Genomic DNA, 121,955 nt, shown 5'->3' with positions numbered 1-121,955 from the left:
CTAGATTGTCCACATGTACCTCAAAAATTGGAGAAACTAGAGAGAGACTTCAAAACCATATTTCATTTGAGAAATTTATTTAAAGTTATTTTACATCTCTGAAGGCTGGATATCAACCATTGCTGCTCTGGGTCCCCAGATTTCAAGTGACCCTAAAGTCCCCCAGTTCACTTTGTGTAAACTGGTTGTTACATCTTGCTCTATAAAACTAATATGACATTTACACGACATTATTCCCTCTTTATGTGGTTTTATGTTGATTTACCTTAAAAGAAATTCTCAAATTAATGATTAATAATACATGACCCATTGTATCATCCATTTGTTTGAAAGCATGGACAAATGTAAATACTGTGTGTACTGATGGAGAGTTGAAAGTATACCATTATAAAAAATATATATATTTGCATTCAATTTATTTTATCTAGAAGCAAGTTTTAGTTATAATCATTTAATCAAAATCAACAGACAACCAGATAACATTTAACTCTTATTTATTTACTGTATGTTAAAAAGTACAACAACAACCTTGACGAAAGGCAGAAATAGCCTTTTATTTAATTAAGGGATAACACAAAATACATGAACACAGTGCATCCTGGAAAGAGAGTATGTAATTGATTTATTAACAATTTCTCTCACAGACACAATAAAATAGACTGTAACCTCTCTACAGAGTCGTGTCTTCTGTCACCTTATCCTATTTCTCATCGTATGATTATTGCTGCTGGGAATAGTTATAGATCCTGATTAACACTGACCACAGTGAGATTTGTGATGCTGAACAAATTAACTCGGTCTCCTGAACCCTCAATAAGTGACTGGCCTATGCAGTGTGGTTATAGTCCAGGTAAAGTTCTGCATCCAATCAGCAGTGCAACATGCAAATTGAGCAGGTGTCTCCAGGAAGGGACTTGAAACGAAACGGGTATTTTTAGAGTGACACTCGTGTGTCAGGCGGCGTCTTCAACATTTCACAGACATAATTACTCCTTTGAAGAGAAGGTTCAGGTTCTTCCAGTGTGGAAGATGAAAACTTCCCTGTGGCAGATTAAGGACACTGGTGGGCTGCTGACTAAAGGCGAGGTCAGACTGCCAACCTGCTGCTGTTTCCCAGAGATGTAAACGGTATGAGTGTAAAATGGGATCATAAAAGTTTGCTGAGGAAAGCGGAGTGAAGCGACGGGCTCTTCCAGATGGAGACGGGCCAGCTGGAGTCAAGTTTGTGGGTCGGAAGTAAGAGATACCGGGCTGTGCTGACAGGCTGGCATTTCAACTGGACCGAGGTGGACAAGAAGAATCGCGATAAGAAAACAAGTAGGTGGCCCAGTGCGCGCTCTCCAAGTCATTACGCGGTCCATAATAATGCGCCATAATGAGATTATACTCACATTTTAATAAAAACAGCACAACTATTCACTATATTTCTTTTCACCGTGATGTGTTGAGCGAACTTATTTTCCTGTTTAAAACTGAGAAATGACACAAATAAATGCCTGCATCCGTTGCTGCGCAATAACAAAGCCACAACCGGTTTCCTTTCTGCGTCGAGCTACGTACAAGACTGATGACAAACAAAAGCCCTTAAGGCTAAAAGCTGCCTGGAGAAAACGTGAAGAACAAGTTGAGCATGACACACAACCCACTGACACAGCATACTCCAAACAAAGGCTGTGCTTTCCCTCCGACTTTCTCCAAAAGCACCAAAACAGAGTCACGTAGCGTTACGCAAATGGGCAAGAGGTGTTAGGGTGAAAATGGAAAGTGTCCTCTGCAGCCTGCTGTGGCTGCATAGACAAACATTTTAATTGAGACACAGGTGACACCCCCGCCGACCCCCCCTTAGACACCATGTTGCCTTGATATTTACTGAAAATAAATATCACAAACTATGTTTTTTTTTACATCGCTTTGCACAAACTCTATCATCCAAATCTTTTTTACGCAGCCAGTAACTGTAAAATCTCAAACTGTCCTTAAGAAAAGTCTCTTAAGGCTTTTCTTATCATGAACTGGTGTGATTGATAATATGATGGTTCCACTCCTTTTAGGTGTGCCAGTGAGCCAGCATGTACAATAGCAGACTTCACAGTAGATTAATAGATAGTAGGACAATGTTTTATTAATATTAGGTAAGGAAGTAAATGAAGCAATTAAATGGAACTGAGTCATTATTAATATCATTAGGAACAGAGGCCACTAAAGAAGCCATGTCTCTTCTATAGGTAATGTCTGCTGGCTTTCCAGCCATTAAAATATTTTATTAATTGTGTGTAAAATGGCCTTAAATAAAGTTTTTATCTTGTGCGTCTGTCTGTTTCAAGCTTCAGTACCTGTGGCAGAGGTGGTTGGTGTGGAAGAGGGACGGGTGGAGATCCTGCCCCAGAAGTTAGTTGAGGACACAGACAAAGACTTCACAGGTGGGTTCTCTTGAGAGACTCTCTAGTATCATAAATCCACGAGCACAGTCAGTGCTGAAGTAAATAATAACACAGCCTGAAGCACTGCACATCTTTCGCCATTCATACCGAGATAACATGAATTAATTTATCATGTGCTCAACACGCCGGCTTAAAATAGACCATTACGTGTCTGCAGTCCTCCACACTTTAGTATTTGACTCTGTGGTTTTATAGCACTGTTTCACTTTCCTCATTTGTCATACACCTTCAGTTTTCTATGTGAAGCGTAGCAGCAGTGGGGGCTCCTCTGGGTTGCTATGGAGACTGGGCCGGACCCAATTCAGCTGCCCTAGTCGGGTCCTCAGAGACCAGTGGACGAAGCACCTCAGAACTGCTCTCAAAACGCACAGTAAGAGTGATGTTACTAAAAAACTGATATTACAGCTCTTATGTCTTATTGGCTTTCACTGTAAATATTCCCAATGTATGTTTCAGGTCCATTACGTCCACATAGACTGTTGGTGTTTATCAATCCCTTTGGAGGAAAGAGGAAAGGACGAAAGATCTACCACTCTGTGGTTGCCCCTCTGTTCGAGCTGGCTGGTATCAGCTCTCATGTAATAGGTAACAATGATCTTATATCTGCACGTGAAGGGTTGTGTCTCACAGATGGCTTTAGATTGACCCACATACTTTGAAAAATGATTAACAGAATGGGTTTTGCAGTGTGTATATAATCATGTAATGTTTAGTGACTGAGCGGGCAAACCAGGCCAGAGATCACCTCCTGAAGAAAGACCTGACAGGCTTTGACGGGTAAGAGCTGTCGGCACAGTGTAAACACTGTGGCCATTATAACAGCTAAGCTTGCTGGGAGGTGCTTTCATAACAGAAACTGTTGTGTTTGTTTATAATAGTGTGGTGTGTGTGGGAGGGGATGGCATGTTCAGTGAAATCCTTCACGGTTTGATTGGGCGGACTCAACAAGAAGCAGGCCTTTGTGAAAATGATCCCACTGTCACCCTTCAGCCTTGTTCGCTTCACATTGGCATCATCCCCGCAGGTAATGACAATGAGGTTCAGTATTCATGAAGTGATGGAGTTCCAATAAGAACCAAGGTACAAACATCAACCTGTCGTATCCGTTTCAGGTTCTACGGACTGTGTGTGTTACGCCACAGTGGGAGTGATCGACCCTTTAACATCAGCTTTGCACATTATCATCGGTGAGGAGTTGAATCAATACAAACAAACCACATTTTCAATCATCGTCATTAAACATTCTTAAATTTTTTAAATCATTTTGTCAATTTTGAACTGCACAATTCCCCTCTATACCTCCCAGGAGACTCCCAGCCTCTGGACGTGTGTTCAGTTCATCATGCCTCTGCCCTGGTGCGCTACTCCGTGTCTATGTTGGGCTATGGCTTCTATGGGGACGTCCTGGCTGAGAGTGAAAAACACCGCTGGATGGGACCTCTCAGATATGACTATTCAGGTATAGACTGTTGGTTCATACATGAAGACAGGAATGAGTATATGCTCAATTATATCAGATCGTTTCAGATCATCTCTATTTATAATTAGCTTTAGAGTTAAAAAAACATCAAACTGTATCTGTTAGTGGTTTGACCAAGGTGAAAACGTATTATGTTCTTTTGTAAAGTCATTTCATGTAACTAAACCACAGGCTAAGCATGTTTTTTTTAAAGGTGTGTTGGGTATTTTTATCTAACCACACTGCTCTCCTCCTTTCTGGTTAGGCACAATGGTATACCTGAGCAACAGAAGCTATGCGGGCATAGTTCAGTATCTACCAGCAGACCCACTGCTCTCCAGCCCGAGAGATAAAACACGCTGCCTCTCAGGGTAAAATAACACGAAAAAGAAAAAGAATTCCCATACTATTAAGAAAAGAGAAACATTACTAGATAATACTCCATAAAAATGTATGTAATGGGCTATGTGTTAACACCTTCAAACACACACTGTATAGATATGTATGTATGTATGTATGTGTTTGCTGTTGTGGAGATATGAACTTCTTCCTCCCAGCCCTCATCTTTGTGAATCTTAAACCTTTTAGAGTAGAAAGAGAGAAAGTGTTCTTGGGAGTAGCATCATTAATATACAAATTCACTGCTTGAGGCATTGAAATTGCTACCTCTGTAGCTGGGACTCAGGTGTTGGGTGTCCCTTAAGGAGGGTACAAACCATGGCAAGAGGAACTTGATCTAGATGAAAGAGCTTTAGTCTCCTGTTAGAGTATACAATACCTTAGTCTTTGTCTGAGGCACTGTACCAACCTGGCGTTGTCAGCCAGTGGTGTATGATCCTCTGATGAATTGGTGTCAAGGTCGAGTAGTTTGTTATTTCACTGAAACTCTTTGTATTGCATGTTTGTGTGTATGTGTTTAGGTGCAGTGTGTGCTCCAGAAGCACTGAAAGACTTTTCCACCACTTTTCTGATTCAGGCTCCCTGTACAGCTCCCACTTTAGCGAGTTCAGCAGTGACTCAGGAGGTAATAACATGGATACTCATGACCCTTTAAAACAAACCACTTATAGCAGTGTGATTTTTTTTTCTTCTATGGTTGTATCAGTGACATTATTCAGCACTTCACAAGACAAGAAACAATCCGAATGTGCGAACACTGGCATGTTTTGATCACTTTCCTCCCATATTAATGATCTCGTGAAGCCACAGATTTCTATTTTGACTCCCATTACATTACAGTTTTACAGTAGGTTACATTACCAGTACACTGACAACCTCCAGATATGTGCAACTTGATTGATTAAAAATAATCTCTGGTTTTATGTGTTGTTTTGGGAACAGGGTGATGTGACATGTTACAGTAAAGTCAGCATGATGAGCATGGTCGTCCATACAGTAGAGTATGAGCAGGGGTATTTTATGATGTAACACGACTTTTCTTTTCTTTGTCTCTCCAGGTGAGTGGGTAAGCGTCAAAGGGAAATTCAGGTGTGTGTCCCTCACTTGTATGTCCAGCTCATGTCCCAGGAGTCCTCTTGGGCTCTCACCTTCTGCTCACCTGGCAGACGGAACAGGGGACCTTATCCTGGTATGGGAGACCAACCCACTGGGCTTTCTCAAGTTCCTTTACAGGCACACAAGCACACAAGACCAGGTATTGGCACATTTTCACCAAAAACATCAGAACAAAGGAAAGAAAGTAAGTTTAAAAACAGCTTAAATTAATTCTGCCACACTTTTCTTAGTTTGACCTGCCGTTTGTGGAGGTGCACCGTGTGAAGGCCGTCCGCTTCTGCCTTCCCTCTGACAAAGAGGAGGAAGGTTATGAAGAGATCGGAGGGTTGAACGGTGGGATAGATGAAGAGGAAGGAGGATATGTTGAGACTGAGAGCAGGACCGGCTCCCAGCAGCACCTGGCAGAGACGGACCCAGGGCGAGAAATGACGAACGAGGAGAAAACAGTGAGTCCCATCCTGTGCGGCCTGTGCTGCAGTAAAGCTCCTGCTGTGTCCGTGTGGAACTGTGATGGAGAGATTCTGCCTTTCACCGAGATCCTCTGCAGGTACATTAGTGGAACCGTTTATGTTGGATTTTGTGTAACGTCACATCCCCACACTGTTATCATATGTCAGGAGAACTAACTCATACTTGTCACAGAAAAAAATGATTAAAAAAACTGTCTCAGCAGCACGGTTTTTAAAACTCTGCCCACTTCTTCTTTCAGGATTCATGGCCAGCTGGTGCGTCTATACGCCAGGGGCATTGAGGATGGAGCAGCCCTGCAGAGCTGCAGCGAGGAATGCAACTAGATGATGATGCAAGTGTGAAACTAGATGCATTTTACACAAATAGTCTCAACTAAATGTTTGCTTAAAAAGTAACTACGGGAAATAGAGTTTTTAATATTTCAGGTTTTCTAATTGCAATAATGTAAAAAAAGATATTTATTGTTAAATCTGTGTGTTTGTTTAACTCTTTAAAAACACTAAGTAATATACTTCTCTGCAGTGCTGACATTTCTACACAAAAGAGTGAATTTAAAGAAAAGGCAAAGACCATCTTTGTGCAATAATAAACTCAGTTCTCGGCCTTACTGTTATTAACAGTTGTTTAATTTGTGTAGCTGGACAACTTCAAAACTTCACTATTTTTAGTATTAACACAGCTTCCCATTATTACATACTGTAAATGTTAAAAAAAAAAATCAAGTAACACAGGAAAGAGGAAACACAGTCACCTCAGAATAGAAGCTGTTCAAAAAGGTTTGTCTTTTCTGTGCCGTCTACGACTCTCAGATTACTGAAGGATCATTGAATTGTGTATTACTGTTGTTTTATGGTGTGTGTTCAGCTAGGACACAAACTTGGACAGAGGAGACATAAAACCACTTCACGTCACTTATGACCTGTTGCTACAAACCAGACCAACAAGCCCTCCTAGCACTGATACTACTTCATGTTCTTAACATTCAGTTTGGTAATAACTATACTGACGTGTTCACAGGTAAAAAGCAATCCTGTGTTTAAATATTGAACTTTTACTTTTTTAATTAAAATATAAAAACTGAAAATTATGGTATAACTATTCTCCTTTTTTAAAGTAACTCACCTAAATCATCACTTATGTTGGCAATTAGTTCAAAGAGTCTTTATATTAATTAAACACAAAGAAATACTTGAATAGTGGGTTCTTTACCAGTCCTATCTATTCTAGTGGCCATATAAATAATTAAATAAAAAACTAAATGCAAAGAACAGATGACCTCTTAACTTTCAGACCAGTTTGTATTTGCACATTCATTTTGGCAGGATTAGGAATTAAAGAAAAGAATTCACACAGTGGAATAACAGCAAAACTTTATTGTTCGTAAACTTTCTTGCAGTAGTGTGTTCATGAGTAGGTGAATCCTGTGTACGCCTGTGTGACCGGAGGTATTATGTTGTGTGGGGGTGCACCCATTTGTATTTTCCCTCATAGCGGAATCCAACCCTCTTCACAAGATCATCTGCCTCATTTGGACCACGACTGTAGGCACAGGAAAAAAATACAAGAGGAAGAAAATAGATCACCGAAAAGCGCATCATGTATTTATTGTTGCCTCATAAAAGAGATTTTTACCTTCCAAATGTGTAGGGGATGGGGCGTGTTTTTTCTCCCTCTATCTGGTGAAGGAGAGGAGTGAAGATCCTCCAGGCCTGATGCAACTCATCACTGGGGCAAAAAGAGGAGCGTTTCATGTGAACACAACAAAATCCCCTGATTCTCAACTTGAAAAAGAAATCTATGTGAATCTTGCTCAATTCTGATTAAAGTATTTTGACAGAAAACTTAGATAATAAATTATGTGCAAGTAAAAATTCAAACAGTAGTGCTACCAACCTGCGGACAAAGTGCATCTGATTTCCACAGAAGACATCTAGTATCAGTCTCTCATAAGCATCTGGGAGCTTCACATTCTACAAGAACACAGAGGCTGTTAAAATAACTACATAATTATTTTAGATTCATGATCTACAGTCTCTCAGTAGAAGGGACAGAACATCATGATTTGTTTGTTTCTTGATTATTGTGGAGAATTGTTAGATACTGTACAATGTTTCTGTATTAAGAACGTATGACTGTTATCATCACATCCAACTTTTTTACCATCATCAGAATCACTATTTATCTCATCGGACTAATATAGACCTATTTTATGCATCTTTAGATTATTTTTTGCTCTTCCTAAAACAAGTCCTGAAGAAATAAATTAACTTCAAACACTGATGTAATGGATACTTGTGTGAAGTGAGCCTTTGTATCACCTTGTATCTGCTCTTGTAAGTGAGGTCTAGCTCAGTTTCTTCTGGGCTGAAGTAAACTCCAGGCCTCTTGGTCATCATCTTCAGGTAAATGGCTTCATCTGGCTGCACCCGCACCACCAGCTCGTTCCTCTGACAGTGTCCACCGAAGATGTCTCCTGGCACGTCGGTGAACTGCAGGCGTACCTCTGCCTTCCGTTCATTCAAAGCTTTGCCACAGCGCAGAACGAAAGGGACTCCTGGATGATGTTGGTGCAAGTTCAGATAAGAAGAGAGGAAACATATGCCACATAACATTATATCAGAAAAGCATACAGAGATACATACAACATACAGTGTAGACATGTTTAGCCTCACCATCCCATCTCTCATTCTGAACATAGAGCACTGCAGTGGCAAATGTTGGTGTGCAGGAGCCTTTTGGTACAGTGGGATCATCGAGGTAACCCAGCTTGGATTCGCCCTCCCCCTCAGGGTCCCCCACATACTGGCCAAGGACCACGTCTGACACTGCAACTGGAGCTATGTACTTCAACACCTTCACCTACGGCACATCAAAACACACAGGATAACAGGGTTACAGTGGTATGGATGATGTTTCCAATAAATAAATCATGTCCTTTTATCCAAGAGCCGATGTTACCTTTTCATCCCTCACATCATCAGGGCTGGTGGATGCAGGTTTCTCCATTGCAACCAAACACAGCATTTGAAGGAGATGGTTCTGCATCACATCTCTACATTAAGATGAAAGGTCTGAAATCAGGGCAAGTTTCTATGACAGCTAAAAATAAATGCTCTTTTTTCATGTTTATTTTAATGTACCGTCTCTCACCGAATGATGCCGAAGTCATCAAAGTATCCACCACGGCCCTGAGTGCCAAAAGGCTCCTTGAAGGTGAGCACCACGCAGGCCACACTGCTTCTGTTCCATATAGGTCCAAAGATACGATTACCAAACCTAGAAAAAAAAAAAAATAAGAAACAAAGAGATGAGGGATATCAAATAAAAATGTACATCATTCATCATCTAAGTGCCTGAAAATGTGTGTATGAAGCATGTTACCTGAGCACCATGAGGTTCTGGACCATTTCTTTGCCCAGATAGTGATCTATGCGGTAGATCTGGTCCTCTGTGAACAGCGATGACAGGTGGGCTGACAGCTCCTGTGAGCTCTGGAGGTCACGACCAAATGGCTTCTCAACAATGACCCTGTTCCAGCCTCTGTTTTTACAAGCCGATTAGAAACATGATCAAATCGCCACTAAATCATTGTTTTCATGGCGTTGGCAGATACTCACTTGCTGCCCGTGCAGTGGGTTCTGATGTTTTTGCTGACATGATGGTAGACGGTGGGAGGCAGAGCCAAATAGAACAGCCGGTTAGCATCACCTCCCCCAGGCAGAGATGACAGATGTGCGCCGAGTTGGTCAAATGAGCTCCCGTCATCATACCTGCCACTCAGGTAGGAATTCTTGCTGAAGAAGACTGAGAGACACTCCCTCTCTCCATCATGGACCTGAGAGAAATATCAAACAGAGATTTCTAAAAAACATGGCTCAAATGATCAACAGACTTAGCGCTAAGAGCCGTAGATATACTACCTTCAGATGAGGCAGACATGCTTTCTTGATGTCCTCCACGGTCAGATTAGACCGAGCAAAACCCACAAAGTAGGTGTTGTCTGGGAGCAGGCCATCTCTGAATAACCACCTAAAGAATGAACAGAGTCAAAGGCAGCAAAGCAGAACACTGGCCAAGGGTCAACAACTCTTCACAATACAAGGGAAACAAACAACTCTGTCAGACCCGTGTACGAGCAGTTCTTTACTTACCACAAAGTTGGGTAGATCTTCTTTTTAGCGAGATCTCCCTGTGCAAATAATACGAATGAAAAAGATCTGATCACCAACTTCTACTGATAATCACTGCACATTAAGGAATCAGACGAGAGTCCAAAGAGTAAGTGAGCTTTAAAAACAAACCACCCAAACCAAACCGGAGAGACTTTAAACAAACTTTTAACACGCTGCAACAGTTTGCAGAGCTGCAGTATGCGAAACAAAACAAGGGACGACAGATACAAACAATCAGCCTGAATGAACCGACTGACAAAATGGTTTTGCTTCAAAATGATCCTCTTCTTTCAATGGTCGACAAAGGAAAATGTAGATGCAGCACATTTCAGACTCTGATTACAGCAGTGCAATATTCTGCAGCGAACTGCTCTATCCTGAGGTTTTGTGTCGCCTCTTTTGGGCCCCTGTCACCTCACACATTCCTCTAAATCAGTTTTTTATTCATTGCAATAGAAATCGAAATGGTTTAACAACAACAAATCTCAACAAACAAGATAGTGTGTGAACTTTTATTACTGAGCACTTTTTAACCAGACTGAATATTTTTACAGACCTTTAATAACTTCATCAATTGATTCTCATTGTTTTATTCTGCAAACTATAGTAGTTCAGGTCATGTAACAAGTTGAAAAGTTCTACTCACAGAGGCTCCTAGGATGATGAAAATGTGTGTGCTGGAATGACTGGTTTGCTCCTCTCCATAGAGTTCCTTCCTGAGCTGCCCAAACACCTCAGAGCGAGTCAAAGGCTCAGCGCTCATCTTTTTGGCCCATCTGCTCAAAGTCTGTCCCTGCTGTGAACACTCTCATTCCACTATGGCGACGTGACACACACAGTATGGTGAAATTTCCATCGTCACCCTTGCCTTGCACAAAAATCTAAAGTTAACACTGCCACCTATTGTTAGAAAGAAAAAAGTGCTGTCTCTCACTTCTTCCTCATTCTTTGGGGTGTAAATATAGCCTGTATCCTCCAGCCCCTGCATTATAACAGGGTGAGTGTATGACAAAGGTTAGGTGCAAACTGCATCAGATCTGGTTTAACAAGAAGGACTGAAGCGTCCTGCCTATTCACCCTTACACTTCAAGTCTATTGACAAGGCTGAAATATTTTAATCTGCAAACCACGCCTTAGCTAAATGTTGCACAATGTCTTGTTGCTTTGTTGTATACAGGGTTCTTATCACTGCCTACGCTCTGGTGTGGCAATTGTTCACTGGACTGTAAAATGAATAACAATCAACTTCCACACAAGCAACTTCACATATGTAAAATTACATGATTATATATATATATATAAAAGTAGGAGTTAATCATTCTGTCAGGATGTGACACACAGTAAATCAACACCTACAACCATTGACCAGTTCAAATAGGAAAATTCATGTACCAACATAAAACTGGAACTTTACAGTACTGTACAGTAGTACAATTAGTTGACTGTTACAACTTACATTATACATGTATACATTACCGTTTCCCTGTGTAACAAACACATATTCTGATGAAACATGTTGACACATGTCTAAAATACAAAAGATGATTTATCTGACACAAAGAATTTTTTATTAAAAAAACAAAAAACAAAAACAGAAAGTAAGACATTTCAACATTCAGTGTCAGAGAAAAAAAGGTCACTAAACAGTGATTTTCAAAAAGGAGTGCAAATTCACTGCAGTTCACAGGCACAGCCTCATGTCAAGCTGCAACTCCTGAATCAAGTAAACGATTTCTCTATATATCCCCCAACCACCCTTTAAGGCCTTTCCTGAGTTTCCATCATAAATACATTTAAAATTTAAAACAACTAATCCAAGCATTGCCAGCAGATGGGCAATGATTCAGTTTGACCTCCATTTTTTTTTTCTGTCCACTCAGTGTGGCCAAATGCCCCAGCCTCCACAGCACAAAGTCCCACTGGATCAATGCTGAATTGCCTCCTTGGAGCCGAGTATGAGGAAGGTGCCAAAGGGTCACCTAGGGTAGACCAGGAGGTCAGCTGAAGCTCCAGTGCTGGAAGATGTCAGCGGAATTACAGTGGCACATCTGAATCTCACTTCCTTTCAGCTGTAAACATTTCCCACTGCTGGGATTTTTCAGAAGATTTTCCTGTAGAGTAGTATTAGAGAGTTAATATACCCATGAGTATTTATTCAGCAGAGAATGGTAAAGTAAAAGTCTGATATTCTTGGAAATACCCTTATTTGCTTTTTGAGAGTCAAATCAGAAGATGAATATCACTGTGTCGATCTGATAGCATGGCTCAGCAGACTGGAAACTGGTACAAACAGCTGGTCTAGCTCCACTCTAAGATAAATGGTTCCCAGAAGCTCCTTAACTATCTAAAGCTCATTAACTGGTACATTTGCAATTTGTAAAACCCATCTACATTAAAATTTACTGAATTTCATGATTTCCTCTGTTTCTAGTGTTTATGCTGAGCTAAGCAGCAGTGACATAAATGAAGTCATACATCATTATATCAGACGGATACATTACTGTTATTAAACTCAAACTTTGACTTTACGTCTGGCCATAAGTGATCCTCACCTCTGTAAAGACCCACTCTTGTTGTGGTGACAAACTGGTGCCTTTCCCCTTCAGCTGGCATAACTCAATCTTCACTGGTTCCGGTTCAGGACTGGCCTGAAGACACAGCTGCTTGCCAATGTTATGGCGCAGCTCCTTATGAGATGTGTATTCAAAATACTAGAAGAGAACAGTTATACAATTAGAGGCACAAACTCGTCCAATAATTTATAGGAGAGCAATAAATTATCTCCACACTTTCATTTCACAGGTGCAAGTTCGAGTCAACGTACCTGGTTTCCTCCCATGTTGTGACACTGGTACATGATCACCGGTTTACCTCCCTGGTTGCTCTCTCCAACATCCAGACATTTTTGAGATCCTGAATTTCTTATCTGGTGCAAACACAGACACACAATAACAGTTACAGCTGCAGTTTTGCAACATGCGCAGTGTGAGATATGATTGTTATCCACATAAAGATAAGGGGAAACATGACTTACTGCTCCAAATTTTTCTGGAGTTAAGTCTGGAATAAAGATCTCTGGGTAGATCGTGTTTAGGAACCATGTGAAGTTCTTGCAGTGCAGCCTTTCTCTCAGTTCCACACGATCAGAAATGTCACCATACTTGTTCTACAACAGTGAAGGTGGTGTTTTATACTGTGAATGCCTTTGAAACAATCACCTCCGCATACAAAAATATGGGAGAAGGTGATTATTGTATTTACATGCATTTAGCATCTGAATGCTGTTACTCCCATCAGGTCACTCACCTCTTTGGCCATATCTGCAGCAACCTTATTGCGACGATAGAAGATGTTTTTGTATTCACCCATCCAGACCTCAGCCAGGCGCACCTGGTTGCGAGTGATGACCTCTGTGCCCTTGGGGAAGGTGTGGGGGCTCTTGGTGCGGAAGACATGACCCACCACCGAACATGGGAGGATCTCTAGCTGACCACCGCACTGCCATACCTGTTATTCACATTTGTCACATATAGCAATTCAGGCTCTAGGTTGATGATGCGAGGGAGACTTTAAGTAACATGTAGATCTCTGGGAGTATAGATCAATTCACTAACCCTGAATGACATCTCCACATTTTCACCACCCCAAATCTCCATCTTGTCATCGTATGTTCCGATGTGTTCAAAGTACTTCTTTGACACAGAGAAGAGACCTCCAGCAAAAGTAGGGGTTCTGAAATTTTGATGAACATGTACAAAAGCTTTAGTCACTTAAATGATTCAAGATGTTGAAGTGAAACCAACATGATCCCTCTTACTTTACAGGGTAGGTTTCATCTTTGCGCAGCTTCCTTGCATCCTCAGGGATCGCCTCCCAGCCAAAAGTCAGACTCCAGTCGAAGTTACCTCGGTTGTAAGCGCGGTTGGTGGATACTGGCTTGTTGAAGTGAAAGGTGTTGAGATCAATGGTGGTGATCTCGGGACTAACCACAGCTGTGGGTTCTTCAACAATGCGAGCCAACAGGGGTTCTAGCCAACCATGGAAACACTCACCTAGACAGGAAGAGACTCAGATCAACACATATTTTCCTTTTCAAGCATGTGCCAACAATCTTTGGCAGGTACAGACAATTACAGCTGATGTCATAAGTACACTACATTTAGCAGATGCATTTATTTAAAGTAAAAAATGTTTTGGTACATTTTAAGGATCAAACTATTGCCAATGAAGAAAACCAAGTCAGGAAGTTTATCTGTGTTGTGGGGAGTGTTGAAGAAGATCTAACTGGAACTGACTACCTATAATCCAGTTTAAAGTGACTGATGAAACATTATACATGTACATGTTTTGGTAAATATAAAAATCAATAATAAAAATGACTGAGCCACACACTGTTTGTGTGATATTGTGCGTTTTCTCACAGTGTGCATCGAGAAAGGTGAGAATTTCGCCTTGAGCAATACTGGCACCCAGCAGCCTCGCTGTGATGAGGCCCTTCCTCTCCTTCTGCCGCACTATGCGGACGATCTTCAGCTGAAGCACATATTCCTCCAGTTTGGTTTTCAAGTGCTCTGAAGGAATAAAAAAAAAAAACAACATTACAGTGTCCGTCTCATCAATTAAAACAAAGGTTGTCCTATTTTTCTAGTTAGTCTTCTTTACAATTTTCATTGTGCTGCACCACCAAGTCAAATCTCTGTGTACAAATCAATATTCTGTATTATGGAGATGTGACTGTATGCTTATACTGCTGGTGCCATTCCTAAACCACTGGATGCTGTTTGACACAGTGTCATTTGATTAATTTTCATAGACAGCGACTGCACTCACCACTGTGAGTTACATAAAAGGTTAGATATTCATCTCTGGTATCAACCTACATGTGTCTAGGCCATGGTATTTAAGCAGCCAAAATATTTACCATTCTTAGTTAAGGTCAGAGCTCATTACCTTGATACCAGGTCACAGGAGAGTGAGAGTTTGTCATACCAACTTGAAACTTGTATTTACTTACAACCATATTTACATATTTCTCTCTCTCTCTCTCTTTTTTTTTTACATTAGAACAACTCTCCTTGATGAACTTCTGGCCTCTCAAAGAAGAAACTGAGAAACGTCCCATCAGGTCTTCCACTCTTGTTTTTGTCCTTGACCTCTCCAGAAGACAATATTTGTCACTTTAGCCTACAAAGGCATTTTTTCTAATATTTTTGTGTTTAACACCATGTACATAATTTCTGATTTTCCTATGTGCTCTAGTTGAATTCTAATAAAGAGACTATGAAATAAAAATGTTTATTGGTATAGAAGCATTAGCAAACTAAAAAAATCTAATGGTGGGAAACAAAGCTTAGCTAATGATTTATATTAGAGACCACTGCCAGATGAAAAAGCAATGAAGTAGAAACGCTGCTTCTAAAAAACTAGGTTGCACTTCCCTTCATAAACCTTTATGACCACAACACAAGACACACATTTCTCATGAGTTTCGGTCTAAATGAATTCACCCCCACATGTCGTAAACAATGACTGATAGCTGTTGCTCTGGTAGCAAAAAGGGAAGTTTTGGTACAGTAGGAAACAGGCTGAGTGTCACAGCATGTGTAGCAATGTGCATGAATTTATCGGCTTAACTTTATCATCTGCTTCTCTCTTTAGGTGTTAGATGTGTTAGAAGAAGAGTTTGTTAATAAATCAAATCGAACCGATCTATTTTTAAAGTATTATTAGACATTGTTTTATCAATGCAAAGACATATATAGTAATTCAACTTTTGAAGCAACCAACATTATTGAAATTCACTGACCTCTGGAGGGAAAACATTAGCTGCTAGTACCCAGAGTGATGCTTGAAATAAGGACTTGCATTTTGAGTACTGGACTGAATATATTGCTTAACTCATCTAAAGAAGCATTGTCTGTCTATGCATACTCAATATAAGTTTCCTCTGCTGCTGTGTGTGCATGCTACTTTAAGTCCAAAGCTAACACCATTAAGAAAACAGCCCTTAAAACTCAGCACAGTATAAAGAGCATGTTGCAATATAGGTGGGTGAACACATTAACACGGCTCACCTAGCTCCTTGTTGAGTATGTTTTGTCATAAGTGTGTGTCTATTCTGCATACCTGCTGTACTAGCATCATCTACCAGGATGATCTCTTTGAGCAAGACAGCAGGAGACGTGTGTAGGACACTGTAGACCGTCCGAAGGAGGGTGGACCAAGCCTCATTGTGGAAGACTATAATAACACTGGTATCGGGCAGAGGAGGACAACGACGAAACTTCCGCTCCACGCACCTAAGCCGGGTGACCCACATAAAGAGACAAAGAAGCGTGCAAGAGTGAGAGGCATAGCTGATGCAAAGTCAGAAAGCCACAGAAGGTCTTGCAGAACCATGTGTATCAGATATTCAAGGTCTGCTCACAAATGCTTTAAATAACTCAATGAGCGAAGGGTAACAGGAAGCCTATTAAAAACTCACTTGAAAGATTGTCAGAGCTGTGATATATTCAGATGTCAAGTTGGACAAACAGGGTGGAGACATTTAACCACAGTTAAGTCTCAATTATCCAGGATACTGACATGCACATGCTGCTATACAATAGCCACTTGATGTGGTTATATGCAGTTTAGCCTTGTACCCATGTGATTTTCCTTGATAGTGGAGAGCTCAATATGAAAATGTAAATGATTTACCACTCTGAGCATGAGCTTATAAGACACGCCATGTATTATCAGACCTACAGTACTATGTAAATATCAGCACATTTGTGGGTGAAACAAGATCTCAGATTATTAAGAGGACATGCTCTTACTCTGGAGGTCTCGTGTCATCCCCAAGACTACGACTGAGCGAGATGCGGTCGCTGGCAAACTGGTTGAAACAGTGCCGTGTCATGCCTTCCTCCTTCTCCTTCTGCTCCTCTGGGGTCATGTGGTCTTTTGTAAATACCCTCCCATCAGCCCCAGGGGCTGTGGGGTCCTGTGGTGGCCTTTCCAGGTGAGGTTTGAGTTCAGCCTGAGTGTAGAATCCAGCTGGGCAGTTGACGTCCTGGGTGGGCTGAACCTGTTCTGGGGGTGGCTGTGGAGCTCCGATCTGGAAGCCGATATTGTTGACGGCCTCTCGGACCATCACCATCATCTTGTCCTTTTTGTCTACCAGCTCCTGAAACCACGGATCCACAGCAGGCGAAGAGCCAACATCCTTCTGAAGAACTACCAGCGCCACCATAAAGAGAGTGCCCCCAATGATCACCAACTTCAAGGGGGACATACGCCGCCGCGGGAACAGGCGCATTTTTCCAGGTTGTGCTTAAAAGAAAAGAAGAAAAAAAAAACATTTTACAGAAACTCTGTATAAAATGAGAGTGCATGTTAGATATTAAAAATCTATGCCTCTGTATCTCTTACCTGGTGTTAGTGCTAAACATTCAGTGATTTTTTTTTTTTTTTTTTTTTTTGCTGTACAAAAGGAAATGAGCAAATAAAAATAATAAAATAACATAAAATCCCCTAAAGGTTGTGGTGCGTTTCTGCAGGTGCCATAGCAGCAGGTAGCAGGTAGCAGGTGACCTCACTGCTCCTCACCTGTTGCTTAAGAAAACGATCCCACAGGGAGGGTGGAAAGAACAGGGAGGAGGAGAGTTTGTGTGAACAAACACACCACACCTCTCAGTAAACACCTGAATCCACCTGCTCTGGACACAGTCCTCCAGGACCCAAGTGGCAGCAGGAGGGAGGGAGGGGGCCAAGACACCGCTGGCTCCACTCCAGCTCCAGCTACTGGTGACGCACAGTTCCTTGTTAAGACTAATGCTCCACTGACACCTCACCATTAATGATTGGCTGTCATGTGCTGCAGGAAGTAAAATCTGCTACGTGGAGCACGACAGCGCCGCGACTTCACCTTGTTTTAGCAGGGAACTAGTTTCTAATATACTGTACAAGTGAAAGGGGATATTGATGCACTGTGGGACATCTGCGTGCCTTAGGTGATCACTGTTCGGTTAGAGACTTACTCTTACTTGGTCATAATTAATTTATTTTCTCAAGCCAGCCTCCTTCATAATTGATTCAAGAGGACAGGGTTTTGGAAAGGGAAACAACCACAGCGCACTAATGGGCAGCCGGTTAGTCCAGGGTGTTGTCGCCACAGTTAGTGAGGAAGGAAACATTTATATTAACAGAATTCAGTGGAGGACAAGGACACTTGTCAGCACGACCACGTTACAATAGATAAACATCAACTTTTCTTTCTTCTTTATTTGTATCTTTACAGTTTCCAATTAGTGACAGCGCAATTTAGACAAAGAGTGGTGATGAGCCATGAGGTGCTGGGTGCTGAAGAACACGCAAAACGCACTTTAGAAAAATGAAAGAGGAAGAGTCTGTAGTGAATATCCTGCTTTCATTCAGTCCCTGGAGGAGCTTTTAAAACTAACGAACAGAAACTCCCCTTATTTTAATAAATCCCAGTCGGGAGGAGCGCGACCTGACAGTCAGCCTGACATTCATTAAAACAGCTATTAATGAGTTTCGACAGGCTCTATTCAAAATGCCGCCACTCACCTCAGCTTGTCGAGCGCTTGTCAGCTTCACCTGTTCTCGTTTAAGTCGCTGCGTCTTTGTCTGTGAGCGTGAAGTTCTCCGAAATCCGCCCGCCGCGGGTTGTCCACTTTCTTGGAGATGTCAAAGTGAGTTTTACGCAAACCAGGATACGGCAGGTCCGCGGCCTCCCGGCTCTGCCTTTGAACCCAACAGGTGCCATTTGTTGAAATGATTGGTTGAAGTGTGTCCCCTGCTGGCTGCGAGGCGACCTCAACACAACGCGGAGTCCCATCAGAGGCAGCTGTCACCCAAAGCAAGGAGAGCAAGAAGACTTCCTGGAGAGACATAACGCACATGGTCTGTAGCCAACAAGTCAAGTGGTGAAAGTGTAATAGAGGACATCACAGCAAAAACAAGCAAAATCAGAGTAAATACTCATTTGATCGTTTTAAAATAGAGATAAAAAACATATGAGTCGAGGTACAAGAATCCCAGTGTGACGAGCACAGGTGGAGTACAGGTGATCCAGGTCCCTGTGTCCGGAGCCTGTTGTAGTTAACACTGTTTGCTGCTTTTTCATCGGGGATTAGGAGGATTTTATGTTGCTTAATTAATGTTCAGCATGAATGTTGTAAGTGAACATTGCCACTACCTCAACAGAAATTCATTATTCATGTGCAAGCAATTAAATACTCTCTGCTGTATCACCCTCTTGAAACTGTAGACTGATTTATTCAGAAAAGGAGAAGGAGGCGCCTCTCAGGTTACTGTCCAAGCCAGGAATCCTGATTGCACACTGCTGATTGACATGAAATTAAAGGCAATCAGAGACAACACCACACAGCAGGCCAAAGCTGTGTTGTGAAAGAAACTGTGAGCAAAACTTATTTGATTTTCTTTAATTATTATTATTGTTGTAGGTAGAACTGTTTCCTGTATGTCTGCATTTGTTCCTTTTTCTTAAACACCACTAACCCCAAATGTTTTCGATTATTATAATAATAATTTGAATTTGACTGTCACATCTGTTATGGAAATAAAAAGACTGAACAGAAATGAACAAGCACAACAAACCCGACTGTTGTTAAAACAACCATTTATTATTTTCTTATCCAAGGGGAAAATAATCAAATAAGTCATTGCACTATTTGTGAAAATCAATCAAATTCAACGGTGTTGAATTTTTTTGTTTCATTTAAGGACAGAGGGGGACAAAATGAGGTTCATTATGTTGCCCGTATAGGCAAGATTTTTCGGCTCAGACAGGGAAGCGAGCATTTCAACACCAGATCTATAGCTCGTCTAAGTATAAAATACCACTTGACTTGCAGCAAACATGAACTCCAAACAACGTGACCTCTAGTACAATGATTTTGTTCCTTCTTCAGTACCAAAGGCAAAGTAAAGAGTAGCAGTAGCAGTTTAATTATGAAAAAACATATTCATTATTGGATACATTCATAAGATTTCAAAAGACCTAATTTGGGAGAGTTACAAGACTCTGTGTGCCAAATACAACCAACTAGTGTCAAATACTGTTATGTAAAGTTGTGAACATTAGTCCATGAAATACAGTGGCAAGAAAAAGGATGTGAACCTTTTAGACTTTCATGGTTTTCTATGTATTTGTCATAAAATGTGATCATTTAAGTCAAGAGTATTAATAAATATAATGTCCCTAAAGTAAAAACACAAAAACTATTGATCTTTCATGTTGTTATTGAGAAAAACAATAAAAACTTCACAGTGCAAGTGAAAAAAGTATGTGAACCCTTTAGCCTTTAATTTGTAAAACAAAGTTAATTGGAGTCACGTGTTGGCATAAGTTAAGAAAATTAGTTTGAAGGTGTGGACTAGAGCTACTACGACTGACAAACAAATTTTTGTTGAATACGTTTATGTAAATCATGTATTTCCAAAAGCAGTTTTCAGAGCACTATGAGGTTTTTATGGTTGTTCTCAATGAAGACATGATTATTATTTTAGTCACATTATATGTGTTAATACTCTCGACTTATATGAAGATCAGATCACATTTTATGACAAATTTAATGCAGAAAACTATTCAATTCCAAAAGGTTCCTGCCACTGTACGTGGACCTCGGAAATGCATAATCTCAAGGCAATACTTGTGAGCAGATGGAAAATTCCTCCATACAGCTAATCCTGAAAGTTATCAGGAACCGTTTACTTTCACACACGTAACACAATCCAAAGTTACATTTTGTAGGCTTTTGCTTATTTGGGTTTCGGAATGAAATCAGTCAAAAATCACAGTCCAGTAAAAGGCGCAGTAGATAGAAATTCTCTTCAAATGAAATCAGGAATGGACACAACTCCAAAGAATAATATAAAACATGCCTTGCAGCAACCAGTCTGGCAAGAAAGCACTGTCATACAGTATCATAAAAACCTCACAGTGAAAAGTTACAATATGCCCCTTTATAGATAAAGATCAGCATTCATTTAGGTGTGCACACGTCCATACTCACACACCCATACGCCCAGACACACCATACTCACACACATACTTATATAAAATGTTTCCTTCCATTTAATCAATCTCTGTTCAGTACCGTGATACTAATGTGTATTCACCTTCATGTTCAAGTCCACAACAAAATTAGCGTTCATCCTTCATGTTTCTGGCTTGAACCAAAAATACATTGCAAGGAGCAGGTCATCAATCATACGTTTCGGTGAACCGCAAACAGCCTCAGTGTCCAGACTGTAGCTAATCACAGGCTGGAAGAAACAAAGAAGGCCCTGATAAGAGACAAGAGTCCAAGCCAAGGTTCTTGTGAGTGTTTTTTCTTCTGTCTGTTATTTGTGTGTGTGTTTTCCTTTATGCATACGTCCAAAACAAAATAATAGTTTGTCTCTATCAGTGACAGTGACCTTACCATGGCCTTTGCTGTCAAAAAATGAATAAATTACTTAAGGATACTGTACTTTGAACAGAACCATTAGTGTGTGTGTGGTTCATATTAAACATTTGTTCTTTGGTCATTTTCATCCTTCATGTTGTCCTTGCATATTATCTTTTAAGTAACATAGTTTTGTTTTTGTATACACAAAGGTCATCACAAAAGAAAAAAAAACATCTGCATGAAAATAAATAACAACTCCAGATGAAATACTTGTACTATTGCTCATACAATACAAGCATAGCCACTTCAATCCTAAGGCAATTGGGCTTCGTGGTCTCTCGAGCAGCTTGGGAAAAAGTCTTCAAATATGAACAACATCCTACGAGTGTGCATCCGAGTATGTGACGACATGGAGACAAGTCAAGGCCGTCTCCATCGGTCATCTTCTGTCCCCAGTGTGTTTGCACCGTGCTCCGGTGCTCATCACTGAGCTGACCACTCAGTGTCTCTGCAGTCTCCGTCTTGTCAGTGCAGTGGGAGTCACTCTGCGGTCGGTCTGTCTGATGTTAACTGCCTGGGGGACCGCTGGTTAGGAAGTAAGTGGTCATCTCCCCCTTCCCCTTCACCTTGACCACACCTCGACAGTCCAACTGGTATCCATTGTTGACCAGCACGTGGTACAAGTCTGTGGTCACCTAAGACAGGACACATTTGACACGCACAACATGAGACACTCAAACCTGCCCAGGAGAAACACTCAGTCCCAGTTTCACATTGAATTAAATGTTATGCATAGAAGGTTTAAAAACCTAGCTTCTAGATCAATAGTACTGATCTGTTAGTGCTAAAACTAATTTAGCAAATTAACTCACAACAATCTTTAGAACCAGTTTAAGTCGGTAAACACGTAAAGTCAGACATTTACTAGTTCCAGATTTTCCAATATGGAGATTTGTTTGCTTGTTGTTTTCTTTTCTTTTGGACTCATTATCAGACACATTCTGATATTTGAGGACATCTTCTCACTCGATGTTGCAGCATTTGTCTTTCTGGCATTCAATAGACTAAATGTTAAAAAAGTAAATGCATAAAAAAGTTAAACTTAAGTAAACTTAACAATTTGACAAAACAATAATCAGCAGCAGCTTTGAAAAATAATGAATCTTCATTGTTATATTTCTTTAGTTTCGGTCTGTTGGTTGGACAAAAAAATCACATAGACTAAACAATTAATCACTTGATGTAGAAATAACTGTTGGATGCAGCCCGTCTCTTTTTATAAGTGACTATTAGTGGTGGCAACCTGAAATGCAGTAACTCATATTTCACAACAGATGGTAGCATAGTTCTGATTTGGGGACAGAAAAAGCTTTTAGCTTTTAGCATTAAGGCAGGCTGGTGTTATTTACATATGTATGTGTGTTGGTGTATCTGCTGTACATTTCTAAATAAGATAAGTATTTTTCGACAGTGCTTCTCTGAAGAACAAACGGTTGCTGTTCACCGTGGTTAAGATTTCCCTACTGAAGCTGATAATCTTGAGATATTAACATGACCTCTGCAGAAAATTCAAATTTAGCTTTATGTCCTCCTCCGGAGGGACATCAGAGCACCATTTATGCTAAAGAACAGCACGTCCCGTGGTGCTGATAGGGATTCTGACTCAAGGGCGCTTCTGCAGACCAGATGTCTGAACCTAAAACCTCAAGCTGAAGGACTGACTGCACCGAAGAACTGTACACTGATTGCATCTGTACCACAAACAATGCTTTCAGCTCAACCTGCTTAGGAGTGATAGACATCTCTCATTTCCGAAGATACACAGGAATGCAGAACATGAGCAGGATATGGTATGACAAAAAAACAACTGCTTCACACTTTCATGTCAGAGTGACTACTGACAACATCATTATGACTAATTTTGTAAGTAATGGGATTAGTATTATGCTTTGACTGATTCACTTAACAATAACTAAAACTGCACAATGTTTCTTGTAAATGTCAAGTTTCAAAATACTGAGGAGTTACAGTAAAGAGTTCATGACGTGATACCTGGATGTAGTCGGGTACTCCGGTGCTGTCCATACGACTGGCCACATTCACTGTATTCCCCCATATATCATACTGAGGTTTCCTGGCTCCAATCACTCCTGCTACCACAGGCCCCATGTTCAGCCCTGAGAACAAATCACCTGGCTGTGTTACATCTTATTAATTAAACCATACTCCATACCTCCATTATAATGCCCTTTCTAAGATAGTACATTACCATAGCTCCGATGTGATCAGGAAAAGAATTAAAAAAAAAAAAAGACTGATCAGACAGCTTTTCAAGACTAATCTCCTGAGTCCTCGAGGCTTACCTATCATCATCTGGAAGTTGTTGAAGGAGTGCTCGTTTATGTATTTCATCTGCTCTCTAAGCCTCATAGCATAGTCAGCCAAAGCCAGGATGTGTGAGCGTCCCTCTTTGTCATATGTGGAATCGTTGAGGCCAGAGGCTGCCATGTAGGTGGAGCCGATGGTCTTGATTTTCTCCAGCTGACGGAACCGCTCCTCACTGATTATCTGGAAATGGGAGAAACAAAAGCAGCACTTCAATAATAGGTCAACAGCATACCAACTATGACCAACTCATTCCCCACTTATTTAATTAGCATTTACCACTCTTCCCCTATTTTATTAACATATTATTTTCTTCTCTTATCACCTCATCAAAATCAGCAATGATCTCGTTGAGCAGCCTGAGACACTCCACTCCCTCGTTGTTAGCCTCAAGCTCCACATAAAACTCAGAAAAGTTGCTGATGGAGGCAAACATGACAGCGACACATTCGCATGACTGGTAGTACAACTCATCATTTCGACGCTCTCGTGCAAGAAAGTGGGCAGCTACATCCTTGGGCAGGATGTTGTGGAGCAGGCGGCGGTTGTATGCCTGCAGTTCCTCCATCTCCTCCTTCTCCTCTGTGGCCTGGAGAAGGACACACAGAGAAGGAGTTGCTAAGGTCACTGTCCTGTAACTATATTTCTGAAATGCTTACAGGTGTTACTGGTGACTTATATTATAGTGCCAGTACCTGCAGCTTCCAGAGGAAGTCAAGGCGGGCAGTGGACTCCACCTGCTGGCCATGTAAGTAGAGAGCCAGAACAAAAACCGTCAGGATTACAGGGGTCATGATCTTTAGGGATACTTTGGTCACACTCTGCAGGCTGAAGAGGAAAAGAGGATCTGGTAAGAGTCATAAATGGGTGTGGTGCATGAGAGTAAGACATGTATGAAACCAATACTAAAACACAAGTAAAAGCTTTTTACCACTGTTCTGCAGATTCATTAAAGTTAGGCCTGAAAAATGGACATGGAGAGAAAGTCAACAAACAGCATGAGTGACTGAACTTTGACAATACAAAATATAAAATGATACAACTTACTGTGGAAGAGAATCATTAACAGGTGGTAATTGCCTGAGGAAAAAAAATGGGAACATATTGAAAAATAGGACTCAACGTGAGAAAGTAGGTCTTTTACAATCCAAATCTTATCTTAACAAAGTAGGCCACGTCCAACCTAAACCACAGTGTTATGACACAGGAGCTGAACTATGGAAGTGTTTGTACGTGTGTGTGTGTGTGTGTGTGTGTTCCTGGCAGGGGACTCACAGGGTGTTGGCAAAGACCAGCAGGTCTGCATTGTCAAACAGGGCCACCTCAGGCCACTCAACCAGCAGGAGGAAAGTGAGCTGGATGAGCAGCATCAGAGCCAGCTTCCCTATGCTGCTGATGTGGAGGAACACGGAGCAGGCCAGCAGGGTCAGCAGTACGCTGTAGCTGAAATACTGCATCAGATAAGAGACAGCAAAAGAGCAGAGGGAGGGTTAGGTGAATATTCAAACCTACTTTTTATGTACACAGAAAAACAAACACGAACACGGGCACATTGGCACGCACCTGCATATGTGTGTAAACCCAGATAACACTAGCAGACGCACATGCTAAAACATTATGGGACTAACCTCAGGGAAATGGCAGGGCATGGCCTGACCAGAGCACAGAGTCAAACCATCCTCGGCCGTCTTAGTCAGGTTGTGCAGCAAGCAGAGAGTCACTGATACGTTCAGCTCGTTGGCCACGCAGTCCTGCAGTTTCTCTCTGCTGCAGGCAAACTGGCAGGGAACAAGGAATCTGTCATCCAATAACACTGATCCATTTGAATGTTACCATAAAAAGAGTCCAATCGAGATGATGTTATGTTGAAGTTCAGTCATGGTAACTGGACTTCTATCTTGTTAGGTGGAAGTGTTTCACTGCTTATCCAAGTCACCTCTTTAATCTGCAGCTGCAGGACTGTGTGACACTTAACCAGCTACTTGGTTAAATAGTGAAACACTTCAAGTAGCCATTATATAACTTAAACAAAACAGCCCAGTTAAACGTTTTATGGGGCTGATAGCAATACCCATGATCCACAGATACAGTACTTGTAAATACCCAGTGCTTTGTGGTGAGGATGTTGTAAAAATTACATCAAGTATCTCAAATCTCACCATAACATCATGCTGATGTATCAGCCAGGATACATCATCCAATTGTTAGACCAAAAACAAACACTGTGAGCAGGTGACAGCCACCCACAAGGATTTACAAACAGCTATCATTCACTATACACAGAAAATGACAATCTTTAAACACTTTCAAACTGCGGTCACAGTATAGACTCTGTGGGGATTTACATTCCCTATTTGAAAAGCACATTTATTGATCTTTCTTTGACTTTTAAGACATTGGTTAACCATGGCATTTGTAACATGGTTGATTTGAGATCAAGTGTATGTTAGATTAAATAAAAAATGACAAACTGAAGAGCTGTCCCTACCATATTAGCAAAAGAAGAGATGAAGAGGAGGAGGATGGTGAAGACGCCCACCAGTGTGCTGTTAGCACGAGACTGGACTATCTTCTTGGTTACAGTCTGCAAGGCAGCTGGGAAGAGCTTGAATACAGGCAGCAGGAAGAAGATCAGATAAGTTAATACCATTATGTGATGCTGGCTGAAGACATGATAATGCCTCAATCTCAATATATCAGCTAGAGGAATCATTTGAGTGGTGAAGGCCTTTGTTTCTTACTTTGATGCAGGAGTAGATGGCACAGATGAAGAGGATGTTGGCAAGGATGATGAAGATACTGATGTAAAGGCCAAGCATAAATGTAGTTCTATGGAAGACAAGACAACAGGCTCACTTGGAAGTCATTAACTCATCATAAACTAATCAATACCATATTTCCTGACCACGTTTTTCTATAACAGGCAAATGCAACTTATGTGCTACTTACTTTGGGAAAATGATAATCTGAATGAAACATATGCAACAGAAAACAAGGAGTGTGCAGGCCACATATCCTCCAAAACGATCATCAACCTTTTTGGAGTACTGAAAACAGAGAATCAATGAGAAATAATGTTCTTCAGCAGCAAAACATTTAGGAAATAAAACATTTATTTGAGAGAGAACTTTGGTGAATTACACATTAAATTACCAACCTTTTTCTCGAGGTCAGGGGTTTGAAAAGTGAGCAGAAACTTTTTGACATGATCTTTCCTCAGCTGGTCGATGCTTCGTGCATCAATGGCTCGTCCAAGAAACTCATCCACCTCATCCTCTGGGTTCAGGGCCTCTTGAGTACAACGGCTATGAGGTGGATGAAACAATAGGTCACTGTGTGTGGTGTGTTTGTTTCTGATTGTGTATGTGTGTCTTTTTGAGGGAGTTGGCCTAAGCTATGACGGCCAGGATGACTCATAGATAATATGGTTTTAGTGCTGGGTTCAATCTGACCAGATAAAACTAACAGTGGGCTCTGAAGTCAGACTGCTACAGTGACAGTCTGCCAGTCATTCTCTACTAACAAAAGCTGCCCCAATAACAAAAACTGGGGCCAAAGCACTCACTTGTCTTTGCTGGATGCTTCATCGATGCCCTGAGAAAAACATGGAGACAGTGAGAAAATGAGAGCAAAAAAACAGAGAGAGCAGAAAGAGAGAGAGAGAGAGGGGAGAGATTATCATGTAGCCACAGTACAACTGAAAAATAGACAGAGACTCAGACATCTGCACAGCTAATCCCTGAGAGCCAGGCTGATGTTTTAATTAATGCTTGGAGGCTTCAAATTACACCCTCTTTGCCCCTAGGGCTCAATCCATTGGAGATAGAGAGGACAAAATGAGGGGGAGAGGAAAAGAATGTAGGAAAGAAAGGAAATGAGACATGTAACATAAAGAAAGGGAGGGTGTGAGAAATATCTGGCTGTGTAATAGCTGGAAGTCCCTAAGAGTCCTGTTGTTACTCCTGTTTATTTAAGGATCAATACTTCTCGTGTTACGTCTGCATGCTTTAGGTTTTCCTATACATGTAGTGCTGTACACATTATCACATTCACCCATTCAAATTCATACTTACAGAGCCTCCGCTGTCACACTATCAGATGATGCTAATTTAAAGCTGCAGTATAACTTTTTCCTAATATGTTTTGGCACAAATATGCTCTAAAACATATCATACAAGGACACATAATTCAGCTTGACTGGTATATTTTGTAGCAGTAATTATTTCAAGTCATTTTCTAAGACTAGTACATGAAGAGGAGAAGAACGGCTAGGTGGAACACACTGGAATAATTAGTAAACTAAGAGCTAAGAAACATTATTATTGCAAACCAGAGGCTTTGCATGCACATGCTAAAATCTTTTGTTATTTATTTCTTGAGCAACAGGACTCCTGGTTGGTCTTTCCACATAAAGGACCAGTATTAATACAATTATTTATGTATAGATAACTGTGAAAACAGGGAGAGTATTAATATGATGATTATTTATTTATAGATAACAGTCAGAGCTACCAATAAAGTTAATAAAACCATTTTTAAGAAAAAAAATCCAATTCACTTAATCAAATATATTAAATAACTACATGAAGCTACAACATACTCTCAAGTTTTCAGCAAAGTGCACTTTTGGCTGCTTTGAACTGGGTTCGACCCATAACCTGTAGACCTGTGTCACCAATGCTTGACACAGAAGCCCCCATCCCCCTCCCTGCTCCTCTCGCCTCTTTCCCTTCATCAGCACTTCTACTCTAGCTAGTCTCTCTACCTCATTTGTCTCTGGAATTTGGGGAGGTTTGACTGAGCATCCGCTGGTTTCCTTTTAGCAGCCAAAGCGAGTTATTACTAGAGTTGGTTCCATAATTTGGTAAAGAGAAATGTCTAATAATGGAGGACATAATTAGAAAGGCTATTTACAGTATGATTTAACATCAGAGAGTGGAGAGGATGACACAGGAAACAGGTGCCATGCTAAGAGCTCCCTGTGTGTATCTCACCATCTGCCTGTAGACTTTGGACTCCTTCATTCTGGCGAAGGATCTGTCCGGCACCCAGCGTGGTAGCAATCCCTCTGCAGAATTCTCACGTGTTCTCTGCATCTTGGCCATCATGGCTTTCTCCTCTTTCTGAAAGTGAAGAACCCCAACCAGGGTAGAGCCTTTGACAAACAAGGTCTTCTATGCCAGGTGACAAGCCATTAAATTGTGTGTGTGAAATATTTGTGTGAAATTCTGAAGAGGGCTCAGGATCATGTGTGTTTGACCTGACACTAACCCTCTTCTGGCTGCAGCCCAACACCAAGAAGGTTTCAATGTTGTGCTCTTTCAGGTAAGCATTCCTCTCTCCTCCAAATCCCGGCTCCACCTCATAGTCCCCGTTCAGATACTGCAGAGTGGCTTTGGTGATGTGGATACGTCTACATGCACATACAAACGTGAAGTGTCGTCAGAAACGAGAGGGCCAGTCACAGTCAGTATAGTGGCGTAGGTGTAGTGGGAGGGACTTACCCTGCCTTTCCCCCAGCCTCCATTTGATTGGCGAGCGTCACATCATTGGACCAGACATCAAACTGCCACTTGCGTAGGCCCAAAACCCCACAGTGAACGCGCCCGCTGTGGATGCCCACCCGCATGTTTACATTGACACCTGTCACCTCTCTCACCAGCCTGCATATGAACATGCAAAGAAACACACACTGCTGTAAAAAAACTAAACTTTTGGGTTCATAACTTTACTGAACAGTATTACTTAACTGTAAGCATGTGTGCCTCCATCATGAGTGTATGAATGTTTGTGTTTCTGGACATTAGCGTGTGTTCGACTCACGAGATGGCTTCAATCATGTCGACACCCATCTCCACACAGCAGTGGGCATGGTCAGCCCGCGGTTCAGGCAGCCCTGACACACAGTAGTAGCAGTCACCTAGGATTTTGATACGCAGGCAGTGGTTCTCCTGCACAGCGTGGACACATGTAAAATATTAGGTCCTCAATTACAGATTATACACAGCGTGTCAAATATAGAGCTTTTCATGCATAATTCAGATGACTCATCAGTCTCAGCGTAGTCTAATTAATGTGTTACACAATGCTTAAGTAACCCCCCCCCCATTTTCCCCATCAACCCATCCCCATTCCCCATCCTACATCACGTTGCCTTTGTCATACTAGCACTGAAAGCTACAGACTGTATGGTTACATAAGCAACAATGGTTCAAAGTTCTGCAGTGAAAATAGCAAAGGCAGGTGTCAGTGCTTACCGAGGCCAGCTTGTCAAAGCGGGCGAACAGCTCATTCAGTGTCATGACCAGCTCCTGGGCTGTGCACTGAGACGCCAGGCTGGTGAAGCCCTCGATGTCTGCAAACAGTATGCTGCAAGGGAAAGTGAGAATGGTGATAGGAGGGAACTAAAGAGACAGAAACGAAAAGACAATAGAGACACAGAAGGAGACCAGTCAAATAAAGACTTAGTTAGCATGATCAAGAACCCGCCTGCCGTCTCATCATCTGGCTACCATGTGAGCAGGAGAGAGAGGTAGGCATTTCAGAGCAGTTCAGCTCTGGCTCTCATCATTTAGGCCAATGTAGGTCCCCTCCTCCAACCCACCCCTCTGAGAATGCCCCCACCACCCACCACCTCACTGTCTGCATGCCTTTCATTGCTAACTTTTGATAGTAATGAATGGCGAATATAAACAACACCACAGACATAGAGTTCCAGTTGAAGGCGACAGATGGCGCTGTTAGTCCCATGAGGTCATCTACCAGGGGAAAACTGGCCCTAAGTTATAGCAGTCCAGAGCCTGTCTGCATCTCCCACCCTAACCAGGACTCTGAGCCATGATGTAATAAGGTCTTTTGAGGGCCAGTTTGCCTAAATTACAGACATATTTACTCACTTACCCTTAGTTCTATCTAGCAATGTCAACAGTTTTCATTACTACTACTTTCTACTGCAGAAATAGTCCTACAGTAAACTGACTGGCAGGGTCTGTGAATTATCCAGAGGGACCAGGACAGGATGTTTCTGGAGAGAGAAATAGGCACCACAAGTGAAATTCTATTCAACTTCATTGTGCTGTGTGGCAGCAGAATACTAAGATATCAATAGGAGTAACTGAGAACATACTTGTATTCTGCAGTTTTACCAAACAGCCTTTTTTGACCCTGTAAAGTCCAGTTAAAGTTAAACCTATAATAAATATGACTTCTGGACCTAAAAGAATATGTAAGGATCTTTTCATTTGGTTATTAGGGTCACCTCTAACAGGAGGTCTCTGCTATAACTTCATACCACCATTGCCACTTGGCTCGACAGTAGGCTAATGGACAGAAAGTTTCCAACACCTGTTAGCACTGAGTTATTCCCAGTAGGGAGGCGAAATCCAGTCATGAGAGCTTAGACAGGGGGCCAGCAAACGTGAGGTCTGCCTCCTATCATACACTGCAGAAAGCACAGCAGCGTGCCTGTGTCAATAAACAACTACATGCATAATACATGCTGTAAGGGAATTAGCTGTTGGAGTGGCTCTGTAACTGACACATCGGTTGGTGGAGTAAGGTCGAAACCACGGCTGTTAGATGTGATGGCAAAGCAGACAAGCTCTCCTACATCTTCTCGGGTGTGCCTTTGTGTGTGTGTGTAGTAGTGTGAAGCATGTATGTGAGCTTATGCGTGTTTACCTCACATTGTCGTGTTTTTGGATGTAGATTTTGTGGAACATCATATCTTCCTTCTTGGCATTGATATCAGCCTTCATCTCCATAGCAACATGTCTTGGCAGCACAGACAGCAGTAGGCGCTCCTGAGAGAGAGAGAGAGAGAGAGAAGACAGAGTGGAATTAAACAAAGAAAAATAGAGAGAGAGCCCATTCATTTTCATCAGTTTCTTACATTATGTGAGTCACCCTGCCTCGTTGGTATCTGCGTGGGAACGTGTTAGTCAAATAGAGAGGAGTGGAGATACGTGTTATTCTCCAGAACATATTGCTGACCTCGAAAACTGAGACAAACAAATTAGACTAGGAAAAGGAGACACCCATTTGTTGCTCTTTTGCATTCATGTGTGTGTTTGGTTCTCATACAGAACGGCTGACTCGCTCGCTTAGTTGCTGAACGTGCATGTGTGTGTGTGTGTGTGTGAATGTGTACATATATGTACCTGCTGCTGGTTTTCCCTCTGCAGGTGCAGTCTGGCCTGGATGTATCCTCTTGTCTCTTGAAAGGCTTGTCTTTGGGAGACCTCCGCAGGGTAGTGGGTGCAGATCCCGATCATGTTAGTGCACAGGAAGATCAGCATGTTGGCACTTATCTGAAAGCACACATGCAAACACGCAACAATGACAGAGGGTCAAAAAGGGGAAAGAAATCACGACAACTCCTCCAAGTATGCACGTGTCACATCAGAAGAATACAGTGAACTCTGGCTAACCTGGGTGAGGTCAATAAACAAAATTGATAATACTCTATGTCATAGGATTTACTGCGTGGAGAAAAATTCCTCAAATGTCTGAGGGGCGATTAGATGTGATCTGATTAGAGACGATGACCGTGGCCTCATGGTTGTTCTGTAAGGCAACATTCTCCTCACATTGCACTTGCAACAGAAGATAGAAAACCCAGAGGGCTGAATGTGATGCATCAAGACTGTGTAACTGCAGGTTCTGTACTACATGAGTTGAAAGCTTATTGAGTTGAAAGCTTGTACTGCTGTAAGAGTGTGTCTGGAATTTGTCCATCATGTGAAAAAGCATCTTTTTCTGAGCCCCAGAAACAGTGATATGACCATTCAAAACAGCTTTTTCCACTAACAGTAGTGAAAAGCAGTAAGACAGCGTATTTAAACATTTACCAGATAGAAAATGAAGCAGCCATTAATGGAAATTTCTTGTGTGTCCTAGTATAGTAAGGTAGGTTGGTTGAAAAATGAGAGCCTGAGAATAAAGTGGCACAAATAGTACAGCAGCATTATCTGTTGCTTGAGTAAGTTTAGAAACAGTGCGCAGTTAGTTATGAAGGGTCATCGACCTTAAAGGCATTCCTCTGCACTGCTGCAACGGCTTTCTCTGTGTGTCTGTGAGTTTCTGGATACATGTGGTAAGCCAGTGTTTAAGTCTGTTAGTGATTTCTCTTCTCGCTCGTCCACAGCCAAGCCTGAACGTCGGAATCACAGCCTTGAGCTCTGGACTTCCCCTCGGTTCAAAAACACACAGGCACGCACACACACGCATTCTCTCCATGTTCAGAAACACACTCCAGCCTGGGAAAGTCACTTGACCCGTGACCTAAGCACCGAGTGTTTCCTCTGAAGATGATATCATTCATAATGAGAAAAAGACATGCAGACACATTAAACACATGTAGGCTACTTTTCAATCGGTCTTATTAACAACTTTATGATAAAACTGATCGACTTGAATAATCACTAGTACGAGGATCTCAGAGCTATGGCATGGCTGTTATGTTGCCAAACCAGTGTGTATTTATGTTTTTTTAGAAAGATGGCGAAAGACAGATGCAGAACTAAGATAGAGAATTATTATCTGTATCCATGCATACATAACATATTTTCATGCATGCCTCTGTTCTTTCAATTGTTAATAAAAATATAATTAAAGTACAAGCATATTAATCATAACCCCAAATGAAAGTACACTAAACACAGATTCAAACTTATGGAGTGACGGGAGCATTAGGAGGCTTTCGACCATGGTTCTAAAATGAGATTAACACTGTATACATAAGAATCATCCCTTTGTTGTCACAACAACATTGATCCAATCTAACAGCACATTCTTGAAACAGAATATCAGGAAAATTACTCTCTGCTACGTGAAGTGAGAGTCAGTGGTAACTTCCAATGCCACCTGAAAACAAATGGCCAAACTAGATTAGCAAAGAAATTATGTAAACACTAACAGTTTGCAGGTGGAGAAGCAAACATGCTTTTGATATATTGGGTGAACACCAATCGCTCATGCAGCTTCAGCACAATATTATTCAAGTACTAACAACAATGCATTCAAAATGTATCTTCATTTTTTATTTGTGAAGGATAGAAATGAAATCAAGTTGCAAGAAATCTTGAACCTTGATGCAGGATGACAGAGAATGGCTGATGAAACGATAAGTCACTGTTCAGGGATTCGGATCAAAGCTGTGAGGTACCACATCATCATTCTATTGAAGATGAGCTTTGAGGGCCTACAAAGAACTTCCACTTGTGTTCTTTACACAACTGGCTAAGCAATTGCTCTCTAAGTGCAACATTGAATTTGTGCCGCTCTGTCGCTCAATTAGCGATAAGCCTATTGTGTTCATAAGTCATTACAGAACAGGGCTTCCTGATAAACCCTGCATCGAAATGTTATAGACCACCAGTGGAGACCCAACACTCCAGTTTTGAATAGCCTTGATACAACCTGATCACATTAATCCCGAACAGATGGCTGTGAGCGGAGTGAGCCAGATAACTTAGTTAAGTGGCCTGTCTGAGATACAGGGACACCTGCAGTTCCCAGGACCATGCTTCTCAGCAATGCACTCAATTTACATTCAGACAACTCAGCTTCCCATGTGAGCGCGCTCAGATTCCCGGGTCAACAAATTGATTTTGAATGTCTGGCAACAAGCACTGAGTAAATTTAATGCAGCTTAGGATGTCACACATTTGGGAATTTGTGTATTTTTGTTCAACAGGAAACACACAATAGTGCAGCGATAGCATGAAAACACATTTATTTGCAAATGTGATGCAAATGCAGGTGCTGCATCCATTAACACCTTGCAAAAGCCCCCAAATATCAGATGGTACACGACATTCAGTTTCAGCATAATTGGAGCTGAACAACAATTGTGTGACTACATCTTGAGTGATCGCTCAATATACCAGGCTGATAGCTCTGAATAAGTGCAACTAAAGTGTGGAGAAACATGATGAACAAAGCTTGTGTTAATCCTAAGTTATATGCTTAGTCACCACACAGTCTAGAGCTTAGAGGCAGAAACATTCACAGAGGCTTTTGAATAAATCTTGTGTGTGAGCTATGTGTGTGTGTGCATGCGTGTGTGTGTGTGTGTGTCTGTGGGACTGCTTTTGGGTTGGCAGCTCTTTGATCCTAACGCTTGTTGTGTTTATTGCTGCACTTAAATCACCCAGGCCTACAAATTCAGCACAGACCCACGGCCGCTTCGACACTTCCATCTCCAAAAAGTTATGTAGCGCAAATAGAGCAGAAACAGCTTCTCTTCATTAGCACAGAGCCAAGCTTATAAGCAGGACTAACACTACTGTATCTTCCATTTGTGTCTGCTGACCAGTCTTCCTGCAGACTTCTGGCTCTTAAAGACAAGCCTCACTCGACATTTACTTTACAGAAACCTCTTGGCGGTGAAGTTAAAAGAAGTCCAAACATTGGCTTATAAGGTGCGGCTCCCGGCAAGGTGCTTTACAAAGTAAGGCAGATGGATAGCGTGTTGAAGAACGAATGAAGGAAGGGGATGGAAAAGATTTTTGCTTGGCAAACACACAGCAAATCCCTTCTGTCTTCAGTAATATCCCACTGGACAATTCCCTCACACACAAGCACGCTAGAATGGACATGAGCACAGATGAGGTTTTCACAGCAAGGTCATTATCCATTTATTCAGAGATAAAGCTCAGCTGACATATTCCATTGATGAATAAGAGATGTTTCGTGGCATGCAGGCCTGGTGAACTAGGGTAACTATACATGCGTTTAGTCGATTCTTGTAAGAGGATCAGTGAAAGCAAATGTGGTAGTCACATGTTGAATTTTGAACTAATATTCAGTCATATAATACATAATAATAACACACTGAAAGGAGGTAAACTAAGAAATGATAAGCACAGATATGTTAGTGTGTTGAAGCCATTGTAAAGGTAATCAATGACTGGATTTATTCAGGAGAGTCTGGAAGAATAAGAATAAATATAAAATATAAGAACTAGAAGTTCACATATCTCAGTAAATCCTAACTTCACTAAAGCTGAAGTGTAAATGTTAAAAGGCCAGAGTGCTACATCCCATAAGTCAATACACAGGCTCCTGGGACACTAACTGTGGCTGATACGAGGGTTACTCTCCAGCACATGAACTTTGACAGGAAACCGGAGCTTTTAAAATGTCTTACAGTCAAAGCCAGAAGATAACATGTGGTACCAAAGTGATGGTACAAAACTAAAACAAAATGGACAAAACTATGAGGTTACTATAACGTGTAATTACTGACATAAGAAATAATGTATTCATTATAAAGATAAATATAATTTATCAAATGTCAATTTGTCTAAATGGGTTTTAAATGACCAGTGAGGTGACCCTGAAGTAACCTTTGTGAAACCCTGAAGCTACCACTGTAACCACCAGCTAAAACTAATCAATCCAGTTTACCTCACATCAAGAGATTATGATGCTCACTTATCCCTATTGTGACCATTTGTAATTGACTGGTTAAAGTAGTCATCTAATGATTACTGAAGATAATATGCTGTTTTTGGCTACGACTTGTTCTTCTGATACAGCATCTGTATATACCTGGATAGGAGGGAGGCAGCCGGTCAAGGGACCATGTAATAAAATTGGACACAGACATGTTGTTGTAGTTTTACTGTAATGTGAGTCCTCAATTCCCAAATCCCCCAAACAAAACAGGAGGGTTGTGTGAACCCACAGTTTAGCCGTCTTATTACTTTCTTGTGCCTCATTTCATCTGACTTTTTCGGTTCTAGGACACAGTATATCATTTGTTGTTCTTCCCTTTGTTTCTCAGATTGTCCTGTTTTTGTGAACTAGAGAAATAGCAACAACATAAACTTAATTTCTTTTTCCTAGATCAATAACTTATGTTGTTAGACCTTGTTGACATGCCTAACCTCAAGTCCTCAAGGCTTTAAAGATGGATCCAATGAATACATTTTATTGGTATTAAAGCCACAGTTTTACTAGATGAGAATAACATACAAGCTCATGATTAGAACCACACTAGTGTGTGTTTGTCTGTGGTCTTGGCTGCTCAGTGGTCCAGGGTCAGTGTTTAGGAGACAGAAAGAAAGAGGAAAGAGGCAGGCCTGGACACAGTGCTCTCCTCCCTGCTGCGTCCTCACCAACCCCTCACTTCCTGCTCGCTCACACCCTCAGCTATAGCTGCAATTACAGCACGATGGCTGCAAGAGCACAAGACTTGGTTAATTACCCTAACAACCAGTCAACCAGCCCCAACCTCTCCTCTGCTGGTTCCTCTCACTGATTGGCACTAATTCAAAGGGAGTTTAGACCTTGAACCGTGAGCTAAACATCCAGGAATTCCCATTCCAGCTGCTATTTCTCCTATTTCTAATCACAACATGACCCAAGGCCACCATTTCTTTTTGACAGAGAACGATGTAACACGATTATTAAGAAATAACTGAAAAATGGAAAAATGTCTGCTGGGTCTCAGTGACTGTACTGTACACACATCGCTTTACCACTCGAACATGCCTTTTACTTTCAGTTTTTCAGTATACAGTAGATTTAACAATACTAAATATACTCTACAATATAGAGTAACAGAATTAACAAAGACATAATTAAACTACATTAAAGATAAGATTAGTGTGCGTAGGGGACAGATGTTAGAGCGCCAATAAAAACGCATTAGCGTTTAGTTTCACTGTCCAGTTATATAAGCATCTGATAACATTCACTACAGTTTTAACCTGTCCTTCCCTGTTCTGTCTACTGAACCATATACAATATTGACTTTTACTACAAAGCATACAGATCAATAGCGGGACAAGCACAACAGGTTATAGTTTAAACAGTAGAAACACAGGAGCAGTTTGTTAACCGCTTTGACTAAACTTTTGACTTTGTCTTCTGTGAACTGCCTGGTCAAGGATGAGCTGATACTTAACTCTTGCGCATTTAATGCATCCGCCTTTACGGTCAACAATCAGGAAACGTCACGTGACGTGTTTGTGCACCCTGATCTGTACATCAGCACTGTTTTCAAAGGAGGTTACACTGAAACAAACACTCTATAAAACATAGTTCAGACATATTGCAGACATATGTACAGATGCACAAATGTTATGTGTAAGGAGGGAAGACCATAAATTAAAATATGCATTGAGATTTCTGCACACACCAGCAGATGGATCTTGTGAAAGCACAAGATAGAACATAACTTCCTTTGGATTAATCCTGAGTGTTTGAAATTACATCATGGGACCAGGGTTGTGTTACTGCTCTGACATAATCACTGAAAATGTGAAAAAGACATGCTGTGAGATCCGAAGCCTCAGGGTTTTGAACTTAACAGAGCACAAGAAAATCTATCTACAGTCACTGGGCAAAAGCATTATAACAATTTTGATCTGTAATGCCATATTTTAACAACGTGTTACAATGTGGCTCAGGTTGGTGTACATTTCAGTAGCGGAGAGGTGTTGCCTGTTTATACACTGATAGTGAACGTGTTTGTTAATTAAAGCTTCACTCGAGCGGTGTATTCTCATGGCGACATATGTGGCCGCTGTTTTAACTGTGTAATTGGAACTAGGATAAAAGGATAACAAGAGAGTTGGCTAGTGTGACGTGACCTTTGACAGAGAACCATTCACCAACACTGGGATAGCATGCACTACTGAAACCACCCTTGAAAGCCTAGGGGCTTGCATGCCACTCAGATCAACATTTAACACCACTAATGGATTCCTAATATATATCTCTTGGCCATCCGCCATGGCAGTTCAGCCTTAAATCCCTGTATTTACTTTTGTGGGGAGCCAAGTTGTTAGTAAACCATGAGCTGTTATTAGAAGCCTGCACTTCCCCATCTCTAGCTCACACAGCTATTATTAGCCTGTCTATTATTTCCCTTATCATTGGCTGTATTTTAAGAGCAATATTTCGCTTATCACTAATCCTAATTGCTCCCACCCAAGGTGGTGGAAGATATCCGGGTTGGTATCATTGCCTCTGGCTGTAATACAGTAAGTGGATGAGTCACAACCTTTCTGCTTTTCTGAAAGAGGGTGGGATTGGGACTGAACGGGGGACCTATATTTGAACCAGTGCATTGTGTAGCACTCACACAGTATGTCATGATTGGTTCTCACCATTCAATAGCAGCTAAGTGAACTGCTCAGTCCATGCAGCTCATGCACACAGACAGATCACACACTCCATTTTTTATGAGCTATGTGCATTTGTGGATGTACATACAGTGATGGGAGTATCCTGAACACCAGATGTGCTCAACATAAGTGGGGCATAAACTGACCTAAATGTGTCCATAACAACAGCAAGTATCAAGGACTCTCAAGTATTAAAAAAGTGGCAACAAATGCATGATCACACTATCAGTGTTGTTTCTTTATTGTTTGGTCACACATATCCTGATCTAAATCGGGATCTCAATAATAATAATAAACCAATTAACCAAATGTGATTTTTCTTTACTTAAACAACAGGCAAGAAAAGTACTTGCAAAGAAGCAGGAGGACATGTAAAATTGAATAAAGTCTTTGTGCTCCCACGTCTATGAAAGTACCTTTCTTGTCTGTTGTTTAAGTTTATAGTCCTGTGCAGGTAAACACACTCCCTGCAGAGAGTGTGATAGCTATATCTTACAAGTTAGATTTAGGCTGTAAAATATTACAGCTAATGCATTTAGATGTCAAATCATAAAGTTTTTTTTATGATAGAATAATAAAAAAAACAGCATAGTTTTGGTATCTGTACCAAAGCTTGGGTGTTGACTGGCACTGGCTGTAAAGATTGTGAGCCCTAAATATAGACCACCGTGAATCTCATATAGTTGACAACTAATTTAAATTATATCTTAAGAGTGGCAACACTGACAAGATATACAATATAAAATGAATGTTTACTTTTAGTTTCAGATTTACTTTAGAATCAGATACTTACCCTGCAGTGCACGTGAGTATCAGACACAGCTCTTCTTGTACTTTCTCCGTATATTATGAATACATACATAAAGATTAAGGTAACCTTTAAGGCTGCTTTCATTTTTTTTTTTTCCCGTGTTTTTATTTGATGCAAATGTTCTGGCTTAAATGATTTTTGCACGCCTCAGTCATGCCGGTGACATTTCGTTGATTGGTATCTTATTTGTCAGTGTTAACCATAGGGATCAGTATGTTTCCACTAGTAACACATTTGCTGACCCACAACAATCTGCCACAGGAACAGGTTTTTCCTCTAGTGCCAGATCAGCACAAAATAACAAAAAGCTGCTTGTACCTTCAAGACGCTCTCTTCTTGACTGTCCTGTCAATAGCGCCTCTTTAAATGACTCCATTTGGGATTTGGTTATTCAAATGTGTCCTGCTGCTCACAAACCCAACAACTTGTCTAGTTCCTTGAGGATCTGTATACAGCTGTCCAGCTGGATCTCATTTCTCTTTGTGTTTTTGTGGCCTCATCTACCCACAGCAGAAAATAATGGGACAGGTGGTCTCTCACAGGTGTATGTGTGTGTGTGTGTGTGTCTGTGTGTGAGCACTGGCTCATATTTGACTACCAGTCATTATATGAGAGCTTAGCATCACAAGGTAAAATCATAACTCTATAAATAGATAGCATAAATCTAAGGATCGGCCATTAGGATTATTGCCTGCTTACAATCAAGGTTACAATCAAGAACTCCATATATATTTTTTAATGCATGGCGTCATGGTCTTTCACGGGCAAACATTCATGTCCACAATCCTTTTTTTCTAGATTATTTTTTGTCCTGAAAATCGACCCAACGTGGGTCGGATGTGAGCACCTTTCACCACCTGTTTTGCTTCAAAAAAACCAAAACACAACAACAAACATCTGAGGCTGCTTCCCGTGAATCAGCTACTGGTTATCAGTAAACTATCAAGACTTTAAAGTAGAACAGCTTCCACAACAACGTCTGCTGTTAGAACAACCTGCAGCAGACTCTTTAAATCAAATATAGTTAAAGGTAAGCAGAAATCCCAGGAAGCAGAAATAAAGATCAGCAAATAATGAATCGGCTCATCTGTGGCCAAGTTAGTGCACCAGAGGGACTTGAACCCAACAAAAATATCCATGTAGTTTCCTGCCTGACTTATTTTACAGTCAGGGAACATTATTAGTAATGCTGAGAAGGAAAATAATTATGAACGTTGACAGTAAGAACAGATGAAGTTGTCTGAACTGTCCAAAGCAAAATTATGTAGATTACATAAACCATTGGTCTAAACTTGGTTGTGTTTTGGGTTTGTAATCCAACTTTTGACTAATAAAGTAAAAATATTAAATCAATCATTTAGACGGTACATGTACCTTCAATTTAACACCTTTAAATTTTAAATTATGAAGCCTCACAGGACAAGAACAACAACTAACCCAGGAAATCGCAGGAAAACAGAATTTAGAAACCAGTTTCAACAAGATAATTTTGAAGCAGTTACATGTGTAAAGAAGTGTGATGTTTGGTGGTAAAAGAGAAGGATTGTGTTGATTTTGTCTGTGAAGGAGAACACCTGTCAATAACTTCTTGCCAAATAACGCCTCGCCTAAACAAATGCCTGTTAAGATTCTCTAACCAAAGTGAACACAACAAAATGAGGAGGCTGATACGTTGCCTCTGTCACAGTCCATATCTTTCAACTAGTTCTCTTTGAAATCAAGACAGCAGACGCCACCTTTATAAATGAACGAGGTCCCCCTGAACCTGTCTGCTGGATAGTGGAGATACTTGAAGTGAACAGCAGCAGTGTAACGTCCTGGTACCTTCATCTCTGTGCAGTTGTCTGAGGAGGCCCTTCAGAGCAGAGCGGTGACAATCTACAGAGACAATCCCCATGAGAAGCAAGCGCTCATTCTCAGCCCTTTGTGAAATAAAAGGCCAAGCCGTCTGAGAGGGATTTTGTGCGAAGCGAATGACTCAGAGAAAGAGAGGGAGAAAAAGAGAGACGAGACTAGCAGCTCTTTGACAGGCGGGTATGTCAGCCCAGCGGTATCTCGCACTCTTCATCTGTGGTCGTCCCCAGTCGCCACTTTACCTCCGCCCCCGTCTCTCCTGCTTCATCGTGGAAGTCCCTCACAAAGCCCTCTTTTGTCCTTGCTGTCATCGGCCTCATATCTTCTCAGCTCTGATTCTGTATGAACATATCCGCAGGGAAAACACAAATAAGGGAAACACGACGCTGGGACACAGAGAAGGCTGGAGGATGATGAAGTCCCAGAAGAAGAACCCAGCTTCCCCAGATGAAGTAGTCTGGCCAGGTGACACCAGGAGGAGACTTGGATTGAGCTTGAAGCCACACTGACAAATACCTGTTAATAGTTTGAGTCGACTAAATGACACTGTGTGGTTGATTACTTGAAAGTGAAAATGAAATGAAATCCCCCCAAACTTCTCTCATTTAAAAAGAGTTATGTACAGATGAGTGTGGTATGGTGGATAACAGCATTAAACAAGCCAGCAACAAAGCTGCTGTCTTTTCCTCCATCTCTATTAAATCAGACAGCAACCCTCCAGCCAGAACAGTGTGAAGCCTATGTCCCACCATTGATTGCTCAGAGAACCGGAACATGCTGTGCTTCGGGGTCTAGCCCCTCAGCAGTCCATCATCAGAAGACCAATATAACCAACCAGGGCCAGAGACCAATGTGCTTGCAGTCACCCTCTCTAGTCAGGAGAATGGGCACTCAACACACGCCCACTAGACCAGTAGAGTCAATACTGGTTTACTCAAAGTGGCCCCATATTCATCTGGTTGCTCAATAGTAATGGCTGGTAGAGAAAACCAATAACAGGTTTTACAAATGAAAACATAGAATTGAATTCCAAGAAACGATGTCAACACACCACAGAGTGACGTAAAGCATTAATTAACTGACCGGCTGTCAATATAATCGAATGAATAAGGTGAATATGCAAATTCTTCTTTTTTAAAGTTGTTATAGCTGGCAAAGCCCAAGTGTCACTAATGGTATTACTCACGACTCTGTTCTATTTAAGAGTTAAATAGATAGCTGAAAAAGTGTGACAGTGAACCAACACAAACACTTAGATCTTAAAGCTAAAGCAGCTAAATTTAAGTCAGCCAGTTAGTTAGTTTTATTATTTACATTTATTGAAGTGTTTTTTTCTTTTCTCTGCTTGTAACTGTGTAGGTTTGAACTTCTTAAATACTATTTTCTGACATATTTGACCAATTAAATAATCAATTAATAATAATAATAGTTAGTTTTGACCCTGTAAAGGTAATTTATTGCATCTGTCTTGGAAGTGTAGCAGGTTCACAATTCATTTTTGAAACCCAATGTACAATTTAAATGTTTGTCTGATTCAGTTTACATCTTATTAATAGAAAACACATTGTGCATCTTTAGAAAATCAATGAGTAGCTGGCAGCACGTACTGTATGAGAAGAATAAACAGACAAAAGTAATGAAGGAATATTTCCACTGTGTTGGGAGATGAAGTTATTACAAGTGACTAATTCTGTTTATATTTTTTTCCACAGCTTCCAAGATGAAGAAGTAATCATCCTGTTTTCCACTGAATTCATTGCACAATCCCAGCATCCCACCCCACCCTGTTTCATTTTATTACAATAGCCTCCTTGTTTTAGGAATTGCGGCCTGAATGGCACCATGCTACATTATCATGATATTCCTCCACAATGCAGCTAAACGGGCTCAGTCAACCCAGATGACCTTCCACAAAACCCAACAGAGTTGCCAGTAGCTGCCCTAGAGCACAAAACATAGGCTCATTAAAAATCTCATTTGAAAAGCTGCCTAGATCTACAGCACCATCTACTTTTAGTACAACACCTTTGACACGGAAAAGTGGTTGAGATGTCTGTGCAATGTTTGTCCTATATTGATGGGCAGAGAAAGTAGGGCATTTTCACTGGTGAATACAGTAACAACATTGTGCTCAAACGAATGGTGATAATAGCAGGTGCTGACTAACGAGTCTGAGATATTTGTCTTCTTTTCTTTTCTCATAAATTACGATAGAAAAAGATATTGTAGGAAGGACATTTTAAAACAAAGCACCACATGGAAAACTGATATGAGGCTTAAGTATTCTTCTTCTACTACTTCTACACTTGCTTGTCTGAGTGGTTTTAGCTTTGGATTAACGTTGGGGTGCATTTTTGTCCCCCACCATTGGGGCTGAATTCACTTTAACAGATGACCTGACCTGACCGAAGGAATAATTACAGCAGCCTTTTCACTTCTTCTTCTTCATTTCAGATTTTACAAACAATTTATGCTGTGGTAAACATTCCTTGAACACCTCTGGTTTTATGACATGATTGTGGGCAATGCTGCAAATCACCGAATCTAATCTGATTCTTCAGAGCAATATTTGTGGATTAGTAGATTTTCATTTATTTATTGTGCTCACACCATTGTTTGATCTGTAAACAGTTTCTCAACTGTTTTTTTTTTTTCAAATAACAGTATCGTTATTAAGGGTGCAACTCAGTTGTATTTGTGTTAAATGTCAGAAATTTTCCACAGATTTTTTATGACAGACAGGTACAAAACCCAGACAAAACTCAGTTTTCTAATTATATGAACTATAAAATATACATTTTAAGCTACTACCTGCAAAAACTTGATTGAAAAGATTAAATATAAATTCTATATATATAAATACAGCACTCTGGCATAAATCATTGTTAATGGGGTTATTTATCAGATCATAAACAGTTTCTGGTTATCATAATTATTTCACTCTGATAAACTGCCTTAAAGGTACTCAGACAAAATCGAAGTGGTTAATATGTTTTGTTACTTCTTATTGTTATCCTATTGTGATGGAAGAATATCACAATGCTTAAAACAAACTTACAGACAAGTGGATATAATCTGATTTTATTGTTCTGTAGTATGCCTGTTATTACTTACCTGTTTGAAAACGAACTTGTCCTCTTGGTTGAGCTGCCAGGCGGTGACTATGTGTATAGTGGACAATGCAGCTCCACTAACCACAGCAGCTCTCATTCTGACAGGCAGCAGTGTGTAAATGATGTAGATGAAAAAGACCGTCCACCAGATGCCGTCTGAGGCACTGCGGGGGTACACCATCAGCACTCCAAAAACCTGCACTACAATCAGCACGCCGATCACCAAGTAGCTCACAATCCACATGTAGTCCTGGTGGAAGCCGTTACGGTTGCACACCACCATCATGGCAAGAAACAGAGCCATGGCCACAGATAAAACGGAGACATAGGCCACATCTGGGGTTGAGTAGATGCAGTGGAAGGCCAGCATGACTCCGCACACCACCACCAGCACCCCCATCAGCATGGTTAGAGAGCTCTGGTTGAGCCTGAAGAAGTAGCGCTGGTACAAACGCTCCAGCTTGGCAGACTGAAATTTCTTGGATTGGAAAACCCACACAACCCGCGTCCAGCAGTCTGCAGCAGTCATAGTCTTACAGCTGCCCCCTGTTATTTCTCCTAACTCCTCCTCTTTTCTGCCTTTCAGCTCTCCATCTTCAAACCCCAGGTCCACAGCCTTAGGACCCAGATCCCCACCAACTCCCATCCTTTTCCCATAGTGGTCCTCCTGCCAGCCACAACGTAAGCCAAAGTTACCCCCACTGGTCCCTGGTCCGCAGTTATAATGCTGCACCGCCCTGGGAGGACCCATGTCCTCAGGGTCCCTCAGGCAGCTCACGTAGCATGGATTGCACAGTGACGAGCTGTCCTTCCTCTTTTTGCCATTGCGCTCTCCCCATGCTGTCTTTCGCTCGTCCACTCTGCCTACAAAGAGGCCTCTGGTCCATGACATCCTAGGAAGACAGAAAACATGGGGATGTAAGCAGAACATAAGACAAGACAAGACAAAACAAACCCATATAAAACAAGTTTTAGAGTTAGAGTTTTTAAAGTGAAGATCCTGCAAGCAAAATGTTTGATAAGAGGATCTTCTCACCTGTATTGTCTGGATTGTGTGTAGCAACACTGTGCTCTTTGGCCAAGCCACTATTTTATCCCAGTGAGCATACACCATGAGCTCAGACTGGCCAGGAGCATCAGAGATGTATCTGTTTTTGAGCCGCCCAGTCAGTGTGTCAGCCCAATACACCACCTAGTGCCTCTAGACCACCTGTTGTCCTGGGAAAACACACAAACACGGACACATCACGCTGATGAGCTGACCTGAGAATAAAGACCTTTATAGATACACAAAATATAAGGAAAAGACACATTTGTCATTTTGCATCTATTGATCTCTATGAGTATAATTCTACTATGTATAGTTGATAGCTGATACAAGAAATACTATCTATTAACTGTCTTGTCTGTTCCAATCTGCAAAAAGTATGTATATGTATGTATACATATTTCTTTTTACAGTTACCATTTTGTAGGATTCTAATGGCTTTTCTTGATGCTCGATCACTGCAATCTGCTGTTAGCATGTGGAGTGGAAAGGTATGGCCGAGCTCTATTTGACAACAAAGGCCAACTGAGTAGGCACCATCAAGAGATCAAGAGCTTTCCAGTACAGATTAAATTGTCCATGCTTCTCCCATTAGCTTTGATGACTCACTATAGCTGGCTTCTGGCAGCACATGTCAAGGACACTACTAACCTCTAAACTTAATAAGCAAATCTCTGTCAGGCTGACTGAGCTGAGACAAACAGTGGGAAGAGAACTGCACACATGGACATGTTTATAATCAGCAACAGCTTGCAATGTGAGTTGCTCAACCACCACACAAAAAAACTGTGGGTGACTGCAAATGCACATGGTTCATGGATTGCGTTTTAAAAAAACGCATAGTACTTTTCATTTTGTGCACATTTCCTTAATAGGTGTAACAGTGATGAGCATTCTAGTAATAGCTGATACAAACTAGCACATGAAAACCTCAACAGAGCACATCACCCATTTTAGGATAACGCATATGCAGTATGTGACTAGTTCAGCTTCACAAGCTTCCTGCAGGATTAACCTTAGTCCTAGACTCACCTTTGATACATTTATGACATGTCAGGCAGGAGCATGCGGCTCTTATGTAACCGTATAATCTACATGCATGCGTCTGCCAAAAAATATAGGAATTAAATTTGTACCACATCTGAGCCGATTACATCCAGCGGTCCTGCGTGCGCTGCAAATTAGGAAGATGCTGATGCTTTCGCTTATATTTCTGCAAAACAATGTGGGCTCTTCCCTTTTCTCCTCATGACAGTAACCTGCAGCGCGTCCTCTCATCACCGCTAACACAGACCTGATGTTACAAATAAATAATGTTTAGCAATTACACGTGCAGGCCCAGCCTGTTTGTCTGCGGGCAGTCGGCCGATGCGCATTACATAACATGACGCTCCAAGAAGCCTTGAGGCGCAGTCGACGGCTCTACCTGTTCCAATGTCTCCTCTTTGGCTGCACTACACATGGAGGCACTGCACGTTTGGATAACCTGGAGTTTGTATATGCTGCGGAGGGAAAGTGCAGCTCGACACACATCACCGCCTTCACCAAGTTGTCAGGAGTCAAACAATTCGTCGGGCAACTTCTATTTCGGCAGCGCAGCCCCTGATCGGTCTGGGATGTTAGGGTCCAGTTTCCAGGCCTGATTGTACAGTGATTATTGGGTCTACACAGGCTACATACTGGGCCTGACTCCCTCAGTATAGCCGTGCACGTCCGTGTGTTCGCACCTCGGATGGGTCACTGGACGAGGAAGAAATATGTGACAGTGGTGTTGACCACGATGCGCACGGAGCAGGTCACGGTTCAGTGTAGTGTTTTTAAAAAGTGTAACCTACGCTTAGAGTCTGTCCGGTCCTGCGTAACAGTGGAGGCTCCTAAACCCCGCAGCAGTCATCACAGAACAGCACTAGTACGAGTCAGCTGTTGGCATTTTGTTCTTTCCGACTGCTGTATCCTCTTACTGCGGTTCAGCCGACGCGCAACAAATTCATATTGTTGCGGAGCAGTTGCCCAACACAGCCGCGGGAAAAGCTTAAGAGAGGCAGTGGACTTACCATTGGATATCCTCGGCACAATACTAACTATAATACTGCAGTGGAGCTCCACGTTAGCCCTGGGTTCAGTCTTTACGCACTCGCTTCGGATGCTTCGGTTTTTCATCCAGAGGGAAAACTGCGGAATTGGCCGGACAGCCTTCGCTCTTCCCAGCCCGAAATACAGTACATTCCCACCAGCTCGACCTCTCTCTCTCTCTCTCTCTCTCTACACACACACACACACACACACACACACACACACACACGCAAAACCTGCATTCCCAAATGCTGAGCACAGGGCTCCCCCTAGAGGTGCGAGTGCGTCTCTGCCTGCATGTGCACTATGTTGATTTACATACATGTGCCAATGTTCCTTTTAGTGTTTCTCAAGATCACATCATTTTATCGTATCAAAAGCATCATTTCCCTCCTTCACATAGTGGTAGAAAACAAACAAACAAACAAACAAACAAAACAAAACAAACACCAGCCTTACTGTCACTCATCACACTCAAACAACACTATAGCACCATCTAGTGGTGAATGTACATGCTCGCATCACCACAGGTCTCCTGAAGCAGCAGAAACGAGATTGCTTCACGTTTGTTGATTCACTAAACATTTTCACAGTAAAGCTATAAAGAAAAATAGAAGCAGGTTTAATGGCTGTGCAGGCAGCCAATAAGCAGCCGATCACATGATTAAGTTTAATCTGTAAACCAGCAGAGCAGCACTGGTGTTGACACAGAAGAATCTGTTGACTTTTCACCCTTTAAACAACGACACACCCTCACAGACCCCACTGAGAACATCAAACATTAGGGTTTCCGGAAAGCTCTGACTCGACATTACAGTATTTCAGTAGTTTAGTAGTTCATGCAGTCATTTGTAACCCTACAGTACACAGTTGTACGGTGCCACCAGAGGTTCAGTTCCACTAATGAGAAAACTAATTACAAACGTGCAAAACTAGTGTGTGTCACAGTAGCAGGAGCAAGTTCGCTTCACTTGGATGTGGGACATTAACTGTGCACAATCTGTGAGTTTGTCTGTGTGTGTGTTTAATGTTTTTGGAGAGGATGTTTAAAATTTAACATGTCCTGGATTTGTGCAACATTTTATCCCAGTATAGTCCCACACTGTCACCAAAGAGCAGCATCAGTGAAACAACAAGGCACCAGAGAAGGTGTTTCAGTCCACACTGTGGGCCGTGTGTGTGTGTGTGTGTGTGTGCAGGCAGTGACTTTGTCCTGTCTTTTTGACATTGGCAATGGAAGCTACCTGAGTGGAGCCGTCGATTGGCCCTGCGTGAATGGAGGGCGTTTACAGGATGCGAGGGGGGCCAAAGTGCTGGATCAGTGAAAACTGAGAGGACCAGCATCTCATCCTTCCTGCCAGCGAGGACAAAACGACCATATTCCAATCAAACAACAAAACAAAAAAACACTCTAGCAAAGTTATAAGTGTAGCAAAAGCAAATGATGGGATGTGTCAGACTGTAATGATTCAGTAATCTGACCTGGATGGATCTATTTGCCTAGGTTACAGACTCCACTGCACTGTAATGCAGTTCCATCAGTTTGCATAGTATATATCAAATAAACCCCTTTGCACCCCTTTACATTCATTTTGTGCAAAGCAGCAAATCCTGCTGAACCTTAACCCCGAGGAGTCACATTTGCTTCGTAAACATTTTCAACAGCTGTGTATAAAAACACACTGGAAAGAGAAACAGTTGGGCTGCTTTCAACCTACAAGACGCAGTAGAAAAGTCAATTAGTCAGGGGGGATGAGTTAGGACGCGGATTCAAGCGGGCTACGCCAAACTCCCAGAACATCACCGTGTTCATGTAAAAATAGAAATTACACAGGCGCAGAAATCTCAGGGACCGGGGCTGTGGGAAAAGTGCAGGTCTTGCATAATTTATCAGCCAAGCTGTAATCTATCCATCCGCGGCTCCGTGCGTATGGCATTGTGTACAGTCAATGATCATGCCGTGAATCCACAAACTGGAGATTTCACAGCGCAGATGCCGTCGGAGCTCCGCGTCCCGATGAATCCTGGAGCAGCTGGTTTCCCCCCCCTGTGCCGTGAACATGTTTCGTCGAGGCGCTGCCTTCAGCTGACGCCTTCACTGTAACATCAACTGTGGCTTTTTTTTTTCCCCCACCCAAGTTGGGCTGAGGTGTCCGAGATCCCCGCTAACTGCGGATGTCCCTGACTAATTCAAGCGTCTTTCTGCTTAACGAGGTAGGTTTCTCTTCCAGTCTGTCTCCTGTTCCCGAGCCCTCCGAGGATGGAGGAGGTGACTGAGGACTGGAGGAGATTTTGGCTGCTGCTGTGCTGTGTGAAGGGGGCTGAAAGCAAGCTGCATGCGTGGTGTAGACTTTTATCACACACACACACACACACACACATTGACACACAGTCATGCCAGTAAAGGTATAGAAGCAGGTCCCTGGTGAGGTACTGATAATTAAATTGGACAGGCTGACCTCACTGGGAGTCTTTCACTTCAGAGAGCAGGAGTCTCGCCGTGTATTCGCACTGTCAGTCTGCCACAGGGAGTTGGGACAGATGAGCTGGGCTGTAGTTGGCTTTAAGATTTTCACCAAAAATTATATAACTGGTGAGCTGGAGAAATAGATGAAAGCAATTATCCATCACTGTGGGTCTGTTTAGCCTCCATCCGATAATTCTATTGGCTGTAAGATAAATAACTGCGTTTTAATTATGAAGTCACATATGATGTCACTCCTTTATTTATAGCACCATCAACCTACACTTAGATTCTGCTAATGTGAACTTTATGGGCTGTATCTTATAACAGTTGTGATATTAATAACATGAAAATTATATTTATATTACTTACTCGATGTGACAGTGATATTTGCAGGAGGAGTTCCCTCTGTAACATCATTCAATTACTCTAAATGCTAATATCCAAGTACAGCATGTAATAATTCTGATCTAAATTACTCAGAATAATAATCTCATGCATTTCATACGTATGATATTTTTTTCTGTATAACTGAATCTCTGATTGAGCGGAGAATGCTATTATTATCATCACGGAAAGTGTGATGAAATAACAAGGCAACAACTCACCAAACAGTCACGCAGCCTTTAATCTTTCATGTTTTAGTTGCCTTTTTTGCTGTGATGGTTGATTTTTCTTGCTCAGTTAAACCTGACACTTTCTTTAAATCAGAGGTTACCTGTTAGTTTTTCCACAAGGCTTTGAGGTAGATAGATACAGAGACAGATACAGTGGCTTTCATATTAACAACACAAGTTGCAGAACCTAGACTGAGCTGTGATTGATTGAACTGTGGTTCATTCAGGAGATAATCCGTGATCCAGGACACCAACGGGGTGTCCATCTGCATCTCTGCAAGCTCGTTTCCCACCCAGAGGGTCTGGACTGCGTTAAAGGTGAATGAAAAGTCAAAATACAAGGTCTTGATCACCCTGCCAGCTTTATCCAGCAGGGAAAAGGTCCTCTAGAGAAGCAAGATGATTGCATCATTTGCTTCACTGTGTGTCTGGTAGGCAAACTGCAAGGGGTCTATTCTGTCTCCCTGCACTAAGTTCATCCTGTGCACTGAACTGCTCAAAAGCTCTCTAGCATATCAATGAAACAGGTTTGGCACAAATTAAACATCTCCTCCTGGAACTTATGGTGCAAGCAATGGTGTAAATTTCCCCTCTTCATTCATCTTTACATTCCCTCTGTTTGGAGGAAGAACAAAGCTCTTCAATACATAAAATAAGGAATCAAAATTTGGTAAGATTTTGAATAAAGAATTTATTTTCTTATTTATTTCTTTGCATTTTGCATAAATTGAACAACAAGATTGGAGTTTGGTAGCTACACTTAAAAGATGCTTTTAAAATCTCATATCCATATGGTTTCACTTCTGCTCCAGGGTGAATACTCTCATGTTACATGAGGTTTTTAAAGTATTAAAGGTTACAAAAAGCTCAGTATGTGTGTATGCAATGCCTGTGAGCTATTATGGTATACATTATCATGAGTTAACATTTTATACTGTCTTTTAATACAGCCACTGCTGCATATTTTAGTAATTTGTCATAAAGCAGAAACATGTTTTTGTGACTTTAAAGTAATATATCATATATTTTATTACTGGTAATATTTACACTGGCAGCTTAAACAAACTTTATACCAGACATTGTATAACGTATAATGTAGGCTATAGTCCTGAGCTTCATTCCTACATAAACTACAGTGTCTGTCTGTATGAAATGCTGTTTGGTAACTCTGATGTGAAATTAGTGACAGTTTGTTTATGTCCTTCCTCTCGGTGAGCATACTTCAAACAGGGATCAGGTCTGCATGGGAACACATGCTGTACCTGCATGTCTGAACCCATCAAGTACAGTACAAACATCATGAAAGGATTTGGCAGCAGCCAGGTGTCATCTCCCTCAACTCAAAAATTAAAACGCAGCATCCCTGGTGCCTTAAAATAGACCCTCATCCATAATGCACCAGCAGCAGTGCTGCCCACAGAGGCGCTTCATATGGGACAGCCTGACAGACATCTGCACTCAATGCTTGGATGCAGCTCCAAAACTGTAGCACCGTAGAGTTTAACTTTCAGACTTTCATTCATTCATGTTTTATTCACATCTTCTGCTCATGCTGAATTCGAATGAATGCCTCCTTCATCTCTCTCTCTCTCTCTCTCTCTTTTATTTCTTGCTGTTTTCTGCAACCTTTCCTATGAATAATAAATCTCAACTATGCTGCAGATTTTCACATCACCCATAGTCATGGTTTTATGGTTTCAGACGGGTCTTTAAACACTTGTTTTACACTGTATCTTATACAAAACATTCTGTGAACAAACATCCACATCTGCACGGAGCCATAACACATACTCTCAACTGCTGACCAGCTGTCAAAGTACAGCCAGTCATGACATCTGCAGTGAGCGAACAGGGGGCTACACCGGGGACCCCGCTACACATTGAACACAGACAACTAACCTGGCTCACATATCCCCTCACCACCAGAAGACTTTCTATTGCCTTTAAACTTTTGGCTTTTGACATGTGAAAATCCACAGTGGCTAAGAGAGGCAACGTAAACTGAAAACTAAAGTGCAAGTTGCTTTGAGTTTCACAACATAGTTATATCTGGACAACACAAAGTTGTGTGTAGCTTTGGTCTGGGGCTATTTTACATGGTATATAAAAGGCAATTGGTTCATATTAAAGAAAATCCTAATGCTGCACTCCAATGATATTTTAAACAATAAAAATGTTTAATGTTTCTCTCTATTGATCTTCGACGCTGCATTATACAAGCTTGATCATTTGTGCAAGCTGCAAACTCAACATTACATCACATGGTCATCTTGTTAGCTACTGTGGTGGTGTACCATGATAGGTGAGAAAAGGCAACTCTATTTGTAGCACATATCAAACAAAGAGGTAAATGGCTTTACAGGCCAGGAAAAATAAGAAGCTTAAATAGAATGCATTGAATGACAAATTAATGCAAATTAGATTAACAGTAGATTAAACATAAAGCACTGACACTGAATGCAACATAGAAAACAAAAGTGCAGCAGGAAGCGGGAAAACAGCAGAGTTTTCAATTTAGCATTAAACTAGCTTTACCCTGTTGGGTTTTAAGACAAGGTTCTGCTAGACTGCTTCCTAAAGATCTCAGAGCAGCTTTGGATTTATATTTTGCAAGAAGATCAGGAATGCAACAATTCAGTCTATTCTGTATGTAAGGTTGTTAGGTTCTCCTGGTTCTTGTTAGAACTATGGCAGCTTTGTTTTTGATTGAGTACCGGACACAAAACCTTTACAATAATCCACCCTGCTGGAGATGAAAGCATGAATTAGTTTCTCTAAGTCTTGTCTGGACGTGAGATCTCGTTATTTGTTTGCGATGTTATAAAGCTGATTTAGTTATGGCCTCAGTGTGGCAGATGAATCTCAGAAGTTTTGGTTTAGGTCTTGAAAGCGCCTGCAACATAGAGTCCCATTGGACAGGAAAGGTAAAGATGAAGGGAAGGGAGGAGAGGAGGAGAGATGGTGGGAAGGATGATATGCAGAGCAGAGAGAGCCTCACTGACGTAGTAAAGGGTTGTGTACTGAGAGTGGTGGAGAATAAAGGGTGGTTGGAGGTGGGGGGGGGGGGTAGAGAAAGAGAGAGAGAGATAGACTGCTTGCAAGCACGCTACAGTACACTTCAGTGTTACCCGAGAGAGAGAGAGAGAGAGCACACCATGACTGACTAACAGAGGGAGTGAGCAAGAGAGACGGGGAGTGTGCTCTCCTACCTCCAACCGAGTAAGTATGCTGCTATCTCTTCTGCATCTAATCTCTGGGCTGCAAATTGATATTGATAGCCACAATAAACCTAACAATAGAGTCGCACATGCTTAATGGCTGATCTGATACGGCGTTACCTTATAGAAACGGGAAGATATTTCTGTTCAGCTCTTGTAATTGTGACTGAAAGTTGAGAGATTGAGTTGCTGTAGTGGGGCATGGGCGCAATATTCGCTTATAACTGAGTGTTTGAAAAAAATCTGAAGTCCCAACTCTTCACCCTCAGTGCTGACATTTCTGTGGAAGGTCTGAGTTGCACTAAAGCAGATAATGGCATTTAGAGCTGTTGTGTGACAGAGGAGCACTGGTGGGAAGCTGTGGGCACACTTGCAGGCGTTCATGCTTTCTCTGTTGGTGCGGGGGGGAGGAGGAGGAGTGCATTTGGGACTGCTGGGCTTCCTGTGTGGGGTCAATTAAATACTGCATGAGACAGAGCACTAAAAGCCTGTCCCGTGAGGAACAAAGTGCTTTGTGTGTTTCTGCGTGTGTGTATGTGCAAGCATACGTGTGTGTTGGTGCATCAGTGTGCAATGCCTTGATTAAATTTGATGAACCAGCAATGTTGAGAGGGCCAAAGATTCCAGTTCCCGCTTTCAAGTTGTTGTTCACAAATGCTGCCTTTTTTTTAAAATAATTTTTTTAAGACTAAAAAGAAATCGACAATGTAAGGAGTTGGAGTTATGCTCCCTCGTTTTTTCATATTTGTATGTTTAGCTCATATTATCTAGGACATCTCTCTGCTTCACGATTTCAAACATCTCCAGTTTATTCATGTGGCTTTCTTGGCTGTAACATCTGTAATCTGTATGCACAAATGACCTTTACTAACCCTACGTACTGTTTGAGACTCAAACTTGAAAGAAAATGCAGTCTTTTTCGACAGCTGGAATGTGCAAATATGTAGGGCACCATTACATATTGATAAGCATGACATTCCCTCAGTTAGCTCAGCCTACTAGTCAAGATGCACCAATTAGGCCTAACTCAAGCCCAGAGCCTAAATCAGGTCAGCTTCTAACAAACGCATCTGATTTAATGAAGGATGCAGCAGCCCTGTGCCATTCTGTGCAGCTCTGTAGGTACACAGCTTTATGTGGGTTAGCTCCAGCCTCTCTACACTTTGAAGCAGTTGATGAAGTCAGGTTGAGGGATCCCCAGGGGTATGAAAGCCTAAGTATGCACAGTGTACCCGGCAAGGCCAAGTCGACAGCGTGGATGAACAATAGACCCTCCAAGCTGGGCTTGCAGCATCTTGCTCCTGTTTCTCCACTGTATGCAAGCTTCACTGTCAACCTATCAGGGATGTTTTATGTCACTAATTTGTCCAGTTGACCTCAGTAGCATTTCTCCTTCTATTGGCTAATATAAGCCATCCCATATTCTCCATACAAACTGTTGTCAATGGGAGAACTCGTTGTGAGGAAGCATTTGTACAGCTTGTGTTGAAATGTCTTGGAAGTGCTTATTTATAGGTTGCAGATCTGCCAAGGGGTCATTACGGGCAGGGAGAAAGTATCCTGAGGTAACATTAGAGCGGGATGAGGGTGGAGCTGGGTGAGATAGAATGAAGTATCAATCTGGGTGGCTCTTCTATTGATCCACTCCCCACTCCAGCATCCTCTGCACTGTCAGAAGACCTTCTCTCTGACTCTGGATGATCCACCTCTGCCTCTAATGCTTCTTCTGCTGCCACTGCACACAGATAATATGATACCTCTTCACAAGTCAAAAGGCTGGAGACATGGAGTCGGTGGCTGTCTGCTTAGTTCTTCAGATTCGGTGGAAAAATCTGGAAGCCTGTCTTCCATGATGTGTTAGAAAGCCACCTAGTTTCCAGTTGGCACAAGCGTTTCATTTATACAGAGCAACAGAGAACATCAGCAGACATTTGTCCTCCTAAAAAGTGTGGCGTATGGATGTGAACTCAGGTTTCTCTGTGACACTTTGAATGCCACCATCATCCACCTCAATGTAACATTAGTGCACTTGTGAATTATTCCCTGAATATTATATCAGTATTATTATCATGTTTCCTATTTGCTGTTGTAAATTGTATTCTTTAATCAGATATTTACTTATTTTAATCAGTTTTGGTTTTAAGTTATATTTTTAAATTACAGACGCAGTTGCTTGTGTGTGTATCATTGTTTAGACATATAAAACTGTATCAACATTACTTATAATAAACAGCAATGCATGTGTCACTGATCGAAATATAAGATGGCTGACAAATAAGTTTAAATTACTTTGTGAGGCATATTTTTCCTTTTCATATCCACATCCACCTCTTGACATTTTCTCTTTTATTCTGGATGCCTATATGAAGGAAGACGCTAAATAAGGAAACGTTATGAAGTACACCTGTACAGCATTATCAAGAGGATTGAACACTGGATGAAATTTGGAAGGAAGAAAAAAATCTAGCTTTGCTGCAGAAGCACTATATGTGCTGTAGAGTGCACAGAGATGAGCCTTGGTGTCTGTCTGCTCCTGTTCTGCATATAGGCACTTAGTTCAAATTCAGATGGGCTATCTGGCATCAGTGAATATAGCTGAGCCAGTCTCAAATCTGCTTTGCTCTTTCTTGAGGGAATTCATCAAAACTCAGTGAACTTTGACTGAATCCTCCACGATCCTCTTCCCATTTCCAACCCCAGCATGAGATAGGAGGAGTATAAGGAGAAGAGAGCTATATTTAGACCCACTGAACAGCAAAATTTAACAAAAAAGAACAGATTCTGCTGTTAGTCACCAGTCCTATTGTTCTAGTGTACCTTTTCTTGCCTTCGTTTCTCTTTGTTGTCTCTGTGTTTTCCTCTCACTCTGCAACCTTTTCCCTCCTGTCTTTAAGATTCTGTCTTTTTGACTTATTGCAGAGTTCACATTGGCAAACAGACAAATGACACAAAGAATAATCTGAAAAATCACTTTAAATGATTTTGTAGAGATTGATCTCTGTCATTAAACTTGACATGCAAGTATAATTTTATTTTTACTCTCCTCATATCTGCACTTCACTGTTTGAAATGCTGTGCTAGTCAATGGCTGCTTCTTGCACAACGCTGATGGTGAAATAAATTATGCTATCTTTTCTGTTCCTGAGGCATGTGAGGGAGCTAGTGGCTCCAGCTACAATAGTATGTGTATGTATGTGTTTGTATGCTTGCCTCCCTTTAATTTTATAAAGCCATACAGAAATATAGCCCTGAGACATTTTTTGCTGAAAGCTCTGGTGGAGTGCACTTAATTCTTTAGCTGCAAAAGTTGAATGAGGGTGAGAGAGCGGATGCTACTGGCATAATGGATGCCAAAGTCGGGTCCTCAGTGCCTGAGGCAACCTGGAGAGTAGGCATGCAACCCCGGCTTGCCAGGAAGAACAAGGCTGTCTTCAGCAGTAGCGACCTCTCTCCTAGCTTATTAAGACATCTGATGGACTCTAGATGGCTGCTTGCTGACTCACCGCTGCATTTCTTTTCAGTAGGCTCATGCATCACCTTCCTGTCAGGAGGATGGTGCAGGGCAGGCAGACAGACAGGCGGGCACAGCCCTACCCTCATCTACTTCCCTTCATCTTTACGTTCATGCCCTGTTCTCTGCATCTTCAGGCTTCGTGAACTATTTACCCTGTGAGTTTGTTTCTGCCATTATTGCTAATGAGTTCACCTGTTCAGGAAAGCGAGCTTGTACCATAGATCACCAATTGCCAAAGGAATTCCATTTGGCTGTCAGCATTTACATGCTTGGATGTTGTTCTTAACACCTAGCATGGCTCACATAGTTTTTGTTCAGGTTCTACCTGAAAAAACGATAATCTGAAGTGTGAGGGTAAACACCAAGCAGCTTGCGGGACTGGTTGTTTTGTTTCTCACTTTTCATAATCTCTTTGGGGAGAGTCAAAGTGGGAATCGACATAAGAGCAATATATGGAAACACTTCTGGGAAGATTTAAGGCACCGTGGTGGTTGAGGGAACTCAGAGAAAGATGCATGAAACCAGAGAAAAGCTTCTTTTCTTACATGAGGGCTGGCTCCGAGCTGAAAAAACCCACTGTACTGTACCAGTATGCGGGCGTGTACACACCAGTGCTGCAGTCAGGGCATCAATTTTGTATAGGAAATGGTTGTTGAGGCAGCGCAGCAACGTCAGCTGTGAAGCACTTAGGATGAGCGCCCCCCCCCGCCCCCCCTCCCCGTAACCACGTGGCTGAAGGGAGAAGGGTTCCGCCTTTTTGCAATGGGGGGGAGGGGGGGTGCGCTGGCAGCAGAATCATGTCTGCCTCCGACTCGAGTGCTACAGGACTCATCTGTAAAAAGGTATGCTGTTGATGCTCCCCTTTTTGTTTCATCAGTCTGCATGCCAACTCAGCCTCCTCATCCACGAGTCCCGTGTCTGTCTGCTCTGAGACATCTTGTTTCCTCTTGTCTCTCACTCTTGTCTCTGCAGAAGTCTACGCTGGTCCACTCACTTTAAATCCCCACTTCTCCCGTCTTTCCTCCCTCCTTTACCACATCTTCTGTAAACAAGCCGAGCTGCACACGTGTAGTTTGTCTATCTCAGCACAGTTTAGGCTGCTTTGCAGGTGCCTTGAACTTGTACATCACTGGGAGGCCTATCTGTTGAATGCAATGGATTTGGGCTTTGACATTTTGGTTGAGTTTAATTTTGTGTCCTTTTATGAAGCCATTCCTACCTTTAAATATTTCAGTTGAGGTCATACTTTGAGTTTTTTAAAGCTTAATTGGTTTGGGTTCATTATGTTCCTTTGGCTGTTCAACAGTCATTTAGAATCTGCTTTGAATTTCCAAAGAGAATCAGATTATTGAATTTTGGAAAAGAAAGAAAATATTCTTGCTTTGAAGAACTCAAAGATAAAGGTTATACCCACACCAGTCGTAGACTCCTGGCTTGAGGAAAGTATCATTCACAGGTTCTTCGATGAAAGGCAAGTTGTTTGTAATGTGCATGCTTCCCTCTGCTGGTGAGAATCTCGTCCTGCTGCAGTACCATTATCTCATGTTTCAGTCCCTTATAGGACTTCCAGTATGTGAGGGATCTGGTGTTATCATCCCTGGCTCGTAATTTCTCACTTTTATGAAGACAGCTGCATTACAATTGGGTGTTGTTTCAAAAGTAAAGGCAGTCAGAAAACATAACGGGCTGTGAGTGAGCCAGACAAATTAATGCTATCCCAACATTGAGACCTGCATGACTGTGATTACATTAGATTGCACTATTGATCATAGTGTTGTGTGGTGAGCAGCAGGATTTTTAAAGTTAAAGCTCTGCAATGAGGCAGAGTGAGTTTGTCTCCACATGCACTGTGTAGAAATACACTATACTGTTGAGCTTGATCATTTGTCTTCATATAGACCATGTTACAATGCCATAATTGACATGATAATATTTTGTATTGGCAGAGAAGCCTGAAATGTTACAAGTTTAAAAAGAATAATGCCCTTAAAAGCATGTGAATAACATTTTGTTGCTGCTACTGGAAGTGTTATATAACTATCAGTGTCTTCTCAGTTGATTCATCTGTTCCAGGCTTTAGTTGGCCTCTTTAATAACCAGGTTAGGTTTATATGTTTGGCTACTTCATTAGCGCACATGAAAAGAAATACAGAATGGCCAAGAGCAAGACATTTCCCTAGCTGGGAATGTGTGTTCAGAGTTACCAACAAGGTGATACACAGTCACATAAACCTAGTCAGTGGTGGTAAAACGTGAACGGTCCTTATTAGTTAGACAGAGCAGTCACTTTACACAACGTTATTCAAAACCTCCCACATAAGTGAAAGAAATGTTAAGGCCATTTGGCTACTCGAAACATAAAAACTCAAGAGTTCATTACCTTGCTGTCAGTTTGCATTTATAAAATGTTTTATATTAGTAGACGGGCAGTAAAGTGTAGCTGTACCTGACAGAATATACTGTACAGATCAAGTGATTACATGAACCAACTCTAACCTTTTGTCTGATAGTGCCAACACTCGACACAGTCGCGGGCTCCTTTGACTTATTGTTCAATAAATGTTACAATACGTATAGTGCCAGGTGATTCAGTTCGTATCTGATTCTCTGTGTCTGCCAGAAATTTCTGCAGGATTTGCAGGACTCGAAAGCCAGCAACCAGACAGCAAGACAATCTGTCTAATTCATGAAGCTTACAGGGAATCCAGGCAGTTTTAAGCAGAGCAGTGTGATGCTTAAGCAAAGGATGTGACTTTTGTATTCTCTTAAAGGCAGTAGAAAAAAAAAAAAATATATATATATATATATATATAGAGAGAGAGAGAGAGAGAGAGAGTATTTTGACTATATGTTGTTTCTCCCTAAAACTACCACTATGGATTTTGTGCTAAAGAGACAAACCTGAGAATAACAATCCTCTTCATCCATCTGCAGAAATCTTTGTGCTTTCATTAGGTTTTGTTTCTTCTGCTGGTAGATTTATCAGATTCAGCTCCAGCGCTGGCAGCCTTTGATATTTAAATGATATCTACTAACTCTGCACTGGATTCACCTATTTTTTTTAGCAGTTTTTTTTTTTGTGGGGTGACAGGGGAAAACAGGAAAAGGAAAAAGAGCAATGAAGGAAGAAGGAGCTGTGCTATATGGATGCTCCTATCTGATATGCTAGGAGTCTGTCAAACCCTCATCCATCTGAGACTGCAGCAAAAGGGAAACTGTTGATGGAGTGAGAGGACAAGTGTAGGATATGGTGAGGTGAGCTTTGTGAGAGTCTTAATCATTATCTCAAAGGCACTTGAGATTCTGTATCTGTCTGTATTATTATTGCATTATTTTCATTCCAGCCTGCAGGACCCAGTTGGGGATTATTGCTCTACAGGTAGACACATTTTGCTACAGACCAAATTTAAATTTCAAGTTATACATTTGAATTGGTATGTACCTCTGAGACTTGTGATTTGCATTTTGTTATTTACTTTAAAGTTGGGATATGTTCCAAGTGAATGATCCTAATGTTCCTAAATTCCAGGTTATTACCACAAACTAAATGTTTTCTTTGGTTTAATTAGAAATGATACTGTCTTGTCTACTAACATATGAGAGAAAACTTTTTTTTACTGGAAATTGGAAACTAATTCAGAACACAAAATGTGGAATTAAAAGAGATTTGACTAGTCACAAATCAGTGCACCAGCCATATCTTTTGTTTATACAGACTAATCTGGGGCCTTGCTTTATTCTTGGATTTTGTAGCATTATCAAGTATTATCTATACTCTTTTGCCAACATCTGGTGCGCCTGGCTGAGTGGATAAATAGTCAGCAGGGTGTTCTGGTTGTTGGTGTTGTTGCAGTACTCATGCACATATTCCCCTGAGAGGGCTGCTTTGGAAAGCTGCAGGACCTGCTGGTTGTTGCAGGCTGGATCACATGGCTTCAGGAAAGGACAGGCAGGTTCAGAGGCAGATTTTACAAGAAGAAGGGCATGCAAGACACAGAAGGAGATGTAGGTGATCTGCTAGGAGATGCATCAGAGCTATTTGCTTTAAGTCAACAATTGCTGCTGTACTAATGCTGCTATGTTGTGATGGATTCATCTCCGCTCTGCCAGGCTGTGACAGCTATTTCTCGCTTCTCCTTCAGGGTTCAGCCGATTCCTACACTAGTCGACCCTCTGATTCCGACCTGTCCCTGGAGGAGGACCAGGAGGCGTCTCGGCGTGAAGCCGAGCGCCAGGCTCAGCTGCAGTTGGAAAGAGCCAAGGTGAGAGCACAAGGGTCAAAGGTCAATGCTTGACATTAAATTGACCTTCTAGCACTAGAACCTGGGCTCTAGCATTCTAGTGTAGAGTTGTAAATGTAATGCTCACTCTCATTTTTCTCATCTATATAATTTTATTACATTTAATTTAGTTTTAATTGTTATATGTGCATTTTCTCTGATTTATATTTAGTATTTTTGTATTTTTCAGTCTAAACCAGTAGCATTTGCAGTAAAAACCAATGTGAGTTACTGTGGAGCCCTTGATGAAGATTGTCCAGTCCAAGGTGCTGCTATTAACTTTGAAACCAAAGACTTTCTGCACATAAAAGAGGTGAGTGGCTATAAACATAAAGATGATCCCAATCCTGCCACTTTAACCCCACTGTGATCCACAGCAGCCGCTAAGGCAGCAATCCCTCTTCCATCACACTTCAGAACGAAATGCAGTCCACATCGGCACATTTTGGATTTTTTCAGCCACTGAGGGTCTGTTTTACTGTCATGCAGAAATACAACAATGACTGGTGGATCGGTCGGCTGGTGAAGGAAGGGGCAGACATCACTTTCATCCCGAGCCCAGTAAAACTGGAAGCAATGAGAATTAAACAAGAGCAGAAAGCAGCAGCAAGGTCAGAGGTCACACACTTGTGAGAGATCTCTGCATCGCTGTTTTAATGTTGAAGTAAATGTAATACAGTCCTCTCCTTGTCTCTGTCTCTCTGCTGCCCTAATTCCACCAACTTCCTGTCTAGCACACTGTTTGAAATAGTTTTTGTGACATAACTAGCTTTTGCTCATGTGTTGCTCTGTTTTTGAAGCCCTTCTTTCTAAATTGCCTCCTGAGGGAATTTGCACATAATGAAGGTTTGCATTATGTTGCTCCACAGGAAAGGAGGGAATGCTTCATCGGGAGGCTGGAGGTCCACCCCACCATCTGCAGGTAAGTGGGACCGGAGGAGTCCTGCTGCTGTGTCTATCTGCTCTGCTCAGGGACTGTATGCTCTCTCTGGATGAGGGACTATTCACTGGCTAAAATATTCTCTTTAGTATGTAATATATGCTGTGAAACATCCTGTGCACAGAGTTTGCCTTTAACCCTATTGGCTATTCTTCTTCTTGCCTAATGTTTGCTTTGTTTATTCTGAAAGCCAAACAGAAGCAGAAACAGGTATGATCTGTAGCTTTTACGCTTGATTTTTACATTTTATTTAAGAACACTGTATTACAGCTATTACACTTGCTCATTTTATTGCTCTGTAAATGTCTGTTGATATTCAGAGTGGCTAGTTACCATTCTTCTAACTGTGGATGCTAATACACATTACCTTTACTTCAATATGTTGTATATTATCTCACCCCCAAACCCTGTCTGTGCTTGTGGCCTGTGCAGACTGAACACGTTCCTCCATATGATGTTGTTCCTTCTATGCGACCAGTGGTGCTGGTGGGCCCTTCACTGAAAGGATATGAGGTGGGGCAACCATTAGTACTGTTGTTCAGTTAGTATACATAGTTTAGCTCTGCTAATTCTCTGGATCTACTGAATAAAGTGTCTTGAATTTTTCATATATATTCATGCTCATCAGAGGATATATCCTGCTGACTTTGGTGATCCACCAACTGATGATCCAGATTCAAATGTTCTATTTTCAAATACTATTATCTACTAACTAAATACCAGCTACACTTTGTGGTCAGTGATAATTATCAGACATCAGGTGATGGTTACACTAAACTAAGGTGATGAGAATGGTTATAACATATTCATATATATTCATCTATTAGCATGAGCACATTTGAATGCTTTATGCTGCTGTAACTTTCAGATGGATGTTAAAATTATTTTATGCACTCTGGTTTGATTCATTTAAAAAAGAAGGCAAAAGGTAAATTAATCAGTAATGAAATAAAAGGTAAGTGCAGCCATAGATGCTGCATTTCTGAGTATTTGGTGTTTTCCTCTGCACTGCCTGTATTTGTTCCAGTTTAATCTGGATCGTATGTTTTGGCCGAGTATGGGCGTGCGGTTTGATCTAAAGGGAATCATTCTCATGGCCATTATCCCATTAACACTGATACTAAACACCACAGTCATATCCTGATGAAATTATAGTATACACAAAAGGAATCTAAGATCCATTTCAGGTTATACACATTTGGATATATACCCATTTATATAAGCCACTGTCTCTGCTAGTCTCCTTTACTAAACTCTCTACAGAACACAGAGGATGTAGTGTGAGATGTGCTCTATTACTCTTAAAATATGTCAATTTCAAATCAGTCTAATAAGGAAGAAACTTGAAGTATATAATTCAACTAAATGTCTTTCTCTGTGCCTCGCTCTGTCTTCTGTGACTGCACCGGCTGTGCGCCAAGTCGTGTTTTGTGTGTGAAATATTTATGCATCACTCTGGGATGCTCCAGTGGTGAACGCCAGCCTGCCTCGTTCTCTTTTTCCCCACTCGTTATCTTTCTCTCTGCTTTGTCTCGCTTGTACGTATTATTTCCGGTTGCTCACCATTGTCCTTTAACAGAGCCTCTCCTTTGTCCTCTCGTCCCCCTTTCGCTGTTTCTCAGTCTCTCTGTTTCACCATGGAAGAGCAACACTGCTGCGTGCTTCATTCGTTATTCCAAAGGCCATCCATTTTTCTGGGCCGTTTGAAAATAGACTTCATGCAAACACACGGAAACACGACACAGACAAATCTATGCCATTCTTAATGGTGTTCATTTCTATCTGTGCTGTCTTCTCCTCCACGAGTAATGTAATAGTTTTTTTTAATTAAAAGATATATTTTGCTTTAATGTGTTTCCTCTCCTATTAGATTTTGGTATATGTGAATAAGTCAGTCTTAAATCCCCTTGTTTTGTATTGATTAGCAGAACATTTTATGTTAACATTTTACAATATAATATAATGCAGTTATTAGCAGATCGAAGTGTTTATTTTACGTTTGTCAGCAGTTATATCTTCTCTTGTGAGGCATCCAGTTGTGGAGGCTGAAAAAATAGATAATGAATGACAACATAGTATAAACTGTATTATTATTTATTATTTTTTTATTGGTCCTCTTTGTCCCCAGTGGGACATAAGGACAACAGTTACCTCCATTTGGGACTGTTGTGGCCAGCATCTTTTTCAGGCGATGTCCATCTATGGGCAGGGTACGTGCAATACGTATATGCAATGGTGCTGTTCCACTCTGAGTACATGTCCAGACCACTGAGTCCGGCAACATTTGATTTCACACATTGCAATCTGGCTTCTTTGTTCCTTGCACAGTTCTTCGCTAGAGATCTTTATAGGTCTGAAGATGTAACAAGTCTCGTGAATGCATTAGTCGTATTTGTGTTACCTTCTACCATTCGCTAGCATTTGGCACCATACGGCAGGACTAGTTTGATATTGCTTTTATATATTTGAGTCTTCGTTCTAATGCTGTATTGCTTCAGATCCAGATCAACAGAAGTCTTGTAAATGCACTGCAAACTCTCGTTTTTGTTGTCTATGACAAGGCCAGCCAAAATAACGCTTTATATGAACTGCCTGCAATATTGTGTGCTAGAAGGCATTTATTAAATCTTTATGTAGTACACATAATGCCCAAAAAGTAGACTTGCACAAAGAGTTACCATAAATTAAAGTGAGTGAAACATATGGGTTTTGTAGGGCTAAGTGTTTGTGCATAGGTGTAGATTTAATGACACACTCTTATCTAACTTCTCTCCTCTCTTCCTTCTTCTTATCTGTCGCCTAGGTAACAGACATGATGCAGAAAGCCTTGTTTGACTTCCTAAAGCACAGATTTGATGGCAGGTTGGTATCGCTGCCTGTGTTGCTCTCTACAGCTGCAGCACAGTGTGACTGAGCTACATGCACATAGCTGCTCGTGGGACTCTGCCTATCACGTTTCATGGTCGATAGGACACATGATGATGATGATTTATTTTTAGATCCTAGAGAATGCAAGTTCATCTCATCCTTTGAAATGGAACCGTTGTGGATGTGATGTGATAAGATGCTTCTTCTGTAGGATCACTATTACACGGGTGACTGCTGATCTGTCACTGGCAAAGCGCTCGGTGCTGAACAAAAAGGCCATAATGGAGAGATCCAACACACGCTCCAGTCTGGGTGAGTTGAGTGAAGAGGAAGTTGTCTTTGATCTTTTTTTTTGCTAAATAAAGATTAATAACTACTAAGAATAGACGCGTGTTCTTTCTTTTAATGACTGATAAGCACATGATTCTGCTCTGTTATTCTACATCGCCCTTTGTTTCTTTGGCATGCTTACAGCTGAGGTCCAAAGCGAGATAGAGAGGATCTTTGAGTTAGCCAAGTCTCTTCAGCTGGTCGTCCTGGATGCAGACACCATAAACCACCCAGCACAGCTCCTCAAAACTTCTCTGGCTCCCATCATCGTCTATGTCAAAGTGTCCTCTCCTAAAGTAGAGTAAAATCCACACAAACCACACGAACACGCACACACACACAAATCAAGACTATAGATTATAGTTTTTATTTTTATTGAAATGATCTTATAATAATAATTGATTTAGTGATTCACAGAAGGTTAACTGACAACTATTTTTGTTATTGATTATAATTTTTTGATTGTTTATGATGTTTGAGGATGTAGTTTGGCACACTGACCATCTTTACAGCTTATGTGCAGATTTCAGATGCTATAACATGACCTGGTCTCATCATGTCATAGGTTCTTCAGCGGCTGATTAAATCTCGAGGGAAGTCACAAAGCAAACACCTCAATGTTCAGATGATGGCAGGGGACAAGCTAGCCCAGTGTCCCCCTGTATGTCACTTTCCCTAAAACTTATATAACTATAAACCTCAGAAAAAACTTTAAAAAGTTATTCAGTGTTCTAATGTTTCTTTCTCATCTCTTGTGCTCCTAACCCCGGCTCATTAGGAGATGTTTGATGTTATCCTGGATGAGAATCAGCTCGATGATGCATGTGAACACCTTGCAGAGTACCTGGAAATTTACTGGCGAGCTACGCATCTCCCCTGTTCTGCCCCTGTTAACCCCTTACTGGACCAAAGCGTGATCACCCCACCTTCAGCTAATTCTAGCCAACAGGTAAGAGAAACACACAGCTGATATGTAACTTAATAACATGTTTGCTGCATCATTCACTTTCCTTTTTCTGCTTCATGTGTCCATTTACTAGTTTTCTGAGACACAGGAGCTGATAGAATGATCACTATCACGGACAAAGGTGAGAAGAAAGTAGTTTCTCTTTTGTCTTTCTTACATTGGTATTTGGTTTCTGTTGCTGTTGGTTTCTGGCAATGGTGCTGTTTTCTCTCTTAAAATGTCCCTTCTGCACCCTGAAGGAGCAGCCTGTGCTGTCGGCCGGGGTTAGACTAGGATGTCTTAAGCACAGGGACCAGGGCACCACCAGGGGGCAGCAGCCCTCATCTCTCCAAGGCCAGCCACAACCTTCTCAGGCCACACCTGGGTGACAAAAAGAGCACAAGTCCCCCAAGAGAAAGAGAAAGAGCAGGAGGCTGGTGAGCTGGAGAGAGAGGGGATATAAAACTGGGAGAGGAGCATGAAGATCTGACCAGCGTTGCAACAGACAGAGAAGACTACACTTCACTGCTGCCCCCTCGGCACGAGCTCCCCGCTCCCACCGCCACGCGACAACTCAGGGCCGCTTTCTCCAGCTGCACGCATATTGGTAACAAAAACCAGTACAGCGGTGCAGTCACTGCACACCACCTCCCCACACCTTCCCTCCCGCCCTCACCTTGACCCTCTGCCGTCACACTGGAGGTCACATCCCTCACCTGGCAAAGCTGAGTCAGCCCATGTGTGTTCAGACACCCAAAGGGGGTCATCCCAGACACAGATAGGCTGATTCAGCTACCACTGTAGACAAATCTGAACTATTGAGTATGTTAGCATACAGTGTTGTAGTGTAGCAAAGCTGTCAGTGTAACACTAAACAAAACATGACTAACTTCCCAGTGTAGGGTTCCTGGGGTTTCCTCTCAATAAACCCGGCTACCCCTCTGGCCAAAGAGTGCAAAGAGTGACAGAAAACTAATTCTGTATGTCTTCCATCTCTGCAGCTCTCTGTGAGCTGTCATTCCACTGAAATCAAAGGTTTCTTCAAAGGCATTAGATTTTTATCTTTATCACTTATTTCATATTTCTGTTATCCAGTAGCCTTTTCAAATTATACTTTTTATTTATTTTTTTACATTAAGTGTCTATTCTACTATCTGTAATTCATATCTTGAATCTCGGTTTAGCAGATCACATATCTGTACACAGCAGTGATGCAAAACCTGTGTGTGACAGAGCTGCACATCAATATGCACATTTTTTTCACAGCTGTGAATGTATAGATATTGGTTTGCATTTGTGGTTTCTTTACAATAACTGTGGTTTGTTTGCAGACGGCCTACAGGTTCGATAATATGACTAACATGAAAATGTAAATTAATATTAACTAAAAGAATGGGCAATTGATTTCTGTTACAGTTCTCTGACGCTTCAAACTAATAATAACAAACACAAAACATCAAGTCACATCTGACTTCAGAGTGATTCTGCTCCGACTGTTTGTCAAACGATGCACTGTAATAAGATTTTTTTTATCCTTTCACCAAAATTCTTTTTGATGCAATTTGATAAACTCAGAAATACAAATTGTGGTTTTATCACGTATCGGAATAGTCACCAATATCTAACGTGTGTATGTTACTTCAGATACATTGTTCCAAACTCAGCTTTCATGTGGCACACAACTCCTAATGATGTTTTTAAAGCAAACCTGAAACCTTGAAAGACTAATCATAGTCTTATATGTGACTTTATCTTCATTGTCTTTAGTGGACTTTAAAACATAAAAAAAACCTTATTGAGTAGATTTAGATAGGATTAATCAAGGCCTATGCATTACCTCAGAAGGTGTGATGATTCCAGTGATTCTTGAAACCAGTCAGGAACATCTCTGCATTTTGTTCTCTTCTTTTAACATATCACAATTTTTATCATTTAAATTTAAAACCTAAATGTAGCTCCATGGTGTAGAAGTAAATAAAGAAGTGTGTGGACTCCAAATTATGCTTTGGCTGTTAAAAAATAGTCTCAGTTAATAATCTCAGTAAAAAAAGAAGTACATATGTAGCGTACACTTACATCTTTCTTCCTCTACACCATTGTGCTAAAACATAGAGGACACGGGAAATTCTCTGAGCACATGAACAGACTACAAAGGGTTACTTACTAACAAGCATAAGTAAATAATTTCATTATCTTTTGGCATAAACAGCTCAAATCTGCATGTGTACTGCAGGAGTGTAAATATAAAGAGGACGACCTCTGGTGGTGTATTTATGTTATTACAGGTCTTATAACCACTGCTGATTCTCAGCCCACTGCAAACTAACATGATATACATTAAACATGCATCCACAAAAATGTTATTATTCAAAGTTTTATCCAAACTTAGCATAAGCAGCACTTGTCCATATTGTTAATTTAATCATCTGTCTGCCTCCATTTCATAACTAGCAGTACTCACAATTGAATCACAAATGTGATTCTAAAAAAAGTAAACAAGCACTAAAATTCTTACATGCTGGCATCCGCTTTTACCATATAAACCTATAGAACTCAGCTAACATAGCACCTATGTAAATAATCTAATGTATGGCATGACATATTGTATTCCTGTTTCATCAAAAAGACTTTTTTGGACCATTGTCAAGCGAGCTGTTCACTCATCAGAGAAAATCGACATGAGCTACATAACGAGTCACATTTATGCATTATCAAGCTTAAACTGTACATACTGTATATTCAACATGCAAATATGAATAATATTATCAAATTGCACAGAATTAACAAACGCTGACAGAAAGTAGGAGGGTTTTAGTCAGAGCACACAGTTCTATATTCAGCGCCTCAGACGCATGTGTTTATATGTATTTTTTGCTCTTTTTTTTGAAAGGTGCACTGCAGTTATTTAGGACCACCGTAAAGATTACTTCCACTGACACCCACATTCATTTTCTGAAGGACCCGGTTTGAGATACATAGCGCAGAACCTTCTTTTAAGAATAAAAAACAACTATAGAACAGCTTCTCCTATTTGTTTGTATTGCAGGAAATTTCTACAAAAGGTTAATCATTCTTTGGATGTCCAAAGCACAATTTTTTACAACTATCATTTCCTATTGTGTTTTACTTGCCTAAATTCTGTATGCAATACAAAGTCTGGCATTGACGAGACATGTCCTCAGTTATGATGGGGTATAATTGCACTACTATCATTTATATGTCTGCTTTATGATGCAATACATGCACTGAATGTTCTGCTGCACCCACCTCCAATACTGAACAAGCTGTCTGGTCTAGTGGTGATGTCACAATTTCCCATGGTTTCGGACAAATCGACTAGATAAATTATATCCAACAGTGTCTGATGATGAGGAGGAGGATGATATGTACGGGATGTGTCTTTTGTCAATAGCACATTTGAAAGACGGGGTGAATTAAAAAAAACTATATTTAAGTAAGGTCTGTGTCTGGTGTTTTTTTGTTTTTCAGTTCATAATAACACCAACAGATGGCAGACGTGGTATGTGTGTAACTTCAGGTGCTCCTGATGCTTCTGAACAATCGATTCATCTTAATGACACAACAAAAGCTTTATCTAACTTTTTTTTTAGTTCTGGTTTTAACTGCCCGGATTTTAAGGTGAGCACTTTTGATCTGAATAGGTCATGTTTTCATTTTAGGCCTTTAAATATGGTTTCAGTTAAAGAATGGTTTCAGATAAATTTAGATACATCTCACTGATTCATGAACATATTTTCCCAGATTGGTGTAAAAGGTCATGACTATCCTGCTCCAATCCAACATTTTGGACATTGAGTAAGTGCACTGCACCTGGAGCTGCATTATATTTTATGATCCGCCCAACCTGACAAATGCTTGGTAGCATTTATAGAGGAAATCACAATCAGTCTGTTCAAATCATTCATAACTGCGTCCATATGCTCCTTCAGATTCAGCACCCGCTCATACATTTGCCACAGAAACGTGTGTTGTTACGACCTCTATCTGAAGACGATCATTGTTTGCCATCTGTCCTGTACTAGTAATGCCACATTTCATTGATTGCTGGCCTGCATCACTTCAACCTAACTAGAATGTCACATGTGAAGTTCATGCTAGAAACCTTGGGTTAAAACACCGTCTGCTGGAGACTCTGTGGAAGGAAAATGTCTCAGTTAACTGCCTGGAAGTCTTGAGGGGAAGATAATGAGTCAGCTTTTGTCTGTGATCCTGAGGCCGTGTGTAGACTTCTGTTACTGTCTCATTGTGTTGATGTTAATTACCAACACTGTCATCAAATATGTGGAGGTGTGATGGCTTGAAGCGTCAATGCAGTAGTGCCCATTTCCTCCCCAGCCTCCTCCTCCTCATGCTCTAGTATCAGCCATATTGGAAGGTGTCACTTTATGCCTGATGATTATTCACAGCCACCTGTCTGTTCCCGTCCCATTAGAAGAACTCTGTTGCACAGGCAGCTATGTCTTCCCGGCCCTTTGGAAGGTTAGAGAGAGTTCATGGTCTGCAACTTTCTTTCTTCCTGTGTTGAAGAATTATTCATGACCAAAAAGCAGGATAGCACAAAACTCTTGGCACTGTACACATGTGCACCCACTTCCGCTTTAATACATCCATTGTCATGGCTGCACAAGTCATCTGTAATGAAGTGTTTTTAATGGATCAGTACATTAAGAAAGATCTCACAGTCTGAAATCTCAGCAGATTCCTGCCCTCGTTTCTCAGCACATGTTGATAAATATCAGGTTTCACAATATTATTTCTGTCCCTTCTGAGACAAAGAGCCATCTAACCTCTGCACTGATAATAAATAAATTCATTGGTAGCAAGTTCGGTGCAACTTGGCAACAACACAATAAATCTTTAAAAATTAAAGAAACAATATATTAGATGATAAAGAAGGTTCTGAAACTGAGACCAATGCTGCCTCAGTGATCAACAGTATAACTATTATAATACTGATTATTAAATCTTTCTGAAACACTCCAGTCTCTAGCTCCTCATTTCTCTTTCAGTAGCCTGTATCATTATTATAATTATTAATTATTATTTATTATTGTCACCTGTAATCACCAGCATCAGATCAGTTTGGAGACCTTCTTATTTAGTAAGAATAAAACATTGTTTAAACTCAATTTTATTTGTACAACTTTTTTCTATACGTAACACTTTATTGACTTTATTGACACTGATTGTCAGCAGTATTATATTATATAAATATTATAAGGCTGGTGTAAAATCACATCTTATCACAGAGAAAGAGAGAAAGATCAGTCAAACTGGTGGAAATGAAAAACTGACATACAGACACACTGGGCTGTAAAACACAGACAAGTCCCAGCATGGGGGATGAATGATATGGGGTGGCAAATTGCTTTGACCTACTGGGGGGAAATCTGCAAGAGCTCAGAGTGGAAACAGTAAATAAATTAGCTGGTAGGCCGCCAGACACACTTAATTGACTTTTATCTTTTAATTCTCCCTCCACTCGCTAACAACAAGATGCTGTTTCCATACAGTAATAACCTTCAGGGTGTGAAAGTCAGTGCCTTCGTGTCTCCATGGGCTTGACCGGCACAAGTGAGAGGAAAGACTTCTGACATGACCCTGTGGGCAGCCGAAGGCTGGTCACCTATCAGGGGGGCTCACACTCTCCCACCACATGTCATCGTGGTGGGATTACACTGGAAGACACTGACACAGGTCACACTGCCCTTTGATCAGCATTAAACATTTGCATGTTTAAATTGTATCTGACTTGGGACAGCTGTCATAGTGCAACCAGCAATTTAATATGAGTTTCATAGCAAATCCCAGATGAAAGAAGCTCGGAGATCATTTCTTTCATTCCAGAGTCGATTACATTTCCTTCTTCATACTCTGCTAAATCCGTGTCAGGGAATTTCACACCAGCTTTAGAAGATAAGGATCACTTTCAAAAGGAGGAGGCCGAATTGCTCTTATAAAACTCATATGACTCTGTTGTGCCCATTAAAGTAAACTAATTAGTCCACTGTGAATTGTTTCAACAGCCCCATTGTCCCCAGTCGGTGGTATGCTATTGATCTGAGAAAGTCAATCTAATCAATTTGCAGGAAGTCGAGTGATAAGACCCACAGGTGAGAAAGGAGAAGTCTGCAGTGTCTGACTGCTACTGGAGTTATTATATATTATAAAAGCAAAAGAAGTGGAGAATGAACTCAGTGGCTTGCTCTTAATATCAGCTTTAGTTGATCTGATTGTAACAGAACTAAATAGTTGTATTAAATTGTTCTTAATATAGTTTGGACTCAATTCTGATTTAAATAAAACAAACCCCAGTCTGTGCTCGTTGTTCTGTCGTCCTGCTCTCTGAGAAGCCCCCTGAGTGTAGTACCGGGATGTTAGAAAGCCTGTGGAGTGCTGAGCTGCCATTGGCTGCCGCTCCTCTGTATAAAGAGCCGCAGTGGCAAATTCAATCAGATCAACTGTGCGCACATCCTGGGAGAGAGCCAGACGCCAGAGAGCCTCGATCACACTGGGACCATCTCGGGGCTTTTTAGTTGTTTTTTTTTTCCTGCTTCTGTTTGTTTGTGATATTCTCTGCAACGAAAGCTGTTACTCACTGCTGTCATTAAAACCATGAAGGAAAGGAGGAATACACAGCCGATGGTGGTGAGATGTAAACTGGTTCTTGTTGGAGACGTTCAATGCGGAAAAACGGCGATGTTGCAAGTCTTAGCGAAGGACTGCTACCCAGAGGTATGCTGCATGCTCATGTTTGTGAAAAGAATATACCTTTTAACGGATGCACATACAGCTGTTATGTGTTTTGCTGGTGATCAGGGTGTTAGTCTGTTTATACTGACTGAATGTGGCAGGGGGCAAAAATCGGTGCGTCTGTTGCAGACAGCACAGTTTGCATGCGCATTTTCAAGGTTTTGTGTTTTTGGTTTATTTTAAATTCTTTCACTGTGATACCTTAAATTGCACGAGCTTTTTCGTGATGAATACAATGTCCTGTCATTGCATTCATTAACCTTTTTTTATGTTATAATTGGTGTGTGGTGAATTTATCCTGCAGCTGCAGTGAAAGTGACTGATTGATGTAAAATTCCTTCAAATTGAGATTTTTTTTTTTTATTTGGCTTATTGTTTGATTGACCTCTCAGTCTGTTTTTCTATGTTGTACTACTTAGTTAGATAAAATCACATTACCTGTAGCTGACTGGCACCTCTTCACTAATGGCACCATGTTGCTAATTGCTCCCCAGACCTATGTGCCCACGGTTTTTGAAAACTACACAGCCTGCTTGGAGCTGGAGGAGCAGCGAGTGGAGCTCAGCCTGTGGGACACTTCAGGTAACTGATCACCCTCTCCCCTGTCTGTCTAAGCATATCATGGCATGCCACTGCGCCTGCACCTCTAAAGGAGACTGAAATATTAGGCAGTGCACTGTGCATATAATGAGTGCGTGGCTCAGCTGAAAGGAGAGCTGCGTCTTTGAATTTCCTCCTCAGAAATGGATCTTTTCGAGGACAAGAAATCTAATTGTCACGCTCCTTTTATTCCCTGTCCATCTCAGAATAAAGGAAAATGAAAGTGATGTTTAATGACATAAAGGCTTCTGAGCTCTATTGTTGATGTAAGTGCCAGGGTTGAACTGCAGCACCTCGGTCATGTTCACATCTTTAAATTACAGCCGGTTCATTTTAATGTCCTTTTATCAGATGCATTTATTGCATGTGGCACGACAAAGGACTGAAAATCTAAACGTATATTGCTGTTCCTAATATGTGTCACTGGAAACAAGGCAGAAAGGGAGTGATTATTCCGCTTCACTTGTCATTATTGCTGACTTTGTGCATCATATGTTCATTTACACTGAGCGTGAAAAAGAGGGTCAATGTGTCAGTGTGGATCACCCCGGGGATCTGCTGTTTAGCGTGTTGACCTGAATACTACAAACACGGGTGTGTAGCACCTGTTTGATTTCCTTCATGCTCACTGCACTGCACACTTCAGCCCACATTCCTCTGCATTCACACTTATGCTGGATGTATCTACAAACCTCACTAGGTCACTGTGGCTGAGCAAGTTGTGATTGTGTGTGTGTTTTTTTTTTCCTGTTTGTTTGTTTGTTATGTGTATCTGTACAACTCCTTTATGTAACAGACCCACTTGTGTGAGACGATGCAGTATTTACTGTGTTCTCGTATTGCTTTTCCCCTGTTCTCCCAATGTGGCAATAGGAAATAGCAGTAGTAAGTGCGAGTCCCTCACCAGACCAAATCCTGCTTTTTAATCCCAGACTGCCGACCTTTGGTCAGGCCAGCAGGAGTGGGCCTGGTGCCGGGGGTTGATGGGCACACAGATCGACATCCTGTTGAGCAGAAAGGTTTTCTGGAGCAGACAGACAGGAGGCAGAGAAACTCTGGTGACCTGCATTTGCTTCCATATGCTACCACAGGTCGCTCGCTAGAACAGCATGATGCAGGGGATTAAGACTCTGAATAGGACCAGTGGGCCACCCCTTCTGACTGACCCAATGAGTTAGTTCCTTCTTTCGTTTTTGCTTTACTTCTTTTTCCCCCCGCTCTCATTGAACATAATTCTTCTTTCTGTTGCTTCCTTTCTCTGCTCTTATCGCCAATTTTCATGCAATATCCAAAATCATACCAGTTAGTTTGCAGCTAAGACGAACAATAAATACACCCATGTGAATATTTCTATCTGTAATATACTGATGAGATTTGGATTTGATGTAAGAATAATTTGCTCCCTTTCTTCACATAAAGGAAAATTTAACCCCCCCCCCCCCCCCCCTATTGTCCTAGCCTGTTCTAGCCTATATGGATTGTATCCATATAGGCTGATGACTGACAGGCACAAAGGAGACATGTTGGTCACAATGTATAGTTTCCTCTTCTTACTATAATTTGCTGTAATTACGTGGAGTTGTGCTGCTGTGGCTTCACCACACCAAGACAGTCTCCTCATTATCCCAACTCCCTCTCATTGATCGAACTGACCTCATCACTAGCTCCACATGGCAGGCAGTTCCTTCACCCAGCTTCTCTGAGCATTGGATTTACAGACCAAAATCAATCCACCAGTTTTAATCAGTCTGGTCTGATTGGACATGAAGGGGGGGGGGAGGGAAAGAGGGCAAGACGAACGTCATCCACTGACTGTAACTCATGAATAGTGAATAATGAACCTCGTTAGTGTTTATTTCAGGTTAAGTGGTCATGCTGATAAAAGCTTTGCTTAAAGTGTTCACATATAATAATCTGGAACAGACCCAATTTCAATTTACACTGATAGAGTAGTGTAGTAATACTGATGTCAGAGGAAAAGAGAGCTGTTGTTAATAGACAATAATCATTAAAATGCCTATGTCATTTTATTTTTAGGGTTCTGTCTGTTTTAGGGTTACATCTAAGATCATTTTCATTTGATCTATAAGTTATTTAAATCTATCAACAAATTGCTTTTGCCCAAGTATTAGTCCATCAGAATTTACAATAACAAAAAACAGAAAAATAGCAGATCATGGTACTACTTGATGTTTGAATAATGATTGTCAACTGACCAACTAATAGTAACAGATCTAATTTACTGTTTAGTGAGGAAAAAAATGATAAGTCATTAAAATGTGTGGCTCGTTTAAGTACTAGTCCTGACAACTGTTTTTGGTTCAGCAGGCCGGTTAAACTTGTCAAATTCACCTTTACAATTAATGATTTTAACTTCTGACTAGGACTTTTTGAAGAAGTGGAAAAAAATACTTGAGTACTATTTTCAATTAGTGCACATCGATACTTGATTTATTATTTTGATCCAGAGCCCAGAGATTGACCGACTTTCACAGTGTTAGTTTACAAAGTAAAGCTTGTTAACAGTTCAGACGTGGTGATGCTCACGAACAAAGAAATGTCCTCGCTCTCCCAGTAGGGATTTTGGCTTCAGGACTCACTCTGACTGGCTCTGCCATGTGAAACAAGGGAACAACTGTCTGATGCAATGTTCTGCGCTTTTTGACCGAGCTGTGAAGCCCATAGTTATCAGCTGCGGCAGCAGAGCACCACAGCTCCCAGCTGGCTGAGTGTGGGTGGAGGGGCAGGGCTGCTCTCATCCCCAAATCTGTGAGTCATCCCAACTCTGGATCATTAATCTGTCTGACCCCTGCATTTTCACTGTCGGAGAGGAGTGTGCTAATGATGAAGACTTGCTATGCCACTCGGTTGATTTAGGACACATACACAGAAGTACACTCACAGTTATTCATGCACACACAGAAAAGCGTATCCTCCCCTCCCCCATGTGTACAATCCAACACAAGGCCCGTCGTCTTGGCCTGTGAAGCCTACTTCTACTTTGGCCCAATTTCCACCACAACACTTAGCTCTGGGCACCGCACCATCAAGATGGATGGAGTCGAGCTCAGCCGCAGGAATTTGGTTATGCTCTTTTCTTTTCCTTCCTTTCCCCAGTTAGTCAGCCTCACTCTCCATGTTTCATGCTTCACAAACTCTCCATCTGTTGTAGAGGCATGCTGTTGAGAAAGAAGGGAAGAAAGGAAACATTTGGGCCATGCCTAGGCTCTGCATGCGCACTGATCTGCCTATCCAAACCATTCTCTAGGTTGTTGCAGTGAATAGGAGGGAAGAGAGGGAAAGAGACAGACACTGGTACTCTGATATTAGACTGCAGGGGGTGAAGGATTAATGGCATAGGAGGGCTCTTTGTGATCTGCCTCAGTAGGAAGCACTCCTGCTTTCCCTCCTCTATTCCTCCTGGCTTTTTTCTTGCCACAATTGAAACGGCTATTTCTTCCAGGATTAGAATCTGGGTCTTGGAGTGTCAGGAGAGTGCTGCAACTGTACCAACACAGCATGTTGAGCAGCTTCAAATACTAATATTTACTCATTCCTGTCATTTCATTATTTATTTCCTAGAAACGTGTGCTAAATATGCACGTCTAGCGAATCATCCATCCTTTGTCCAAAAGAAAAGATAACATCAATTTTAGCAGAGGGCTCAGTAAAATAAAAAATGCCTGTGTCTCACTATCTTCTTTTCCTTTAGGCAGGGTAAATCATTTGTCAACTTAAATTGCAAAGGCTTTTGGACCCCCAGCACAGCTTTCTATTGATTGATGCATTTAGATCAGTGACCATTTAATGCAGAATCACAACCGAGCTGCCTTTTCGGGAGATTAAGAAGATTTAAGAGCACCTCCTGACTCTCGATAGAGATACCTCAGAAATGTGACACACACACACACACACACACTCATCCCACTGGTGCTCTCGATTGTTCTGATTTTAATGTGTGTCAATTTTCACAGTCAGCAAGCGCAAAGTTGACTCACAGATGAGCGTGGCTTTTCCTGCTCCAGCTCTAGGTGTAAAAGGTTGTTAGGGCAGTAATGCAATTTGCATTCTCAAGGTGGTGACATCTTTGTGCAAATACAGCTGTAGTAAATCATTTGCTTTAATCACAAGGTTTCTGTTAATTTCTTATTAAAGAGGACACCGGTAATATTTCATTCTGTGGCATACAGTACCAGTGGGGCCGTAATACTACAACCAAGTCCCTTTGTTCCTTTACAGCAATGTTTACTTTCTTCAGGACAATGAGCCCTGAGGAATTTCATCATCACAGCTTGTCATTATTCCACTCACAGCGCCCGGCAGCTGGCAAATCCAGTTTCACCCTTTGATAATGTGGAAAAACATTAAGTATTCATGAGACGGATCTATAAGGACACGTCCATGTTGTGTGTGCTTTTTTTACATGTTTTTCTATTTGTAGTCTAATCTAATGAGTGATTACACAGATTGCTTTTGTTATCTGTAGCTATAAGAGGAACACTGAATCCCTTTTGGGATTTACATGCAGCCTGAAGTAAACACGTTAATGCCATTGAGCTGCTTCTCTTCCGTTTCATCTTATCACAGATAGGGATCACCTCTGGATGCTGCCAAATTTAAATAGTGACTCTGTGTGTCATTAGGTGGGGTCCTGGCATGTTTTTTAAATGTGTTTTTGTGTGATGGATGCATGTCTGGGGTCCCCAGAGCAGATTAAATGTCCCCAATTGTAGGTGGGTGGGCAGTTCGCGGTGTAAAATGATTGATTGGCAGTTAAGGCGAGTCTTTATTGAGAGGTGGGAGGAATGCCTGATGTAGATGGTGGATTCCAAGGCTGTTGCTGTGGTAACAGAGGGACTGGAGGTACTGCATGCCGAGCAGAGGATTTTTGGGGGGGTGGTTTACTTCTGAGCATGAATAGTAGCGTCTGCCTGCCCTGAGCCCTACCGTTCCACTTGCGTAATCTACTGCAAGAGAACATCAATGAGGATTGAGGGCTCGATTGTCATCTTCTCGCTCTCTCAAATGCCAGCAGAGGATAAAGGAGCAGCGAAAAGAGACGTTTCAGGGACGGCAAAGTGAGGCTCAGCAGGAGGAGTGATGCCAGTTGCACATAATCCCTGCAGCAGGATTCTTCTGCTCTGCCCCTGCAGCTTGATCACACAGCTTATGCTCTGACCAGCTGACTGTTATCACAGCCATCAATACCTGAAACGACCCTTACATATTTTAAAAGACAACCTCAGCCTTTTGGGGCCTTACAGTACGACACAGTATTAAAAATTACAAGCGGGGTTCCATCTTACATTGAAGATGACTGAAACATTGAGGACTTGTTTTTTAAAATGGTTGCTGCAACATTCCTTTAAAATGTTTATCTCACTAATCAGTAGCATTAAGCTCTGAAAATATGCCTTTGACATATACACTACCTGTCCAAAGAAAATAAAATCAACACCTGGATTTAACTAAAGAAACAGATGAAAGTCTCCCATTAGAAAATTACTGCATGCAAAAGATGTTAATCTGTTTCAGAAGGGTCAAATTATTGGCATGAATCAAGCAAAGAAAACATCTAAGGAGATTGATGAAACTACTGAAACTGGGTTAAGAACTGTCCAATGGAAGAAGAAGTGGTGTGATGAGTCCAGATTTACCCTGCTCCAGAGTGATGGGTGCATCAGGGTAAGAAGAGAGGCATCATGCCTAGTGCCAACTGTACAAGCCTGTGGGGGCAGTCCTATGATCTGGTGTTGCTGCTGCGGTCAGCTGACTGCCTCAATATACTGAATGACCAGGTAATTCCATCAATGGATTTTTTTCTTCCCTGACGCCACGGACATATTCTTAAATGTCAGGATTCATCGGGCTCAAATTGTGTAAGAGTGGTTCAGGGAGCATGACACATTTTCACATATGGATTGGCCACCACATAGTCCAGACCTGAACCCCATAGAGAATATTTGGGATGTGCTGGAGAAGACATTGTGCAGCGGTCCGATTCTCCCGTCATCAATACAAGATCTTGGCAAAAAATTAATCTCTGGTATCTCTGGACGAGAATAAATGTTGTGACATTGCAGAAGCTTATCGAAACAATGCAATGGTGAATGTGTACTGTAGTCAAAGCTAAAGGCGGTTCAACAAAACACTAGTGTGACTTTTTTTTGGATGGGTATTGTTTTTGTTTTTTATGTGGGTGAGGATTATAAGTTATGTGCTGGAAAATCTGTGAAAGTTATGTGCTCAGCATTTATGGCCAAAAGATAAAATCAGACATTCTTGTATATTTATCAGTTTTAACCGGACGATTCTCTTCTCTTCCCTCTAAGGTTCTCCATACTACGACAACGTGAGGCCTCTGTGCTACAGTGACTCAGATGCAGTTTTGCTGTGTTTTGACATCAGCCGCCCTGACACTGTAGACAGCAGTCTGAAGAAGGTAACAGCTTCAGTACTTTACTTCAAAGTCTTCTTTTCCAACACTGTGTGTTTTCTTTTCTTTATTTTAATCTACAACATATTGTTTATTTACAGTTTATTTCCTGTGAGTTTTGCAAATCCACCCTGATTTAGTCTTGACATTTTGTGTGTCCACAGTGGAAAACTGAGATCCTAGACTTCTGTCCAAGCACACGTATCCTGCTCATTGGATGTAAGACAGACCTGCGCAAAGACGTCTGCACGCTGATGGAGCTGTCCAATCAGAAACAGACTCCCATCACCTATGAGCAGGTGAGAGAAAATAAATATCACAGGAAGAGTTTTTTTAGGAATACAGTTAATACTAAATAATACATGGTGACCCTGGTGCAAATAGAAAACCTTACAAATGTCTTAGGATCCTATGAACAGCAGCCTTTATCACTCGATTTATTGCAGGGTTCTGCTATGGCCAAACAGCTGGGTGCAGAGGCTTATCTGGAGTGCTCAGCTTTCACCTCGGAGAAAAGCATCCACAGCATCTTCCGCACTGCAGCGATGGCCTGCATCAACAAGCTGCAGCCTCTCCCGAAATCCAGCCCCACCCGCCGCCTCTCCAAAAGACTTCTCCACCTGCCCAGCAAGTCTGATTTGCTCTCCTCCACCTTCAAGAAGGAGAAGGCCAAGAGCTGCTCGGTCATGTGAGTGGAGACCTCTTGGGTCACAGTTCTCACATGCAACCCCCAGCCCCTGCCTCTTTGGTCTCGGGGAAGGGGGGGTGGGCACGATGGTTTTATCAGGGCTTCCTGCTGAATCCTTCCCTCACCCCCCCAGAAACCAAACACCCCTCAGAAGAGGTGGACACCTTGCTGTCCACTTGCTCCTGAACCTTTCAGCGCACATTCATCTTTTTTCATTACTGTTTCTCTTGCTTTCAAACAAACAATAGTCAAGGTTTGATCATCAAGCTGTCATTTTTTCCACCTGTAAACAGTATGCAACTATAATGGTGTTACATCTGTCTGATTTTACTATCTCTAGGCACATGTTGATTTTGTCCAAATTGGAAATGTGCAACGTGTGACGTTTAATCTTGTGATGTAAATGCCTCTCAGACAAATCAATGGATATTTTTCTAAGTACAAAAATTAATCTAGCATGAAACTGTCAGGAATTAGCAAACTCCTGTACATCCCTCTTAGTAAGGTGTGTGTGTGAGGTGTGAAATAGCTTGTGGGGGGGTGTCCCCTTTTAGGCCTGCAAAAGCACAGAGATGTAGAGTGAGCACTGTGACAAAGCACGGTGAGAGCTATTACATAGTGAGCTGTTCTCATTGTCTCAGCGGTGATGGGAGCTGAGATAAGAGCTGTGAGCACAGGCTACTGTGTAGACGGCAGTCTGTGCCATATCAGCCTGCATGGATTGTTGATACGCGGTTGTGTAGGACAGCGCTGCTCCACAGGCTTTCAGTGGACTAAGTCGAGGAGGCTGAAGTGCCCCCATGTGTACAAAATGACTGCAGAAATGAGGACACACACAGAAGTAAGGCAGGTTTAGCTGTGCTTCCAGGGTCTCTACTGTCAGAGCTGGAACCTATTTTGAAATTCTTTGGTGATGGGACAGACATTTTAATGGATGAAAAACAGACGCTTTTGTTGTTGTGACCAGGAGCAGAGACGCAAAACGGTTCGATGCGGAGCTTATAAGTGTAATTGATGAATCTGTGGCTGGTTGTTTGATCCAGTCAGTGTTATGAGGCATTTCTAAAGCATAGGAAGACACCTAATTCAGGCTCTCTACTAATGGGAAAATCTAGTTTGTAGTTTTCAAATTCCTCAAAAGATTTGTAGCATTGCATTGTTGACAGTTTTTCAACAATCCTCAAATGGTATGCAGCAGAAAAATACCTTTCATATCATTTTTCCCAGAAGTCACTAAGATTTTTTTGACTACTGTAATATGCTTGTGGATTACTCTCATTTGCAACATCCAATGTAGCACCCCCAACGTGATTCTACTCTTCCAAGATGACTCAAGTTTTTGTGTTTGTACAATCTTGATAATCTATTGACCTCCAATAAGCAGCACTTACTGTAGGTTGAGACAACAGCAAAAATTTGACCCTTTTTTTTAAGCTTAAATCTTTGGCTTGATGGTTATGTGTGTGTGCAGCATTGATCTCTGTGCTTCTAACCATAAAGCAATAATGATTTAAGTGATTGTGATGCAAGGTAACCTGTGTGGCAATAAAGATGCAGCTTTGTGAATATTGTCATGCTATAAGTGCTCAGTGGACATCCATGTTACAGACTGAAACCATCTCTGCTGTACAAAGAAGCTGATGATCTGTGATTGCCTTTCCTCCTCTGTGTAAGTAGCCACTGATAGGCCTATATACAATAACCAATGATGACGTGCTTTAAAAATATCAGTATCTGAATACGAGAGAACGGCCGTCTTTGAGTTGGACATGCTAGACTTTGTTGTCAATTTTACATAATCCTAATAGAAACTAGTGAGGCAGTAGAACCTGAGTGAGTTGACATGCTTTTAAATTGGAAATATACTTCAAAAGTGCAACAATCATCTTGTAAAATCTTTGTAAAAAATGGGTCGTATCTGGGGAAAAAAGACATAATTGAGAAACACATAGTGAAAATGCACAGGCTGGCCCTGTCCAAAAAAGCTATTTTTCCATTATTCATTTTTTATTTATTTATTTTTTTTGTACGTAATACCATGATGTAGGTCCCATTGTTGTTTTGGATCTCGCTGAGATGGTTGTAGTGTCTTTATGGAGCTGTGGACTGCCCCTGGTAGTCGGAAAACTTAAAAGTGGTGATTTGCACAAAGGCTTCCCGTTCATGGTCACACTAAATTCCTTGACACTGCCTAGCAACAATTTGGCTTAGGAAAACGAGAGATTGGCTCTTGGGTTGGTTGTGTGGACAAAGACAGTTGGCTCACAAGAAGACATCCTCACATCCATTATTACAGGGTCAGGTATGCATTTATTGCCAGGCCAGTTGAATAAAACATTTCTTGATATTTTTCTTTGCGTTAGGCAGCTGTTGCCAGACTTTGTTATGATGGGATAGATGCTCATAGACCATGTTAATATGCAGCCTTTGTGTTGTAGTCAGTGTGTGGTACAATGGTGCAGTCAAACTCCTAAGCATGTCCTATTAAAGTTGTATGATTGTACATACCGTCTCTTGTTTTATAATCGCTGTAAGACATCTTCAAGGATGTCATATGAAAATGTTGTTGATTCAAATATTTATTTTGATAACCTATGTTTGCCTTTTTTCTTTGATTGACTTGTAAATTTGTTTAAACTCTGTTTGATTTTTTGTTTAGTTTTTTTGCTGTGTTAAATAAAGCTTGCCCTGTCTGACACCCTTGAATTGTTGCTATTTTCTCATTTAATTCACAACTTATTAATCACTGAAAATCTGCATGTTATGTGAGGATTTTCAGATCTGGTTTGTCTGGTCTATAAAGTCATGCAGAATTATATTTAATATATTTAAATTGCCCCTAATGTCATTGATCCTACAAAAAGTCTTGCAGCATATTGTGTTTTCCTCTTGAGGTGCTTATTGTTAACATTTTGACATATTAAATTTAATTTAGACTTTCATCAGACACTCCCATGGGTTTCATCAAAAGCTGCACATTTCCAAAAACTCTTAAAATAGCCAGAGGCCATTTAGTTTATGCCCTCCTGTCATTTCTCTGATCATATTCTTGTGAGGGTGTTTTAATGAAAGTAAGCAGTTGTCTCCAGTGGTGTATTACTTCAATCATCTCTGTAGGAAGTGAGGTGCTTATATTTCAGTCTTAATAATTCCTTTAACAGGCTCTGTGTCACTACATGCATGCAGAGCATGGCTCATTAATGATGGAGCAAATTAAAATCAGAATGGATGGGGGATTACTGTCATTTTTTTTTTTTATTGCTTCAAACCTGAACTAAGATCATAGTCACTAATGATTAGGGAGTGGTAATCACAGACGGAGGAAAAAAAGCATGTCAGAGTCAGATGTGTAATTACTTGACAAATGTTTAACAGCATAATAATTAGGAAGACAGTGATATCAAGTGTTCACAAAAATAATACCTGTACCTTCATTAATGGATGAATAGATAGATAGAAATCACCATAACTTCAGTGTTGGTTTTGAAGAAGCACAGGGATACTGCTCTCATCTGGCTCCAAACACACCACATCTGGTCTCTGCCAGCTGCAAAGGCGTCTAAAACTGGCCTGATGCCACTGGATATGGCAGAGAAATTAGCAGGCCAGTAAGCCCATGTGTCTTCACATTCTGCAATTCAATCATATGACACTGTCTAGTGAGTGACATCTACAAGGCAGAGTCAGTTGAAGAAGGCTGAGTAATAATGAAATGTTAATTAAAAAGTCTCTTTGGTCTGTTTCAAGGTGACTGTAAGTTTGTCTACAGAACTTACTATTAAAACTTACTATTCTGTAACTCCTTTCACATACAAGTAATATATAAATATATGAATAAACACTTGTGGTCCAGTAGTAGTAGTATTGTATCAAATTATTCTTAAAGGAATGCCGTATCAGCAGAATTTTAAATTATGATTTGGTAAAATAATCCTCAGGATACAGGACATGGTTGTGTTTGTAAAGACAAAACTCTTTTAGGTAATAAAAAACATTTTAATGTGTTGTCCACATACCCTACAACACTATTCTCCACCACATGCGCTGAAATAGTATTCATTATTTCTTACATAAAGCCTCTTGGTGGTTTTTGTTTCAATGCACCACGGTGATGCTGGAACACCTGAGGTAGAGGCTGACATCGCAAACATGCAGGCAGACGCTTTGGGTGTGAGGATGTGTAAATGGAACGCATACGCTGCTAGTCGTATTAAATTAGGCCAACATCTGGGCTGGCACAGTAACTTCAATTGCCCGCTCAGCTGTAGCTTGACCTGGAGGGCTCGGTTAAAGAGAAGTGGTATCATGACACAGTCCAGTGATCATTCAGGATCGACCCAGACATTTCTTTAAAAAAATTCATACAGATGAACCATAGAAAAGTTCTTCATCAAGCTCACTTTCACCAAGGATTACTATGTTGCCATGGGCAAAAACTGCAGAGGAGAGAGTTTTACCCACACAAAGCCAATTTAATGGCCTGTAAATCACAGTGGGATCAACACTGAGTCCCATTTTCATCTAATCAGAATATCAATTCACATAACAAAATTCCTAAGAGCAGTAATGTCATTATGTTCCTGCTGATATTTAAATCTATTAATTACATTTTATATTGATAATAGGACATGCACCAACAGACATTCTTCTATTCTATGTAGTTATGTAGTCAATACGCTCCAGTTCAAAGTGTAACCAAAGGAAAACAAAATGCCAGTGTTGGGTGTTGAACTGGGCAGTTTTTCTTCGAGTCTGGACACTGGTGTGCAAAGTGTGATTTGTGTGGAGTAATGCAGCAGTGAGTGGAGAGCCCCCGGTGTTGTTGTGTAATATTAACATCATGTTCTGGGTCCTCAGATAACTCTCTGCAAGGACGCGTCAACGCGCAGCAGAAGCAACTTGTCACTTTGTTTCCTGTTTGTGTGCAGACAGATTCCAATTTGCCACACTGAAAACAAAAGGTGCTCATGAATGCTACAGGGAAAATTGTGTGTACACGTCTGCGTGCATCTGTTCAGACATGTGCTAATCTCTGATTACTGATGAGGTGTGATGAGGTGTCGAGTCCTGCAGTGTGTGCTCTCTCGCTCTCACTCTCTCTCTTTCGCAGATACACAGACACCAGATTCTCTGCCTCTGCCGCAGTGCAGGGCAGGGCCAGAATATCCAAACCCATCAATTTCTTATTCAGCCAGTTTCACTCACATAAACCTTGTAGTATAACCGTTTTTACATGTAACAGGAAAAGATCATAAATGTTTTTACGGTTCTTACAACCTCCTGCAGGCTCACAGTCAAAGATACTTATTTTAAAATCGTGTCTTTTTCAGATACACAGTCTCCGAGGTCATTCATAAGAACTTCAATGTATTATACATCATTGTTTAATGTGTTGATGTTCCCTTGAAGAAATCTTCAGGCTCAGTCAGGACTGCACACTATTTGTTAGAGCTCCTTCACTACCCCCACCTCACTGTGTGACCCCTGACCCTAAACTGCCTCCTGTGGTTAAACCTACGGCTCCCCTAGAGCTCTCTCTTGACCTTGTGTTTCCCTGGCAGCACCACCAATAAGCTCAGTCAAATGTGAGCAATTGTTTAATGTTCCCTGTGGCCACAGTGGGAAAGAACAAGTTGTTTCTCTGATGCTGAATGTTTTTTTGTTTTTTTTGCTTATTTTTTTTTAAGGAAGCAAAGATTCATTGTGTTGTTTGGGACACATTCTTATACACGAGCCAGCATTGGCCAGAAACATGTTAGTAGGACAAGCCTGCAAATTGAGCATATGCAGTTTGGGTGAGTAATCATCCATTTATTCTAATCCTTGCTCGCTATTTATGTGTACAAGCAGTGCCTCCTCTATATTTACCTGATCTTATTTGCCAGAAAACCACATTTTAAAAGCAGGTATTGGTTGGAAGAAAAAAAATGTATTCAAGTCCTACAAGGGATGCAGTGTTATCAGTGCCAGGTGCTCTGTACCAAGTTTAGATGCTTTATGTAAGTATTGCTATTTTAATTTTGATCTGATACACACACGCCACAATAGCAAAACCACTGAGAAATGAAGTGAATAACCCAGATAATCTCTTTACAAAGGCACCGTGAAGGTGTAGGATGTTATTTAAATTCAAATAAAGTGTTGGAAGCATGAAAAATGGGCAAGAGTAAGGACCTGAGTGACAAAAGCCAAATTATGAGGGCTAGACAACTGGGTCAGAGCAGCTCCAAAACAAGTCTTGCGGTTTGTTCCTTGCATGCAGTGGACAGTACTAACCACAAGTGGACCAAAGATGACAACGACAGCAGTGACAGAGCCATGGGTTCTCAAGGCACACTGACTTTCTTACTCTAAGTGGGTAGCAAACCAGCCACAGTGCAGGTTTTAATGTTGTGGCTGATCAGTGTATATTAAATGACATTTATACTTTATTTTGTACTGTTCATTGTATAGTAAATTACCAGTGTATTTTTTTAACTATGTGTTTCTGACTCTAGAGTTCACATTTTACACAGAAGCTGTTCCCCACAGTCAGTTCACAAATGCGAACCTCGGATCCAAGCACTAGACACAGTAGACAAACTCACACAAAGCATGCACATGCTCTCTGCCTGTCTTTGTAATCACTGGGCAACCGCACACAAAAGCTGAGGCGTGCTCTGTTGTGCACAATGTGACAGTGTCTGAGCACAAGAGAGCGAGGAGGAGCACAGGGCTGTACCCTTTAGACATACAGACAGACACAGAGAAATACACACACTGGATCTGGCTATAGGCCACATCCAACATGTGTCTGCATGAGCCGAAATAACATGGCGAGATCCAGTACAGTGCCCATAAGCAGGCTTCGATGGTTTGTCCTTCATGCTAATTTAAATGCTAGATTAGGTCAGCTGCAGCAGACTGAGTGCACAGCAGTGATAATCACTTAACAATTACACCATATTGTGTCTCTGCTATGTTTCACCACCATCGTTTTAGTTTTTACTCAGTGGTCATGTGTGTAAGCACTGCTTGAGTTGCACAAATGGAGGAACTGAATCGAACTCTGGCAACCTGAACTGATGGATGAACCTGCTCAGTTAACAGGGGGAAAGCATCAGCATCTATTAAAAGGACCAGTGCATTCCTGTTAGGAGAGCATGTTTACATCACTGATCAGCGTGCATAGATGTGCGTGCATGTGTGTGACTGTTGTCCTCAGGGTCCCTGCAGCTATGCAAGAAGTATTAGAGGTGGGGGGAAAGATGGAAGACAGACAAAAGGGAGACTAAGGGTACTGCAGGCAGCACTTTGCTCATTTTTTGGTCTCCACTAGTCCTGTTAAGGGAACCATGGCTACAGGCAGTAGCATGTGCCTTTAGTGGTTTGAACAAGTGCGAGGTGTGTGTTCAGTTAAGTCCTGGATGCACTCAGGACCACAGGGCCCTCCCACTGAGCAATAACTCTTCTCCTCTTGCTTGGGGGTTGGGCAAAAAGAAATAAGAAAATGGGGAATGAGCAAAGGCCCAGGGGGATGTGTGCAGAGATGGAAGGATGTCTAAACCTCATATCTATTTGACTTCAAAATGAAGTGGAGCTCTGATAAGAAATGATATGTGCTTGTCCTGCTGCAACACACATGGACAATGGAGTGTTAAAGAAGGAGGGGTGGATCTAAAGGAGAGCAATGCCACTGATCTGTAGCGACAAGGGAGCTGTAAAAGCACAGAGAATACACACACTGAAGGGATGTTCTTACATACTCAAAGGAGGAACTGAAGCATAGAGCCCATGTAGATTACATAAGCACTGCATTGGGAAGAGGTCTTTGGTGGCTAACAGTATCCACAGGAAACTAAAAGAATGTAAGATACAGTGAAGATGTGAAGCTCAAACGACAACCTCTGAGGAAACATCAGAGAGTTTTATCGTCTGCCTTGAGGCAAATTTGTGATTTGGGATATTGGGCTGTGTAAATAAAAATTGAGTTGATTTGACACGCTCCTACAAGGCAAGCAAGGTAACTCAGCTTTGTTAAGGTATAATCTAACATGCACTTGATGTGGCCGTCACACATATCCATCCAATTTCATTGTATGGATATGTTGTCATGACAACAACAGGTAGCACATTAGTGATAAAAGCAGCCTCCTTACTTTTTTTTATTTTACAAATGGAATAGGCTCCTTTAAAAATCACACATTGTGTAATTTTTAAAGGAGGCAGTGGTGCTGCACAGTGTATTCAGAGAAAAGTGGTCTGTCCTGTTTTACGATCTACCAACAACATGCAGTATGCATCCTCTTCTTTTATAGTACAGAAGAGACAGAACAGAGTCTGTGCTTGGTGTACGGTAGATTGACATGCATGAGCACCAGATTCCCGTGAGCAGCAGTGCCGTTCCACATACAGCACATGCTGGAAAATAGTGATGCAACCTCATGACACACAAGAGGCCTGAATGCCAGAGTATGGGGCAATAAAGCATTAGGCCTTGTGCCACCCTGAGCAGCCAGAGAGCCTCTGCCAAATCCAAGGTGTTCGAGCGACAGGAACACCAATAGCAGACGTTTTGTGCATCTTTTAGCCCAGTTTCAGACTCCATACAATATATTATTGATTAAAGGTTGAAAGGATTCAAATATTTCAGCGATAACACCTCAGTTATTGGATGTTCCTGTCTGGAAAATACTGTATCTCATCTAAAGTATACAATCATACCATCCCAACTCTTGTTTTTGTGTGCATCAATACCAGAAATAAATAAAAAAAGATTTTTACATGTAAGAACTTTAAGATAAAAGACAAGTTTTAATCAATGCATGGTCTAGATACTGGAATGCAGGCTGTTACTACGCAACACATCAGCTCCAAAGATATTCCTGTGCAGGATTTTCATCCGCCCTCTGCCTGTGTCCTCCCTCCCAAAGCTGTTTCTTTTTCCTCTTTCTTCTGCTTGTCTTAGACTCACATATTCCTGGGTTTTTGATTTGCAGCTGCCTGGGGAGAGTCTTTGCTAAGTAAATATGCATTTTTTTCCCAGTTGCTCTCCCCTCTTCCTTGAAACTGACTGTAGAAGGCTTAGAGGCACCTTTGTGACAGGAATCACTATGCCACATGGGCAACATTTAAATGCTTTTACTCTCTCTCTTCTCCGTTTCTCTCTAATTACTCGCATGGCTTTTGATGTACAAAAGATCTGAGAGGAGACAAAATGTTTATATACCCGCATTTTAACTACCGTGTTGCATCATGTTACATTATTTTCTCATTTCACAGATATTCAGTTTAAATAAAACAACATAAAACAATGAAACAAATATTGTCAGTATAGCTAAACATGCAATTAAGGAGGCAACTTGGGGCTTAAATTTGTGTTAGCTATGAATGTGAAAATTATTGCCTCATATAAGTTTTAAGAATCTCTCAATGGTTCCTTTGGTTTGGAGGATTATTCCCTACTCCCTAATGAGGAAATCTTTACTGAATTGTTAGCATTACATATTAATTAATTCTTTTCTTTCTATCCAATCATGTTCTGGTAGAAATAATGGATACCAGGTAGACTGTGAATTTAAAAATAGATCTTATGACTCACTGATTTGTACGCGTTCACCGTTAATCATACAAAATGTGTATCTCCCACAATTACCTGACATGATTAAGCTTTTATCTTCCTGTTTACTCTAATGTTTCAGTGTCTAAACTGCTGAGTAAGCTGTTTGTTGTCATAAGGTGCAGCTGTTCTATTTGCTAATTGTACGAAGTCCTGCTGAGCCGTCTGGAAGTTTGATGTCTCTGCATCAACACACTACCTTAACCTTCAGAAAAGGTTAAGTAAAGTGAAAACGGGAAAACTTTCAGCTAGTGATACTAACTGAGCACTGAGTGAGTGTTATTTGGATCAATCCTCTGCATGGAAAGAAATGCAGTACAAGAAATAGTTACATCACATATTGTTAAGTAAACTATTTTTTGTGGCCCACAGTCTTTGTCAGCAGGTGCACTCTGCAGCAGCAGCCTACACTTGGCACAGCAATATAAAATACACACTTGTGCAAGCACCACAAGTTTTTCATGACCAGGACCATATTTATATATACACTGTATATTCAATTTGTGAAGCCTTAAAAGCATGTGCACAAGCTTTACCTGAGCCAGGTCCTTCTTGTAATCACAATGCTTCCTCTGTGACAGCGGCACAGCAGCGTCTGGCAATTCTGTGGAAAACAATTGGACAAGTCTTCTGTCTTCACAAATACAAATTTCTGCCAGTCTCAGTAAACATTTTATAATATAAACACTTTTCTCTAATGTGAAAAAGCTCCAGACAGCTGTTATAAGAAAGACAAGTCTTGGCTGAGATTCTTATTTGTAAAATGCTAGAAAGGTCATGCTAGTTGCCATGACAGCCACGGCTAATTGACTTACGTGAGGCAGTCTGAGAGTGAATGGTCAAAGCTGAAGATGCAGACAGGAAGCTCAACTTAAAGGTTTGGCGTTCTTCAATGTACTTTTTTTATTAGTTATGCGAACAGCCTACTGTTGCTGAATAAATCAATGACACCATGAGGGTAGGTGTAACCTGATTTAACTTGAAGAGATAAGATCTGGACACTCTCTCTCAGAAATGACAGATGATGGAGCTCCTATTCTCATATCATGGAGAAACTCAGCTGTTGCTAATGAAGAACGGCTTGCACAAAGACTTCAATCTGTGAGGCTGATAACCCAGCCAAAGACCCCGTTAGTGAAGTAAGTCAGTAAATCTGTCAGCATTACTAAGAAAAGCAGAGGGTCTGTTCTGCTAAATCAGGCAAACAAAAAGCCATGTAGCCGCAGTGATGAATCAGAAAACAGAATGTGAGACGCTGCCTTGACACGCACACACTTGCGCATGTATTCACTAGTGCATAATCGTACATACTGTCTGCACAGATGCAGTCAAGGGCGCAGACAAAAGCCACAGAAGCACAGAAGCCCACATACCCACCTTCACTTTGCTGTTCTTAAGCAAACAGCCTTAGGCACAGCGAATGAGCATGTCAGTGGTGTGGGCTGACATTCTGTCACACAAAGACTGTGTATGAGACAGATGCATCCTCAGCCTCCTCCTGTCCATTTACCTAACACAGGAACACTGCATCAAATGTCCTTGTTTGTCCTTTATTAACCGAATAAAGACATTTTTAATTGAATTTAGCAAGAGAATCTTTATCTCTGTCAATGCTGGCATTAAAAGAGAAAACTGGGTGCAAATATATGCATATATAAAAGAAAAGAAACAGCACATGCCTTCAAAGGTAAGCAGAAGTAGGTTACGTCTGGAGGAGTTAATCCTCAGTAGCATGCCCTGCACCCAGATAGACAGGTATATCTGTGATTGGGTGGCTTTAGCACCACAGGATGAGAGGATGAGAGGATGAGGAGGCAGGCACGGAGGCAGGCAGGCGATGTGCCAGGGTTCTCCCCACAGCCAGAGACACTCTAATTAAGGAGCACAGTGGGGAGAGTGGGTGAGAACAACAGCTCTGCATTGTCACATAATGATTTTCTTATCATCTCTAGTACAGGAAACCCTGCACATCTCCCGATGTTGCTGATGGGTACGCGCATCTGTGTGTTTCTGGAGAGCCCCTCCTGAGCAGCCGTCTAGTCACACCCAGAAACATGAAATCAACAGTGTTGGTGCTATTTTCAGTGCCTGACGGGAGAATATTCAAGTCGTCCTGCCACAACAGTGTAGAGCTGAGTTTGATGGAAATGAATTAAAGCAGCTACATAAGTATCGATTGTAATCCATACACAGAGCTTATTTCCCCGTCATCAATCCTTTTTTTAGGAACGCTTGTCACTAACAGTTTACTTTGATGCATGTTTAAGCCACCCACAATATTGCAGTGCATAATCATTAATACATATTTACATATCTTTTCCCCTATTCCCAGATGTCCAGATGGAGGTTGGCAGGGAAGGGAAATACCTGTAGAGAGGGGCAAATATAAAATCTTACTTTATATGAGAAAGTGCTAACAAAATTCAGATACAGTAGAGAATATCATTTTATTTCCGTTTAATCGAGAATATAATTAGCATTTAAACAAAAATGCCTGAAGAAATACAGTCTGTCAGCTTTTCACATGGAATATTTTATGTTAAAATGTAGGTTATATCCACTGAACTGAAAGAGAAGACATATTTCCTGCATTTCTACAGTACAAAATCTGCTACACTACTTATACTGTAACATTTTTCTAACCTCTCACCTCTCTAACTGTAACTGTAACGTAAAATACTTAGAAGTAATTTATGGCAGAAATGCAAATATGTCATAAATTGCTCATTCATTTACAACAGGTGGTATTGTGTATGCTTTCACAACACAGCAGAAAGAACGTGGCAGGAAAAAAACACCCACAAAGCACAGTTAATAGTAAACTGATACAGGAACAAAAGAGGACAAGGGATGCACTGGACTCATGAATTATGGGAGAAAAGGCAAGAAGGGGGAGGTGGGTGGGTGGTATGTTTGACCATATGGGTCCTGGTCTGCTTTGTAAGAGCAACAGATGCCCTGATGTCCTGTGCCACAGAAATGCCCTTAGCCGCTAAACACCGTAGCACCGTAGTAACCCCGCCTTGTCACATGTGCACGCTGATAGAAACGTTCAATCACTTTTATTCTATTTTATTAAATACATCTGTTCATCTGAAATAGGGGGCTAAAATATTAGAAATAGCTGTTAATATAATGCACTCCAGTACGACTCCACCATCCACTTTGACCCCTTGTCACCTTTCTGATAGTTTCAACTAAAATAAAACATTAAAACCTTGTAAACGTAGAATGGCAGATCAGATGCTGTGTTGGATTGCATTCGATTGCACAAGTGTACCTAATGAAGTGGCCAGTTTGTGTAGATTAAGGGTATTGCCTCATCCCATAATTCTGCACAGTAGATATTGAGAAAACAAACAGTGCTTTTACCAAGTACAGCCATGCAAATAACTTCATCTGAATAAAACAGCAGGTCATCCTTTTGCCTTTATGAATCTTTACCTGAATCTGTTCTTACTAAGGAATCCAATACAGAGATGAACAGGCAAACACAAGCTGATTCTGTTGCGCTCATTTTGTATACACCATATAAGCTGCTACTGCTTAAACTGCCCTGAGTACCATAGAAACACATGACTCATCGTCTACAGCAGATGCTCTGCTCCTCTCACTGACTTTGGGCAATGAGGTTTGGGAGGTGCTGCGGGACTCTGGGTTTGTGATGAGGATACAGCTGCATACCAAGCAAACACCATCGCGGTCTTCTTTGAGGAGAGCATCGCACCCTAGTGGACAAGATGGTTAAAAGCCAGAATGCAAGAATTTCAAAAACTGAAGAGTTTAGTAGATACATGACACCCCCTTTGCATGATATTTCTTTAGTTTGATGTATTTTTAAAAGTGCTGTGAATACACCCTGTGTTTTATCATTGTAAAGAGATAGGTGAGTGATAAACAAACTTTGATATTGTCAACAAACCTTAACATCAAACCCTTTTTATAACTTTTCCACTTTTTCCCCTTTGGATTTGGTTTAGTGAGCATTTATACAATTTTTGTCTTTGTGGCTTTATCTTAAAGGACAACACCCTTGTTCATCTTACTCATCAATGTATGTGCATTTAACAGTTTTTGGACAGCGCTAAGGCCTACGACACAGAGGAATAAGCTCTGTTTTATACCATTGATTAGTCTTTTAAAGGCATTTGTTGACAATAATAAAAATATACAATATCACCACGCTTATCCTGTAAACACAATACACTCCCTATTGCAATGCTACATCAATTAAGGCTTCTTATTCCTCTGTGAAAACTTTCTATTCATTTCCCAAACATCATCGGAGCTCGATATAAGAATTTAACCGTAACCATCCTTTCTATTCTAACTATACAGTTACTACTTTTAGGCACCAGGCCCTTGTTTTAATGTTACAATCTGATGATCAGTAGTACAGCCCCTTGTGTCAGGTTACTTAATGCACAGACTTATCTTTAGTAAGCTTGCATAGTCAGTTTAAAGTTGAAAGACCTTTGGGAAAAGACACTAGCTTCCGTGTCTCATGTCTAATAATCTCACGGTGTCCCCAAGTGTCAGCGATGAAGATCCCTGCTTGAGGACTGCAAAATGTGCAGGCTTGAAATAGAGAACTGAAACAATACACAGTATTAAATCTACTTAAGGGCCGTCTTCACGCATCACTCATCCTCTGTTACTCCTTTAAGACGAAGCTCCTCTTGAACCCTGAACAAGTATGCTGGATCTGGATATCCAAAGCTGGAGACAAAGGGGAGACAAAAACATGCAGTAAATGTACTACATATGTAGTGGAATAAGAAAAACTGCTCTCTGTTATAGTGTCTTGTGCCTTAAACTTGAGCTTTTAATTCTTCAAATTACATTAGCTACAAAGCCCATACATTAGGTTACACTGTTTGTTAGGGAATACTTCAAAATGTACCAATGTTGGCTAAATCTTTTTAACAATAGTGATTAACTGTAGCAGCTCAGATGTGTTTAGCATTTTGTCGGAAAGACTGATTTTCCTATTCAATATGAATTATGTACATCTGTATGTGGGTGTATTGAAATAACAGTAGTAAATTATTATGTTGACATTTTGTTCTCACTTGTGTATATGTTCTGTTTATTACTGTCACTCAGGTTTTTATGTTTTTCAAACACAACTTTTTTTCAGTCACAACGTGTCATTCATGCAGCAGATATGTTCCAGTGCTTATCAAAATCAATTTCTGTGATTTCTTGTAGTTAATAATCGCCATGCATTATCAGTATTTTAAAATATTTAGCCATATTTGTTCCGAAATTATTGTATTAGTACCCTCAACTGAAGTGAGAATTGACTAAACCAGATTCTGTGATATTTGCCTGGTAATTTTTATTTGGTTTCACTACTTCGAAGACTCATAACTCATGTTAGTTATTAACTCTGCAGTGCATCAAACTAACAAACTCACAAACTTACTTAACAGCAATAATATGCATACCATTGTGGACCACCTCCCATGCTGGTCTTGTGGTGAATATCGTTCCAGGTGATGACGTTGTTGAGGCCTGTGGTGGCAGATCGTCCAATAGTAAAGATGAGTCTCCTATTAAAGGCTTTACTTAGCAGCCTCAACACTTTCTCTCCCTCTTCACAAGCTGGAAGATAGGCAGTACGACACGTGCTGCTGTACCTCATCCCAGGGTTTGGGTGCTCAGGCTGTAATAAAGCAAACAGCACTTATTTAACATACAGTTCACTGCAACAACAATGGGGGACCCATTTAAATCCTGATAACAATGCTGCTAAACAATACACTACAAAGGTCAGTGACATGATTTCATTTTTTGGCTGAGCGTTTACTAATTAACAAAATAATAGGCAGATCAAGGATGAATATAGTCATTATTTTAGCTAGAATGGTCACAAATCTTTGGGTCACACACATGAAACAATATTTATAAAACAACACTTATAAAACAATATTTCATCAACCCAACTTCTATGTTTCTTTGACTTCTGGAGTGAAAAGAAGTAACAACGCCCCAATAACGTGTAAAAGTTTGGACACCCTGCTAAGCCAAACCCACCCTCTGGCACATGTCACAGTGTGCAATTGTTTTCTCTAGCCAAGTTAATGTCTTCCTCTTTTTGATTGAGACATCAGCACATAGTCTTTTAGGACCTGAAAAACCACTTCAGGTTCTGAGATATTATGTTTCTTTAAGTAATTCTTAGAGGACTCCTCTTGTAGAAGTCAGCCCTTCACTTTCACTTTCTTAATGACTGCAAGATGTTGGCTTCCAGACATTTAGTGGAAGCCATTATTCACTCTATCCACTGGCAAGAACAAAAGCTGTTTTCTGAGGAGTCATGACCAGAAAACTTAATTCCTAATTATGGGTGTTAGTAATAGTAAAAAGCACATGCATCATCAAAACTACCTTTTTCTAAGCATATTAATGTCACTAAAGGGGCACTGTAGCTATTTTGTGGGTGTAAATGATCAGGAAATAAAGCACATTGTGTTCTCCTCCACTACCAGTTTCTATGACAACAGGGGGATGCAACTCTGAAATCACTTCCCGATATCTCCAGAAGATTCCCACACCAACATCAAGAGTTTGAAGGGATTTTACAGATAGATAGATAGATAGATAGATAGATATTGCAACAAGGCCATTTTATTACACCAAATCCACATATTATATTTTATTGTGTTCGTGCAGGGTTGTGATCAAAAACAATCAACACTGCACCCTGGTGGACAAATCTAGATACCAGCTGCTGAAAGGTGCAGCACGATGACACCAACTGATCTCTGATCATATGTAGCATGCTCATGTGACCTCTATAAAAACAAAAACAACACCTCACCCCTTGGATCCCAGGTGGAAACTTGTAGCCTACTCTATAGTGATGGCTCCGCAGTGCTCGAAGCCGGGCAGGTGCTGCCGAGTGCGCGTCACCGTCATCGTGCCCGCCGGCTGTGTGCCCGTGTACACCCCGTGGTAGGTGTTACATATCGGACAAGCGGGCTTCAACTTGAAGAAGGAGTCGATGCACCCGGAGCAGAAAGAGTGAAGACACCGGAGCGTCTTCTTCTGCTGGATGCTGTCCATGCAGATGACGCAGTCCTCCGTACTTTTACGAACCACACAGGACCGGTCGCCTGAGGTGTTGTCCATCATTTCCCGGATCCTCAACACGAGTATGTGGCTTTTTCCGTGTGAGGTGGAAAAAAGGTTGGTGGGTTGGTGTCCGGGAGTGTGTGACGTCAAAATAAGGAAAGTACCCACTGATCTCCACTGGGTCACATTCATCCACGAGGAGGAAGCGAAGCAAACAGGACCTCTGATTGGTTTCACTTTGTTATTGTATACTTATACTTCCTTGTATAATAATCCCTCCTTATACTAATAATAATGAGCCCATGGCCTGTCACTGACATTAAAGGTGCATTTCATGAATGTGGGTAATGTATGAACACTTAATATGTCCTTGTACTATTCACTGAGTAAATGTTATTCTGTTAATTTGTTAGTTTTATTTATAACCCACCATTTTTAAAGAGAAACACTGTACTGTCAATACTGGTTACTGTCTACTTTGCAACTACTTCCATCAGTAGGCCTAATAAAAACCAAATAATATAACACACAGCAAACAGCAATTTTGTCCTTTAAACAGACATTTGTGATCATTCCTGCTTTAACAAATGTCACGCTCTGTTCACTGTGAAGCAGTAGTGAGCAATTCAATTCCTCCAGGCCCACTGTCCTGCTTGTCAATTAGAAGGTGGAAGATACCATCTTAGATGATGGTAACGTGGGGGAACACAAAGTGAACTGGTATCTTTAACCTGGCATTGTGTCAGGTAGGGATTGTTGGACAACACACAGGGAAGCGGCCTTCAAAGAGTGGAGTTTCCCAGCTCTGCTCTACAGTCGAGACGCTGCCCACTAGATGGCGAAACATGCTGAACTCTGTACATGAGCAGAGTTCAGCATCTTCGTGTAGCAAGAGTGTTGCAGCACCAAGAGGGTGACTGTGCAGATCAAACATTGGTTAAAGGTTGCAACCTGAACTCACTGCAAATGGACACAAGGTAGATATAAAGTCTGACTGATGCCGTTGCTTATGGTGCACCTGATTTATTTAGGGCCTACATTGAATATCCAACACAAAACCAAACATAACTTTTTATTCAAGTATTAAAATGTAAAGCACATTATTCTGAATATCAACAAAGTACGAATCAACACAATTAGAAAAGCAAAACTCCAACATTTCTTTAACAATCATTTTGAAATATGTGTACTCTCCACTTTCCATTCTTCTGGCTCCTCCTCAGACATGTAATGCATAGAAATGTTTGCACAGTATCTTTAGTAAACTACAATCCTGTGTCCCAAAAATATTTCAGTTGGTCCCTTAACAAAAATATAAAGGGGATCAAAAGATAATAAAAGGGTTAAACATAAATAGGGTTTCTGATGTATAGGTCTGGCCAAATCAAATAATGACAAATTTATCCCTAGCCTAGCATGATACTGTACTTTACAAAGCAATGTTTATGAAGAAAAGGCTAATTTAATACACATTAGTCTACATATTTTCATGAACTGTGTAGTATTTGTTCTTAAAGCCAGATAGTATAATTACAAACATAATGCTGCTAATCTATCAAATTACACTGAAATATGCCCAAACAGCTTACCATTCTTTAGTAACATCATGCTTGATTCTTTTTTTTTTTTATCAAAAGTGATAAGAAAGGCACAACAAAATGAGAACTCACTCGCCCTAAATCAGATCAATTGTTCCCATAACATTTTCTATTGTCGTTTTTTCCACTCTATATTTAAGATTTTCTGTTAAGATAAACAAATTTACAATAGTTACCTCATTTTAATGAGAACCCTCTCTGGCAAATCTCCCAGTTTGATAGGGACAGAGGCATAGTTATTTAAAGAGCTTTTGTGCCTTTGATTTGGTTTAATGGTCTATATGCCCTTTATATTTGACATCATCTTAAATCTGGTAATTAGGTGAGCACATTACTAACAACTGAGGTAATGGGCTCAACACCTGGGAGACATCTTGAAATAACAGCATTGACCGATGGAGAAATGTCCCAGGGGAAAGTCCAAATGCAATGCGATAAAAAAAGTGCTGCAATGAGACATCATTTCACATTCTTCCTGTTTAGGGTGGGAAAAAAATGAAGATCCAAACGAAAACGAACACTTCCGAACAACTGACATCAGCTTGTAGTCACCAAGCTAAAAGCTGATGACTACTCCCCCGCCCCCCCCCCACCCCCTCCAGCGCTTTTCCACACAGAGGAAGCAAAAACCATAAAACCAACTTTGCTGAAAACTGACTGCTTTACCAAAGTGCCTGTGAGTGCTTTAGATTGCAATGACTTCAGAAAATGACTTCTTTCTATTGTAGCAGCGCTATTCTGCCGTCTTATCCTTACAACAGGTAATTAGTAACAATCAAATCAGAGACGTACTCAACCAACATTTCTGGAGCGATAAAACCAAAAATACAGTATGTGCTTGTAAGAAATAAGTAATCCCCAGAGTAGAAACAAACATTAATATAACATAAACAGTTTCATAACATTAAACTTAGATTGTTTAAATAATATTATGCCATGTACCATGAATTCCAGCACACCACAATGATTTTAAGTAAGTGCATTAAACATGGGTCCTAGTGCCAACTGTGACAGGTAGAGGACTGTGTAATACAAGAATGCAGTACACTCCAAGTATTTTCTTGCACATGTAGAACTGGGTTAAGCTGAACTCTGGAGGAAAATGAACAAACAGAGAAACAACTAGTGAAGTGATGTGGGCTCTGCTGCAGCATTGAACACCTGGCTGCTGAGGGTCTTGTCCACAGCCATCCTTTAAAGGACGGGCAGTCTCAGAGCACAACCTGGAGCGGTGTCATGTCAACCTCAAGGACACTGGGCAAGTCTCACAAAGTCCTGGAAGAGTCTGTCATGTTAATGCTGTCAGTCTGCTGTTATGCCTTTCTCTCTGAGTTCTTCCGTCACTCGCACCAGGTAAGTGGGGTCTGGGTATCCGAAACTGTCAGGAGAAATTTTTAAAAAAGCCATCAGTGCATTTGTATGAGCTCTAGCAGCATTAGTGCCATCAAGCCAATGCCGACTGAAAGACTTTCCTTGTCAGGAACTTGAACTATATCTGTCAGTCTGACTACTTTTCTAAGGAACCACACCTAAGAAAGTTGGCGAGGTTATAACCAAATGAGACCTCAATAGTCATTCACTTCCAGCTAAAAGCCCATACATACCAGCGGGGCCCGCCCCATATTGAGGTCTTGTGGTGAATGTCATTCCACGTGATGACATTTTGCATGCCCGTAGTCATGGAGGTACCGATGGTGAAGATAAGGCGCTGCTCAAAGGCCCGGCGCAGCAGGCCCAGCACACGGTTCCCCTCTGGGCTGTCAGGGAGGTAGGCCACGCGGTCAGTTCCTGGGTACCGAACACCTGGGTTCGGGTGTTCTGGCTGTTGGCGATGAAGGTATTAAAACAGGATCAATTTAAAAGGGTCATAAATGGTCCAGAATCTATTCGGACACCAAGTTTAAGATCGTCTACTCACTATAACACATGACTGCATTGTCCTGTCCCACCCTTTTTGTATTATTTATTTGTTTACTGTTTGTACAGTGACATTAAGTGCTCAAAAGGGCACTTATAAATAAAATGTATTGTTATTATTTATTGTCTGTTTTTATTTTTATTTCAGCCTAATTTCCTCTTTTGAAAAACAACACTTCTTTGTATTATTTGTCCATTTGCGTTTGAAACTTTCAGTTCAGCAATAGATACTGGCTCCTCCTGGCATCACTGAGACACCTGCAAACTGTCTATTGTGGTAGGAAAACTAGGGGAAACTCCACTGATTTTACACATAAGGATGTTGGTATATCAGGGGAAGTTTTACTCAGCCTGTAAAACTGTTTTATAATGTCATCTGTGGGGGAGAGCAAAGTCCTTCTGATCTGAGCTTTAAGGACAAAACTTTGTAGACAGTAAAATATCACAGGGAATACACCGCTCCACCAGGTTAAAGTCCATCTCAAGTAGCCTTCCTTATTCTGAGGCTTTATATCTAATATTTCTTATTTAAATCCATGAAATAATTGAGGAAGTTGTTATAATAATAAATATATATTTGGATTTTGTATTTGCCAACTTACAATTACAAATACATGTTTTATTCCAACTCAAAACTCTTAAATGTATTATGTTTGTGTTATTCTATGTACTCATAATTGAAGATATTTATAATCTGTACTTATCGAAAACAACAGGGATTTGTGTTTAATTAGACTGAGCAGCTCCTGCACATGTTCTTGGTCTACTCACCGCCTGTAGGCCAGGAGGGAAGCTGTAGATGATGCAAATACACCCATAGCCTTCATGGCCAGGAAGCTCCAGATCAGGGTCTCTCTCTACGATCATTGTACCATTGGCAGGCTGGTTTCCAATCAACTGGCCATACACCAGCCGACAAACAGGACATGCTTTCTTCACCTTAAAGGCTTGATCCAGACAGGAGTGACAGAATGAATGGCCACACCTCTCCAGTGTAGTCTTCTCCACTATGTCCCCCATACAGATTGAACATGTACTGTTGTCCTCTGTCTCACTGTGAGCAGCCATGCTAGAGTCAGTGTCCTTCCTCTGGGCTCCCTCATGGAGCATGGCGCAGGCCTCCTCATCAGCAGGCTTCCTGAACCTCTGCTGCTGTCTCTGGGAGCGCCGGGGTTGGGGAGGTGGGGGCTGAAGCAGGCTCCCTTCTCCGTTTGGCTGCAGGACCTCCACACAGGGCAGCAGAGCTCTCTTCCTCTTGGGTCCCCCCTCCTGCTTGCTCATTTCTTTGCGGGCACAGCGGCATAAGTCAATGAAGGCTTTTCGTGTCTCACTGGAGATAGGTCCATCCATCACCCCGGCCCCAGCACTCCTGAACCCCTCCACAGGCTGCAGCCTCACGGCACAGCAGCCCCCCCTCTCTCCTCGCCTAACGATACCAGCGCTCATCCCTTGCTTGTGCTGGAAGTCAATGAGCCAGGGCCGCCCAGCTGCAGCCAGGTAATCCCACACTGCCTGTGAAACCAGCACCTCATCACTGCCCTGGCCAGCACGCACACTCATCTCATCAGAGGAAACTGCACAAAGAAAGCAGAAGAGTCAATGAGTGAACACAACAGTCTGTACTTATCAAATGTAGTTGTATAAACCAGCTAATGCTGCTGTTTTTATATGTATTATGAAGAACAGTGCTGTGTTTTGCTTAGATGTAGCCATGAGAGTGTTTGGTGACCAGCTGTCTTTAGTGGATTTACTTTTTATATGCGCCCAAACAGCTTTGCTGCAAATAAAAACTTGATCTATAATTTATCTTAATCTGCATCTGCTTCAGTTGGTTTGTTTGCAGCGCATGTGTTTGTGAAGTCAGTATCTTATCTCTACAAGGACAGCTTCTCTCAGTGGCTACAGCACGTCAGGATATACACCACGGGCAGCATGAAGACGTATCAGCTGTTCAGAAATTCAGACTGTAAACAAAGAAAACTAAACCCCGTCATGCGCGGAAACAAGAAATCCCACATGCAAACCCCAAAAACATTAGGTTCAAAGTTACCTTGCGATCCCATAAATTCCTTCAATTGCGAGTAAAGCGTCCTGTTGAACAGAAAAAGAGAGGAAGACAAACTGAAGGACTGGAACAAGCGTAATCACAGCTGCTCGGCGATATTTCGACTCGGCCATTCTCCGCATCATCGGCAGCAAAACGGGGGAGGAGGAGGGGGGGGTGCATTCAGCGATTTCGCAACATTATCTTAACCTTCTTTACATTTGCGTTAACATTTAGCTTAAGTGGTTTCCCCCCCCCCACCCGACTGCTCGGATAACCTCACCCTTTGCCGTAGCGCGTCGCCGCCTGTCAGGGAGCTTTGTGGCTGGATTAAAGAGCACTGTGCTCCATCGGAGGAGGCCTTTAATTTCTGACGTGCTGCTGCAATTTAACCGCGGATAATTAGTCTTTTGGAGTCAAGACATGGTACCCAAACGTACTCCAAGCTCGTAACGCATCTTTAGGATTTCAACGACCCTCCCCTGGCCGTGGTAAACGCCATCCAAACCCCGCACCTCGTCCCCAGTCTCGCCTGTGTTTGCCTTCCTTCCTCGTACGTCCTTGGGCTAGGCGTAACACAGAGTAAATAGCATTTGGAGTTGGGTGTTGTTGTTTTTTTTTCCTTCTTATCTGGCTCCGACCACGTCAGATACTTGGCAGCTTTCTCCAGCAGAGAATTTGCTCTTTCTTTTCATTGTGAGCCTGCGTCTCCAAACCGCGTCCTTCCTGTCCACAGTCCAGGAGCAAACATACTCATAAATTCGGGGGAACTGGGACCTACCAGTAAATGTGACCAGGAAGTTCGTCACTCAGCTGACATGATTGGCTGACACATGGTGGATTGTGGGATTTTTTATTATTATTATTATTATTATTATTGTTATTATTTATTTATTTTATTGCTGTGAGTGAATCATATTTCTTGTCGTCAGAAACAGCTTCAATCATAACACAAGGCTTAATACAGGCTTAATACAGCACACATGAGTGCAGCCTACACGCCACAGAGGGAATACCCACTCGTTCAGTTATGATGCAAATTAAACTGTCTGTCTGAATGCACTCGTTTATTCACAGCAATAAAACCTCTGTTAACTTCTGACAGAATACATTGTCTGGATATAACAACAGCTTTTTCATGTGCTAAACTTTTTTTTTCAATCAATACCACTCTCTATAATAATAATAATAATAATAATAATAATACTAACAATTATTATTACAAAGAAAATATTCTGTTTTGAATGTACACACAATATGTTATGCTGGTATGTGCACTGTAATGTAGTTTATTGTTTATTACTTTATTTCAGTGATCATATATGTTTTTCTTTCTTACTCACATCACGTAAATGACAAAGGAAACACACGATAAAAACACTTAAATCAAGTGGGGATTAGAACATTTCTAAAGCTGTGACCAACAACTATTTGGCATTTGATAAATTTGAGTTTTATCGTTCAGGTTGTTGTTGTTTTGAGGCTCTCGGCTCTGAGATCTAATTGACAAAAATTCACAAGATGCAATAGGGAAAGTAATTTCTCCAATATGACAGCAAAACAGCGGTCCAGGACAACTCTGAATTAATCAGTACTGTCTACATCACTTCTGCGCAGTTCTGAAGGAAAAAGACAAAAGTACCAGTAGCAGAAATTCAGGGTAGGAGCAAATCCATTTGGGCGGTTAAATAAAATATGGGATTGTCCTCACGTCAACACAGTCTCTGTTTTGCTTTTTGCTTAATGCAGGGCTGAAAAGCTGACTTCCACTAAAATACAAGATACTCGCTGTGTCAAAGTGACCTCATGTCACAGGTATTCTCTGATTCAATGATCAACTGATGCAATCTAACTGACTTCAGACTGACTTATCATAACAAGAGCGTCCAAAGAATTTCCTAATTTCTACTGCTTCATGGTTTAGGTATTTTTACGTTCGTAGGAACCAGGCATTTGTTCTGATCATTCCTTCATATTTTTCTAGAAGTGAAAGTGGAAGGGTTTTTTCGCTTCCAATTAAAAACCCTGCTGACAGAATGCTATCAGTAAAATTACAAATCTCTGTCCAGTCTACAGCTGGGATAAAAAGCATCAGCAAGGCTTTCACTGAAACCAAGCTATAATCTGTTCCCTCATCTATTTTTATTTATTTATTTATTTTTCTTTTTTTGGTAGATGTAGGATTTGCTGATGTGACAGTTGGCCCTGGCTGTCAGAGCACATAGACTTTGGCACACCCTGCTTGAAGAGCTTAGAGCAGCAACATCACGCAATATAATTCACATCACATCACAGAAGACATTCGGTTACTGTTATTCCGATTTAGCGCATACCTGACACACACTTAACTACACATAAAAGTTAGATTACACTGCTGACTAATTTCTCCTTAGCAGAAAAACAAAACCATTTCTATTTATGCTTTCCAATGAAACCCTTCATTTATTTGCTATAACATTAGTATGAGCATATTTACAAAATAAATGTTTTTTTTAAAAGCAATCAACTTTAAATGGACATATCTAATGGACCATCGGAACTACCCTACCCTATTTTCATCATCCCTCAGAGGCAGTCTTGTTACTCTGTCAAAGCTATCATCCTTGTCATCAGTGGCTCAAATCACAACGAACATTTCCCACTCATCTGAAGATGCTGCTTTCTTTCCCCGCTATATCTTACTCAACTGGCAGCTGCCAAACCTAATACTGGTGATGCTGCCTCTGAACCTGACTCCGCTCTTGTCTAAGTCCAACTGCTTGAAACTGGCATCAGCTAGATTCATCCCATTTTCCTTTAAAGTAATCTGTCAGTTTCCATGTCATTGTCTGCTGCTTGAGTGCTTTAGCCCACAAAGAAAAACCACAATAAGTCAAACACCATGGCAGCAGGTGGATCTGACAGCCTCCACTCCTACGGGGACTTAAACTGATAAAGCTAAGCTTCACTCTGATATTATAGCTGACAGCAATGCTAAAGAGGCATATGTTAAATAGCCAGCTGAGAAGCAAGCTGTCAAAGGAAAAGCTTTGGCTTCCACCCCTCCATCTGTACCATAAGCTAGAGTCTAAAATAAAGAAGCGCCCTCACTCTTTAGTCTTTTTTTAAATAATCAAAACTAATAACAATAAGTTGTTTTTTTTTATTGCAACTCATGTCATCAAACAAACCTGTTCTCTTGATTTTTCTAATTCGTATTTATGCTGCCCTTAAATATAGTAGTGAAGACCTTCACAGGGGATTTATCTCCTTTTTCCTCTACTCTTTTTCTCTTTGGTCTCAAGATGAGTTCCACATTGACTAAATACAACAGCAATAAAGGAATTTTAAACATTGGTATATTAAACACTAATCTGGTTCAATAATAATAGTCTGGTCTATTTTGTTTGCCTCAACATAGTTGACTTTTGTCTATTCTGTGTAGTAAAGGATCGAAGGACTTTCTCTGCTATTTTTCAAGAAAACCTGCTAATATCACTTAGTAGACTGGATCAAAATCAGACATGACCACACTGACCTCCTAATAACCTCGCCACGGAGTCAGGACACAGGGAGGGATTTCATTTGAGGATCAGCACGTGTCCGAAATCCTAGTTAATCTATTACGTGAGATGCTGCGTGCACATTAGAGGAGGAGTGAATCGGTGCATGTGGGCTGTTTTCGCACACAGCTTTTAATCCATCTTCTCATCAACTATCCTACCTGTCACTTTTTTTTACCTGCTCCACTCTGTCCGGGGGAGCCCGTGCACGAGCACATCCGCGTTCCGGAACTGTCTCTCGTGCGCATGCTCGGAGGTTGGTACGTCACGAGGGAATGAGGAAAACACGCGATGTTTAGCTCGTTGTAAACGGTGGAGTTAACTGTTTAGCTTTCACTCAGCAATTTTTGCCGGGCACTACAGCTAGGTAACAGTGTTATCTATATCGTGGTGCGACGAGGGAGTTTAATTGCTAAGACAGTCAAGATGTAAGTCTTGCGATTACTAACAAGTTTCAAATGTTCGCGGCTAACTAGCTACAAGTAAAGCTAGTATGATGTACTGCAGATCAGCCAGTTAGCGCTAGCTAACTGTGCTAGCACACGCGTTAGCCTCAGCGCTACATTTATACTGGCTTTCAAGAGGCACGGTACATCGTTGAATCATCCGACAGCTAACCTCCCTATAGCCGTATATAATCTATCACCTCCTTGTCTCATAAGATGGTGCGTTTATGGAAAATTATGTCTACGCGCCTGAATTCGGCTTAGTTATCGTTAGCTAGCAGGCTAATGTCAAACTACAGGACAAGGGTAATGCTAGCACTGAAAAACACAGTGTCATGATTAGCTTACAAGATTTCACTTTAGCTAAAATCTACACGAACCCATACACACTGGTCAGTGATAACATTCATGTTACTGGTAACATAAGCAGCCCTTATCTTAGACAAATGTGTTTTCTCTAGTAGTTGACGTCCAAAATAACGACACAGCTTCAGTTGTATTAGCCGTTAGCCGATTCCCCCTAATGTTTAAAGTGTAATTACTGCGTTGATAAATGTCTGTAATGTAATATTAGCAGGTGCATCATTGTGCTGAAAGGGTTTATTCCTAAATATTTTTCTTAGAGCACTTTTGCCTTTCAGCTAAACAGGTTAAGGATACTTTAAAACTATGTGGAGGCTAATCTGAAATGAATGAGTGAAGCTTTCATGAACATGACTAGATGCAATATTACTGCACTTTGTACACGTGGACAACCAGAGCAGAATCGAAACCCCTGGATGGTTGTGAAATGTGTATGCCTAACCAATATTAACAAGCACCACACTGCTATGTGTTCAGTAATGTAGCTTTGTGTTAATGTCTAACTCTCTTTCACTAGGCAGCCTGCAACAGCTAAGTGGTATGACAGACGGGACTCTGTTTTTATTGAGTTCTGCGTGGAGGACAGTAAAGATGTACAAGTTAATTTTGACAAGTCCAAAATTGATTTTAGGTAAGTTGAATGTGAAGATTTCTGACAAAATCCTTAGAACTGACAGAGCAAAACCTTGTTCCTAGAATCATTTGAGCGATCCCCTCAGAGACAAAAGTAATTTTGCGTTGAATAATAATTGATGCCTGGATTTTTTTTTCCCCCAAAAAAATCAGTTGACTCATTAATTTATGAAGATGTATACTTCTCCTCGTAATAAAAAATGCAAAAATTAATTTAAAAACTATAAGTGCTGGACACAAGACACCTCCTGTGTCAATGATGAGTCTAGTATAAGTGAGCACAGAGAGTGTAACTATATATATATATATATAGCCCTGAACTGTATAGTGTAAAGGGATATAACCTCTATCTATTTTCTCTTACAGCTGTGTCAGTGGAACAGATAACATCAAGCACCAGAATACAGTGGATCTTTTTGGGGAGATTGAGCCTAAAGTACGTTTGTCACCTGCAGACATATTCGCACTTCCCGCATGTGTTAAATAATAAAGACTTCATCAGAGTCTCATTTATTGTCTGCAGGAATCTAAACACAGACGCACCGACAGGTCTGTGTTGTGTTGTTTACGAAAAGCAGAGGCTGGAAAATCATGGCCACGACTTACCAAAGACAAAACAAAGGTAGTTGAGCTAATCGATGTGCTGCGCATTAACAGCCATTTAAAAAAACAAAACAAAAGCTAAGTATGTGGCAGTCTGTGTTAATACAGTGGTGGACCACTACAAATAAATGAATATGTGTGAAACACTGAACTTTCATTATGATAATGTATTACTATGCACATGACTCACTTTCCATTCAAGCAACATATACGTAATTGTGCTTGTTACTTCCAAGAATGGTGATAATATCGCATGTTAACTAACTAAGCACCTAAGTAGATATCAACACTGAAATTTACAGAAGGGTTAAAATGATACCTTATTTAAACTTGAATATATCTCCTCTTAGTGCAACTGGCTGAGTGTGGACTTCAATAATTGGAAAGACTGGGAAGACGACTCAGATGAGGACTTGTCAAGTTTTGACAAATTCTCAGAGGTAACATATTGATGCACACCATCTATACTGTGACTATTACCAGCCATACTGTCAGGATGGCATGTTAATAGTTGTCTCCTGTGCATTTCTCCAGATGATGAACAGCATGGGGGGGGATGATCTACCAGATTTAGATGGTGCAGAAGACGAGGTATGTTTTCTATAAAACATATTTGAGGGCTTTTATTCTGTATTACATAGACAGGTGTTTAAAGAATTTTCTTCAGTGTAGCAGTGTTATTCTTATTGTTATTGCTTTGTTTTCCAGCATGATTCTGCAGACAGCGACGATGAAAGTAAGTACTATTGTAAAAGAACTGTCTCGTTATTTTTTAATTAGTAGTCACTAGATCCCAAGGAATGAGAAGACAGTTATAATGCTAAACACTGCATATAAACATTATTAGTAGGTGAGTTAAATTCATGTCAGAGCACATGCTCACGTCATATTTTTATTTTTGTCTCTGTTCCAGAAATGCCTGACCTAGAGTAGATGAATGTGGAGGCCACCTCAGTAGTAAATGCAGCAAGTTATAAGTGGTGTGAAGAGAGATTAGACTCGAGATGGCAGCCACGATGGTGATGAAACCTCATCTCCATACGCAGTTTCCAAAGCGAAACCCCTCAAAGGAGTGACAGGGAGTGACTGCTGAATACAGACATGCACAGAGATCCATAGCGACATATAGTGCTGTGCTGTGCTTTGCTGTTCTGTTCTGCATGGACAATTCTGTTCACATGAAAATGTTATTGTTGACTTAAATGACTGTAATGGGATGTGCTGATGTCTTACACCTTCTCTCTCTGTTTTCTTCTTTTTTTATTTTTTTTGCGATGTCGGGTTATGTATTGGACATTGTGATTTCTTATGGGTAAAAAAAACTTACTCAAAATGCCTATTTTCCAAAAAGGTAGATTTTTTTAAATGATAGAGGTCCCCTTTAATGTTTGTATTGTAAATTGCACTCATTTTGTTTAATTTAAAAAGCAGATGTTTTGCTTGAAATGGGTTTTCAAATGTATGCTAATATCTACAAATATTTAACAATAATTTCATATTTTTAAACATTTCAGCATTTAAAATAAACATGCTTGTGCAACTTACAGCTTGTGTTGAGATTATGGTAGTGATGCAATCTTTGCATATAGTCATACCATTGCAAAGTTGAGTTTGTTTCTCTATGCTAATGTACAAAAATTGCACATTGTAGCAGGTACAAAAGTAAATTTTCTTCCATATGCATACTGCAGTGAAGACAGAAGTCCTGAGTTTCCCAAATTGTTTACAACAGTATAGGTTATAAATGTTTGTTAATCACATACAGTATATGCTTTGGAGGCTTGTGTGTTTTATTCAGTATGTGTTGAACACTTTTGCATTTGTCTTATGCTGTGGGAGTTTGGGTATAAATTTCTAATAAACTGTTTCAGACTGTTGAATAGAAGGCCTTAGTACTGAAGCATCACTTATCACCTCTAAAGTTTAAATATTAACTTGGTCAGACTATGGAACAGATAAGTTCAAGCTTTTTCAAAGTCTGTCTTGTGGCACTACTCATATTATACCATACATATAGTGCATTAAAAGAGTTCCTCTCATCCTTGCTTAGTCATTCCCAATTCCAGCATGAGAGAAAGTAAAAAACCATCTACCACTGATGTGAGAAAATGTTTTCTGGAGTTAATGTAAAGGTTAAGTGAGGCTCAGGCTTTTTATTTGGGCGTTGTATTGTGGCCTTCATCTCTTAAAAATAATAACATGAGGTAGTGAAGTCTCATGTATTTCAATTCATAAATGGACAAATGGTATTAAGTTAAACTTAGAAAATTCCTATGACATTGTGAAATGTCGGCCTGTAACCACTATGTAGTGCTAATAATTTATATCGGTGTAGTCTCACTTCTCTATTGTGTCTAACTGACATAAAAGAGAAGGGGCTTCCCATCACCAAAAAGGAAATGGATGGCTGTAAACTTCCAGGGTAAATTATTCAGACTGTTGTTGTGTGTGTGTGTGTTGTTTTTTTTTTTAAAACAGCCAGAACTACTTAGCAAAATCATCATTTATCATCATTTAGTCATCCGATTCTTGTGCAATACATTCTTTTGACCACAGTGTGGTGTGTGTGCAGGCCAAACACTTCCACTGTGCGATGTTTAGGGGCGGCATGTTGTGTATGTGTCAGCAGTCTGGACCCAGGGAACAGGAAAATACAATGAAAGCACCTTTTCAACGCCCTCCCCTGTAAAACTAAACTGTGGGCTTAAACCCACAAAAGATGGCTTACCACTGATGGAGGGAGTCACGAGAAGGACATAATACTCATCACAATAGTGATCGACCAACTGGCAAAGTACTACTGAACTATCAGGATCAGATCAACAGGATCAACACAATTTAACCTAGGTATGTTTTCAGAAAAAGTGATATTTGTACCAGCAACAACCACCATTGTTCATCAGATGATGGTGGCAGACTGGTGAAAATATTTTCTCTGAATGTGAGGTAAACAAAACATCCAAACATCAAGCCCTTCCAAGATCAATATGATAAAATACGCTGATAATGTGTAAAAACAGCCAACAACCTTCAAAATGAACCACATCATTTGAGGCAGATTTCTCCTGATTCGGTCTGTAAATCTACCTGTCATCATTCCACCATGACCTTTTGGGGCCTCAACAGCACACGAGAAAAAATAAAAAGTATATACAGCCACTATGGCCTGTGGAAAAGGGAACTCAGATTCAACAGTGATGGCAAGACAAACAGATCATAGAAACCAGCAGAAACTGTTACAGCCAGCATTTTGTTTCCAGCCATGAAAGGAGAAAAGCTGTGATCTCAGCATAATCCTTTCAGAGGGCTGCAGCTATCCCTGTGCCTGCCCTGGTCAGCATGATGCTCCAGTGCAGATGCTCAATGCCAGGCCCTCCTCTCCCCTGTTCCTCTCCAACCATGGATTTTCCACCGCTTTATCTGACCTGAGCCTCCAAACCCATCCAGCACACACAATGTAAAACTCTGCCTAATCAGTTCTGCTGCCACAGACCTAATTTGTACCAATCTAGGGCTCAGGTGGAGAAATTGAGAAATTGCTTGTGCTTTGGCACGGCTTTGATTTGAGTGAATGTGAACTGTTGATCATTCGTTACGGAGGAGACAATGAAAACACAATAATGGAAAATAAGAGGAAGGCTGACAATGTAATTACATCAACATTTATTTGTCAACTATGTAAAAAACCTGCCTTTACGCTGGCAAGCCACCGCTCACCACATGCCCACTTCTTTTAATTTTCAGGGTCAAAAGTCAATGCTGTTTCTAAAGGGGATTTCACAGTCAGTGCTGTTATTAATGGAATTTGAAACCACTTTCTTCTAACAGTCGTATTCAGCTACTAGAGCTCCACCTTCCTGAAAAGCTCAAAAGTGGAAGTATAAGATGTTCTTAAGCATTTTGTTCTTGGCAAAAGATTATTGCTACAGAATCCAAATACACTTCCTTGCATGCCCTAACCTCATAAGTTCAACCACAAGTTCTAATTTCACAACGAGCCTTCGAACTAACTAAGCGCAGTGTTACAGTAATGTTTAACTATTTCTGAGTCTTTTAAAATTAAAACCTTCTTAGAACAGATTTGGATTGATTTCTGCCCTGAGCAGACAGAGGGAGGTCAAGGCAGGAGAGGGGTTAAATGATTTTGTTTTGATGTGGAGTATTGTGCCATGGCCCCTCCCTTGGGCTCAGTGGGGCTGCTGTGGCCCTGGGGTGTTATAAAAACACCTCCGATCTCCCCCTGCTCTGGTAAAGAGGCTGAATGTTTGCAGGACATGCTTAACGTTTGTCTATCCATGTTCTTCTACTAACAACCAGCGGGGTTGGCACATAGATGCACAGAGACTGGCATATTGCTCCACTCAGGAGCTCTCTATGACAGAAATCAGATTTGAGAAAGCCGAGTAGCAGATTATTTACAGTTACATGAGGGTTACATGTTGAGCATCTTGCGTGTTGTTGCATTTAGCTGTAGAGGGGCATTTTCTGTTTGAGGGCAATTTATGGTCATTTTCTTTTTGTTTTTTGATCTCAAAGTGTCATTGTGGAGAAGCAGCATCTCCGTGCCGTAGATTTTTCGTTTGACTATTCATCCCTCCATTGCTTAGAGGTTGTTGTTTGACCTTTTGACACCATGTGGGAGTTCAGGTCCATGTCTTTCTGGCGGGCAGTGTTTGCCGAGTTCTATGGCACCATGTTCTTTGTATTCTTTGGGCTGGGGGCAGCCCTCCGCTGGACCACTGGGCCTCATAATGTCCTCCATGTTGCTTTTTGCTTTGGGCTGGCGGCTGCCACCCTCATCCAGTCCATTGGCCACATCAGCGGAGGTCACATCAACCCAGCCGTCACATTCGCTTACCTGATTGGCTCCCAGATGTCCCTGTTCCGTGCTTTCTTCTACATTGTGGCACAGTGTCTCGGAGCGCTGGCCGGTGCTGCTGTGCTTTATGGGGTCACACCCAGCAACATGAGGGGAAACCTAGCACTCAACACGGTAAGATCACCTGCCGGTCACTGGAATACTTTATATCTGTTACTACAAGTTAGCAGACTAGAGCCTTTCAAATATTGCATTAAGCTCTTCATGAATACTTCTAATGTTAATGATTAACTATTATACAATCTTCAAAGCAACCATTGTATGTGCAGTATGTCATATAAACTGAAAATCTGACAAGCCTGGCAAAGGTCAGTCAGAGGAAGAAAATTACAGTGCACTACTACAACAAATCTCTGCAATACATGTGCAGCAAAGTAACTAATCTTTCTTCCTCCCTTGCATTTTTTAGCTGCAGCCAGGCATCAGCCTTGGCATGGCCACCACCATTGAGATCTTCCTCACCCTGCAGCTCGTTGTCTGCATCTTTGCTGTGACTGATGAGAGGCGCAATGGTCGTCTGGGTTCTGCGGCTCTGGCGATCGGATTTTCTGTGCTAATGGGTCATCTGCTGGGCGTAAGCATCAACTTTGGGTTGATTTGAAACAGCTTACTAGTTTCTATGTAGCGGCAGTGGAATCGCATCACATACTGTTTGCACATCTGCAGCCTTAGCTCTCAACTACTCTCTGTCTTTGACATAGATGTATTACACTGGAGCAGGAATGAATCCAGCGAGATCCTTCGCCCCAGCTGTCCTGGTCAGGAATTTTGTCAACCACTGGGTAAGATCTGAAAATCATTTCAAGCTTTTGCAAAACCATAGTAATGTGAAATCTTCATACTCAACAACACATTGTGCACTGTCTATTTTTTGTAGGTGTACTGGGTGGGACCCATGATTGGTGGGGCCATAGGTGCTCTGCTGTATGACTTCATGCTGTTCCCCCGTATGCGCGGCCTCTCCGAGAGACTCGCCACACTGAAGGGCACCCGGCCCCCAGAGGCTGAGGGCCAGCAGGAGACCCGGGGAGAGCCCATCGAGCTGAAGACACAGGCCCTATAAGCCTGGAGCAGAAGATCGGTGTCTGACCCCTACCCCTCCCCTGTCACGCCTCACTCTGTCACTCTCAGCTCCCAGTCCAACCTCAGCCCGCAACATTTATGCACACATACCTCCTCCCGGCCTCCATTCATGATAACATAGATCCCAAGCTCCTTGTTGTGCACCTAAACTGGACCTACTGAATTACAGCGAAGGGGCTCCCCCACCCCCAACCAGCTCTCCTGATTCCCATCCTTCCTCCGCTTCCCTCCTTGGACTGCAGGATAAAGATGGAGAGTTAGAAGAAAACGTGCCACTGAAGGAAACACCCTGTGGTGTAAGGGGTCAGTCCCTCGTGGCAGACCAGGTGGCTATAACTCCTCAAGACGGGGGCTTCTTTCTTTCTCTCTCTATTCTTCTCTCCCTTTCCCTCGCTTTCTGTTTTTCTCCCTCTTTGTAGTCTGCTAGGAGTGAAGCTACAGTAGAGTAGTGGACTTCTGCATTCTGCTTTTCCATTTTGATCCAGTGTGATCTTGCCCTTTGTTTTGTTTCGTTTTATGAACTTTGGGTAAATTACACGTACGTATTGTACTTTACCAGTATTTATTTGGCTCGCATTCTTTTTTTTTTGTTTGTTGTGCGTGTGTGTGAGAGAGAGACAGAGTGTGAGTGTGCATGAATGTGGGTGTGCATGTGTATGCTTGTGTGCTTGTTTTAATTGATCATTTTTATTTTTGACTTTTCATTGCCACAGTCTTTTTTCTGTATCTTTTTTTTTTTTTTTTTTGATTTATCATGCAAGCTTATTTTAAGGAAAGCCTCGCTGATACTGCAAGTTTATTTCAACTGAAGTTCAACAGATCCCATGTTAAGAGTGATCCTCTTTTTATAGCTGATGAAATAATTTATGCCTTTCAGTCAAGTCTTAAAGGCAAATTTATTCAGTTTAGAGTTTGTGTCCCATATAGTGAAGCACAAATATTCATATTTATATTAAAAATAAACACTAAACTATCTGGTCCTTTCTGAGCTCAGTTGTCAATTAAGTTACAATTACCACTTACTTGAAACAGTAAAATTGTACTTGTAACATTTAGGTAACTATGTTGAGTTACAATTTGGATTACATGATTTTGTCTTCAAAGTTTTAGATCAGTGCTTATCAAAGATTTGTGTACAGGTGTGTAATAGTTGGTTTGCTTTTAGTTTTGCGTGACAGCCATGGACAAAAGAAAAGGGAGCACACCTAACACGCTGTCACGAGGAACAAGCATTTTCTATTTGATTTGTTGTGTGACACGACTGAAGGGTCTCTGTTTCAACTTGAGGTTAGAAATGAAAGAGTGCATGAGTTGTGGTGGCTTCTTGCTGGTGTTTGGCGAACACTTGGTGCCTTCTCTTTTCTACGCTGAGCTCGGTGGCTCTTTAGGATTTTCACTAGACAAGCCCCTCTCAGATTTTTGAGAGAAGAGAGAAGGTCACTGTGAGGCGACTGAAATCTTTAGCGTGTTTGTACAGGGTGATAAATGTATAGTTTTATTTTCATACAGTCTGCACAAGAGAGAATGAACTTTGATGTTGAAGCTTTGCATTTGGCCTTAAGTCCCCTCTCTCTTCCATCCCTCCTTCATTCACCCTACCTCCTCCCTTTGTTTATGAGGCAGCCACCTTGTTCGGCTCTAATGAGGGGACATCTAAAGCTGCTGGGGTGGAGGGGAGGGGACGGGGCACTAAAATAAGTTAGCATTTTGACAAATTTCACCAGAGCAGTTATTGAACCAGACATGCAAGCCGATTCTCTTTCTGCTTCCACTACATAACCTTTTTCCCCCGTGTGATTACCCTGACAGTGGTTGAGTAGTATTTACAATTTAGTGAAATGTTGAAATTAGCATGTGTTCTAATGGAAAAGATTTGTGATGTACAGTGTAAAGATTTCTTTTTTTTTAAAAACATTGATTGTTGAAACTAGATGGATAGGAAATATAATATGCTAGCTATGCAATGTCTCCTCTTTGGCTGATGGTTTATGGAAATGAAGGAAATTATGTTATACCCCAATATGCTTTCATTTAATGGACAGCCTTTATGGTACCAGGCATCCCTTCCTACACAATGATTTATTATTTTTATATATCAAAAAATCCAACAGTTCTTATGTTTCCAATCTTTTTTTTGTCTCTTTTCTTTAAACCCACTGAAGAAAAAGATTGAATTTAAATTAATAGTTCCATAAAGGAGAAACATACAGTTACACATATCAAAGAACCAAATCGTAAATGCATGAAACGATTATCATTATTATCATCATTATCAACTAAATCCAGTAACAATTAACATATTTTAATGATAATGTTAGGCCTATGTCTACTTGTACCAGGTACCTAATCCTCCATGTGCAGCGTTTCAAAATTTGCCACAGCTGTGATATAAGTCAAGGTTTAATTTAGGGACACAGCAAATTTCTGGCAAATAAATCCACAAAAATGTTTTTGATCCTTAAGGAAAAACTGAATTTACTTGTTGCCACGTTTAATGATCATATGGACTGTGGTAAGTAACCCTGGACAGATTTATCCAAAAGTTAATCCACAAGATATAAAAGGTTATTAACAAACATACATGTAACATGGTACAGCCGACACACTAATATATTATTACATACACATTAACAGCAATGACCAATATAACAGGGTAGTGCAAAGCTTATTATGATACAAGAGGTGATGTTATGGCAAATATCGGTTTTGACATTCTTGTGTGAATGAAAGCTGAAACATCTGAAGTGCTACTTACTTATTGTATTAAATTTCTTAGCAGCTTTTTTAATATTTAAAACCACGAACCTAACAATAAAAATAGTAATATGGCACACTGACATTTTAAAACAATACAAACAGCTATTGTATTTAGTTACATGAAATAGATATAATTAGCAAATTTACTATGGGAGTACGGTTTGGAAATATAATTTAGATGATTTAATTTGGCTCAGTTCTAAGAAGACTTATGTGACATATTTGCATTAAAACATTTACAAAGATCGCGGACCACAGCACCTTCCAACTCGGTAGCAGCCCGAATCAGAATGAGCGGCTTCGGTGCCTGTTGCTTTAAATGCTAATTAGTCCTTTAACCACACCCACCTCGTCCACACTCCTTGTTACTATAATAACAGAATGTTTTATGAATGGTTGGTCATTAAAGCACACTCTTAAAACGTAAACAAACTCACAGGGTCGATGTAGGCCATTATGTCATACTAACCAGGAAGCAGATTGAAAAACTAGAGAACGTCATGCAAATCTAATGTATCAGTGTATACCGGCCAGACATGTTTTATAAGCGATTTCTCAGCTTGCATTTTGGAAATTTGGCCCTTCTTAATCTGATTAAGAAATAACATCAGAACAGTGAAGTTACAAGTTAAAATTCCAAAAAGCACAATATAGTCTCTTAAACAAAAGAACAAAACAAAAGCTTTAAAATATATACATGTAACATAAAATTAGTCTTTAATTGGACAGATATAAACATTGCCAACCACCACCCACATTACCATTTTATTTTAAAGGTCCATCAGTGTTGTGTAGTTTTACAGTGAATAGTGACTTGTGTGATGTTCCTTATCCTCACCATACCAAAGAACAGTTTACGTCCACAAACACTAATGGACCCATGGCTAGGTTTTGACGCATTTATCATGTATACTGTTCGTTTAAGACTGAGTTTTTAAATCACAAAGAAGCATATGCAATAGGTAAATACTTTTCAAATGTACACACGCTGGCCACTTTATTAGCTACACTTGTAGAATCTAATTTTACAAGGTTGTAATTTCCTAGTTTTGTTTAGTTTTGTTTTTGCCCCCTCATTTATGAAAATTGCCAAATTAGACTGCATAAGATTATTTAGGTGTATCTAATATAGTGGCCAGAGAGTGTATGTGCATTATCATGATTAGAAACATACAACAAGCACAAGTCAACATTCAATCTTTCAAAGCTATCCATGACTATCCATTGAGGGGCAAGGCCAACTTCACCTTTCTAGAAGCGTCTGTTAACACAACTTTGGCTGAAAAAGCTTTGTAGTCTGTATAGATAAGTCACTTAATTTCCTAAATGCACACAAAGCCAACAAAGACATCAACAAAACTATCAGCAGGGTAAGGAGAGAGTGATAATATACAACAAGCGGTGATCCCACGTTTAATTTCTGTGCAGTTTTACTGTCCTTTATTGATTAAACGATTTCCTAGGACAAGCTCAAGACACCGAGTCCCACAGAAATTGAGTCATCTCCAGCAAGTTTGTACTCAAAACTAGAAACAACTGTAGATGGATGATGAAAGTGAAGCACAAAAGTCTGCACAGATAAAGTCAGTATTTCTCATACGAAGGCGAGACAGTTGAGTTTGACTGCGGTCTCTGTCCGATGTCTGCTCTGCAGTCCAGAAACAGCTTGGATGGGAAAATCTTCCTAAGTATTCAGAGTCTGGAGAATACTATCAAAGTCTATGTCTTCAGGTCTAAAAGACAGACACAAACACATTATAGCCTCTCCACTCTGTGCAAAAAACACTGGTTTCATGAACACACATGACAAATAAGACCTACATTTCTTCGGGGAAGACAACAGTGGGGTTTGGGTTGAAGTCAGGAACTTCAGAAGGACTTCCAGTATCCATTATGTCTTGACTGATGGACTCTTGTTGGCTGAACGACTGTAACTGATGCCTGAAAGAAACAACAGGTACAGGACATTACATTACTTCCATTACAAGGAGCTTCCTTATTCCTTATTTGATCAAAAAAAAGTTCAAGAAATCACTCAAATATTTTTGTGGCATCATACTTTTAAACATCAATTTTGCAGAAATGCCTTCATATTCCATGGGCCAAGGTAAGTACACAACATTGTGTGATGTTGTGTGCTGCTACATAACCTTTAATCTAATTTAATAACTAACTACTAATTATTCTATTTGCCAGAGGTAATTACTTGTCAGAGTAAGATTTGATTTGAAGTTTTATGCATTTTTGAAAGCTCAAATTCTGAGTAGATTTTTCAAACACAAAACACACAGTGCTGCTGTAAAATAAAAATCATATAATAAAAATAAAAAATGTATGTATTTATATTTAATATCCTATATTATTAAATTTGTATAAAGTATATTTCAATGGTAGAGGGTCGGTCACAAGCTGATAGAGAGCAACAGGCTGCACTTACACAGGAATCGTTGTCATGACAGTAGGCGGTGTGGCTGAGCCAGTGTCCCTAAACACACACAAAAATAACATGTTCAAAACAGTTATTTTTACCCTCAAATTACAACACTGATATATAAATAGCTCCTTACGTGCCAACTCTTGTTTGAAGGGACACAGGGATGTAACCTCCAACAGGTGACGGCTGAGGCTCAGCTTTATATCACAACATACGAGAAAAAAAATGTTGGAAGTTTGTTCTTACTTAAATATTTAAAAAAAAAAAATCATCCTTTGCATAAATATGACTACCTGAGTAGAATTTCTTGAAAACTTCGTGTTTAGGAAAGTCAGGATACAGGTATGTTATGTGGCTGATGTCACGGATGCGGTCACCAAGGCTACGGATCTCAAGATCTCTCTTGGTGAAGGGTTGAATGTTCTGGATTTTCTGTCCCCCGTCTAGGAGAAAAAAAGTTTGGTGTGTAAGTGCTTATGTAAATGCCTTGACATGTTAAGTGCTAAATTACACCTAAATGAACTTACAAATTCCTTTTCTTAAAAGTAATAGATGTAAAAGGTATGCTGACAATGAAAGGAGTGTACTGAACTGCGTTAGCAGCATCGTGGTTCACAGAGAAAACAGTATCAAGGAAGAAATACAAAGCAACACTTACTCTCAGTAGCAGACACATAAGCAATAGTGATTCCTCCAATCTCAGAGTCACTAAAGCGAAGCAGGAACGTCCCGTTGGGTCTGTCTTTGAGAATCAGGTGTAGATGCTGCTTCCCAATGAAACCAAATATAAGCCTGGTGGACGAAAACATTGCAAATGGTTGAAATAGTTACAGACAGTAGCAGATTGTGAATAACCACCACTGAAATTGTGGAGATATCTGCTCACCCTTCACTCCAGTAGGTTTTCAGATGTTTCTTGGTCAGCTCCATTACTCCCTCAAACCACTGCCAGAAAGTGAAAGGTCGACCTGGAAGGACCTCCTATAAGAGCGGAAATCACTGTGTGATTTGAGTGTGAATGCCTGTCTATGTATTTCTGCACGAGGGGACACACTCCCGAGTGTACCTTATTAAACTGGGCCCAAGAAACCATCATGTTGCTTAAGTCGTCAGCAAAATCGGATTTGTCAAATATCTTCTGGGCCAAGAAATGCTGGTTGTAGGTGTCCAGATTGTGCTGTGTCTGGACTTCAGAGGTGAATTTACTGTTAAGTGTGTTGTACATCAGCCTCCATGGAACGCGCTCCGGCACCACAAACGGCACTCTGTCCTGGTGACAACAACAAAGAGGGTGATGTGGCAAGAACACTGAAGTTCATTTACCAGCTTAAGAAGGAGTGTGTGAATGAAACCACGTCTGAGAGGGGAAGGGGGGAGTACAAAATACATTACAAATACACG

The 121,955-nt window shown here is 41.0% G+C and overlaps 11 protein-coding genes across 12 annotated transcripts in view; 5 read left to right on the top strand and 6 right to left on the bottom strand.

Annotated features, from left to right (window-relative positions):
• The first annotated feature begins 918 nt into the window (after nucleotides 1-918).
• Nucleotides 919-6,503, top strand: zgc:158263 (ceramide kinase family protein). Its single transcript, XM_026368815.1, has 13 exons — nucleotides 919-1,317; nucleotides 2,325-2,420; nucleotides 2,674-2,811; nucleotides 2,898-3,026; nucleotides 3,155-3,218; nucleotides 3,320-3,465; nucleotides 3,554-3,628; nucleotides 3,748-3,900; nucleotides 4,166-4,271; nucleotides 4,821-4,924; nucleotides 5,358-5,554; nucleotides 5,646-5,962; nucleotides 6,125-6,503. The coding sequence occupies exons 1-13, from the start codon at nucleotides 1,197-1,199 to the stop codon at nucleotides 6,207-6,209; spliced, it is 1,731 nt and encodes a 576-aa protein (XP_026224600.1). The 5' UTR covers nucleotides 919-1,196; the 3' UTR covers nucleotides 6,210-6,503.
• A 741-nt stretch (nucleotides 6,504-7,244) lies between these two features.
• LOC113167892 (glucose-6-phosphate 1-dehydrogenase-like) lies at nucleotides 7,245-10,821 on the bottom strand. The gene is made up of 12 exons (XM_026368816.1): nucleotides 10,705-10,821; nucleotides 10,038-10,075; nucleotides 9,807-9,915; nucleotides 9,504-9,721; nucleotides 9,268-9,426; nucleotides 9,037-9,162; nucleotides 8,845-8,938; nucleotides 8,559-8,745; nucleotides 8,205-8,440; nucleotides 7,780-7,856; nucleotides 7,519-7,611; nucleotides 7,245-7,425 (listed from the first exon to the last, which is right to left on the bottom strand). Exons 1-12 carry the CDS (start codon nucleotides 10,819-10,821, stop codon nucleotides 7,335-7,337), a joined length of 1,545 nt encoding a protein of 514 aa, XP_026224601.1. The 3' UTR covers nucleotides 7,245-7,334.
• Nucleotides 10,822-11,419: 598 nt separating this feature from the next.
• On the bottom strand, nucleotides 11,420-18,971 carry galnt6 (UDP-N-acetyl-alpha-D-galactosamine:polypeptide N-acetylgalactosaminyltransferase 6 (GalNAc-T6)). Its single transcript, XM_026368813.1, has 11 exons — nucleotides 18,630-18,971; nucleotides 16,877-17,372; nucleotides 16,185-16,357; nucleotides 14,480-14,629; nucleotides 13,876-14,110; nucleotides 13,673-13,790; nucleotides 13,365-13,565; nucleotides 13,093-13,224; nucleotides 12,883-12,984; nucleotides 12,611-12,769; nucleotides 11,420-12,169 (listed from the first exon to the last, which is right to left on the bottom strand). The coding sequence occupies exons 2-11, from the start codon at nucleotides 17,356-17,358 to the stop codon at nucleotides 12,056-12,058; spliced, it is 1,866 nt and encodes a 621-aa protein (XP_026224598.1). The 5' UTR covers nucleotides 17,359-17,372; nucleotides 18,630-18,971; the 3' UTR covers nucleotides 11,420-12,055.
• A 1,424-nt stretch (nucleotides 18,972-20,395) lies between these two features.
• Nucleotides 20,396-48,055, bottom strand: adcy6b (adenylate cyclase 6b). The gene is made up of 24 exons (XM_026368812.1): nucleotides 47,884-48,055; nucleotides 45,818-45,999; nucleotides 44,783-45,674; nucleotides 32,023-32,172; nucleotides 31,544-31,665; nucleotides 30,121-30,232; nucleotides 29,687-29,814; nucleotides 29,368-29,526; nucleotides 29,135-29,276; nucleotides 28,858-28,986; nucleotides 27,429-27,457; nucleotides 27,021-27,168; nucleotides 26,813-26,910; nucleotides 26,605-26,692; nucleotides 26,352-26,468; nucleotides 25,492-25,641; nucleotides 25,139-25,314; nucleotides 24,911-24,943; nucleotides 24,795-24,824; nucleotides 24,559-24,691; nucleotides 24,189-24,452; nucleotides 23,842-24,046; nucleotides 23,531-23,655; nucleotides 20,396-22,173 (listed from the first exon to the last, which is right to left on the bottom strand). The coding sequence occupies exons 3-24, from the start codon at nucleotides 45,671-45,673 to the stop codon at nucleotides 22,045-22,047; spliced, it is 3,558 nt and encodes a 1,185-aa protein (XP_026224597.1). The 5' UTR covers nucleotide 45,674; nucleotides 45,818-45,999; nucleotides 47,884-48,055; the 3' UTR covers nucleotides 20,396-22,044.
• A 10,457-nt stretch (nucleotides 48,056-58,512) lies between these two features.
• On the top strand, nucleotides 58,513-67,866 carry cacnb3b (calcium channel, voltage-dependent, beta 3b). The gene is made up of 14 exons (XM_026368314.1): nucleotides 58,513-58,557; nucleotides 61,858-61,977; nucleotides 62,186-62,308; nucleotides 62,485-62,606; nucleotides 62,865-62,917; nucleotides 63,126-63,145; nucleotides 63,368-63,448; nucleotides 65,739-65,797; nucleotides 66,015-66,115; nucleotides 66,278-66,429; nucleotides 66,699-66,794; nucleotides 66,912-67,082; nucleotides 67,174-67,221; nucleotides 67,340-67,866. Exons 1-13 carry the CDS (start codon nucleotides 58,513-58,515, stop codon nucleotides 67,201-67,203), a joined length of 1,173 nt encoding a protein of 390 aa, XP_026224099.1. The 3' UTR covers nucleotides 67,204-67,221; nucleotides 67,340-67,866.
• A 5,714-nt stretch (nucleotides 67,867-73,580) lies between these two features.
• On the top strand, nucleotides 73,581-84,283 carry rnd1b (Rho family GTPase 1b). The gene is made up of 5 exons (XM_026367032.1): nucleotides 73,581-73,835; nucleotides 74,348-74,435; nucleotides 80,786-80,895; nucleotides 81,054-81,188; nucleotides 81,336-84,283. Exons 1-5 carry the CDS (start codon nucleotides 73,716-73,718, stop codon nucleotides 81,579-81,581), a joined length of 699 nt encoding a protein of 232 aa, XP_026222817.1. The 5' UTR covers nucleotides 73,581-73,715; the 3' UTR covers nucleotides 81,582-84,283.
• Nucleotides 84,284-93,617: 9,334 nt separating this feature from the next.
• Nucleotides 93,618-98,739, bottom strand: LOC113167390 (probable E3 ubiquitin-protein ligase DTX3). Its single transcript, XM_026367957.1, is given in 4 exon segments — nucleotides 93,618-95,894; nucleotides 96,626-96,843; nucleotides 98,002-98,031; nucleotides 98,034-98,739. Coding segments are annotated over 4 exon segments (741 nt in total). The 5' UTR covers nucleotides 98,448-98,739; the 3' UTR covers nucleotides 93,618-95,815.
• A 574-nt stretch (nucleotides 98,740-99,313) lies between these two features.
• On the bottom strand, nucleotides 99,314-104,614 carry dtx3 (deltex E3 ubiquitin ligase 3). Of its 2 annotated transcripts, XM_026367955.1 has the most exons (5): nucleotides 104,098-104,614; nucleotides 103,821-103,861; nucleotides 102,542-103,344; nucleotides 101,458-101,675; nucleotides 99,314-101,231 (listed from the first exon to the last, which is right to left on the bottom strand). In XM_026367955.1, exons 2-5 carry the CDS (start codon nucleotides 103,831-103,833, stop codon nucleotides 101,156-101,158), a joined length of 1,110 nt encoding a protein of 369 aa, XP_026223740.1. In that variant the 5' UTR covers nucleotides 103,834-103,861; nucleotides 104,098-104,614; the 3' UTR covers nucleotides 99,314-101,155. The 2 variants fall into 2 exon arrangements, with proteins under 2 accessions (XP_026223740.1, XP_026223739.1); XM_026367954.1 differs by having other exon boundaries at nucleotides 103,821-104,614.
• A 3,000-nt stretch (nucleotides 104,615-107,614) lies between these two features.
• Nucleotides 107,615-111,286, top strand: ptges3a (prostaglandin E synthase 3a (cytosolic)). The gene is made up of 8 exons (XM_026369063.1): nucleotides 107,615-107,784; nucleotides 108,683-108,796; nucleotides 109,165-109,234; nucleotides 109,322-109,420; nucleotides 109,752-109,841; nucleotides 109,936-109,992; nucleotides 110,110-110,137; nucleotides 110,315-111,286. Coding segments are annotated over exons 1-8 (480 nt in total). The 5' UTR covers nucleotides 107,615-107,782; the 3' UTR covers nucleotides 110,335-111,286.
• Nucleotides 111,287-114,034: 2,748 nt separating this feature from the next.
• On the top strand, nucleotides 114,035-115,343 carry mipa (major intrinsic protein of lens fiber a). Its single transcript, XM_026367460.1, has 4 exons — nucleotides 114,035-114,394; nucleotides 114,690-114,854; nucleotides 114,982-115,062; nucleotides 115,158-115,343. The coding sequence occupies exons 1-4, from the start codon at nucleotides 114,035-114,037 to the stop codon at nucleotides 115,341-115,343; spliced, it is 792 nt and encodes a 263-aa protein (XP_026223245.1).
• Nucleotides 115,344-117,833: 2,490 nt separating this feature from the next.
• stat6 (signal transducer and activator of transcription 6, interleukin-4 induced) overlaps nucleotides 117,834-121,955 on the bottom strand; it is a 16,187-nt gene continuing 12,065 nt past the window's right edge. The window contains exons 13-20 of the mRNA XM_026367459.1: nucleotides 121,621-121,824; nucleotides 121,441-121,535; nucleotides 121,213-121,346; nucleotides 120,848-120,997; nucleotides 120,688-120,751; nucleotides 120,558-120,605; nucleotides 119,942-120,061; nucleotides 117,834-119,853 (exon numbers count right to left, since the gene is read on the bottom strand). Coding sequence (XP_026223244.1) covers nucleotides 119,805-119,853; nucleotides 119,942-120,061; nucleotides 120,558-120,605; nucleotides 120,688-120,751; nucleotides 120,848-120,997; nucleotides 121,213-121,346; nucleotides 121,441-121,535; nucleotides 121,621-121,824 — 864 coding nt within the window. The 3' untranslated portion in view covers nucleotides 117,834-119,804. The remainder of the gene's footprint in view (nucleotides 119,854-119,941; nucleotides 120,062-120,557; nucleotides 120,606-120,687; nucleotides 120,752-120,847; nucleotides 120,998-121,212; nucleotides 121,347-121,440; nucleotides 121,536-121,620; nucleotides 121,825-121,955) is intronic.

This window comes from Anabas testudineus, chromosome 7 (assembly GCF_900324465.2).
Source record: "Anabas testudineus chromosome 7, fAnaTes1.2, whole genome shotgun sequence".
Lineage (NCBI taxonomy): Eukaryota > Metazoa > Chordata > Actinopteri > Anabantiformes > Anabantidae > Anabas > Anabas testudineus.
This window is presented reverse-complemented; position numbering and strand designations above follow the sequence as displayed.

What these genes read in the sequence shown, in the direction of transcription:
- zgc:158263 (XM_026368815.1), top strand. Translation starts at nt 1,197, where the DNA reads ATGGAGACGGGCCAGCTGGAGTCAAGTTTGTGGGTCGGAAGTAAGAGA. An exon ending in TATCAGCTCTCATGTAATAG is followed by an intron (nt 3,027 to 3,154) that starts GTAACAATGATC and finishes TGTAATGTTTAG; the next exon opens with TGACTGAGCGGGCAAACCAG. An exon ending in GACCTGACAGGCTTTGACGG is followed by an intron (nt 3,219 to 3,319) that starts GTAAGAGCTGTC and finishes TGTTTATAATAG; the next exon opens with TGTGGTGTGTGTGGGAGGGG.
- LOC113167892 (XM_026368816.1), bottom strand. Translation starts at nt 10,821, where the DNA reads ATGAGCGCTGAGCCTTTGACTCGCTCTGAGGTGTTTGGGCAGCTCAGG. An exon ending in TCATCATCCTAGGAGCCTCT is followed by an intron (nt 10,076 to 10,704) that starts GTGAGTAGAACT and finishes TTATTTGCACAG; the next exon opens with GGAGATCTCGCTAAAAAGAA. An exon ending in ATGATGTGAGGGATGAAAAG is followed by an intron (nt 8,746 to 8,844) that starts GTAACATCGGCT and finishes GATGTGCCGTAG; the next exon opens with GTGAAGGTGTTGAAGTACAT.
- galnt6 (XM_026368813.1), bottom strand. Translation starts at nt 17,358, where the DNA reads ATGCGCCTGTTCCCGCGGCGGCGTATGTCCCCCTTGAAGTTGGTGATC. An exon ending in CACCTTTCTCGATGCACACT is followed by an intron (nt 14,111 to 14,479) that starts GTGAGAAAACGC and finishes CTTCCTGTCTAG; the next exon opens with GTGAGTGTTTCCATGGTTGG. An exon ending in ATGTGGAGATGTCATTCAGG is followed by an intron (nt 13,566 to 13,672) that starts GTTAGTGAATTG and finishes TGTGAATAACAG; the next exon opens with GTATGGCAGTGCGGTGGTCA.
- adcy6b (XM_026368812.1), bottom strand. Translation starts at nt 45,673, where the DNA reads ATGTCATGGACCAGAGGCCTCTTTGTAGGCAGAGTGGACGAGCGAAAG. An exon ending in CAGATTATCATTTTCCCAAA is followed by an intron (nt 26,693 to 26,812) that starts GTAAGTAGCACA and finishes TGTCTTCCATAG; the next exon opens with AACTACATTTATGCTTGGCC. An exon ending in ACTTCCTCTGGAAGCTGCAG is followed by an intron (nt 24,453 to 24,558) that starts GTACTGGCACTA and finishes GTCCTTCTCCAG; the next exon opens with GCCACAGAGGAGAAGGAGGA.
- cacnb3b (XM_026368314.1), top strand. Translation starts at nt 58,513, where the DNA reads ATGTCTGCCTCCGACTCGAGTGCTACAGGACTCATCTGTAAAAAG. An exon ending in ACTTTCTGCACATAAAAGAG is followed by an intron (nt 62,309 to 62,484) that starts GTGAGTGGCTAT and finishes ACTGTCATGCAG; the next exon opens with AAATACAACAATGACTGGTG. An exon ending in AGCTAGCCCAGTGTCCCCCT is followed by an intron (nt 66,795 to 66,911) that starts GTATGTCACTTT and finishes CCGGCTCATTAG; the next exon opens with GAGATGTTTGATGTTATCCT.
- rnd1b (XM_026367032.1), top strand. Translation starts at nt 73,716, where the DNA reads ATGAAGGAAAGGAGGAATACACAGCCGATGGTGGTGAGATGTAAACTG. An exon ending in CGAAGGACTGCTACCCAGAG is followed by an intron (nt 73,836 to 74,347) that starts GTATGCTGCATG and finishes ATTGCTCCCCAG; the next exon opens with ACCTATGTGCCCACGGTTTT. An exon ending in TAGACAGCAGTCTGAAGAAG is followed by an intron (nt 80,896 to 81,053) that starts GTAACAGCTTCA and finishes GTGTGTCCACAG; the next exon opens with TGGAAAACTGAGATCCTAGA.
- dtx3 (XM_026367954.1), bottom strand. An exon ending in TCCCTCCTGGCCTACAGGCG is followed by an intron (nt 101,676 to 102,541) that starts GTGAGTAGACCA and finishes CATCGCCAACAG; the next exon opens with CCAGAACACCCGAACCCAGG. An exon ending in ATATGGGGCGGGCCCCGCTG is followed by an intron (nt 101,232 to 101,457) that starts GTATGTATGGGC and finishes TTCTCCTGACAG; the next exon opens with TTTCGGATACCCAGACCCCA.
- ptges3a (XM_026369063.1), top strand. An exon ending in TTACCAAAGACAAAACAAAG is followed by an intron (nt 109,421 to 109,751) that starts GTAGTTGAGCTA and finishes ATCTCCTCTTAG; the next exon opens with TGCAACTGGCTGAGTGTGGA. An exon ending in TGCAGACAGCGACGATGAAA is followed by an intron (nt 110,138 to 110,314) that starts GTAAGTACTATT and finishes TCTCTGTTCCAG; the next exon opens with AAATGCCTGACCTAGAGTAG.
- mipa (XM_026367460.1), top strand. Translation starts at nt 114,035, where the DNA reads ATGTGGGAGTTCAGGTCCATGTCTTTCTGGCGGGCAGTGTTTGCCGAG. An exon ending in GAAACCTAGCACTCAACACG is followed by an intron (nt 114,395 to 114,689) that starts GTAAGATCACCT and finishes TGCATTTTTTAG; the next exon opens with CTGCAGCCAGGCATCAGCCT. An exon ending in GGAATTTTGTCAACCACTGG is followed by an intron (nt 115,063 to 115,157) that starts GTAAGATCTGAA and finishes TATTTTTTGTAG; the next exon opens with GTGTACTGGGTGGGACCCAT.